The following is a 144179-nucleotide window of genomic DNA, read 5'->3' on the forward strand; positions in this document are numbered from 1 at the left end:
CTCAGTAGGTTGAGCATCCGACTCTTGATTTCAGCTCGTGTTGCGATTCCAGGGTTATGGCATTGAGCCCCATATTGGGCTCTGTGCTGAGCATGGAGCCTGGTTAAGATTCTCTCTCTTTCTCTCCTTGTGCCCCACACCCCAACTCATGTTTTTTCTCTCTCTCCAAAAACATTTATAATAATTTAAGATGGATCATAGAACTAGATGTGAATGTTAAATAATAAAACTTCTAGACTAAATAATAAGAAAGTATCTTCATATTCTTGGAGTAAGCAATTATCCTTAAAATCAATCATAATAACCATAATAGAGAACAAAATTGGACTTCACTAAAACTAAAAATTTATGTCCATCGAAAGACATCATTAAGAGGCGAAAAGGGAAGCCAAAGGTCAGAATATATTCATAAGACTTCTGTATACTCAAAGCCCGATATCCACCAGAAAGGCTAAGAATAAAAAGATGAACTATACCAAGGGGTTAGTGAGGATGTGAAGAAATGAACTCTCATAGTGTTAACTGTTGATAGGAAGGATGATTGGTATAGCTACTTTGGAAATTTGTTTGGCAGTTATCTGTTAAACAGTCTACAATTTCATTCCTAGTACAGTGAATACTGTGTTTACCAAATACATGTACAAGAATGGTTGTAGCAGCTTTATTCATAATCTCAATCATCTGGAAGCAACTCAAATCTACATCAATATAATAATGGATAAATCAACTATGGTATAGTCATGCAATGGAATATTATTCATAAAACTGCCACATGCAATCAAATAGATAAATTTCATGAACACAATTTTGTGCAAAAGAAACCAGGCCCAAAGCAGCACATATTGTGTAAGTCCAGTTATATGAAGTTCAAGAGCAGGCAAACTAATTTATAGTTGTAAAGGTCAGGATAGTATTACCTTTGGGGAAATATTGATTAGGAGAGGCATAATGGAACCTCCTAGACTGGTGGAAATGCTTCTAGAATGCTTGATCTAGGTTGTGGTGACATAAATGTACATATATATAATAATTCATTTACCTGAAATGAAAGACATTTTCAGAAAAACAAAAATTGAAAGAATTAATCAATAGTAGGTGTGCGTTAAAAGAAACAAAAAAGGGAGTGCATCAGCCAGAAAGAAATGATTCCAAATGGAAGCATGGAAATGCAGGAAGCAGCAAATAGTAACAGAAAGTGTCAAATGTGGGTTAGCATTAACTGTATAAAACAATAATAGTAATGGCAAATGACATTTATAATATCTTGAGTTAAAATACTTGACAGCAATAACACAAAAGGAGAGAAGGAGTAATTAATAGTGTGAAAGTGTTCTAAAGTCACAGGATGGCAGAATAAGAAGATCCTAAACTCATCTTATCCCCTAGATCTTATACAACTGGATAACACTCATATCAGTGAAATAACCCAGAAAATGGCCCAAAGATGGGCAGAACAAACTCCACAACTAAAGATAGAGAAGAGGGTAGGAAGGTTGGAGATATGGTGGGGAGGAAAACCATGGCCATCTATGGAGGGGTGGTTAGGAAGCCATGGGCATGAAGAGCAAGAAATAGACTGTCACACCAGGGAGTCTGCATGGGGAAGACAAATCCTCATAACATTTGGTTTTGTACACTAGAGGGGCCGAATTCTTACAACCAAGTCTTAAAAGACTTAAAGGCTGGAATTTTAAAAATCTGAGGGCTTGGCTCTGGGAAAACCTAGAGCAGATAGGAAGCCGAGTCCCTGCCCTTAAAGAGACAGTACAACAAACAGCCCAAGGAGTTACAACATAGAATCTGCCGTGTGTAAAATGCCTGGGGCAAAAGGGAGGGAGAGTTACCTAGCATTTCAGAGTATATCCCAGAAGGGGCAGGGTTCCCAGAGGGACTTCTCCAGGAACAAAGAAGCTGGCAGGCATCTTCTACCTCCCTTGCTACCCAGCTAAAACAGATGGCAACCAGTGGGAACCAGCACACATTCACTACCAAACTTGCTTACACCAAGCCCTGTCCCCCTGTGCTTTAGGGAATCCACCCTTCCTAGTCACATTTGCCTCAATCTGGGCACTGTGGATCCCTACCCCCAGAAGGCTGGCACAAACCTTCCTAACACTGTGTCTCCCATTTCCTGACCAGCATGCTTTGTGGGGCCTTGGTCCCAGTGGGTGGCAGCAGGTCTCATTTTGCAAGTAGATGGGGCACACGTTGTTACAACTGTGTGCCCCACCATGGCTGGGGAGCAAACATTGCCCACAATGAGCAAAGAAAGCCTCTGCAGATAATGGAACTGAAGGAAAAGGTAGCCAACAGGAAAAGGGCACAACAGCTGGGCACACAGAACACACATAGCGGACATCCTTGAAGTACCAGATACTGGTGAACCAGGGAAACTTCACTGCAGGGTACTATAGGAACTTTTCTTCATGACGCCATTTCTTTTAAGCGCAGGAGATGTAGCTCACCTCCTTGACACACAGAAATAGACAGAGAGGCAGATAAATTGAGGAGAGAGAGGAATATGTTCTAAATGAAAGAAATGGACAAAATCACAGCAAGATACCAAAGTGAAACATATATAAGTAATATGTCTGATAGAGAATTTAAAGTAATGATAATAAAGGCACTCGCTGGATTTGAGAAAACAGTGGAGGACATCAGTGAGACCCTTACTAAAGAGACAGAAGCCATAGAAAAGAGCCAATCAGAGATGAAGAACACAATAGATGAAATTAAAAATAACTAATGAAATAAACAGCAGGCTATAGAAAGAGAAGAATGAAATAGAAACTCAGAGGACACAGTATTGGAAAGTAATCAAGCTGAGCAGGTGAGAAAAAAAAATGTGCAAAATGATAATGGACTGAGGGAACTCAGTGACTCTATCAAGTGCAATAACATTTCTTATTGTCGGAATCCCAGAAAAAGAGAGATAAAAGGGGGCAGAGATGTATTTGAAGAAATAATAGCTGAAAATTTCCTGAATCTGAGGAAGGAAACAAATATCCAGATAAAGAAGGCACAGAGATTCCCCAACAAAATCAACCAAGGAGGTCCACACCAAGTCACGTAGTAATTAAAATGGCAAAAAGTTTGATAAAGAGAGAATTTTATAAGCATCACAAGAAAAGAAGACAATTGCATATGAAGGAAACCCCCATTAGGCTATCACAAGTTTTTCAGCAGAATCATTGCAGGCCAGAAGGGAGTGGCATGATACGTTCAAAGTGCTTAAAGAAAAAAAGAAATCTGGGGGCGCCTGGGTGGCGCAGTCGGTTGAGCGTCCGACTTCAGCCAGGTCACGATCTCGCGGTCCGTGAGTTTGAGCCCCGCGTCAGGCTCTGGGCTGATGGCTCAGAGCCTGGAGCCTGTTTCCGATTCTGTGTCTCCCTCTCTCTCTGCCCCTCCCCCGTTCATGCTCTGTCTCTCTCTGTCCCAAAAATAAATAAACGTTGAAAAAAAAAAATTAAAAAAAAAAGAAAAAAAAATCTGTAGCCAACAATACTCCATCGAGCAAAACTATCACTCAGAACAGAAGGAGAGATAGAATTTCCCAGACCAACAAAAGCTAAAGTAGTTCAAGATTGTGAGACCAGCCCTACAAGAAATGTTAAAGGGCACTCTGAGTGGAAAGGAAAAATTAGAAGAGTAAGAAAAATACAAAGCACAAAGGCAGTAAAATAAGTATATCTGTAAAAATCAGTGCGAGGACTCACAAAATAAAAGGGTGTAAAGTATGACAGCACACCTAAAATGTGGAGACAGAGGAGTACAGAACAGACTCAAACTTAAGTGACCATCAACTCAATATAGATTGCTATACACAGAAGATGTCAAATACGAACCTAATAGTAACCACAAATCAAAAACTAGTAATAGATATGCAAAAAATAAAGAAAAAGGAATCAAAGTATATCATTAAAGTAAGCCAGCAAACCATGAGAGAAGAGAGCAAGAGAAGAAACAATCATGGAAGAATTACAAAAACAACCACAAAACAAGTAACAAAATGACAATAAATACATACTTATCAATGATTACTTTAAATGTAAATGGAATAAGGGCTCCAATCAAAAGACATAGGGAGACAGAATGGATTAAAAAACAAACAAACAAAAAAAAGACTCATCTATATGCTGCCTATAAGAGACTCACTGCAGACCTAAAGACACCTGCAGATTGAAAGTGAGGGGATGGAAAAACATTGTCATGCAAATGGATGTCAAAAGAAGGCCAGAGTAACAAACTTACATAGGACAAAATAGACTAACACAAAGACTGTAAAAAAGAGATGAAAAAGGACACTATATAACAATAAAGGGGACAATCCAACAAGAAAGTATAACACTTGTAGATATTTATGCACCCAACATGAAACACCCAAATACATAAAACAGTTAATAATAAAGAAATTAATCAATAGTAATACAGTAACAGTAGGGGCTATAACACCCCACTTACATCATTGGACAGATCATCCAAATAGAAAATCAACAAGGAAACAGTGACTTTCAATGACACACTAGACCAGATAGATCTAACACATAAATTCAGAGCATTCCATCCTAAAAGAAGAGAATATACATTTTTTTTCCCCAAGCACACAGGGAACACTTTCCAGAATAGATCACATATTAGGCCACAAATTCAAAAAGAGTGAAGTCAAACCATGAATCTTTTCTGACCACAACGTTATGAAACTAGAAATAAATCACAAGAAAAAAATCTGGAAAGACCACAAATACATGGAGGTTAAATAACATGCTACTAAACAATGAATGGGTCAACCAAGAAATCAAAGAAGAAATCAAAAATTATGTGGAGAAAAATGAAAATGAAAATGAAAATGAAAACACAACAGTGCAGAATCTTTGGGATTCAGCAAAAGCTGTTTTAAGAGGAAATTATAGCAATAGAGGCCTACATCAATGAGTAGGAAAAAATCTCAAATAAACAACCTAACCTTACGCATAAAGGAGACACAAAAAAAAAAAATGAAAAAGAAAAAAGAAAAGAAAAAGAATATTTGGGTTCTTTCTCTCTTTCTCTTTTTTTTAAATGAGTCTGGCTAGAGGTTCATCAATTTTGTTGATCATTTCACATGCTCACATGTGGCCACTAGCTAACATATTGGACAGTCTGGGTCTAGAGCAGTGGTTCTCGTGAGGAGAGATTTTGCCCCACAGGAGATATTTGACAATGTCTGAAAACAACATTTGGTTGTCTTGTTTGTAAGAGGGTCATTGGTATTCTTGGTATGTAGTGGGTAGAAGTTATGTATGCTGCTAAACATCCTATAATATACACAGAACAGCACCTCACCTTCCCCATAAAGAATTATTCAATGCAAATGTTAGTCATAACATGGTTGAGAAACCTTGCTCTAGAGCAACTCCTAAAATAAAAGTTAAAATGTTTGTACTAATAAGCTAATGGTGGAGAGAAGGAGAATGAACGGTAAAAATTATTTGACTAATTCAAAAGAGTGAAAAAAAAAGGAATATAAAACAGATGGGACAATTAGAAAGCAAATAGTTTTATTCGTAAAATTGTATTAAATATAAATGGGTTAATATTCTAAATAGTCTCAATAAAGACTATTGTCAAAGGGGGAGAAGTTCTTTCCTATATGTTCAAAGGAAACATTTTAAATAAAAGGATGCAGAAAATTTAAAGAATTAAAAATTCCAGACCATTCAAACTCTAACGAAAGTAAAACTGGTATAGATATACTAATATCAAAACAGTTTTATTTTAAGTTTATTTATTTTGAGAGAGAGCGAGAGAGAAAGGAGTGGGAGGGGCAGAGAGAAAGGGAGAGAGAATCTCAAGCAAGCCCCACACTGTCAGCACGGAGCCTGATGCAGGGCTCAAACCCACGAATCATGAGATCATGACCTGAGCTGAAACCAAGAGTCAGATGCTCAACTGACTGAGCCACTCAGGCTCCCTTCAATACAGTTTTTAATGCAAGATATGGTTTTAGAAGCAAAGAGAGATGTTTCATGATACAAGAGTCTTCATGCAAGTGATGAAAGTGATTGATTTAAAACTCCAGATAACCATATTACCTCACTGATATAAATCTTTCAATGTCTCCCCAGTGACCTTGGATAAAGCTCAAACTACAATTAGGGCAGATAAGATCCTCCATTAATCACCTACTTTATCATTAAATCTCATATTACTTTCCTAAAACTTCATGTTCAGGAGCATTGAAAAGCATGCAATTACTCAAACTACCCTACTGTTTTATACACTCTGCTTTTGCTCATATTAGTCCTTCTGCCTGGAATGCTTTTCTTCATTGAAATCATCCAAAGAAGTTTCCTATTTATCTTTTAAAGATACATTCTGTTATATTCTATCTGAAGCTTTTCTGACTGAGCTCCACGTAAAATCCTTTCCTCTTCTGTGAACTTCTGTGCTTCATAAGCACTTTAAAAAATCATTTCTTAGACTCTTCTGCCTTTTCTGGTAATCAGCAAGAAGATATTAGGCACTCATTAACTTTTTTTTTTTTTTTTTTTTTTTTAAATTTTTTTTTTTCAACGTTTATTTATTTTTGGGACAGAGAGAGACAGAGCATGAACGGGGGAGGGGCAGAGAGAGAGAGGGAGACACAGAATCGGAAACAGGCTCCAGGCTCTGAGCCATCAGCCCAGAGCCCGACGTGGGGCTCGAACTCACGGACCGCGAGATCGTGACCTGGCTGAAGTCGGACGCTTAACCGACTGCGCCACCCAGGCGTCCCGGCACTCATTAACTTTTACTGAACTTAATTTATTTGTGTTGGTAAATGCAGTTAGCCTTGTAGTGATAATACTAAAAAATTGTCTAAATTTTTTTACCAATGTATTTTGCTAATTAATATAGTCCTTTTAGATTCAGCTAAGATAATTTGTAAATTGTTTGTATAGTGATTTCACTTAGTATTTTTAAATATAATAATCCATTATTCTCTTCTCATTTTATTAATTTCATACTTATGAGTGGACCCTTTTTGGCAGTTAATACAATCAGTTATGTAAGTAAAATATCTGAGAAAGAATATCTATATTTATTACTCTTTGTTACAGATTGCTGATTCTTTTTCACAATGTTGTTAGTCTTCCAGATTGATGTAGCCAAACTGTAAACCAGTACATGAATTATCTTGAAAATTTTACATTGATATATTTAGCTGAGAATTTATAGTAGAATTTTCAGAAATTATTCAATACAGCACTTTCAACCAGGGTGATATCATCAGGAAAAATTGCAATGACAAGTTTTAAATTTTTGAATATTATTCAAGATGTATTCAGCTGATTCTACAGTTCTTTTTGCTAGATTCAGAAATTAAAATAATGAGTAATATCTCAGAAGAATTGATTTATAACCAGGCTAATGATGTTTTTATAATTTTTAAATTGAGGCATTTTAGATTTGTGTTTTGGTAGACTATTTAAGGATGAACACTTTGGGTCATACCTCCTGGATCAAAATGTTAGTTTTGCCATATCCTAGCTATATAACCCTGGACAATTTCCTTAACTTCTCTAAGCTGCAGGGTTTTTCTTTTTGTCTGTAAAATAAATAATAATCCTACCTACTTCATGAGTCATTTTGAGGTTTAAATGATTTAATATAGGCAAGACACTTAGCATGGTTCCTGTTACCTAGTAAATGCCCGGTAGAAATGAGCCAATGTAAAAGATATAGCTAAGTAAAATACATAAATTATATAGTTAATTAAAAGGGTTATTTTATATTATCTACCATTTATGCAAGCACTAATAAATAAAAGCTGTCATTTGGTGACAACTATGCTATATATTTTGTATACATTAATTATTTTATTAAAATTTTTTATTACATTTTATTTATTTTTGATAGACATAGAGAGACAGAGCACAAGTCGAGGAGGGGCAGGGAGAGAGAAGGAGACACAGAATCTGAAGCAGGCTCCAGGCTCCAAGCTGTCAGCCCAGAGCCCCACGAGGGGCTCAAACTCACAAACTGCGAGATCATGACCTGAGCCAAAGTTGGACGCTCAACCGACTGAGCCACCCAGGTGCCCCTATTTTGTATACATTATTTAATTTAAAATTTACAATAACTTTGAGAGTTGACTGTAGTGTCTTTATTTTTTGGATAAGTTAACTAAGATTCAAAGAGTATAACCAAAGTTGTACATTCAGCAAAAGTATTTTGTTTTTAAATTAGTTTAATATTTCATTTTATTTTATTTATCATGTAAAGTAAACTTTATTTGCAGCAAATAATGGAGGTCATGAGGAATAACTTCCAAAGCCATGACTCTCCATGAGAGGGGCAAGTAAGACTATTCTGACATGATTATTTGAAACAGACATTTTAATGTCAGGGATATTTTGGTACAGCCTGTAAAAAAAAAATCTTCAAACTTTCTGTTTTCTCCTTCAGAATGAATATAGCTTTGTTGTGTTTTCTTTTCCAGTTAAAAGAAAACAACACCATGTTGAAAACAATTCAGGCAATACAAAAGGTATAGGACTCATCTATAATTTCACCACTCAAAGGTAGCCACTGTTAAAATATTTTGTGACCAAAATAGGAGACACGAGTAGTTGCCTGCAAAATATTCATTCTCCCCCTTATTTGTTAATAACAGATCCAAATTTTTGTTTGAATCAACTGCAAATACTTATCTCTCCAGACAATGGTGGACCTGTGAACCAGTTCTAGCCAAGAAGATAGAAGCAAAAATCACTTAGTAGACACTGTTTGAAAGGTGGCCAACTTGCCTGGCAATCATCTTCTGCATTTTTCCCTTTTTCTCCCTCTTTTTCCTGCATAGAGTACAAACATGCTAGGAGAACAACAAACATTTTATGGTCCAAAGAAAGAAAGTTGCATGAGGTCTGGCAGAATAAAGCTTGAGTTTCTGGTGACATCATGAAACCATTTTATCAGTTTTTGAGACTGCCTATTTTGAGAATTCTTGTTACTAAAACAACAACAACAAAAAAAAAATGCAGCAAAAAACAATAATAAAAAACCCTTTTTGGTAATCCATTTTAGTCTTGTTTCTGTTTCATTCAGCTAAAAGCAACATTAAGGGATACACCATCATTCTGGAATTTTTTTTTTCCTATTCAGTTGCATTAAAATTTAAAAGGTAACCTTATTAATTCGCAGATGACATGATACTGTATATAAAAAACCCTAATGACTCCACCAAAAGCTACTAGAACTGATAAATGAGTTCAATAAAGATATAGAATACAAAATCAATATACAGAAAGTCATAGGATTTCTGTACACTAATAATGAGGCAGCAGAAAGAGAAATGGTGAAAACAATTCCATTTACAACTACACCAAAAATAATAAAATACTTAGGAATAAACTTAACAAAAATTAACAAACTATACTCTGAAAACTGTAAAATTGATGAAAGAAACTGAAGACGACACAAACAAATGGAAAGACATTCCATGCTCATGAATTGGAAGAACTAATATTGTTAAAATGTCTATACTACCCAAAGCAACCTGCATATTTAATGCAATCACTATCAAAATACCAACAGTATTTTTCACAGAACTAGAACAAACAACCCTAATATTTGTATGAAACCACAAAAAACCCTGAATAGTCAAAGCAATCTTGAAAAAGAAAAGCAGAACTGGAGGTATCAAAATCCCAGACTTTCAAGTTATATTACAAAACTGTAGTAATCAAAATAGTATGGTACAGGCAAAACAAAACAAAACAAAACAAAAAAAAAAAAAAAACAAAAAAGAAAAGAAAGAAAGAAGGAAGGAAACATATAGATCAATGGAACATAATAAATAGCCCAGGAGTAAACCCATTAATATGGTCAATTAAACTTTGACAATGAGGCAAGAATATCCAATGGGAAAGATAGTCTCTTCAACATGTGGTGTTGGGAAAACTGGACAGCTACATGCAAAAGAATGAAACTGGACCACTTTCTTTTACCATACGCAAAAGTAAACTCAAACTTGAATAAAGATCTAAATGTGAGATCTGAAACCATAAAAATCCTAGAAGAGAGCATAGGTAGTAATTTCTTTGATATCAGCCATAGAACATTTTTTTTTTAGATATGTCTCTTGAGGCATGGGAAACAAAAACAAAAACAATCTATTGGGACTACATCAAAATAGAAACTTCTACACAGCAAAGGGAACCACCAACAAAACTAAAAGACATTCTACTGAATGGGAGATATGCAAAGGGCATATCTGATTAAGGGTTAGTATCCAAAATATATTAAGAACTTATACAACTCAATACCAAAAAAACCCCAAATAATCCAATTTAAAAATGGGCAGAAGACATGAACAGACATTTCTCCAAAGAAGACATACAGATGTCCAACAGACACATGAAAAGCTGCTCAACATCGTTCATCATCCGGGAAATGCAAATCAAAACCACAATGAGATATCATCTCACACCTGTCAGAATGGCTAAAATCTAATACTCAAGTAACAAGTGTTACTAAGGATGTGGAGAAAAAGAAACCTCATTTATTGTTGGTAGGAATGCAAACTGGCATAGCCACTGTGGAAGACAGTATGGAAGTTTCTCAGAAAATTAAAATAGAAAACTACCACATGATCCAGTAATCGCACTATGGGGTATTTACTCAAAGAGTATGAAAACAATAATTTGAAGGGATATATGCACCCCTATGTTTATTGCAGCATTATTTACAATAGTCAATATATGAAAGCAGCCCAGGTTTCCACTGATATATAAATGGATTAAGAAGAAGTGGTATACATATATAATGGAATATTACTCAGCCACAAAAAAGAATGAAAATTTGAAATTTTGCCATTTGCAACAACATGGATGTCAGTGAATTATGCAAGTCAGGAAAAGACAAATACCATATGATTTCACTTGTATGTGAAATTTAAGAAACAAAACAAATGAATAAAGAAAAAAAGAGAAACAAAAAAACGAAGTCTTAAAATATAGAGAACAAACAGGTAGTTACCAAAGGGGAGATGGGTGGGGGAATGGGTATAATAAGTAAAGGGGATTAAGAGTACACTTATCGGGGCGCCTGGGTGGCGCAGTCGGTTAAGCGTCCGACTTCAGCCAGGTCACGATCTCGCGGTCCGTGAGTTCGAGCCCCACGTCGGGCTCTGGGCTGATGGCTCAGAGCCTGGAGCCTGCTTCCCGTTCTGTGTCTCCCTCTCTCTCTGCCCCTGCCCCGTTCATGCTCTGTCTCTCTCTGTCCCAAAAATAAATAAACGTTGGAAAAAAAAAATTTATAAAAAAGAGTACACTTATCATGATGAGCACTGAATAATGTATAGAATTGTTGAATCACTGTATTGTACATTTGAAATTAATACAACAGTGTAGGCTAATTATACTAGAATTAAAATTTTTAAAAAGGTAACCTCATTATAATGCTTACTATAGAAAGGTAAATTTACTATAATTATGAAAGGTAACCTTATTATTTATCATAAATTTACAATTAAGAATATTTATTTAACTATCAGGTTGGAAGACATCATGTCTCCTAATTCTTTGTTAAAAAAAAATCCAATTTTGTTTAGATGGCATTGTGTCCAATCCCTGGCATAAACCTTGATTGGTATATATGCTTATTATGTTATTCATTCCCTTTTGCCAGTAATTTATGTAGAAATGACAGTGTGAAGCCATTCTGGCCAATGAGACCTCAGAAGAAGTCCACTGTAGACATTTGGGAAACAGTTAGCATCCTGAAAAAAAAAAAAACAAGTAAGAACATATTCTTCTTCTGTTATAATTTCTTCTGCTTTCTACTGTATAGAGACATAATGTTTGCAGCTACAGCAACCAACTTGCTAAAATAGGGGAAGATATCATTGGCACCTTGATAATGACAATGCAGAGAATCTGTGGCATGAACCAGGTTTTCCTATAATATAAACAATAAATGTATTTAGGCTTTAATCTACTGTTAATTGTTTTATTTGTAAACAAAAGCATTCCTAAATGTCACATTTATTCAACATTTATTGTGACATATTCTATATGTCCGGCACCACTTTATGCACGTGAGAATATATCAGTGAACAGAGTAGATTCTTTTGCCTTCATAGAGCTGACTTTCAAAGGGAGAGCCATATTAAGTAAATAAAGTTGTGCTCATACATTTATAACAATATATGTGTAATTTTATTTTAAATGAAATTCATTTTATTTCTCTTCTGTATTATAGATAGGGCTTATATAGCCCCTTTTTTGGCCAAAATTATTTGTTTGTTGGTTATGTCACCAAATAATTACATTTTGGATGGTAAAGTGGTCATTTCAAAGTATTTGCTCTAAAGAGAAAGTGTTGTATCTGATAGCCATAAAACCTACTGGTTTGAAGGAATGTTTTTCTTGTCTCCATCAAGAGTTCTCAATAGTCATAGTGTCAATTTTCAACCTATGATTACCTTATCACAGATGTAAGACATCTTAAGAAATTTCCAAGGTAAAACAAATACATGGAACATTAGAGAATAGTCAGATACTCATGATGAGATACTGACCAATGCTTTCTTTGGTTTTGTTTTAAATACATGGGCAGATAACCCTGCAATCTGAACAACAAATGCCTACAACCAAGATTTCAGTACTGAGCATCATAAGCACATAAAATTTGCAAAAGGGTCCAGTCCAAGGTGGTGACACCTCATTTCACAGACATACTGAATCTATAGCTCCACACAAAGCAATTCCTTCCAGTAAAATCCAGAAAGTGTTTGAGTGACTCCTACACATTGGGTGAAGAAGAAAATACCCATGTGGAAATGGGTTGGAAGGGCTGTTAACCTCACCCCTGGCATAGCAACATGCAATCCAGAGGGAACTTACAACTGCCAGCTTCTTCCTGTGGAGTGAAGGGTTTGGACCCAACATTTAGTGCCCCAAATTTTAAAACTTCCATCTGGGTGACAGTCCCCCAGAACACCTTGCTCTGAAAGCCAGTGGAGCTCGCATCCATGTGACCCATAGGGCTATAGCCAACAAAGAGATAGTTCTTGGCCTCCTCACAAAGACTCACAGTGGCTATCTGCCTAGAGTTCATTGCAGAAGAAACAAACAGAAATCCCTTTCTCCCAGTCTTTCCCTGTTCCTGAAAGAGGCCTTTTTGTATACTTTAAAAGCTGTTGTCTAAAGGTCAGCATTCTAAGTTAGCACACATCTGGGGTGACTATGATTCTTCCCAGGCCAGGAGGCCTGAAGGTGCTATCACTACATCCCTCTTGCTTGTTCCATGGGACCGTTGTCCACCTAGAAGAAGCTTATGCACACATCTGTCACCCTGGCTTTTGTGGATGCCACCTAGGGGACACATCCCTTGATCACCTGGCTCTGGTGGCCAGTGGGACTTATATTAGTGGGTACCTACAGGATTGTAGCAATCAAAGAAAAAGTTCGTAACTGGCTCTCCTCCCAGGGCCCAGCACAGAGAGCAAACAAAAATACCCATCTCCCAGGTTTTCCAAGAAAGAGGCCTATTTGGATACTTTAAAAAATCACAGATGTAAGATATCTTAAGAAATTTCCAAGGTAATACAAATACATGGAACATTAGAGAACAGTTAGGCATTCATGATGAGATACTGATCAATGCTTTCTTTGTTTTTGTTTTTTTTTTTTATACATGGGCAGATGACCATGCAATATTAACAACAAATGCTGACAACCAAGATTTCAAAACTAAGCATCAGAAACACATAGAATTTGCAAAAGGGTCCAGTCCAAGATGGTGACACCTCATCTTGGGTTTGGCATCCAAACAGCCAGCGTCTAGGTGCTGACTGAGATCCTCCCCTTTGGGACACCAACAGATCTTGGTACATCTTCAGCTACTAGGAGCCTTTAAAAAAAAAAAAGAAGGTGGATTGTGCAATCATAGCAGTTTGAGAGACAACCAAGAGCTCAGAGTGAGCTGAACGAATATGTTCATCATTTACATAAGAGTATTCCATGAAGACTGGGAGAGGTGGCTGTTTTATGTAATCCACAGATGTCAACACAGAGTCAATGAAGAAAAAGAGGAATGTGTTGCAAACAAAAGAACAAGATAAAACTCCAGAAATAGTTCTTAATGAAATGGACATGAGAATACTATGAACAATGGTATACCAACAAGTTGGATAGCATGGAAGAAATGGATAAATTCCTAGGAACATGGAACCTGCTAGAACTGAACCATGAAGAAATAGAAAATCTGAATGGGCCAATTACTAGTAGGAAGACTGAATCAGTAATCAAACACCTTCCAAAAAAGACCAGATGGCTTCACTGATGAGTTCTACCAAACACTGAAAGAAGAATTAATATCAGTCCTTATCAAACTCTTTCAAAAAACAGAGGAAGAGGAAACACTTCTGAGCTCATTTTATGAGGCTAGCATTATGGATAGCAGAAAAGGACAAGGACAAAATTACCAGACAAAGACACCACAAGAAAGGAAAATTACAGGCCAATACCTCCTTGAGGGGTGGGAAAAGTAGATGAAGGTGATCAAAAGGTATAAGCTTCCAGTTATAAGATGAGTAAATCTTGGGGAAGTAATGTACAGCATGGTGATTATAGTTAACAATATTGTGTTGTATATTTGAAAGTTGAAAGTTGCTATGAGAGTAGTAGATCTTAAAAGTTCTCATCACAAGAAAAAAGACTAGTAACTGTGTAAGGTGATGGATGTTAACTAAACTATTGTTGTGATCATTTTGCAATACTGTTGAGCCTTGAACAATGTGGTGCCCCAACCCTTGCATAGTTGAAAATCTGCATATAACTTTTTACTCTCCCAAGCTTAGCTACACATAGCCTATTGTTGATTGGAAGCCTTACTGATAGCATAAACAGTTGATTAACACATATTTTGTATAAGTATTATATACTGTATTCTTGTAATAAAGAAAGCTAGAAAAAAAGAAAATTTCATTAAGAAAATCCTAAGAAAGAGAAAATACATTTACAGTACTGTACTGTCATTTGTCGAAAAAAATCTGTCCTATAGTTCAAATTCGTGTTGTTCAAGTGTCAACTGTATATACATATAGCAAATCATTATATTGTACACCTTTAATACAATAGTATATGTCAATTACATCTCAATAAAACTGGAAAAATTTGCAAAGTAAATTTGATACATAATTTTTAAAGTTTATTTATTTATTTATTGAGAGAGAGAGAGAGAGAGAGTAGGTAAGGGGCAGAGAGAGAGGGAGACAATCCCAAGCAGGCTCCACGCTGTCAGCACAGAGCCTGATGTGAGGCTCAAACTCACAAACTGTGAGTTCATGACCTGAGTTGAAACCAAGAGGCAGATGTTTAACCCACTGAGCCACCCAGGCACTCCAGTAAATTTGATACATAATTAATGATAATGCATAATTGTTATTGTCCTGAATGATAATTAGGAATCTGCTGTAAATAATTCTTTAATGAGTACAGTTATATTACTGTTAGGGTGTCAAACTGTTTCCCCTCTTTTTAAAAATTAATTTCCTTGATTTTTCTAAATAAAATTATGAGAAAAATTTTTTCTCAATAAATATAATAATGATAAATATTAATATCTATTCTGATCCTATAGCAGTTTAAATTTATCACACTCATGCTGACTGATTTACATGTTTAAAGATCCAAAATCTTGGATATTCCTACTTCACAGACTTATGGGGATTAAATGGTTCAAGTTTATGTTGTTGAAGACAGATTGTATCCCTCAAACCCCTTCCCCTAATATCCAGTTAAGAGTCAGGGCAGATAAGACCACTCTTCTTACCTATATTCCGTGACCTGATTACATGAAGGAAAGAAGTAAGGTGAACAAAGTGGGTAGTAGGAAAGGTCTAAGAAATAATGCATTTAGAATTTTCGTTCATTTTTTCATTCACAAATATTTGGGTCCCATTCTTCGGGCTAGTGTTCCAGCATTTGGACAACATGTCTGTTCTCTCTTTCTTTAAGGGCTTGCCTGAGAGTACAAGGCAGTACAGATGGGGCTCTGAAACAGTGGATATATGCCCAGAGTTGGGAAATAAATCTTACTCAACTTTTCACAAAATGCAAGAGGTAGCTACTGTTTATAGCTGCCAAGTACACCAGTCAGATCACTGACTTCTTCTAGTGATAAAGCTTCTATCTCTAGGTGTGTGGTTAAAACCAGGTCAATCTGAATACTTCTCACTCTGTGAGGTAAGTCATATGATCCGAGTCACATTATCATGATCAGGATTGTTCTAGATAGAGATAGCAAGGAAGGAAGAAGACCTTGCTTTTAAACAAGAGTTTGAAGTTAGAAGTCTTTGAAAGTCTGTGAAAGTCTGTGAAAACAGATGCCATTGTCCTATTTCTTGTCTTATGGAGAATGGCTGTTTGCCGTAAGAGATAATGAAACCACTGGAGGGATAGCAGAGTTAGAGATGCAGAAAGAGAGGGGAGAGAGAGAGAGAGACAGAGAAGGAGACAGAGAGAGAGACAGAGAGAGAGACAAAGAGAGACCAGGAAACATTGAATGCTGTTTCCAGGTCTGAGATTCTAAAAGCTGACATTCCTCGGGGTGTTAGTTGATGAAAGATTCTGGGCAGAGGAGGCTGCCTCCTCAACTCTGTATCACATTTCACCATCTGGAGCTGAAAACTGCTGTTCCTGCCCAGGGCTCACAATGTGTCTTATATAAAGAGTTCCTTCAACCTCTGGCCCCCAGGTCCTTATCTTCTACCAATAATGTCCTCAACTCACATCTCCCAAGAAAAAGCAACCCTTTTCAGGTATAAAGGAGTCTTAATCTCAGGGGAGACATTCACTCAAGGGAATCAAATCTGGAAATTCAACTCTTCTCTACCAAGTGAACAATCTTTTGCATAATTAAACAAAACCCTTCTTTTCTTTTTTTTTTTTTAAACTGTAGTCTTTGCTCTGTATTTACATAACAAAAAAAATTCAATAGGTCTAACCAGGACAAAGGGATTGTTTCTCCCAAATATGTCATCATGTTTTTCTGAAACAAAAAACTATTGGCAGCTTTGAAATGGCGATTTTCTTCAGCTCCTACTCATCTAAACCAAGGTGTCAAGATTCTGTGGAGCTTAGTTGCCCTACACCTTTCTTCCTCCTGGTAATCCATCCAAGAAGCTTTTCACAGCTTATATCCTACAAATTGGAATTTAACCCACTGGGATGGATAGTAGTGCAGGTGACTTTATTTTCCATTTTGCTTCAGATATCACTATAATGTTCTTGTGCACATTGTACACAACTGAGTAGGGTTATTCTGTGAGTAGTTAGAAATGTAGGACTGAAATAAAGTGAAATGCCAAGGAAAGCAATAGAAATTTAGGAGAAACTATAGCGAAGGTATTTAGCTGAATTAATCTGCCCTATGGTGAGTTCAGAGTGATGTGGCATATTCTTGGGGGCAGGGCCAGAAGCCTTCAAAAGAGACCAGGTTAGAGTATAATGCAGTCCTCATAGCTTTATTTGGGTGTAGTGCAAGCCCTCCTGACTTCTTGCCCTGCCTCTTTACCTTGTTGCCAAATAACAGCTACAATCTTGATCACTTCCTTTCAGCTTAAATTTTCACACTAGCCCTCTCTTCAGTCTCGATGTTTTTGTCACTTGGCTGGGTTCCTGACCTGGCCCCACTCCTCTTTCTGCTTTTGCTATTCATATTAATAGCATCAAAGGAATTTTGACCTATATATGACATGAGATATGACACAAGACAGATTTGGTATTATTTTCAATCTCATGAAGAAAACGGATGGCCATTTTAAAAGAAAGCCCACAATAACCACAACTAGGATTGTGTTTGAAAATTGGAGCTACAATAAGGGTCAGATTTCAACTGGAGAGTGAGAATAATTGTATTAGCCTCATTCTTCCTTCAGCATCATTCTGATGTTCAATAAGAGGCTAGAAGTAGACACTGGGGAAGATTCAGGTTTGGGTGAGATACCATACGTCTAGAGTATTAAACTTCCGCTAGAGATGGTTATATTATTGTCATCTTAGAAACTTGCTGTGTCAGTATGGAGGTTTCTCAAAAAATTAAAAATAGAATTACCCTAGAAACTTGGTGTGTCAGATATTATAGATTGATGGGCTCACATAACACCCATTCCACCAACCTCCCCCCCTTTTTCTTATTTGACTCTATTACAGCAGCTGTAAAACCTAAAAATTCCATTCCTCAGACTCTATTGACACTAAAGTGTCCATGTGACTTGGTTCTGGCCAATGAGGTATAAGATGTGATCTGGTGTCACTACCCACCCCCCTTGTCTTTTCTTCTTCTTCTTCTTCTTCTTCTTCTTCTTCTTCTTCTTTTTTTTTTTTTTATTTGTCCTGGTTTGTGGTTTTGAGGCCTGGAGGAACTGATGCCATGTGGTACTGTGAGGCAACAATTAAGAAGACAAATGATAGTATGATAAGGATGGTAGACCAAGAAAGTAGAAAGAGCCTGGGTGTCCAATGGCATTGTGGAACCATGGCACCACTCTGGAACTGCCTCTCCCAACATTCATGTCAGGTGAGACAGTAAACCTCTATTCCTTTAAGCCAGTCCTTCCCATCCATTTCCATGTCTTGGCACACAAAGAAATGAACATATTCATATGCTGCTACATGAAGGTAGATGGGCAAAGCTGCTTAGGAGATAATCTTTCACATCTTTGCCCACTCCAAAGATTAAATGACCACACTCAGCTTACTTTTAAACATTTGCAACTCTGAAAGAATTCTGATTCCAGCCACTTTTAGTTGTACTTTCTCTTCCCTAAAGCCGAACATATCCCTGAACACATTGAGTTTGAAGAGAGTCTTGGGAAGCAAGCAGGTCCTTTTTAACTTGAGAAAGACAGAATGGCTAGGTAACTGAAAGTCATAATGAAGGTACAAAGTAAGTTAGCCTCTATAACATGCAAATGTAAATGTGACATTCAAAAAAGAAATTCTGTTACAAGAGAGGGATTTCTAATTTAAAGAATCTGAGGGTTCTCAGATTCTCAGATTTCTTGTGATGAGAAGATCAAAGTAAAGTTTCTGTAAATGCCTGGCTGATAGAATGGAGATGAGAGGTCTATAGAGTCAAGGAAAAAAAGAAATATGAACTAAAGGAACTGGAGCTGTTAAATTACCTTAGAATGTCAAGGATATTGGTGTAGAGGAAGGATGGACGGTTCTAGGCTGGAGGCACTGATGAAGGAAGAGGTCTCTGCTAGATGAGAGCTGTGATGCTATGAAGTAGGGGTAGGGGATTTGGTCTGAGGATACACATTTCAAATGATGAGATTGGAAGGAAATTGCTCACTCTGTTGTCTAGAAGTAGGATTGGGAATCTAGGAGAATACCACTTCTTTTCTCAGTTTTGATATTTCCCCTGTACCTCCCCTCTTGACATTTTCCTGCTCTTCTTCTGGGAACTTTAGGTCAGATTGCAGCACAGCAATACAATATATAGATGAGATTTTTCCCAGACCCCTTTCCTGATGCCAAAGATTTTTTTCCTTGATCAAACTCTACTTGAGTTCACTTGAACTCTTTTTCAACTAGGCTTGACTTTTGGACTTCAGTGACCCTCTCAGCATTGTTCACTTTTATTAAGAGTCTTGATAAGTTGGTGTAACTAAAATCTCCCATCTTCCATATCTGATCACCCTCAATATCTAATTGGGCTCCTCATCTGCCACCATTCCCCCAGGTGATGTCTGAACATCGTGGCCTGCCTTCAGCGAGAACCCTATTGGGTCGGTTTAGCCAGAATCCCATCCCACCCCCTCTGACCCCTAATGTTTCCTCTTAGTAATGACCCCCATCCCAGTTGCCCATGCTATATTGGGAGTTGAGTCCAATCTCTCTCCCCTACTGTGAGACCCACTGCATTATCCCTATAACACTGCAATGGTCCACTTGGAATTAGGTCTGCCTTACTATCTTAAACAAGTATCATGAATAATTTTTCTTTAACAATCTGAAAAATAGTTTTTTGCTAACATTGATTAGAAATTAACATCAATTAAATAATGATGATAGTAATAGATAATACAGGTATTACAGATAATACATTGTTGAACACATACTAGATTTCTGACATCATTTAAAATGTTACACAAATACTAAATCATTTAATTCTCATAAAAACCCAGTGAAGTTTGTGTTAAGGTAGCACTGAGCATTATGATTTGGTGTGTAAAAGACAAATTTTACTGGACAGTTCAAGAGACGATTGCATATGAATGATTGCATTAGAGAGAAAATTTTTTAATGACAAATATCTCAAAGAAAAAGGGGGAGTCTGGGGCTTTATAATGGTAGGTAAACAAATTAGTCATCTGCAATATGGGAGTTATGAGGAAGGATGAAGTCATCTTGGAATATGTGAGGCCAAGTTTGTGCTTTGAGGACAGTCATTTCCTGGAACACAAAAGGGTACAAGGATTTCTTAACCACCACTGCTCAAAACACAGGGCTCAGGTGAAAGTTCAACACTGTCAGGTGAGGGAAGAATGAGAGAAGTATGTGAATGTAGCAAATAATTTAATGACAACTTTCAAATTCTATGCCCCTAATTCAAACTCTTTAACATGAATTAACGGCAATGCTTATTCTACACGTTATCTAAAGTTATCTACTGTTAAATTTAAGAGGAATAGAAAAGTTAGGATCATCCTCACTGCTATATTTTAAGAAAAGCCAATATATGATAGATAATTGGGAAGTTATTATTTGTTATATAAAATGATTATTTAAAGTTTTAATAAACTTCCCAATAATCTATTTTTGGGAATAGTGACAACAGTGAGAGGCTACCCAAGAACTTAACAATAAGAAAAAGTAAGATTGCTCCCCGGGAAAACTACTTTTATAGCATTTTTCAAAAAACAGAAATAGTGTCTGTCTAGGTCATAGGTCATTTCCAGAACATCAAAAAGTGCTTGGCATAGAATAGGTACTCAAACATTTGCTTAAATTAGTGACTTCGTAGTAAAAAACCTGGGGACTGTATAGAACTCTAGGACTAAAGGGTTTGGGAATACCTCCAACCCTTATCAAAATAATCTTGAGGAGCAAGTCTGGGAAGTGATTAAACTTTAATAAATAAAACCCTAAGCAGTGGTATTATACCTTTTTTAGAGAGATAATGTAAATGAAGGTTTTCAGAACATGCCATCCCAACATATGCTGACTTGGTATATTGACTATTTTGAGCTAAAGTTACTTGAAAAACAAGAGGTGCAAGAAAGGCGCTATGACCTTTCCTTCTCTCCCTGAAAACAAGAGAGAAAACTCCCATGCAAAAGAAGCCCTTTCCTGCACCTGGAGGGAAAGAAAATTCTCATCTCCAGAGAGGGAGCTCAAGGCTGAGAAGAATCTGTACAAACAAATCTTGTTGAAATAACCCTCATCTTCCTTTAGTTTCCCCATATATTTTAGATAGTTTTCCATAATTACTATACAATAAAACCTTGGATTACAAGTAACTTGTTCTGTGAGTGTTCCATAAGACAAGCAAACATTTCTAATAAATTTTAACTTGAAAATAAACAATGTCTTATAATACAAGTAGTATGTGATGCTGAGCATCACATGACCACAGCTGAGCCAATGGCTCTTGACATTGGCTTTGATCTATACGTGCTTTGGATTACAATCATGCTTCTGGAATGAATTATGCTCACAAACCAAGGTTTTACTGTACTTTGTTCAATCAACCTGGTATGTAAGCACCCAGGCTTAACAGCTTTTTCTGTTTTAATTTTCCAATGAAGACTAAGTACCATGTACATATGAAAATATGCATGAAATTTTGTATGCTTTTCTCTGTTAATCTGTCTTCTGTCAGTTTATGTCAGGCCCAGTTGGAGACCCTAAGAGGGTAGAGAAAAAGTTTTTCCTCCCCTACAAAAATAGAAAGGTAAGTTCTTTTTGGAGTACAAGATATGGAACCCCAAAATGAAAAGTTGCACATATCCCTATGAAGCACTGTCCAGGCAGAGAATCTCCTACTGATGAAAATGGCTAGGGAGGTGAAAGCTCCAAGCTTTTTAAACTTGTTTCCTTTAACCATTTGAATTGTACAACTCAGGTCCCTATTCTAATTCCAGGCTTACTATGCAAACATTATAATTCTAATTTGGCTTCCTGTGGGTATCAGAGGAACAAATCTTAGATTTAGTGAGTTTTTTATTGTCTGTACTAACCATGGCAAAATTGAACTGCAACCACACATTTAGCAATTTCTCTACAGATGCTGTACGTCATTAACTATTCCACCCTGGAAACTGAGAGGCTGAGAAACACATGCAATGATATGGTTAGAATTATATTTTAAATAGATTTATCAAGCTGCAGTGTGGAGCCTGGACTTAAGAAATCCAAGACTGGGATCAGGCAGACAATTTAGAAGGGAATTACTGAGATTGTTCCAGCAGGAGATAATGAGGACCTGAATTAGGAGGCCGTAGAGATGTGGAGCCAAAATAGGAAACATTTCTCTGTACTGTTACTGGTACTGAGCATTATTTTCTAAATCTGCTTACTTGATAGGTGAGCAAAAATCATTTCATTGTTAATTGGATTTCAATGTCTTTCATTACTAATGAAGATGAAAATTTATCACTGGATTAATTCTTGTGTTTCACTCCTGTTTAATTTTTAAAATGTAATTTTTCTTTCATAAAATGTTTTATACATAAAATGTACAAGAGATTCAAGCTACCTAGAATTAAACAGTGGTAGTAGGGACATTTAAACACACAAAACCAAATAGCGTCAATTGAAATGCAAAGCAATCCTATTTTACTTTAATGTAATGCATTAATTTTGGTCTGACCTTCAGCTTTGATTTACACAAAGTTGCCTGGGAAACAGAATTTACTGATTCAGCATAGACCAAAAGATGTGCATTGTAAAAAGAGTCCAAAAAATTAATTCTAAGTAATGGAGTAAGTTTATTCAGAATTCAATTAGTTCCGAGGCTTAGGAAAATAATTTTTTTAATGAGGCTAGAAGAGCAATTCACAAGCAAATTCCATAGAAGTATTTTTCTCCCTGATGTTTATTTATTAAAAATAACCATGATAATAGCAACAAATTACTTTTATTTATTTACTTATTTATTTTTACACAGTGCTTGGGTTTTATTTGATATCATGTCTGTGACCCAGGACCAGCTTGGAATCCACAGTGGGGACAGAGTCACATGGCCCCCTGCTTACCAGGACTCCTCTTCCAGTCCACCCTGTGCTGACATAAGCCAAGGGGCCCCCATAAAAAAGGTGTAGGACTCAGTTCCCTAACAGGTTTTTAGAGCCCTTGTAAATGAACTCCCAAAATAGCTGCTTCTCCTGGAAACTTGGACACCGGTGGGTGGTTCAGGGTAGGCTTCTAAGTGCTGGTTTTCTTTTGTTTGGTGTAAGCTTGTTCCAAACCCTCTCCAGGGCCACTTTTCCCATGAAGAAGGTGATAGCAAAATTATACTTCTACCAGTCTCTTTTTCCTGTGAACTGGTATTGAGTTTGGAGGTCTCACTAGATTTCACTCCATTTTTTGGTAAGAATACCTCACAGGTGCTGTACAACTCAGCACCTCCTCCTGCATCTGGCAGAGGCACACAGTGACGGCTGCTCCACTGTTATAATACATGTGCTTCTGAAAATTTTTACTTAAAAGTTCCTTGTAAAAGTCAGCCATTTTTTTCTGGTCAAATGTTGCATTTTGACCTGATCTGGCTCTCAGTTCCAGGCCTTTAACTTTCAGTCTTGAGCAAATAAATTCTTCTGTTTCCTTACGAAATGTCAAATTCTGGTTTTCCCAGAACTCTTGGTTCCATTCTTGTGTTTCTTGTCTTAATTCTCTTAGCTTTTGTTCCAACGGTGATTCATTTTTGAAGACGTAATAGTGAACAAGTTGAAGGTTTGCAATGTTTACCCCAGGGATCCTGTCCAATCATGGAAGGATTTTCTTGAAGGTCAGAATCCTGAGACCCAGCTTGGTGCTCCATCCCTGCACTCCACCTTGGGCTCGGGGGCGGGGGGGGGGGGTGGTGGTGGTGGGAGGGGTGGGGAGCTGACAGCTGGGGCCAGGGAAGGCTCCCAGAGCTGAGGGAGAAGGGCCCTCCTTCCAGGGCCACAAGGCCACCCTGACTTACCTGATCGGCTGACTGTGGCCCATGGCAGTGATTTTTATTTGTTAAAAGAAAGTGAAATCATACACAATCCCATTACTGTAGCACGTCTTATTTTAATTTTTGCATTCTTTAGTTTTTATATCTGTGTAGTTACTCTGAGTTTGATGAATTCCATCCCTGTTAAATGCCTTTACTGTAGAGAAGCTACTGGGTGTTCTACAGCAATAATAACTAGACATAACTATTAGTATTTAATAGCTATTAGTACTATTGCAGTGGTGTATGGAACAATTTCTTTTCATGAACTGAAAGTTCTTACAACCAAAACTCAAATTTAAAAGTTGTACAAAAAGCATTTTAAATTCACTTTATAAATTATTTTGACCTCAGTCATTTCCTTTTCTTGGTTGTTCTCAAACAAATACCTGCTAGTATAAGAGTAATACATAAGCACTGTAGCACTGTGAAAAGGATTCTAGATTCAGAACTGGGCTTTTATCTTAGCCCTGTAACTTATAAGTCACTCAATATTTTTGAACTTTAGTTTTCTCTTTTGTAAATAAAACCATACATGATTCTTCTAAAGATTATATAGTGCTAACTCATAGATTATGCACTCTATGATTGTTAATTCTCATTCTACAAATTGTTTTTAAATATAATACTCCTTTATACTGGATTATGAGTTGACTTTATGGGTTTAGTCAAAAAGATCAATGCAGAAAACTCTTGCTTATTTGAGCTCTCCCGAGCACATGTGAGGGTGTCCTTTGATTGATGGCTCTGAACGATATCTGAAATACTTTACTGTTTTTAACTCCCTAGCACTGCCTCCAACTCTTAAGAGTGCTTGACTAATGACAAGATCTGAAAAACCAAACCAAAACAAAACAACCTAAGCCTTTTAATAAGCAATGAAGAATTTATGAAGTTATGAAACTTCTTTAAAACTTTGAGTTAATTGCATCAAAAGTTTTAACCAGAGAAATTAGGCAAGAAAAAGTAATACAAGGCACCCAAATTGAAAAGGAAGAAGTAAAATTATCTCTGTTTGCAGATGATATGATCATATATGTGGAAAACTCTAAAGATTCTACAAAAAAACCCGTTAGAACTAATAAATTCTACAAAGTAGCAGGACACAATGTCAACACATAAAAATAAGATGCATTTCTATACATTAACAATGAACAATCTGAAAAGGAAATTATGCAAGCAATTTCATTTATAATAACACCAAAAAGAATAAAACACTTAGGAATCAACCAAGAACATGAAAGATTTGTACAATGACAACTATAAAACATTGCCGAAAGAAATTAAGGAGACAGAAATAAATGGAAACACATCCCATGTTCATGGATTGGAGGACTTATTTTGTTAAGATGTAAATACCACCCAAAGAAATCTACAGATTCAATGCAATCCCTATCAATATCCTAGCAATGTTTTTTGCAGAAATAGAAAAACCCATCCTAAAATTCATATCAAATCTCAAGGGATCCCAAGTAGCCAAAACAATCTTGAAAAAGGAGAACAAAGCTAGAGGACTCACATTTCTTGACTTCAACACTTATTATAAAGCAACAGTAATCCAAGCAGCATGGTACTGGCATAAAGACAGACATAATTATCAATGAAATAGAATTGATAGCCCCGAAATAAACCTTCTTATATATGGTTCACTGATTCTTGACAAGGGTACCAAGATCATTCAACGGAAGGACAATCTTTCCAACAAATGGGTGTTGGTAAAACTGGATATCCGTATGCAAAAGAATGAAGTTGGACCCTTACCCATACCATATACAAAATGTAATTGAAAATGGATCAAAGATCTAAATGTAAAACTGAAAACTAAAAAACTTTCAGAAGAAAACAGGGCAAAAGCTTCGCAGTATTAGATTTGGTAGTGATTTCTTGGATATGACACCAAGATCACAAAACATAAAAAAAAAGACAAATTGAACTTTGTAAAATTTAAAAAAATAATGCATCAAAAGACAATATTAACAGAGTAAAAAGGCAACACACAGAATGGGAGAAAATATTTAGCAATCGTATCTGATAAAGGATTAATATCCAGACGACATTGAGAATTCCTGAAACTCAGTAAATAGCAAACCAAACAATGCAATGCAAAAATGAGTGAAGAATTTGAATAGACATCTCTCCAAGAAAGATTACAAATGGACAATAAGCATATGAAAAGATGCTCAACATAATCAATCATTAGGTAAATGCAAATCAAAACTATAATGAAATCCTATCTCATATCCATTATGATGGCTGTTAAGATTTGAAGAAATTAGAACCCTGGTACATTATTGGTAGAAGTCTAAAATGGGACAACCTCTGTGGAAACAGTATGATGGTTTCTCAAAAAGTTAAAAATAGAATTACTATATGATCTAGCAATTCTACTTCTATGTATATATCCAAAAGAATTGGAAGCAGAATCTCAGAGATATTTGTATACCCATGTATGATGCAGCATTATTCACAATAGCTAAAACGTGGAAGCAACCCATGTGCCCATCAACTGATGAATGGATAAGCAAAACGTTGTACACATATACAATGAAATATTATTCAGCCTTAAAAAGTAAGGAGATTTTGACACATGCTACAACATGGATTAACCTTGAGTACATTATGCTAAATAAAATAGGCCAGTCACAAAAAGAGTACTATATGATTTCACTTACATAAAATACTTAGAGTAGTCAAAGCCATTGTACAGAAAGTAGAATGGTGATTTCCAGAAGCTAGGGGAAGGGGCGAATGCAGAGTTTTGTTTTTGTTTGTTTGTTTGTTTTTGTTTGTTTGTTTTTGTTTTTAATGAGTATAGAGTTTCAGGTTTACAAAATAAAAAGAGTTATAGAGATAGATAGTGGTGATGGCTGCACAACAAACATTTTGAATGTATCTAATACCATTGAACTGTACATTTAATAATTATCAAGATGGTAAATTTTACATCATATGTATTTTACAATAAAAACAAATTGAAAAAAATTGAATAATATTTATCCCTAAAATTTCTCAAGGTCATCTCATCTGTGTCAATCCTTTATAGTTTTCCAGCATCATTCTTTGCCTGAAATACTGGGTATGACCTGAAGAAGCCTTGTAGGCATGTTCTTTGCTACCCATCTCATGGAGGGAAAGAGTAAAGAACATCGAACTCTATTTGCAAAACTAGGTTCTGGCAGCTTGTGATGGATTCTCTTCCCACTACTGCAGGAACCAGTAGAATTCCTAGTCCCTTATAAATATTGAGGAGTATCCAAATATGCCACCACAAAACACACCTCTTTGGCATATGGATTATTTTGAAGTAAAGGCCATTGAAAACTAGCAGATGCAGGAAAAGCCCTAAAAACAGGACACAAGTTTTATTATTGTAAAGGAAATTACATTTATAAAGGAAATTCTTTTTTTTTTAAGTTTTTATTTTAATTTTTTTTTCAACGTTTATTTATTTTTGGGACAGAGAGAGACAGAGCATGAACGGGGGAGGGGCAGAGAGAGAGGGAGACACAGAATCGGAAACAGGCTCCAGGCTCTGAGCCATCAGCCCAGAGCCCGACGCGGGGCTCGAACTCACGGACCGCGAGATCGTGACCTGGGTGAAGTCGGACGCTCAACCGACTGCGCCACCCAGGCGCCCCTTAAGTTTTTATTTTAATTCCAGTTGGTTAACATACCATGCTATATAAAGGAAATGTTTATTTCTAGAGATGTCCTCAATCTCTCCTACCAGTAAGAGGAGGACCTTTAACAACTGGCCATTCGAGAAGGCACCAATTTTAATCTGCATAACAAATCTCATCCAACAATCCCTGTGTACCATACTTTTCTTAGTCACTTTCACATAACTGGCATCCCCTTCTCAAATGCCCCAAACTCCTTTTTATTGGGTGGTATTTAAACTCAAGTTCCAACCAATCATTTGGGGTTTACCCATCACTGAGTACTCCCCTGTGTATATGCACAATGCACATGTTAATAACCTTGTTTTTCTCTTATTAATCTGTTTTTGATCAGTCTAATTTGTAGGACCATAGCTAGAAAAACTAAGATGGGTAGAAGAAAAAATTTTCCCTCACCTACAACATCCTCCTTTTCTTTCTGAGCACAAACCATGGATAAGCCCCTTCTCAATCTGAGTTAAATTCATGCTGATCCTATAACTGTGTCACTTTGTTTTTGATAAAGTTTAAGACAAAAAGCATCTTAAGTTAAATGTTTGGTCCTAATATTTCTTTCTGTTTTCTTTGATTTGCCTGAGAAATCTACAAGTCAGGGATATATACGTAAGTTTTCCTTTCAGGTAGAGCTTAACTATTTAATGAATCATTCTAAACTAGTATGCGGGCCTCTTCTCATTAATGGCTGTGATAGCTATAATAGCAGCAGGTTCTAATACATTTGACATATCTGCTTCCTTTTAAGTCTCCAACTTAATTCTCATTTTTGGTCTAAAAGGTACCTGAAGTTTTTAGTTCAACTTTAGTCTGTCAGGGGCAGATGATACTATGAGTTTAAGGAGTCTGCCCATTGCCTTTTTGACTATTCCTCTCCAATGGGTAGTAAAAAATCTATTATTAGGTGACAACTGATTCAGGTATGAATCAACAATGGGTACTGAAACTATCCCATTGATAAAGAATAGGATATCTACATGGTCTCAAAGTTTCTAATCACAAATTACTAATTACAGAAAGAAAACTAATATGTTTATAATGAAGAAACTTGGCAAACATCACCTTAACTGAGCAATCAAAGTTAACATTACCAGGGTGTCTGGGTGGCTCAGTCAGTTAAGTGTATGACCTTGGCTCAGTCATGATCTCACAGCTTTTGGGTTCGAGCCCTGCATTGGGATCTGTGTTGACAGCTCAGAGCCCAGAGCCTGCTTCAGATTCTGTGTCTCCCTCTGTCTCTCTCTTCTCCTCTCTAGTTTGTGCTCTATCTCTCAAAAATAAATAAACAAACATTTAAAAAGTTAACGTCATAAATAGTGGGAAAAGTCAACATCATGTGCCTTGTGATGTGAAATACTGGTAAGAACACAGGATCACATTCATAGTATTCCTGCCAAAAATGCATACCCTGAATCTAATCATTAGATGAACTGAAAGTGAGGATGTATAACTGGCCTATATACTCTTAAAAAAATATCAATATCATGAAAAACTAATGACTTATTTAAAAAACTTTAATATTTATTTACTTTTGAGAGAGAGAGAGAGAGAGAGAGAGAGAGAGTAGGAGAGGGGCAGAGAGAGATGGAGACATAGAATCTGTAGCCGGCTCCAGGCTCTGAGCTGTCAGCACAAAGCCTGATGCAGGGCTCAGACCCACAACCTGTGAGATCATGACCTGAGCTGAAGTTGGACACTTAACTGACTGAGCCACCCAGGCTCCCTGACTAATGAATTATTTTAGGGTAAAGAAGAGACAAAAGAGACATAAACACTAAACGTAAAGTGTAATCCAGACTGGATTCTGCACCAGATTTTTTTTTTTATGTATAAATGAAATAAGAACATAAGAACAACTGGTAAAATTTCAATTTAAATAATATTGTTCAAGGTTAAATGTCCTGATTTTGATCATTTTATTATGGTTATGTGAGTGAATTCCCTTGTTAGAAAATATATACTGAAGCATTTAGGGGTTAAGGGGAATGATGTCTGCAACTTATTTCAAATAGTTTAGAAAAATTGTAATATATATATATATATATATATATATATATATATATATATAGTTTTGAAGGCTACATGGCTTGTTTTTGCAACTATCTAGCTCTGTTGTAGCTGGAAAGCATTCATCAATAATATGAAGATGAATGTGTGACTGTTACAATAAAACTTTATTGTAAAAACAGGCAGTGAACGGAGTATGGAATATGGGCTGTAGTTCACTTATCTCTGCATTAGACTGTCATGTCCTTGACACTAAGGATAATGTGTTCTTATGTCTCTGTTTCTGTAGTGCCTAGATCAAGACCTAGCATTCAGCAGATCTGCAACAAATATTTGGTACATGAAGATTGTTCTGTCCTATCTTTGTGGTGGGTCTTTGATCTCACAGGTTGCATAACTTTGGCTTAATTACTTGCCACTTCTTTTCATGGCCTCAAGATATCAACTGTAAGTAGCTCTGTGTAATTTGTAAACCTGCTCTGGAAATCAGAAGTAAGCTGCTGCTGCCTCTGCTCCTTCTCCTTCTCTCCTCCTCCTCCTCCTCCTCCTCCCCCTCCCCTCCCCCTCCTCCTCCTCCTCCCCCTTCTTCTTCTTCTTCTTCTTCTTCTTCTTCTCCTTCTTCTTCTTCTTCTTCTTCTTCTTCTTCTTCTTCTTCTTCTTCTTCTTCTTCTTCTACTTTTTTTCCCAGTAAACTTTACATCCAATGTGGGGCTTGAACTCATAAACCTGAGATAAGAGTTACATACTCTACCCACTGAGCCAGCCAGCACCCCAGAAGTAAGAGCTTTGATACTATTCCATATGAGGTGCCAAGTTGACAGAAATTCCCATGAGGTCATTGGAAAGAGTATATTCTACATATTTGCTGGCAAACCTGTAGGAGTTTAGTTGTAATCCTACTCTAGAGCAAGTGGTGTTGAGATTTTGTTTTGTTTTGTTTTTTGTTTTGTGATCTATGAGTCCCTGACCAGAACAAACTTGGTAACTTGGCTGAGAAAATAAAACACAGAAATGAAAAAATTATAGAACAATAGCAAATTCTTCCATATTCCTGACATTTCATTCTTCCCTGCTTATCCTATATCACTGATCCTATATCACTGATCAATTAGAAGTCATCTCCTTTCCTCTTAATTACCATGGTCCTCTATCTATAGGTTGAATTATAATAATTTTTGTGCATATATTTTCTCTATTGGTCTTCCCACCAGGAATAGCCTGGCCAGCAAGACAAAAATATTCATCTCTGTATTGGGGTGGCTTTGCCTGAGTGATTTGCTTTTTATTTCCTTCCATAGCCAATCAATACTTCCTTCCCTTTTTTATGGATACATTCTTTCATTAGCTATGTTAATATATTCAATAAGTTACCTCAAATATTACAGGCTTGACTTGGCAAGAATTCTGTCTTTCAGGTGACTTTGCCCATAAATGAATTATATGTAAGTACATAGTTTTATTCTTTGAAGACAATCTTATTTAACTCATATCCAAATTCTTTAGAGAACACCCCCAGTAGCATTCTGTACTGACAATTGCAGAAAGTAAATTAATGTTTTACTTACAGCTACACTGAGGTTGGTATCATATTCTGGACATCGATAACTATTCTGATTGTGTAAGATGGTGTTTTAGGAAATCTTTTGAGCATTGTTCTCCTTGTAATTACTTCACTTGAGCTTAGGTACCCTGCTGTTGTATTATTTCCATGTGCCTTCATTTGCATATTTCCATTGTGATAAACATCTGCATTGATCCTTATTTCCTTCCCTCCAGTCTCAGGAGATGAAGTGTCCCTCCCACTGCTCAACTCACAGCAATCTGGCTTCTGCTTATCCCCCACCTTCTTCACCCCATGACTGAGATTATCTGTACTGAAATAAATAATGCATTAAAAATGCCAAATTCAGACAATCCACTTCAATCTTTATCTTACTAAATCTCTCTTCTACTTCTGATTGTTGGACAAACAGTTCTCAAAGCTCCATCCTCTATGCTTTTAGCTTTCCTGACATTATTTATTCTGATTCTAATCACATATGCCTAACCAATTTTATTATTTTCATTCACAGGATCCTCCTCTTTTGCCTACAGGTCTTTAATCTTAGTTGTGTCTGAGGGTTCTTCCTATCTTCAGGCACTGTTTGTCTCTTTTTGTCTTATGTTGGGTGACCATTAATCTCTCTTCCCTTTTTTTTTAAAGTTTATTTTGAGGGAGAAAAAGCATGAGGGGGAAGGGGCAGAGAGAGAGGTGAGAGAGATAATCTCAAGCAGGCTCTGTGCTACCAGTGCAGAGGCCAACGTGTGGCTTGAACTCATAAACTGTGAGAACATGACCTGAGCCAAAGTCAGCCACTCAACTGACTGAGCCACCCAGGCACCTCTCATATGCTGACTTCCAAATCTCTATCCCAATCTCGATACCTCCTTTCATACTTAGATAACTAACTAGTTACAAATTTCTATGTATTGACAATGTTTTGGTATTTCACAACATGGAAATAAAGCATCACTTTTGTTGGCCAAACTTGAAATTTCTTAACAAGCTGTATTGATATTAGGCATAAATTTTTCATGTCATCACAGAAATCTCTTCCATATAATCTTTTCAATGTTTTCTATTTCATTAGATATATAAATTAAAAAGGGGAGAAAATTAAATACTTTCATAAATGTATGAGAAATTAAATAAATACATAACTACAGCTGGATATATGTTATCTCAAGTCTCTCATTTCAGTGTTCTTTTACTTAACACTGGGTCTCCAGATGTAACTACACTAGTTTTATATCAATGTCTTATCAGTTAAAATATTTTGTCCCTAACAGAAATCTTCCCTCCAACTGGCTTAAACAACAAAAAGATTATCTCACATATCTGTTATTCCTGAAGTAGGGTCAGCTCCAAGGTTAGTCTCTTCAGTAGCATGAAGACATAGATTTACTCTATTTTCTAATATGCTTATGTCCTGTACGTTATTATCAAGTACATTTTTTCTGTGATTTTAAGGGTGATTTAGTTTTAGGAATTTCAACAACATAATTCTATATATCCACAAGTTAGTTCTGTCCATTAGGTCTGGACATAGTAACATTCAGAAAAAGAAGAGACACCATTTTGTCCTGTGGCTCTCTTGTAGAAATACAATTTCCTCAGAATCACTAGTAGACTATATTTTACAATTCTTTGGCCACTGGATTAATTTGTTATTGCTGTCATAACAAATGGCCACAAACTTAGTAGCTTATAGCAACATTCATTTGTCATCTCGTAGTTCTATAGGATAGAAATCTGGGTGGGCTCTACTGAGTTCTGTGTTTAGAAACTCACAAGGCTAATGTGCAGTTTGTAGAGGATGCTGGGCTTCTTTCTGGAAGAGTTGAGGAAAAACTCACTTCCAAGCTCATTCAGATTGTTCACAAAATCTAGTTCCCTGTGGTAATAAGACCAACATCCTCATTTCCTTGCTGGCTATTAGCTAAGGGGTGGATCTGAGTAATTTGGGGCTGTCTGCATTCCTCGTCAAGTGGTTCTCTTCTATCCTATTGTTTTGAATCTCTGACTTCCTTTTTAAAAATTTTTTAAATGTTTATTTATTTTTGAGAGAGAGAGAGCAAGCAGGGAAGGGGCAGAGAGAGAGGGAGACACAGAATCTAAAAGCAGGCTCCAGGCTCTGAGCTGTCAGCACAGAGCCCGATGTGGGGCTTGAACTTGAGATCATGACCTGAACCAAAGTCGGACGCTCAACCAACTGAGCCACCCAGGTGCCCCATCTCTGACATTTTTTGCTATCATCTGAAGAAACCCCTCTGCTTTTTAGAGCTGGTGTGATTAGATTTTAAGCTTGCCCAGATAATTTCTCTTTCTTAAGACTGTGCCAAAGAAGAGAACACAAGCATGAAAGTGACATCTCACCATGTTCATAGGCTTCAGGGATTAGGGTGAGAAATCTTTAAGGACTCATTTTAGAATTACGCCTACAATAGCCATAGTTGGGTCACAAACCCTTTCTGAATTAATCATTGTCAAAGGGAATGAATTACCATAGTTTACTCAGATAGTTTTCTGCAGTGGAATTGACATGTTGGGGAATAAACAATAATGTCCACTATGTACTCACATTATAATGCTTCTCTTGAGAAGTGCTAAATGGGCTCATATATTCTCTCTAGTCTCCCTCTCTCTCTCTCCCTCTCTCTCTCTCTATATATATATATATACATACATACATACATACATACATACATACACACATTTCTTACGAAGAACAGTATATCCTGTTATTACTCTATTTTCCTCATTTATCACAGTGGGTAGTACACATTGGTTACAATATCAGTTAAACATTATTTTAAGGGAAGACAAAAAAGACTTTTTGAAGTGAAGCCTAGCATTTAAGAACAAAAAGAACAGAATCTGTCTTTCCTATCTTATCATGGTAACCGATCTTAAAAAAAGACAGCTGATTAACTTGTTGGGCTGATGGTTGGCAACAGTGTTATGGTTTCGAATTTGGAATTTCTTTCATGTCTTTATGTAAAACATGTAGTAGAATTTGGCAGATACTGCTGATATTTGTTCAGCGGTTATAGGGTAAGTCATCTTTGATGTCTGGGAGCAACTTTCTGTAAGAAATCATTGTCCACTTAGCATTACCATTGATGAGCTATTCATGGAATCATTAACTTTCAAGGATCTCCAGTATTGCTTCAAGAGGTCCTCTCTAGTAATTATCCAACTTCTTGTTCTCTTACTCCCTCAGGCCATTCACCACACTGCTTTGCCTGGTTTGTTGAAATGTAAGGGCAATTTGGCTATATTTACTCTGTTAATATTTAGAGTAGCCCAGTGTAGCTAACAATGTAGATGTCATTTTCCCTACTCCTCTTTTCATATGTGATCCTCTAGAAGCTGTTTCTTTTGTCCATGATGATGACTTTCCTCTAAACAGGAGAACTTTTTCATTAGGCAAAAGTAGAGACATTTCCCTATTAGTCTCCTAAATAAGGATTTACCACAGTTGATTGTACCATCTGGTAGAAGTATACACTAGGTAATTAGGCAAGACTCCTCCAAGAACCTGAGCCAGGGTTGGGAGATTGTCCAGGTGAGGTGTACATTCTGTTTATTTGGCTGATGTGCTGTTCTGTATGTCAAGATACAGTTCAAGAACTGATACACTTTGTGAAATATAAATAATTCCAGAAAATGAAGTGATAGTGAAAACATTAGATAGATCTGGGACTTTTGTTCTAAATATGGTACTTTTAGAAAATAAAAGGTCAACTGGCTACTAAATTGAATAGACCTTAGTCATTTTCTATTGTTACTGGATGAATTTATTCATTTTTAACCATGAGGAGACAAGGTTCCTAACCGGATATAATGAGCTTAAGGCAAGCAGTGAAGTAAGAAACATTCATTAGCATCTGATTTTAAGCATTCAAAGTCAGTGGAATCATCAGTCCACTTTACTATATTATAGTGTTTTATTATATATTAGTAATACTATAAAAATGTACATTTGATAGACATGAATGTTAAACATCCATAGGTTTTTGGTGTATTTCACTATAGAGATGGCTGTTCTCTCTGGGTTACTTAAATTATTCATCCAATGCTAGAATTCTGCTTGCTATGTTCATAAATAAGGCCATAAAACATGGTATATTGGAAATATTATATTGTCAAGAACTTTTCTCTTTATTGTTAGACAGGTTTCCTATTAAATTATTTACATGTAACTATTTATAAAATGAAATTATTTTATTTGTGAATTAATACGAGGATGAATGACTTTATTAGCATAAATTGGTAAAATTGTGCCATCTAGTGCCCTTTTTGAAAAAACTTGTTTTTTAAAAAAATTTCAGTTTCCAGAATCTTAAATATTACAGATTAAAAAATGAGTCTAGAAATCATTTTCCAACCCCTACATATTACAGATAAAAATGAGTGCAAAAATGAAAATAAAGTTAGGACACATGTTACTGGAAGAGTGTACTCCGGGCACAGGAAAGAATTCTAGCAAATACCTAGGAATTGGTGTGGTCATTCCAAGGATTTCCTAAGATATGTTTACCACACCTATTATAACATTCTCTGTGAAGTGTGTGTATTAGTGGAGAGGAGGAATAAGAAGACTGACTAAAAGACCACTAGATAATGAGATTCTTGGTAGTTGGTGGCGAATGGGATGACCTTCAAGAATGGGGCCTGAAGATTCTTCTCTCCTTTACTTTTCCTATCTGATTATGTTGCCACCTCAGGCTCTATCCCAAGAACTGGGGTAAGCAGAGTTGTGTGTGGGTTTGTGTGCTTGTGTTTTGATAAGAGGGGAAAAGAGGTGCCTGAGGTATATTAGAATAAACAGGGGGAAATGTGAGGGAGAAGGCAGAAAAATGAAAGATTATATTTTAATGTCCTAGTAGCTGAAATTAATTTGACAGAAAGTTTTGGAGTCACATTTATCCAGGTTTGGGTTTGTGTGAGTTTGGAATTACTGGATTACTTTTGGAGACTTAATTTTCATATGCTAAAAAAAAAAAGTAGAGGAGGAAGCAAAGAAAGATAAATTCAGATACCTTATCAAATAGTTGTATAAAATGTGACATAATGAATATCAGTTCCTTTTAACCACAAATATGTTAGGAAAAATGTCTTCAACTATCTACTGTATATGTGGGACATATGCATATCACTTGTGTTAGTTATTCAGCCAGTTCAATTAGGCTAAAGATTTCTTTTATCTAGTAACCTTCCCTTAACTACTGACCATGCACCATCTTGTGACTTCTATTATTTTCTTGACATTTTTGTATCTTGAATTGCCACTTATTAACGTTTTTAGGATTTGCACCAACTACTGTACCTATATCTATACCCATATCTATATCATCTATCTATGTATCTACAAAAATGTGTTGTATACCTCTCAATATCTTGTTTATAACAAGGAATTAATAAATACTTGTTACCTTATTTACTGGGCTTTAGTAGAATTTTCCTTCACCCAGGTAAAGACATGTTACCAACAAATCTTTTATATTACAACCATGAGAAGAAAGTATATTTCATCAAACACATCTGAAATTTCATAAACACTTGTGTATTTTAAGATCATAACCTTATTTTTTATTTTTAATCATGGTAAAAAAACACATAAAAGTTACCATCTTAACTATTTTTTAGTGTTAAGTAGTTTAAGTAATGAACTATTGTTCAGTATTAAGTGTATTCATGTTGTTGTGCAAGGTATCTCCAGAGCTTTTTCATCTTTCCAAATGGATCTCTGTATCCATTAAACAACTCCCCATTTCCTCCTTTACCAGCTCCTGGCAGCCACCATTCTTCTTTCTGTTTCTATGAATTTGACTACTTAAATACCTCATATAAGTGGTATCATATAGTATTTGTCTTTTTGTGACTGTCTTATTTCACTTAGCATAACATCCTCAAGTTTCATCCATGTCATAAGCGTGTGACAGGGTTTCCATCCTTTTTAAGGCTGATAATATTTAAGGTAATTATTTTTAGAGTATGAGATTTTAGTCAGAAGACTTAATGAATGAGAACTGCAAATCAATTTAATATGGTCTACATAACAGAAGAATATAGATACATATATTTAGTAAAACACTGTACAATGCTGAAACAGAATTCTAATAATGGAGAATCTTCTAAAACTATAATAAGCTCCTTTGGGACTATTATGCAAGACAGTAGGCTTTTTAAAATGCCATGTAAATATATTCTTAAATTTTTTATCAACAATTTATAAGTTGAGCCAGATGAGATTTGTACCTCACTACCATGTAGTTTCCATTTTTAATGTACTGAATTTAAATGATGACAAGTGTCAAATTTACTGATTTGTAATCTTTAAAAAGCACACATCACAGTTTAAAAGACTTTTCATTTTGTCTTCATTTTACTTTCTTGAAGAAAAAGTTAAATACCTTGCCATGTTACTCACACTTTTTTAAACAAAAGTATTGCATTTGTTATTTGTGTGCCTTATTTTCTCACCATTAAAAGCATATGATCAGTAAACTGTTAACTGGAACTATCCATTATAGGAGGACCCAACCCAGAGTAACCCATGATAAGGACAGGGAAAGCAATCTAAGGATCAGGTTGCAGCATCTGTCTGGATCTCAAACCCAATTTCCAGAGTTAACAACAGAAGAATGAGCAAGCAGTTGCCACTGCTTTTCAGGCAGGTGATTTATTATGCAGACTGATTTTGGACAAAGTTGGTAATAGAAACATGTTATCTGTCCCTTCCTGAGAAACTCCTCAGTATGCAAACTTACTTAACCCATTTTTACATAACTTAATTTCCTTCATGACCCAACATTTTTGTGGTAAAACCTCTCCAACTGCCTCTCCACATCTTTCCCCATGATGGACCTCACAAGACCGCATATGGCTCTGCCTCCGATTACTCTTTACCTCATTTGGCATTGGATTTTTCTCATCAAGGTATCATTTGAATCAAGTGGGAAGATACATATTTCCCAAATGAGCCCAAATGGTATATGCATGTGTGTTACAACCTTTACTGGAAATATGACCTGATTTACCTTTCACCATGTTCTTGCTTTACCTCATTCATGGCATTAAAACAATATAAACATTTCACAGTTCTGCCTGTTCCCCCCCCCCCCCATTTTGTCTCTTTCAACCAAAGTTTCACATATTAAATTTTATTAAATAATCCTGAAGCATTTCTCTTATTTTATAAACAATGAATAAATGTGATATTTATTCCTTCCTTATTCTTCCCCTCCTTGGCCCACATTTTCTCCCCAACTTAGGTAATCTATTCATGTCCAAATATGCATCCTTTCATATTTACTCCATGCTTAATCATATACATAAATATACAAGCACATATACGTTTAACATGTACAGTGGTTTTGGGGGGTGGGGTAATTCTTGGTTTTAGAAAAATGATGTCTCACATTTGTCTGAATCTTGTTCTTCTTAACAATACCTGATGGAAATCATGCCAACTAACTGCAATGACTTTAATTCAATGTTTAAAATGTCTGCATAGTATTTTATGGTGACATGATTCAGTCATTCCCTTCATTAATAGGTATTTCATTTTTTATTGTTGTTTACTTTTTACACAGTACAAAGTTTGTTTAAATATATGGATAAATGTATGTATGTATATCATTTTATGATATAGTATTTAAGTTTTATGGGATATCTATGGCATATTCACAGATAGCTTTACAAAAAAGCAATAGTTCACATTTATCCATTATGAAATTATATTTTCTTGCATCTTCCCAGAAAATATTTCATTGGTCTTTTAAATCTTTGTCATTATGATGACTAAAAAAAGTAGTATTTCACTTCATTCTGATATGCATTTCCTTTTAAATTTTGATATTGTCATATAAGGACTATCTTTTCTCTAAGTTTTTGTCTCTAGGGGTTAAGCTCTCCCTTGCCCATACATATAATTTTCTAGATTTTTACACATGAATTTTAATGTTCCATGTTTTACATTTACATCTTAAAAAATCTGGAAATTATTATTATTTTTTTCTTCTAAGATTGTATTTAAATTCAAGTTAGTTAACATATAGCGTGTAGTGTAGTATTGGTTTCAGCAGTAGTATTTACTGATTCGTCACTTATGTATAACACCCAGTGCTCATCACAATTAGTGCCCTCCTTAATGGCCCCAAATACGGAATGCTTCATGGATTTTTATGCCATCCTAGCACAGGGGCCATTCAAATCTTCTCTATATTGTTCCAACTGGAAACTATTTTTTAAATGTGAAATATAGGGGTGAATTCTACTGTCGTTTAAATTGGGTAGTCATTTGTGTCAGCAGAATTTATTAAGGAGTTCATTTGTTTCTCACTTAAAATACATTTGTCTTATATTAAATGGCTACATAAATTGGAAAACATTTCTGGAATTTTTCTTTAGTTCTTTTGATCTATTTGTCTATTTTTAGGCCAATAGCCTAATTGATATTTTTATGATATTGTCTTCCCATTTAACTTTGGTATCTTTCCATTGTTTACATCTTCTGTATTTAGGTTCTATGAGTTTCCTATTGCATAATTCTATGTATATAATTTTTTCATTATTGCAAATGATTTTTTTTATAATTTCCTTTTTAGTTACTTATTAGTATAGATTAAAAAATTACTGGTTTTTATATATTTTACTTGAACCCGGTCACTTTACTTATTTCTCTTATTAATTCTAGGGTAATTTTAATACATTTTCCTGTGTCATTTTGTTATCTGATCACAACAAAGGCAAAAATATATTTTCCAATTTAATACATTATTTACTTTGTTTTATTGTATTCATTATTAATGATTTTGATAGAAACATCTGTTTTTTAATTTCAATTGGAATAGTTCTAGTGTTTTGCTATTTAATATTTTCTGTTTCTAATTTTTAAGTATTCTTTATTATATTAAAATAATATCCTTCAATTTCCAATACATGAAGAATTTTTATTAGAAATTGTCCTTTGATTTTGTCAAACGCCTTTTTTGCATCTCTTGATATGAGCATATATTAATTTCGCTGATAATTTTGCACTGTAAGTGCAGAGCCCGACTTGGGCTCAAATTTATGAACTGTGAGATCATGATGTGAGCTGATATCAAGAGTCAGACGCTTAACCAACTGATCCACCCAGGTGCCCCATTTGCTATTATTTCACTAAAATTTTTACATATATATTATAGAGATTACCTATATTATTCTTTTTTTGGTAGAATCTTGATCACCTTTTGATATTAAAGTTATACTGGTTTCATGAAGTAAAATGAGAAGCTCTATCTTTATCTATAATATGGAATATTTTAAGTAATATTGGAATTATCATTTTTTTTTTTTTTTTTTTTAAATTTTTTTTTTTTTTTCAACGTTTATTTATTTTTGGGACAGAGAGAGACAGAGCATGAACCGGGGAGGGGCAGAGAGAGAGGGAGACACAGAATCAGAAACAGGCTCCAGGCTCTGAGCCATCAGCCCAGAGCCTGACGCGGGGCTCGAACTCACGGACCGCGAGATCGTGACCTGGCTGAAGTCGGACGCTTAACCGACTGCGCCACCCAGGCGCCCCGGAATTATCATTTTTTTAGGTTACATGAGACTTAGCTATCATTTTCATCTGGTATTTATGCCTGCTTTAAAAAAATAGGGGCGCCTGGGTGGCGCAGTCGGTTGAGCTTCCGACTTCAGCCAGGTCACGATCTCGCGGTCCGTGAGTTCGAGCCCCGCATCGGGCTCTGGGCTGATGGCTCAGAGCCTGGAGCCTGTTTCCGATTCTGTGTCTCCCTCTCTCTCTGCCCCTCCCCCGTTCATGCTCTGTCTCTCTCTGTCCCAAAAATAAATAAAACGTTGAAAAAAAAATTAAAAAAATATATTTGTTTGTTTATTTATTTATTTATTTATTTATTTTTGAGAGAGAGAGAGAGAGAGAGAGAGAGAGAGAGAGAGAGAACAGGGGAGAGCAGAGAGAGAGGGAGAGAAATAATCCCAAGCAGACTCTGCACTGTCTGCAGAGTCTGACGTGGGACTTGATCTCATGAACCATGATCGTGACCTGGCTGAAATCAAGAGTCTGATATTTAACCTACTGAGCCACTCAGGTCTCCCAAATAATACTTTTTAAAAAGCAACAGAAACTATCAGCAAATGTGGTTGTCTGTTAAAACTTTTAGGAGATGAATACTTATGATAAACATGGTCCATTCTTTTTCTCAAGGAGTAGCCATTAATCCTTTGTTGTTTTATAACATTTAAAAATTTTGGTTCTCATTAAATTTAAAATACTAAGCTAGTATCAAAGCAATATTTCTTTGCTGGTGTTTCATTTTATATTTTACTATCCTTTTTAAAAAGTTCAACAAATATTAAAAATGTACTCTTTAAAATGTGTTATGTAGCCATGGAGGATAGGGAGTTGTTTTTGCGGAAAGAGGACAGAGAAAGGGAAAGGGTGTTGAAGAAGGGTACAGATCATCTAAGCAGAAAATCAACAAGGATATAATAATTGTAAATATTTATGCCCCCAACGTGGAAATGCCCAAATATATGTCAATTAATCACAAGAAAACCAGCCCTCAATAGGTACAAAAAGATCCAGATCATACTGTGTATATTTTCAGACAACAATGCTGTGAAACTCAAAATAAGCACAAGAAAACATTTAGAGAGACCATGAATACGTGGAGACTAAAGAACATCCTATTAAAGAATGAATGAGTTAGCCAAAATGTTAAAGGGGAAATTAAAAAGTACATGGCAGCCAATGAAAATGATAACACCATAGCCCCAAACCTCTGGGATGCAGCAAACGTGGTCATAAGAGGGAAGTATATAGCAATCCAGGCCTTCCTAAAGAAGGAGGAAAGGTCTCAGATACACAACTTAACCTTACACCTTAAAAAGGTGGAAAAAGAACAGCAAATAAAATCCCAAACCAGCAGAAATCAAAGCTATTGAAATTAAAAAAACAAAAAACAAAAAACAACCCCCCCCCCAAAACAAACAAACAGTAGAACAGATCAATGAAACCAAGAGCTGGCCCTTTGAAAGAATTAACAAAATTTGATCTACCCAGCCAGTATGATCAAAAAGAAAAAGGAAAGGACCCAAATAAATAAAATCACTAATGAAAGAGGAGATATCACAACCAACACTGCAGAAAAACAAACAATAATAAGAGAATGTTATGAGCAATTATATGCCAACAAATTGGGCAATCTGGAAGAAATGGACAAATTCCTAGAAATATATAGACTACCAAAACTGAAACAGGAAGAAGTAGAAAATTTGAACACACCCATAACCAGTACAGAAACAGAATTAGTAATCAAAAATCTTGACAAACAAGAGGCCAGGGCCGATGGCTTTCCAGGGAGAATTCTACCAAATATTTAAAGAAGAGTTGAGACCTATTTTTTGGAAGCTGTTCCAAAAGATAGAAATGGAAGTAAAACTTCCAAACCCATTCTATATGAGGCCAGCATTTACCTTAATTACAAAACCAGACAAAGACCGCAATAAAAATTAAGAGAACAATAGACCAATTTCCCTGATAGAGATGGATGCAAATTCTCGACAAGATACTAGCAAACTGGATCTAACAATACATTAAAAGAATTATTCACCATGATCAAGTGGGATTTATTCCTGGGATGCAGGGCTGGTCCAATATCTGCATATCAATCAATGGGATACATCACAATAAGTATTTGACAAAATACAACATCCTTTCTGGATAAAAACCCTCAAGAGTGTAGGGATAGAAGGATCATACCTCAAGATCATAAAGATCATATATGAAAGACCAACTGCTAATATCATCCTCAATGGGGAAAACCTGAGAGCTTTCCCCCTAAGGTCAGGAACACAATAGGAATGTCCATTCTCACCATTGCTATTCAACATAGTGTTGGAAGTCCTAGCCTCAGCATTCAGACAACACAGAGAAATAAAAGGCATCCAAATCAGCAAGGAGGAAGTCAAACTTTCACTCTTCGCAGATGACATGATATTCCATATGGAAAACCCCAAAGACTCCACCAAAAAACTTTTAGAACTGAGACATGAATTCAGCAAAGTCGCAGGATATAAAATCAATGTACAGAAAGTGGTTGCATTTCTATATACCAATAATGAAGCATGAGAAAAAAATTCAGATTTCAATTCCATTTACAATTGCACCAATAACCACAGAATAACTAGGAATAAAACTAAACAAAGAGGTGAAATATCTATATACTGAAAACTATAGAAAGCTTATGAAAGAAATTGAAGAAGCCACAAAGAAACGGAAAAACATTCCATACTCATTGATTGGAAGAACAAATACTTTTAAAATGTCAATACTACCCAAAGCAATCTACATATTCACTGCAATCCCTATCAAAATAACACAAGCATTCTTCACAGAGCTAGAACAAACAATCCTAAAATTGGTATGGAACCAGAAATGACCCCGAATAGCCAAAGCAATCTTGAGAAAGAAAACCAAAGCTGGAAGCGTCACAATTCCGTACTTCAAGGTGTATTACAAAGCTGTAATCATCAAGACATTAAGGTACTGGCACAAAAGAGACACATAGATCAGTGGAACAGAACAGAGAACCCAGAAATGGACCTACAAACATATGGCCAACTAATCTTTGACAAAGCAGGAAAGAATATCCAATGGAATAAAGACAGTCTCTTCAGCAAATGGTGTTGGGAAAACTGAACAGCAACATGCAGAAGAATGAACCTGGACCACTTTCTTATACCATATACAAAAATAAACCCAAAATGGATGAAAGGCCTAAACGTAAGACAGGAAGCCGTCAAAATCCTAGAGGAGAAAACAGGTAACGACCTCTTTGACCTGGGCCACAGCAACTTCTTACTTGACATGTCTCCAGAGGGAAGGGAAACAAAAGCAAAAATGAACTATTGGGACCTCATTAAGATAAAAAGCTTCTGCACAGTGAAGGAAACTATCAGCAAAACTAAAAGACAACTGATGGAATGGGAGAAGATATTTGCAAATGACATATCTGATAAAGGGTTAGTATCTAGAATCTATAAAGAACTTATCAAACTCAACACCCAAAAAGCAAATAATCCAGTGAAGAAATGGGCAAAAGACATGAATAGACACTTTTCCAAAGAAGACATCCAGATGGCTAACAGACACATGAAAAACTGCTCAACATCACTCATCATCAGGGAAATACAAATCAAACCCACAATGAGATACCACCTCACACCTGTCAGAATGGTTAACATTAACAACTCAGGCAACAACAGATGTTGGCAAGGATGAGGAGAAAGAGGATCTCTTTTGCACTGCTTGTGGGAATGCAAACTGGTGCAGCCACTCTAGAAAACAGTATGGAGGGTCTTCAAAAAATTAAAAATATGGGAATTCAAGCTGGTCCAGCCACTCTGGAAAACAGTGTGGAGGTTCCTCAAAAAAATAAAAATAGAACTACCCTACAACCCAGCAATTGCATTACTAGGTATTTATCCAAGGGATACAGGTGTGCTGTTTCGAAGGGACACATGCACCACAATGTTTATAGCGGTGCTATAGACAATAGCCAAAGTATGGAAAGAGCCCAAATTTCCATCGATGGATTAATGGATAAAGAAGATGTGGTATATACAGACAATGGAGTATTACTCTGCAATCAAAAAGAATGAAATCTTGCCATTTGCAACTACGTGGATGGAACTGGAGGGTATTATGCTAAGTGAACTTAGAGAAAGACAAATATCATATGACTTCACTCATATGAGGACTTTAAGACACAGAACATATGAACATAAGGGAAAGGAAGCAAAAATAATATAAAAACAGGGAGGGGACAAAAACATAAGAGACTCATAGATATGGAGAACAAACTGAGGGTTACTGGAGGGGTTATGGGAAGGGGGTGGGCTAAATGGGTAAGGGGCACTAAGGAATCTGCTCCTGAAATCACTTTGTACTATATGCTAATTTGGATATAAATTAAAAAAAAATTAAAAATAGAATTACCCTATGAACCAGCAATTACACTACTAGGTATTTATCTAAAGGATACAGGAGTGCTGATTCGAAGGAGCACATGCACCCCAATGTTTATAGCAGCACTATTGACAAAAGCCAAAGTATGGAAAGAGCCCAAATGTCCATCAACTGATGAATGGATAAAGAAGACGTGGTATATATATATATATATATATATATACATATACATATGTATATGTATATGTATATGTATATGTATACACACATACAATGAAATATTACTCGGCAATCAAAAAGAATAAAATATTGCCATTTGCAACAATGTGGATGGAACTACAGTGTATTATGCTAAACAAAGTAAGTCAGAGAAAGACAAATCATATTATTTCACTCATATGTGGAATTTAAGATACAAAACAGATGAACATAAGGCAAGGGAAAAATCATATAAAAACAGAGAGGGAGACAAACCATAAGAGACCCTTAAATACAGAGAACAAACTGAGGGTTGCTGGGTAAGTGGAAGGGCTAAAGGGTGAGGGGCATTAAGGAGGACAGAAGTTGGGATGAGCACTGGGTGTTATATGTAAGTGATGAATCACTAAATTCTATTCCTGAAATTATTATTATAGTATATGTTAACTAACTTGGGTATAAATTTAAAAAAAAAGAAAAAATGTGCTATCTAAATGTTGTAATTAAAAAGTGATGTTCTCTAGAGTTTACCATTCATAGTAAGAAATGAAGGAAGGGCATTTCCAGGCAGGGATAAAGTCCTGAATAGAAGCACAGAGATGAAAAGGGCAAGGTTTGTTGAATATGTAACTTGTATGAATGGGGGATACTGGAAGATAGAGAAATTGAAAGTAGACTGGCTTGTCTGAAACACCCAATGCCAAGCTTACATCATAGCAATAGGAGAGTTTTGAGCATGAGAGCGACATTCTCAAAATTGTACTTAGGAAGATTAATCTAACTATATGTGTGGGATCAATTGCAACAGAGAAATTAGAAAAGGATTCCAGTTGAAATGTTAGAATACAACAAATAAGTAAGAAAGCCTATCAACAAAATAACAGTGAGAATTCAGTGAGGGGTGGATTTCAGAAAGATCACAGAGATGAAAACAATACAACTGGCACTTGTTTGGATGTGGAAGCACAAAGAGAAGTAGTCTAAGAAGTAGTTTAAGACTTACATATGGGAAGATACTGCTCTTCTGAACAGAAAAGAGATTAGGAGGATGATCTGGCATTCCAGAGAAAAAAATGAGTTAAGATTTGAGAATATTTGAAGTGATGGTGGATCACTTATATTTAAATGTTGAGCAGGCACCTGAAACGCATGAATCTCAAAGAGGATACATGGTTTGAGAATGGAGCATTACCAAGGTAAAAAGAAAAGGATGGGAGAGAAAGAAAGATGAGAGAAAAACAAAAATTAGAGGAGACAGTAGGTGCTCTTACAATAAAGTATAATGAGAACCTGGAAGGTAGGGTACCATGGACATCAAAGGAGAGGAAAGTTCCCCAAGAGGGTGATTGTGGAAAAAACTGAGGCGTTTCTTTTTACATTGACTCCTTTCTCCTGAGAAATACAACCTGGAACCCAGAAATAGGCTACATTTCCCTGTCTCTTTTATATCTACATGTGCCTGTTGACATAGTTTGGGCCAGTGAAATGTAAGCACATATTTTCTGCATTTCTTCTAGGAGGCCTCCTTGAAAGGGAGGGATGTACACTTTTATTTTTTCTTCCTGCTGCTTATAATGGTTGGAACTCCAGCAAATAACTTTTAGACCATGAGCTCATGTCAGACTGGGAGGCACACATCAAGATATGGAACAGCATAATAGAGCATCCTGGTTCCCTGCCATGAAGAAGCCACTATATCACTCCTGAAAAACTACCTCTGGACTTTCCTTTTTCATATTAATAAATAAACATACAGCCAATCTCAAATAAGAATTGAGAAAAAAATTATTGCGTGTGATAGTAGAGCACAGTTGGGGACATTTCCCTCATAATGGCTATGAAAACAGGTCTAGAGTCAAACTGGCTTTAAATCTAGCTCTGTTATCCATTAACTATGTGATATTGGGTGAAAAATGTAATGGTTGTCACCATATTAACAGATATTAATAGAACCTACCTCAGGAGTTATATGAGAAATTATTTAGATTGTTTATATAAGGTTCTTCACACAGTGCAAACACATAGTAGGTGCTCAATAAATGTAAGTGAAAAAATCAGGTGATCACTGATAACGTGCTGTAATTTTTAAAACATATTTCATGAAATGTTGTAATTTCAGAATCATATTAAGTCTGCGGTTTAGGGGCACCTGGGTGGCTCAGCTGGTTGAGTGGCTGACTTTGGCTCAGGTCATGATCTCCATGTTCATGAATTCAGCCCTACATTGGACTCACTGCTGTCAGCCTGTCAAGGCAGAGCCCACTTCTGGATCCTCTGTCCCCCCCCTTTCTCTGCCCCTCCCCTGCTTGTGCTCTCTCCCCCCGTGCCTCCCCCCAAAGTCTGTAGTTTAGAGTAACACATTTATATTAAACAAAATACTGAACATAAAATATACTTTGTAAGCTTCAGCTTATTATATAAATAAAAATTTTTACCATTTTAACCTGAATGCATACCATTTTACAGTGTGACCTCTCATTAACACTGACAAATACATTCAGTTGTATAATACATGCTAAGTGATTTATTATCATCATTTGATTTTTATTTTTACAAAAAGCAAAACAATGAAAAACTAAGTCATAATGGGTTTAAGAAATCAGTTTCAACTCAGCTTGATAATATTTATAAGGTATTTAAGACTATTTAAGGCAGAATTCCCATACCTCATGCAATACTCCAGATGTCACCTGTTATCTACTTAATCCTCAAAATGTTATAAGGAAAAATTGGTGACTATGAAGTTCTTCATTGCAGTTAACATATTTGATAAAGAATCAACTTTATTTAATAAAGCTTCATTTTAAAGTTTATTCTAGTGGTAGCCAATGTGGAGGAATGGAAAGTCTCCAGATTTTGTAGTCAAGTAAATCTTAGTTCAATTATAGGTTCCATTTCTCATGAACACCATAGAAATAGTTGTATAGGGTAGTAAATTAGCATTAAAAGTATTTTTTGCAGGAATTGAGAAATGCGGAGCCAAATTCTTTATTTTGAATTTATATGCATTCTGCGTTAGTATATTTCTTTTTTTCTGTAGCATATTCATTCTAAACTATTCAGGAAATATTTACCACAATGAGAGATAATGAAAAATATTTACTGTTCTCATTTAAAGATGATTTTCCTTTTTTTTTTTAAAGTTTAAAAAAATATTTACTTATTCTTGAGAGAGAGAGAGAGAGAGAGAGAGCGCTCATGAGCAGGGGATGGATGGGCAGAGACAGAGGGAGAGAATCCCAAGGAGGCTCTGCCTGTCAGCACAGAATCTGATGCGGTGTTTGAACTCACAAACTGTGAGATCTTGTCCTGAGCCAAAATCAAGAGTTGGACGTTTAACCTACTTAGCCACCCAGGCTCTAAAAAGATCTTCCAGATCTCAAATAAGGTGTATCATTTTTGTTATTGAACCATAAGAGGGAAATAATGGCTGGGAAAGGTTGAGAGAACAGCCACAGTGATCAAGGAAATACAGGAAGGATTTTCACACTAAAAAGTTTTTAAAGAAAGACTATGTTAAGAATGTAGATTCTGACAGACTCCAAGTATTACAAAATTATAAAGAGTGTAGAGGTTGTACCTGCATTTAGATACAGAGGTGTGTTATTTTATAGGATCTGGCCACAAGACCCAGTAACATTAGAGTCGTGCCATTGATCAGCTATCCTTCTATGAGGTCCTTGAGGAACTAACGTATAGTGAGGAGGCAGGAAAGATAGAAAAACACTGTATTCTTAGCTGGTACAAAGGCCTTAAGGTCACAAACTCTCCTTTAGAGATCTGTGAATGAGCTAGGATAGATTCTATGAAGAACTCCTTTTGTCTAAATTAGGTTAGACTCAACTGGCCAAAAATCAAATTAGACAGAAAGCAGATAAACCCTGCTTTATCACTTCCATTCCCAATCTCAAACCCAAATCAGTCCAAGGAAAGAGTAATCTAGGTGCTGGTAGACGTGAACAGCCAGAAAGAGGTTGCCAGTCTGCACCATGTGTATGCAAAGACGGCCTAAAACTGAATTTGCTTTCTGGGTTTATACTCTTGTTTGGGTCAAGGGAAAATGATGTCCTTAAGGAATGTCCACCAATAGAAGGCTAATGTAAAAGCACTACTAGATTATCCTCCAAAGCATATAGGTTTTTCTCTTTTTACCTCTGTGACTTTTTTCTTCATACTGTATCATAAAATCTAATAGTAAGTGTATTCTAGATCTCAGTGGGTATCTGGGGAACCTTGGGAAAATAAGGTTTAAATAACTTTTAAAAAACTATGAGGGGGTCTGTAAGCATGCAAGGAGAAAAATGAAGTCAGTGAGAAAGGATCACTGATCAGTATCTAGCTTCTTAGTAGAGAGAGGTGGTTTCCAAAGACCTGCAATATTTTCTTTTTCTGATTTTATACATCTCACCACCTCATATTATGGCTAATACACATCCCTACTCCATTCCATACAGAATCCCAGAGGCTGAACTTTACTGTATCTTTGTATCCCCAGAGTCCAGCAGAGTACTGAACCTATAGTACATGCCAGTATGTGTTTTTTTTAAGTAAATAAATAATTATTCATCTAGTTGAGTAGAAAAAAAAAAGAGGTATACATCCTTGGGAAGCATCTATCCTTTTATGGAGAGCATCCTGATCTTTCTGGAACAACTGTCATACTAAATGACCCACTGAATTGAACATCAGATCGTGCTCTACAGAATCTAAAAACTGTACAAATTTGTAGTAGGTACAAATTAAAGTTCTGTGACTCATTTGGGGGCAAGGCGTAGTCAAGGCAGGACTTATTTCAGCCTTTAAGGGTGATTAGAATCTGGAAAGGATTCTTGCTGGGAAAAACAAAAAGCAAAAAACAAACCAAAAAACCCCCAAACCCAGCCTGAGACACCTTATAAGGTGGTTTCTGACATAGATTTCTTAAGACATCTGCAGAAGCCAGGTTCTTTCTGCCTAAGCTTAAGCGACTCATTGGTTCAGAGAGGATGGACTGTTTTCTCAAGCCTTTGCTTTACAAATAAGAGTAAGGAGTCAATGTTGCCCTTGACTGGCAGGTGACAACAAAAGCAGCTTTCAGTTACCTGAACTTTGCATTGCTTCAGTTGGTGAGCTTTTCGTTTCCTCCCTGGGTTCCAACCGTTTCTTTTCACCACCACTTCCTGAGTATCTCTTCATTGTTTGGATTATCTGTGTAGTAAAGTCAGAGGTGTTTTCCCTCTGCGGGTGCGAATGTATTTGGAATGGGAGTGGGGGCTGAGCGTGCAGAACCCAGGCTCTGCTTCGAGAGAATGGTTTTTTCCTTCATTTGTTTTTGGTAGTCTTTTCCCAGACGCCCCAACTGGTTTATAGCGGAAAGGGATCATGGTCAAGTGAGCTCTAACCTAGTCTAACGTGTTTTCCAGAGTTTTCCCGACAAGCCCAGGACCTGAAACACTTGGCGCCTCAAAAGGAGATCCAAGGTTCGCCCAGCCCTCCGACTGAGTAGGCGGTGAGCTCCGACGTGAAGGATTGTGGGAGGAGGGGCTCGCGTCTCAGTACGCATGCTTGGAGAGTTCGGCCGCGGAGTTGGAGGAGCGCTTCAACCTCTCTCTCCCAAAGACTTCCGGGGCGGAGAGAAGGCCGGAAGCACACCGAGTGGCGCGTACTTAATCTCCTTTCTTGGCGGAGCGCTTCGCCTCTCGCCTGGTGAACTGATAGATGTTTGTGTAGGATAGCTTATTTCTGGTCGCACTCCACGGGGCTAGAATTTGGCCTAGGGGAAATCTGACCCCAATGAGCAGGTGGGAGATAGCTCCCTATGGCAGCTCGTCCATTTACTCAAGCTCTGCTGTTCCCTCTACAGACTGTCGTAACCTTCCTTTTACTGCACACCTTCTCTAGTCGCCTTGTTTTTATCCCTTTTCAGAGGCAGTTCCTCCCGCCCCGCCCCTCCCTCCTGCAATTATGTATGATCGGGCTCCCCGCTTGCTCAGATTGTCTGAAGGTGGCAGCACTGAGGAGCATGTGGGTCCTGGGTCCTACCAGATACCTTTCCTGAGGCGGCAGGCAACAGGTAAGAGGAGGGAAAGGCAAGCATTCTGTGACAGGCACCTCACTTTCGGCCTGCCCTGCTTCTGTGTGCCTTTTAAACATAATGGTATCACTTCATAAGTATAACAAAACATGAACTAGGCAGAGAAAATACTCTCCTTATTTTATAGGCGGTAACTGCTAACATCATTTGTCTTATTTCACAAAGTCAGTAATCGTATGGCTAGGACAAATGATGGTACAATGGTTGTCTCCATCAGACTTTAAATTGTACACGTTAGATCTGGGATTTTGATTTCCTGACTCTTGATGACTATGTGAGTCTCTAAATTCTGTGTTTCTTACTGCCTACTGTTTCTTTTCCTTGTAGTCCTGTCTGCCTGACACACATTTGCTACCATTAACAAGAGATACTTTATTTAGTAAGATTTAACTTTTATATTTCTATTTAGCAATATGATTTAAAGTCACCTTTACACCTATGGTGGGGCTGGAACTCAGGACCCTGAGATCAAGAGTTGCATGCTCTTCCAACTGAGCCAGCCAGGAGCCCCCATAACAAATATTTCTAATTTGCTTTCTGCTTTTTTCTAATCTGATGATTTTGCGGAGTTTACTACCATTCAAGCTGTAGTTTTTCCCTTGTTAATCTGCATTTTCTCTGTTGTTGCACTATACATTTTTAAACGAATCCATTACTCTATATGACCGATCAGATTGGGATATTAGGTTGATTTAGGTTTCTTTGGGTGGAGTGCAGGTTTCTCATTTGTCCTTGTTTTAATTTTGAATTTTACTACTTTTCAGCATCTGATATTGTATCAGTCTTCTTGGAGCCTATGTCTGTATTTAATACAGTGGAGTTGTTCTAAGCATTAACTCCCTAGCAATATATTAGCTACCAACCACCACCCAAAACACTTATACCTGTGATGCTTTTCAATCCTTATTTTGACACTGTCTTTAAACAGTGCCGGATTCATGGTTAGGACCTAATAAACATTTGTTACACACTGAATCAGGGAATCATTCCCCCCCCCCCGCTTGGCAACCAATCCTCCATTGCCCTCTTTAAAGGTTTTTATTTTTCTCAATGTTTTTAAATGTTTATATGGTGTATTTTCCATCCTTTGCTGGTTGCTTTTCTCATGTATACTTTCTCATTCAGATCCATAGCTTGAACTGTCCATATTCTGATTCTGAAGACTTCCAGAAGAAAGTCTTTATAGATATAGGTGATTTATATCTCTAAGATGAACGTTTTTCTGATCTTAGGGCCTTCTTACTACTATTAATTTTTTGGACATCTTCATCTGGGTGGTCTGTGACATCTGAAGCTCCACATATTCATCATTTTCTCCGTCGTTTCTAGCGTCTTTGAAAAATTACCTGTCGGGGCGCCTGGGTGGCACAGTCGGTTAAGCGTCCGACTTCAGCCAGGTCACGATCTCGCGGTCCGTGAGTTCGAGCCCCGCGTCAGGCTCTGGGCTGATGGCTCAGAGCCTGGAGCCTGTTTCCGATTCTGTGTCTTCCTCTCTCTCTGCCCCTCCCCCGTTCATGCTCTGTCTCTCTCTGTCTCAAAAATAAATAAACGTTAAAAAAAAAAAAATTACCTGTCAATCAGTCATAAACCTTAAACTTTGAAATTATTCTAGACTTCTTCTCTGACTGATCATACCCATTGCTCATTAAGGTCTATTGATTCTATCTTCTTATTGTCTCTCAAGTTAGTCTCCTTTCTTCATTTGACTACCCTTGACTTTGTTCAGGCCTCATTATTTCTATTTTGAATTAAACCAATAAAATATTGCTGTTTTTTGCTTTATTTCAATCTCCAACTTTTCTCTTATGGCTAAAGTGATCTTTCTAAGATATAATTATGTTAGTTGATAAAAAAAAAAAAAAAAGGTCTTTTAACACTAAGGTTAAAATCTGATGTACTTAACATAGTGCATAAGATTCTTCATGGTCTCATCCCTGACCTGGCCTCTCACATTATCTCTCCAGGCACCCACACCCAACACTTGACCTGTATACATATCAGCAATTCCAACTTTGCATTTTCTATAAATTCATGCTTACTCACCTGCGTGTTTTTGCAGCTGCTGATACCTTTGCCCACTATGCTGTTTCTTCCTTTTTCATTTGACTGAGTCCTACTTTTTCTTTCAGACTCAGGTGAAATGAAATTGTTCTCTGATTACGATTTCTCAGGTCATTCTTTGACTCCTTAATGTCTCCTTCATAGCACTTTGATACTGTATCTTAATTATCTGTTAATTTATGTGGCTGCCACACTAAAATGTGAGCTTCTTGGGGGGCAATAACCATGATCTTTACTGGTACCTCTCAGTTTTTAGCTCAATAGCATAACACATAAAGGCTTAATTAAAAAAAAAACAATAATTCTTGGAATAAAGTTAGAAAAAAGGTCTAATGAACTACACATAGGAGAGTTAAAAACTCATTACATGACTTGTGTGAACTCTGCTTAGCAGTAAGTGCGGTGTTGCAACAAGGGTCTTCCTTTACTGTTTTGTAGAATTGTGCCTTTCTGACTTGTAAAATAAACTAAGAAATTCTATGCTTGGCAACTCCAAGCAGCTGCATCCTATTGAGCCCTGTTTTAGCAATACTTAGTGACCACATACTGATAATCAGTAGAAGGTACAGGTACCATTTCTGTACTGAATAATTTCAAAGTAGCTATTATAGGGGCATCTGGGTGGCTCAGTTGGTTAAGCATCTGACTCTTGATTTTGGCTCAGGTCATGATCTCACAGATGGGATTGAGCCCTGGGTTGGGCTCTGCACTGACAGTGTGGAACCTGTTTGGGATTCTCTCTCTCTCTCTCTCTCTCTTTCTCTCTCTCTCTCTCTCTCTCCCCCCCCTCCCGTCTCCCTCCCCGTTTAAAATAAATAAATTAATGTAAAAAAAAAAAGGAGCTATTATCCCTTTCCAAGGTTTATTCTGCCTTACCCCTCTGGGGTAATGCACTGGACTATGCAGAAATATACACAGTTATTTCAATTAAGGGTCATGTAGATTTTATAGAATATTATGTAGGAATATTAGATGTTGGGACTTTATTTAACTTGTTACCTTGAATCATAGGAGAGCAGAGGATCTTAGAGTCTTAGATCTTCAAAAGAAAGACGCAAATGCTCTTTATTCCTAAACTTTCTTTCTTCTCTTTAACCCTTCCTCTTACCATAGCCTGCTTGGTCAATGCTCTTGTGTATTATTTTCACGTTTTCCTCAGGAAATTCTTTTCACCCCAATCTGCAAACTTCATTGCCCCAGCTTTTGGCCATTGAATCAGAAAGACTCTTTCAACCCAGGCTTTACAGCCTAACAGGGATAGGACTGAGCTGCTCTGATTTCATGAATATGAGAGATAATGGATATTCCAATTCCAGATTAGAGCTATTCCTAATTTTCTCTCATTTCTCTAAGTGGGAAGCATATTTTGTCTCATCAAAGCAAATTTTCCTCAGAGACAACCACCCTAGTAAAATATGATAAAAACATAGTTCTTTTAGTAATGTGACTGCTCCTGGCATTATTGTGTTAAGGAGGATTTAACTGCTTTTTGAACCTGATTTATATAATAAGGACACCATACGTTAGCTGTGTATTAATTATCTATATTGGTTCTATATCAGTTATCTAAGCTGGGTAACACTGGCTCCCAGATTTCTTCTTTGATGGAGGAGTGGTTAGCTTTACCTGCCACAGAAGCATGAGCTGTTTATGGTTTTGTACTTATAACTATGTGCTTATGCCACCAATAATGAGTTATTAGCCAATCAGAATTTAGGGAGACAACCTCAGGAAATGCGATCTGTATTTAAGTTTAAATAAACAATAGGTATACGTTTACTGGATATGTTGATGTTCCTGAAGATGAGTATGTTTCAAAGATCTAGTTATTGCTTGCTTGCTTATTTATTTATTCATTTATTTATTATTTTAGAGAGAGAGAGAGCATAAGGAGAGGGATAGAGGGATGGATGGAGGGAGGGAGGGGGAGAGAGAGAGAGAGAGAGAGAGAGAGAGAGAGAGAGAGAGAAACAGAATTTTAAGCAGGCTGCATGCTCAGCATGGAGCCCAAAGCTGGGCTTGATCCCACGGCCCTGGGATTATGACCTGAGCTGAAATCGAGTCAGGAGTTACTGCTTTTGTGTGAAGAATGACCTTTTGGTTTTGTGGCTGTAGCTGTGGCTATAGAATTTGTCCTTTAATCACATGCTGCCCACCTTATTTCTCAGAACGTACTGACTTTTATTGCTTCATGCCAGTTTGATTTATATTCTGCTGTTGGTGCCTCAAACTCCGTATTTCCCAAACTGAACTTATTTCTTTCTTCTCAAATCTTTCCTTCTTCTATATTCCTAATTTCTTCTTTGTACCTGACAGTTTGATTTATTATTCATAATTGGCACTTCATATGCCAATGTATCCATGTCACAAATCAAACCTGTTACCTCACACTCCATCAGCCCTAATTCCCCAGAATCTTCTCCTATATTTTTATATCTTAATTATTGGCAACACTCTTTGTAGTGTAATTATTTATTTGTCTGGCTTTCCTACTTCTTGAGGCCAGGGATTTAATTTATTTGTTATTGTACCCTCACTGCCTCTCCCTGCACACAATAAAGTGTTCACTGTTCAATGAATGAGTAATGGTGTAGTTTAGAATATCACCTATTGAATTCTATATTTATTTATTAATATGCAGGGTGCTATGATAGGGAGACCAACCATCCTGATTTATATGGGAATGTTCTGGTTTTAGCACTAAAAGTCCTATGTCTTGTAAACATTAAACATTAGGTATATGTAAACATTAGGTATATAGTTATGAATAAAACAGGAAAGTCCTTTCTTTCATGGAGCTAATTAATATAAACATTTTAATTTTCTTGTGGTTTTACTTGAGCTCAATATTTCATACAAACTTTTAGCCTACTGATTAAAGATTCTATATAATTAATTTTGGAAAACTTCCATGAAGATTTTATGAGTACTGGCTTTCTTCAATATGTGGGGCTATTGTGTGTTTTTTCCCATTTTTATATGAATTTCAATATTTTGCAATTAATTTCACACTTGTTTAGGTAGACTCAGTTAGAATCTCTGCCATGGTGTTAGGACAGCTGCCTCAGAACTAGTCTGAACTTAGCTTTTGTTTTCATACCTATCTTACATTACCTCATGTTTGCATGGAGCTAAATAAAAAAAAAAAAACTTGTGAGATTAAATACTTATGCTGAAAATTGCATAAAAAGTATGGCACAAAAAGTGAATACTCAAGAGATATAACATTGCCAAATTTCCCTTTCAATTATATCTCTTTTCCTATTCCCTACAGGTAAGCACTATTCTGATTTTTATGGCAATCACTTCCTTGCGTTTCTTACAGATTATTAAATCCTGTTGATGAAATGACCCCTTTGTCAGAAAGCAGCGTCTCTCTGTAGTTTTCCTTGTTCTAAAATCTGCTCTGATGTTAATATAGTCCCTCCAGCTTCCTTTGATTCATGGATGCATGGTATATATTTTCCATTTTATTTTTAACTTCTTTATGTTTTTATGTTTTATGTTTTATGACTTCTTTATGTCTTTATGTTTTTTTTTTTTTTTCAACGTTTATTTATTTTTGAGACAGAGAGAGACAGAGCATGAACGGGGGAGGGGCAGAGAGAGAGGGAGACACAGAATCGGAAACAGGCTCCAGGCTCTGAGCCATCAGCCCAGAGCCTGACGCGGGGCTCGAACTCAGGGACTGCGAGATCGTGACCTGGCTGAAGTCGGACGCCCAACCGACTGCGCCACCCAGTCGCCCCATGTCTTTATGTTTTATGAGGGTTTTCTGTAGACAGCATGGAGTTAGGTCTTGCTTTTTTTTTTTTTTTAATTTTTTTTTTTTTCAACGTTTATTTATTTTTGGAACAGAGAGAGACAGAGCATGAACGGGGGAGGGGCAGAGAGAGAGGGAGACACAGAATCGGAAACAGGCTCCAGGCTCTGAGCCATCAGCCCAGAGCCCGACACGGGGCTCGAACTCACGGACGGCGAGATCGTGACCTGGCTGAAGTCGGACGCTTAACCGACTGCGCCACCCAGGCGCCCCAGGTCTTGCTTTTTTATCCAGCTGGCAATCTCTGCCTTTTAAATTGGGGTGTTTACAACTTTTCTATTTAATTGTCAACATTGTTGTGTTTATATTTATTCTCTTGGTATTTGTTTTCTATTTATCTCATCTGCTCTTTGTTTCTCTTTTTTCCCTACCTTCGTTGAATGAGTTTATTTTTTTAAAAATAATTTGTTTTTATCTCCACTATTGCTTTACTAGCTGCACTTCTTCTTCTTCTTCTTTTTAATCATTTATTTTTGAGAGAGAGAGAGAGAGAGAGAGAGAGAGAGAGCACAAGCAGAGGAGGGGCAGAAAGAGAGGGAGACACAGAATCCAAAGCAGGCTCCAGGCATTGAGGTGTCAGCACAGAGCCTCACACGGGGCTCGAACCCATGAAACTGAGATTATGACCTAAGCCAAAGTCGGATACTTAACCGACTGAGTCACCCAGGTGCCCCTACTAGCTACACTTTTTTATTTTGTGGCGGTTGCTCCGAGGTTTAAATATATATGTCTAACCTATCACAGTCTACCTTCAAATAATAATGTACCACTTCACATATAGTATATGAGTCTTACAACAGTGTGCTTCCATTTCTCCCATCTCCTCTTTTGTGCCATTGTGGTCATATATTTTACTTCTATATATATGCTATGTCACAGTAACTTAAATTATTTTTGCTTTATTTATTTATTTATTTATTTTTTAATTTTTTTCAGAGCTTTTATATTTTTTATTCTGCATTTAACGTTTAAAACACTACTATAGTTGAATATTAAAACAAAAACGATAGCAAGTAGTGAGCTATGATTATAGTCCTTCACTCGTTCACTACTGCATATAAAATGCCAGCAGTGTTATTCACTGGCCCCATTAAGAGGTCTGACACTGAACAGCTCCCCTAGGGTGATGTTCATCATCCTCATATGTTTCTCCATTGTAATGGCACCATCTTTCCTGGTTTGGATCAAAGTCCACCAGTTCTACCCGGTCCATTTCATCAGTCTCTTCTACTTCCTTCTTCTCAGGTAGGAGTTTTTCCATCAAAGAGAGTTTATCAGGAGAGAGAAAGCCATTCTCAGGAAAGTTTACCTTAAATTTGATGATTAAGCAACGCTTTTCATATGGTCTATGATAAATTGGCATGCCTTCATTCAGCACACACTTGATATCTCCATGCTTGACAATCTGACCTGGATGAGAGGTAATGACAATGGTTCTGTTGTCAAGTGTAGATATTGGCTTTTGAAAGCTGCACAGTACTTCAACCAGCTGTATGTGCATACACATGAAAAGATCCTCTCCTCGCCTAGTAAAAGCAGCATGGTCCTTCTGATCTAAAACAATGATAATATCTCCTGGTTCCAGTCCAGGTTCTTGGTCTCCTTCATCATGGAATGTTATCTTCTGGCCATCTTTCATGCCTTTGTCAATATGAACTTCTAGAATCTTCTTTTGCCAAACTATCTTCCTTCCATTGCAGCTTTTACATCTGTCTTTAGGACTGATCCGTTCCCCATGGCCCTGGCACTCCATGCACACAGACTGAATTTGTTGAACCATTCCAGGTCCTATCTGATGAATTCTTATTTGCATTCCAGTACCCGGGCAATTGGGACAACATTCTACCGCTCCTTTCTTACCACCTTGGCTTTCACATTTGTTGCAAATCACATTCTTTTGCAGAGCTAGTTTTCTTGTTGCACCATTATATAAATCTTCTAAGGTTACATAAGAGAGCTGATGCACAACATTTTTACCTCTCCTTTCTCTCTGCATCCTTCCTCCTCCTCCAAAAAACATATTAAAGATGTCCGTGGGGGAGCCAAAACCACCACCTGCTCCACCTTCTTTAGTTGCCTCTTCTCCTCCTTTGTCATATAATTCCCTTCTCTTCGCATCAGAGCGCACTTCATAAGCTTGAGAAATCTGTTTAAACGTCTCTCTTTCATTTGGCTTCTTGTCAGGGTTGTACTTCAAAGCCAATTTCCTGTAAGCCTTTTTTGATTCTTCCTGGGTGGCATTGAGTTTGACCCCCAAAACATCATAGTAAGTAGTTTCTTTTACCTTTTTCTACATCCGGTGAGGGGGCCGAGGCTGGTGTGGGGAGCGGGAAGGAACGTGTTGCTGGGCGCAGCTGGGCAGCCGCCGCTTCTCCGCTTTTCAGTGAGCGTTCTGGAAAGTTCCAAATTATTTTTGCTTTAAATGGTTATTTTTAGGGGCACCTTGGTGGCTCGATGGGTTGAGTATCTGACTTTGGCTTAGGTCATGATCTCACATTCTTGGGTTTGAGCCCCCTCATCGGGGTCTGTGCTGACAGCTGGTATTCTGTGTCTCCCTTTCTCTCTGCCCCTCCTCTGCTCACGTTCTCTCTCCAAAAATAAAATAAAACATTAATTTTTTTATTTTTATTATTTATTTATTTATTTATTTATTTTTTTTTTTTCAACGTTTATTTTTTTTGGGACAGAGAGAGACAGAGCATGAACGGGGGAGGGGCAGAGAGAGAGGGAGACACAGAATCGGAAACAGGCTCCAGGCTCTGAGCCATCAGCCCAGAGCCTGACGCGTGGCTCGAACTCCCGGACCGAGAGATCGTGACCTGGCTGAAGTCGGACGCTTAACCGACTGCACCACCCAGGCGCCCCAAATTTTTTATTTTTAAAGAGATTAAGAATTGAGAAGAAATGTTGAGAAGAAAATTTGTTGTTAATCCTATGAATGTACTTTTCATTTCAGAAGTTTGATTTGGGTCTTGTTGTAAATTCTCTCTTCATCATGTTCATCTTTCTTCTACCTTGTTGAACATATGAAGAATAATTATAATAGATACTTTAATGTTCTTGTGTGTTAATTCCATCTTCTCACGGATAGATCTGTTTCTTTTCAGTGATTTTCCTCCTGTTTATGGGACTTGTTTTTCTGCCTTTTGGAAGAAATTTTCTGGTGTGTGCACTGTTCATGTTTTTATAATCTGTGGCTTGGTTTGTGTGTGCTTATGTGTGTGTTTTGAAGGAAATTTGTATCATGTTCTCTTTCATGGTTTGCTGCTTTTCTTTAGTGATATAACAAATAATTCTTGATTTCAGTTGTGTTTTAATAAATGTGGGCTTTAAAATAAACACATTATTTCTTGTTTTAAAAATATTTTTCTTTAATCAAGATTAACAAGATTTTAAATTTTTTTTTTTCAACGTTTTATTTATTTTTGGGACAGAGAGAGACAGAGCATGAACGGGGGAGGGGCAGAGAGAGAGGGAGACACAGAATCGGAAACAGGCTCCAGGCTCTGAGCCATCAGCCCAGAGCCCGACGCGGGGCTCGAACTCACGGACCGCGAGATCGTGACCTGGCTGAAGTCGGACGCTTAACCGACTGCGCCACCCAGGCGCCCCAAGATTAACAAGATTTTAAACTACACTAATTAATACCATGTATTCTCACAGTATTGTACATCTTCCTTTAGTGTTTAAGATTCACACAAATATGAGGCCTCACTTTCTCTCTTTTATTACCTGTTGAAGATAGTTGCTCTGTTCTCTTCCATCACTTCTTTAATGTGTGTTGCTTACACTATACTCATTTTCCATTTCTTAAAATTTTTTTATAAATCTTTCAGCAGACTACGTGTGTCTACTAAATTTATTAAGTTTGTCTAATTTTATGATTATTTGTTCCAATGAAATTTGTATCTTAGATTTGTAAATCTTTATTTGGGGTCAGGTAATCAAGAAATATTTACCAAGTACCAACTATGTACCAAAGTAAAGAGACATTATTAATTACTTGCTGTAAACTCACTTTAAATTATTTCGATCTAAGCTGTCTCTGCAACTTTATATATGCTATTTTCTACAAATAGTAGGTGCTATTCCAGAATATGAAACACTGGTCTTCTGTGGATAAAAACATTTTATTAGCCAAGCATAACTGACATTTTCATCTCAACCAGATGTACCTAAAAGAAAAAGGACTTTTGTTTTTTATTTATTTTTTTCTGTTGTTTAGGAATTCCAGTTCTGTAGGTTCTTTTATTTAATATATATTAATAAACATTCTGCTGTTACACCAGATTTTTTAAAAAATGCAACAACTTCTGAGGGTACCCATTGGTTCTGAAAATGTAGTCTCAACAACTGAAGTTACTAAATGATTTTATATATTTTGGATGCTTTTTCTGTTAAGTCACTGGGACCCTATCTTATCTGCCAGTGATATGATTTTACTTTTATAGGTGGCTATGCACCATTCCTTTCTTTGGCTGCCAGAGACAGTACTTTTACTGTTGTTTCTAACACTGAGAAAGCTGTTCCAGGTCCAGGACACTATAATGTTTCAGAAGCACAGGTAAATTTGTAATAGTTATAATTGTCCGAGTTAATAAGAATCATGCTTTCTTCCTCTAATAGACTAATATGTCATTTATCATATTTTATTTTTCCTTCATATCATCTTCTTTCTCCTTTTATCTATATTTTGTTATTAGAATAAGAGAAAATAAATGTGTTTAATATTGATTGCCTGGTTGGGTGTTCTCCATTATTCTATATATTCTATAAGACATAAAACATTGTTACATGCTTCATGGTTCTTGAGACTCTTCAATGGGAGAATAAGACTATTGAATGAATTATGGTATGTGAAAGTTGTGTAAATGATCAAGATCTGTAGAAGGAGGGTGGCAGTAGAGTGAAAGAATTGGTTTTTGTGTCATACTCTTAAGCTATAGCTATTGCCATTGTCTCATCTTGCACCTATGCAGTCTCAAGAGTCTATGACCAGAATATTTTTGATGACCTCTTCATGTTCAGAAGCCATGGATGTAACTCCAATATCTTCATAATCATGAATATCATCTTTTACCCTTTTCACATACATTTTGCATTCATATATAATGACTCCTAGTTGAGCCCAGCAGATCTTTATCTCCTCTGTTGGAGGCCCAGGTGCAGTCATTGATGCCTTAATTGTTGAATTAGACTTCCTAAATTAATAATAGCAACTATTCTATCAGGATTTTTTTTGTTGGAAGCAATAAAATAGATTTTTAAGACAGATACTGGATTTACAATAATATTTATAGGAAGAGTATTTGGGTGGCTTATGGACCTGAAGGATGAATTGAACAGTGAGGTCTGAAGGAGGGACAGGACTAAGACGATTCCGGGCATGTCAGAAGTAAGAACTGCAATAGGGAACTGCCATTAGATAACTTAATTCTAGAACTCTGTCTGTTTTTTATGTGTGACTCCACTCAGTGTTAAAATTCCGAGTAGGGAGAACCTGATTGGTCCAATGGTTCCTGGGATAGAGGATCCTGTGTTTGGAACCTCCTTTAAAACCACAAAGTATAGGGAAGATTTCTATCTGCTGGACAGATAGAAAACAATAGATTTACATTACATTTTACCCCTTGACTGTCCAGTTCTCTTCGTTCTGATGTGCACTACACATACACACAATTCTTTCCATATATATGATTTTAAAAATGAAATTATTTTATGTATAATTTTCAAGTATAACTTCTCTGAAGGAGCCAAACTAGTGTCTAGCTATTGCATTCAGAGATGGTATTACAGTGTGACTACTGAATGGATCTCTGTATTAAGGCCATTTTTACTCTTGTTTTTTCATATTCCTATTCCATTATTCTGCAATTTATAGATTAAATGGTAAGTAAATATAACATGAGATACTATAAAGAAGTGGTTAGTAGTGTGGCCTCTGGAATTAGACTGCCTACATTTGTTTTTCATTTTGTTTTTTAAAAAAATTTTTAATGTTTATTCATTTTAGAGAGAAAGAAACAGAGAGACAGAGCACGATAGGGGGAAGGGCAGATAGAGAGGGAGACACAGAATCTGAAGCAGGCTCCAGGCTCTCAGCTGTCAGCACAGAGCTGCCGCAGGGCTCGAACTGACAAACCACGAGATCATGACCTGAGCTGATGTCAGACACTTAACCAATAAGCCGCCCAGGTGCCCCTAGACTACCTACGTTTGAAATCTGTCTCTGCCACTTACTAACTGTAAGACTTAATCTTCACTACTTAATTTCTGGGCTTTAGTGTCCTCATCTGTTTAATAGGGATACTAAATTTGTAGGATTTTTCTAAGAATTAAATGTTAGTAAGCATTTAAAAATAGTGCTTGATTATAGGTAGCATTCAATAAATTTTATCCATTATTAGTGCTGCCATTTTACAACAGAAGAGGGAAAGAGAGAGGGGGAAAATGAAAACAAAGTGATGTGGGAAGCAAGGAAATGCAGATGGGATCTGTTAGTTTCTGTAACTGATCATGAAGCTGTAGGTGGCTTAAGATTTTTCCATTACTCGTTCTGTGTTCCCTGTCTCTTTAACAGGGACTTTATCTGGTGGAGTTTTTAGCTTGATGTGGTGACTACAGTCTTTAGTTCTAAGAAGTCTGTACTCTGTTCACAGGCATCCTTCTCAAATCTTTAAATAAACTTGCTCTTAGCATTTTCACTGGGCATTATAGTCCGAGGAAGCTCTGCAAAGTGTGTCTCTGTCTTCTTCCCACCACAGTGCTGTGGCCCTCATTAGTCCTGTTTTTCAGTGCTGGCCAGTGTTAATCACCTCAGCCAATACACTGACTTCCTTATTTTGTTTTCTGCTTTCTAGCATAAGGAAGCTGGAATGGCCAGGCATGGTCTCAACTTCCAATTCAGTGGGACATTTATGGCTCTTTCCTGGTTTCTTAAAACTTCTAGGATACTAATGCCTAGAGGACAAAAAGCAAAAATATAGTAGTGGGTCATTACAGTTAATTGGAAATGTCACTCCTATTTCCACTCCATGGCCTATGGCCAGCGTATTATGGGTCTATGGGTTTGCTAGTTCTACCAGTAGTACTTTATAAAGACCGTAACTCCACTCTTCGAAGAGGGGAATGGAATAAAATATACAATAGATAAATTTCAAACTTGTTAAATATGACAAATATGAGGGTGTTGGGATATTTTATTAATACTGATTTTAGTGAATTCCACATGTAAAATAATGCAAAATGCAATTTAGATCAGACTTTATTTTATTCCAATTTATTTTTTGGATTTCAAGAATGAGGAATTAGAAAATGTAATTTTTTTAATGTAATAGTTGACCTAAAAAAAAAATTCTAGTATTCTCCATTTTTGTTCTTAAAACTATAAACAAATGCCAAGAGAAGATTGATTTCCTTCATTTAAAAGATGACTATGACTTATTTACTCAATTGTTGTTCAATTTTTTTTTTTTTGGTAGTTTTAGGCTAAATTCCTACAGAACTTTTAGAACTTCAAGAAATGTGAATTTATCACACTGTTTAAAACATAAAGTTCATTATTTTAAATGACTGAATTAGGAAATACGTTTGTGATGTGGCATAGTTAGCATACTAATTCTGTAAATAATTAATGTACTGAATAATAATTAAAGGGATAATCTTATTAGAGATTAATGCAAGTGATTAATAATTTATTTTAATACTTTTATTTTGGAAGCATAGGTTGAAATGTTGCTTTCTATTAGCAATTACTTAGTAAATATTATTTGGAGACTTCAAATGAAATTTAATTTAATTTATTTTATTTTATTAGCCTATTAAGTCATATACCTTATTCTGTACAGATCCTGTTTCCTAGAATGAAAACCACTCCAAAGGGTCACTTCAGATTTCACTTATGTTTTCCTGGTTCTAATTCTGTTCTAGTTTGTGACCTGTCTCTGCATGGCAGATATCATCTTGTTTCTTGCTACGTAAGATTGGTTCTAGATGTGGAGATCTCTTCTGTGGATGTAGATAAATAGTTATATTTCATATTTCTCGCTACCTAGGCCTAGTAATAGATGTCCAAATTGTTTTACTTAAAAAAAATTTTTTTTAAATGTGTATTCATTTTTGAGAGACAGAGAGAGACAGAGTGTGAGGGGGGAGGGGCAAAGAGAGAGAGACACACGCAGAATCCGAAGCAGGCTGCAGGTTCTGAGCTGTCAGCACAGAGCCCGATGCGGGGCTTGAACCCACGGATTGTGAGACCATGACCTGAGGCGAAGTCAGATGCTTAACCGACTGAGTCTCCCAGGCCCCCCTGTTTTACTTTTGATCTGGGAAATACATCTCACTAGAGCTGAATGATAGGATATTGTATGTGATACAGTGCATGGCCTCACCCTTCAGATGAGACTCTGCCTCCTTTATTGTTGGGAGGTTGGTGGCAATATAGTAATTCATCAAGTAACCATAGCATGTAGACAAAAGCACAGTACCCAAGAAGTAGTAAGGCTATTTTTCTCACAGATTTTCATATAAAATATATAGTTACCTCATAATATAATTTTTGGGTTATTTATCTGACATGTAGTTCCTTTTATAAACTCTTGTAAAATCAGTAGAATTGGTAATTATGAAATATGAATAATTGGAAAAAAATTCTTGGTTAATTTCTACCAGTTAAAAAATCAGATTAATTTTACTGTCTTCTGTTGAAGTTCAATATAAATTCAAACTGCAGTGTGAAATGTAAGATCATAGAGACTATAGTAATGGCTTTCAAATAATCAAGTTTTGAGGAGATGTTCTCCTTTCACGTGATTTTACTTTTTATCTAACTTGTAATGTTAATGTTTTTGCAAAATCATTAAATTTTATTATAGGTCCAAGCTCTTTTCATCATAGGGATTATGATCTCATTAAAACAGTTATTAAGTAGTGAATTGGTGACCTAAAAATATAATTTTGATTCATTTTTTTTAACATAAGATGTCTTTTGTGTATTTCTTTTTTTTTTTTATTTTTTAAGTGTTTATTTTTGAGAGAGACAGACACACAGACACACACACACACACACACACACACACACACACAGGGTGAGCAAGGGAGGTGTAGAAGAGAGGGAGACACAGAATCTGAAGCAGGCTCCAGGCTCTGAGCTGTCAGCACAGAGCCCGACACGGGGGTGGGACTCACAAACTGGGAGCTCATGATCTGAGCCGAAGTTGGAGGCTTAACTGACTGAGCCACCCAGGTGCCCCTCTTTTGTGTATTTCTTAAAAGCTCAGGGGCGTTTGGGTACCTCAGTTGGTTAAGCGTCTGACTTCAGCTCAAGTCATGATCTAGGGGTAGGTGAGTTTGAGCCCCGCATGGGGCTCTGTGCTGACAGCTCAGAACCTGGAGCCTGCTTCTGACTCTATGTCTCCCACTCTATCTGCCTCTCCCCCACTCATCCCCTCTCTCATTCTTAAAAATGAAAAAATGTTAAAAAAAAAAAGCTGAAAGCAGCTGAATAAGATGCAAACTAGAGATAGACTCAATTAATAGTGATTATGAACAACTGACATTTATATACCATGAGTATGTATTGGCAAGTGAATAACTTAAAAAAATCTGATTAATCAAATGCCACTATTACTATGAACCATTTTTAAATGATACACTATGACTGTTAATTGAAACTAATATGATGGAATTTTATCTGAATTCACTATTACCGAGTTGATAATTTTCTGATTCCAGAGAATCCAGACATGTGGCATGGAGAGCTGTGGGAGATTCCTCCCTGTACCTATTCTGCAAAAAACAATGTGTAAAACTAATTTGAGATAAAACCAAGCTGTTAAAAAACACAAAAAAACAATCAATCAAACAAAAACCCATGCTGTTGCCAGTAAGCCTACATAAACGTCCCTAGATGTAGCCAAAAAATAATTCATGAAAATAATTAATCCTAAACAAGCTTGGAAGGTTTGATTTTTCCCTGCAGTGTGAATGCCAGTTAAAAAAAATTTTTTTTAATGTTTGTTTATTTTTGAGACAATGCAAGAGACAGAGTGCAAGCAGCAGAGGGGCAGACAGAGGTAGACACAGAATCTGAAGCGGGCTCCAGGCTCTGAGCTATCAGCCCAGAGCCCAACACGGGGCTCGAACTCATGAACCATGAGATCATGACCTGAGCCGAAATCTGACGCTTAACCGACTGAGCCACTCAGGTGCCCCTGAATACCAGTTTTTTTAAGCTCATTTCAGAGGTGCATATTCTCCAGAGGCCTGTTAGTACATACTCTTTATTCCTGCTGTACAACTTTGAAGATTCCTTTGTCTTGATTCCTGTTATAAAACTGAGTTTTGTATTCTCTTAGAGTGTCCTAAGTACAGTAAATTTTAGTTTGAGGTCAGAATTAAAACTATAATTGTCATCCTCTCTTGTTATCCCCCTTTACTAGAACTATGTCTTTAGTTAAGAGGCTTAACTTTCTCAGGTTGGGTTTTAAAACTGTTTGTTCATATTAATATGTAAAATTTACAAAATAGGTATTAATTATAAAATGTTTTTTAAAATTATTTCATATTTTTCTCTCTAATTTAGTATAATATAAAAGGAGGCCATAGTCTACAAAACCGGGAGGAGCGTTTTAAGAAGTTTGTTTCAGATAGTCCAGGACCAGCAAGCTATGATCAGTTTTATCATGGAGCATCAGATATCATGAATAGAAAAGCACTACAGGTTAAAGAGCATCTTCAATCAGTATGTTCTATTTTAAATTATGCTTCTGGTATTTCTTTTAGTTAAAATAGAAAAGGTTTAATGTTTTATATAGTAAGTGGAGTAAAAAATTTGTGTAGGAGACTAGCGGGTGATATGTTTGAAAAGGTACATTGGTGTTCTGTAATAATTTTTACACCAAAGTCCTACCCCTTTAAAATAAATAATCTAGAAGATTTTGGTCATGGTTTATTTAGAGTGGTTGTCTTTCCTCTTTCTCTAACTCCTTCACATAGCTCATATTAATTAAATTTTAATCAGCTTTGTTTAGGGGAACATATTTTAGGGCTACTATTCAGTTGAATAATGTCAGTGCAATGACAATGATGTTAAGGTTTATATTTATTTATTTATTAAAAATTTTTAACATTTACTTATTTTTGAGAGACAGAGAGAGACAGAGCATGAGCAGAGGAGGGGCAGAGAGAGAGGGAGACACAGAATCCAAAGCAGGCTCCAGGTTCTGAGCTGCCAGCACAGCGCCTAACACGGGGCTCGAACTTACCAACTATGAGATCATGACCTGAGCAGAAGTCGGACGCTTAACTGACTGAGCCACCCAGGCGCCCCTTTAGGTATATTTAAATATCAGCTATTTTGTGTGTGGGGACAAAGTAAATGTTCATTTACTTATGTAAGGATTTATCTTACATTTTTCTTTTTTTTTTTTGTCTTTTTAAGAAGGAAGTACTTGTCTTATTAGACATTAATCTTTTGCATTTTCTTTGTGACGCTGTGTGATATTTTCTTTTGAAAAGTAGTAAGTCGTTGGGGCGCCTGGGTGGCGCAGTCGGTTAAGCGTCCGACTTCAGCCAGGTCACGATCTCGCGGTCCCTGAGTTCGAGCCCCGCGTCAGGCTCTGGGCTGATGGCTCAGAGCCTGGAGCCTGTTTCCGATTCTGTGTCTCCCTCTCTCTCTGCCCCTCCCCCATTCATGCTCTGTCTCTCTCTGTCCCAAAAATAAATAAACATTGAAAAAAAAAATTAAAAAAAAAAGTAGTAAGTCGTTTTTTTCAGACTTATGAATGCTTTTTAACTGACACATTAGGAATTTCTTTCTCTTCTTTTTTGAATCCTTCCAGTTATGAAATAAATAAATCATGGAGATGAAAAGTACAGCATAGGGAATATAGTCAATAACATTGTATAACTTTGTATGGGGACATTTGGTAACTGTACTTATTGTGGTGAGCATTGTGTAATGTATAGAATTGTCAATCAGTGTATTGTGCATTTGAAACTAATATCAGACATTTTTTCAGTGACTATGAATACTAGATACAATGCTAGGCACTGATAATACATAGAAGACAAATCACTGCTCTCTGGGATCTATATTTTAATAGGGAAATAATGAATGTAATTCAGTACAAAACAGTTGATGCATTGCTATTTTAATAAACATGTAATAAAATGTCTACTAGTAGCCCAACGTAGAGAGTTTTTGGAGGGAGTAGTCATAGCACAATCGAACTGGATCTTGAAGAATGATTCACTAAATAGGTAAGAAGAATGGGAAAAAACACTCCAGGTAGAGAAAACCACCTGAATAAAGACATTGAGGTATTTAATGGCAAGGTATGTTTGGAAAAGAACAAAGTTCTTTGGAATATTTGTAGTACAGGATATAAGGGAAAATAGTAGGAATAGAGGATGGAGAAGGAGGTAGGGGATACATTTTGGAAAGTCTTGACGTTATGCAAATAATTTTTGAAAGTAGCAGAAGCCATTCGATACCTCCTGTTTTAATTTGATAATCAGTCTCATGAGTGTCACTGGAACTACTTAATAGTTGTCTCTAGCAATAAAAAAAAAAGTAAAATTCTGCCAGTGATAGTATGTTTATAGCATAATTGTCTGTTGGGCATGCATGTACTCAATATAGCATTTATTTATTCAGAAACAACAAAGGATCAATATATTCTTTAAAAAGTTTTTTTATTATGTTTATTTAGTTTTAAGAGAGAGAGGCAGCAGGGGAGGGGCAGAGAGAGAGAGAGGGAGATAGAGAATCCTAAGCAGGGTCGTCACTGTCAGTACAGAGCCCAATGTGGTGCTCAAATCCTCGAACCACGAGATCATGCATGACCTGAGCCAAAATCAAGAGTTGGGCACTTAACTGACTGAGCCTCCCAGGTGCCCTATCAATATATTCTTAGTAAGTAATTTTTCAGATAACTAAATCATTTAAATGCCAGTATTTTGTTTGCTATATTTTATACTAGTATTTCTACTATATGTTACTTCTTTTTGTTTTTATTTAAATTATAAATACACATTACAGGAATTATATATTTACATTAAGGGAAATTTTGAAAAAAGGATAATCACCGTAAAACTTCTGGCTCTAACTTTGAGAATTCTGTTAATTTTTGCATAGCTCCTTTTAGTTTATCATTAAATGACTTATATATATTACTATATATACTTATGTATAATTCATATATCATATGTACCTATAGTCATCAAGTCTACTTTCTATTTCCATTTAGTATTATGTCATAGACATTTTCCTTGCTATCTAGTCAGCATAATTAGGATGTTTATACAAGGCATAGGTAATATGGAGATAATTCTGGAACTGGTAAGGAATGAAGCCAGGAAATGTTACAGAAAACTATGAAGTTCATTTTTGCCTGGCAGCTGTTATGATAGCATGGCATAAGTAACCTCTTGGAACTGGTGATTGGGAATGTGACTGTAGGAGTGAATGCCTATTCTAAGCATCAGAAATACTTGTTTACTAAGCAAGATAAATAACTGAGCCGAGTTAGAGGGACTCCTTACCTCTTAACGTGGCTTTAATAGTAATATTATATATTATCTTAATTTATATGATTAGGTGAAACTTGAATTTACTCCTTTAAATTACTTCCATGGAACAAACCTTTTTGGTTTATATTATGAAACGTATTAAGTCAATATTTAATAATTGCATTTTAGTAATTTTAATATTTGGTTCTTCATTCTTTCTCTTGCTTCCAAGCAAATAATAGAAAATGTTTTTTCTTACAGAAGTTTTCAAGGTCACCTACAGTTTCCAGAAGTGTTGATGTTCCTTCGATTCCTTCTTGTGGACGATCATATGGATATGATATTAATGAGGATGGCAGTATTATAAAACATTTTCCACCTGCTAGTGACAGCACACTAGGTCCAGCATACTATAGACCTCAATTTGTAAGTATAATGCATTTCCTAATAAAAATTGGAAGATTGTTTATAATTATGCATCTGTTAGTTAATGTAACACTAACTGCAGTAATAAATAGACCCTCAAACGTCAATGGCTTAACTTAACAGAAATTCTTTTTTTCCTCACTCACATGAGTGTTCCTTGTGGACAGGAGACTTTCCTCTGTGTAAAGATTCAGGGATGCATGCTTATTCCATTTGTTACTTTCATCATCAAAGGGCTTCGGTTCATCTGTATCCAGCTGGCAGAAGGGGAAAATCCCACTGCTAGTGGGAGGATTTTGTGGCCAAATCTGGGTATTAAAGTTCAGTTACATGGCCATACTTAACTTCCAAGGAGGCTGGGATATATAGTCTAACTATATCTAGGAAGAAGAGGAAACAGGTTTCACTTACTAGAAGTCTCTGCTACAATGTATAATCATATGCGATACATAGATATTCTTTTCCTGAATTTGAAAGGGAAATGAGAATTTTTATACTAAAGGAATTTGAATCTGATAGTGTAATAATTATTTATTCCACAAATGGTTGTTAAAAAAGATAAGGAACTTTTCTTTAATTACAAGACTGAAGTACATAGTGCTTTGGACCTGCTGTATTTTTATACTTTTATGAAATCTGGAAGAATAATCCTTATGAGGAAAATGACCAAAATTAAGCATAGACTTGAGGAGAGGCTGAAGAGAGAGACACCTTGGGTGAAGAACGGGTATTCTCAGATTTGGCTTGACTCTTACTCTCAATACTCCATAGTTTTTTGTTTGTATATGTCTCCATCTTTGGGCTTAGGGCCAAATACCGTTAGAAACCATTTGGTTTGTGGCTATACTGGGGCATTTTGGGTCTTAGATACTTTGAATTGTGAAAAGTTTTTTTTAAAATATATTAATTATAATTTATATAATTACACACAGAATAGTACAAACATAATAACAGATACCCATGAATGCAAACTGGTGCAGCCACTGTGGAAAACAGTATAGAGGTTCCTCAAAAAGTTAAAAGTAGAATCACCCTATGATCCAGTAATTGCGTTAGTAGGTATTTACCCCCAAAATACAAAAACACTAATTCAAAGGGATACATGCACCTCATGTTTATAGCAGCATTACTTACAATAGCCAAATTATGTAAGCAGCCCAAGTATCCATTGATAGATGAATAGATAAAGAAGATATATATATATATATATATATATATATATATATATATATGCAATAGAATAGTATTCAGCTATAAAAAAGAATGTAATCTTGTCATTTGCTGTAACATGGATGGAACTAGAGAGTATAATGCTACATTAAGTAAGCCAGAGAAAGGCAAATACCATATGATTTCACTTGTGGAATTTAAGAAACAAAAAATGAGTGAAGGGGAAAAAAAGAGAGTGATAAACTAAGAAACTGACTCTGCACTTGATCTTAGCCCAAAGACTGAGAAGCAGTGAGAAACAGACTCTGAACTGTAGAGAACAAACTGGTGGTTACCAGAGGGGAGGAGGTCAGTGGGATGATGGGTGAAATTGACAATGGGGATTAAGGAGTGTGCTTGTCACCCTCCTGGGTTGTTTAGTCAGTTAAGCAGCTGACTTCAGTTCAGGTCATGATCTCATGGTTCGTGGGCTCGAGCCCTGCATCAGGCTCTGTGCTGACAGCTCAGAGACTGGAGCCTGCTTCGGATTCTGTGTCTCCCTCTCTCTCTGTCCCTCCCCTTCTCGTGTTCTGTCTCTCTCTGTGTCTCAAAAATAAATAAATGTTAAAAAAAATTAAAAAAAAAAAAGGAGTGCACTTGCCATGATGAACAGTGGGTGATGTATGGAATTGTGGAATCACTGTACACCTGAAACTAATATAACACTGTATGTTAATTTTACTGAAACTAAAATGAAGTAAATAAAAATAACAGATACTCATGGACCCACCATCACATATAACATAGTAACATTAAACATAATTACCCAGTGGGGCGCCTGGGTGGCACAGTCGGTTAAGCGTCCGACTTCAGCCAGGTCATGATCTCGCTGTCTGTGAGTTCGAGCCCCGCGTCAGGCTCTGGGCTGATGGCTCAGAGCCTGGAGCCTGTTCCGATTCTGTGTCTCCCTCTCTCTCTGCCCCTCCCCCGTTCATGCTCTGTCTCTCTCTGTCCCAAAAATAAATAAAAAAACGTTGAAAAAAAAATATAAAAAAAAAAAAAACATAATTACCCAGTTTCCCTCCTTCCATTCTTTTTCCTTTGCCAAAGTAAACACTGAATCTATATTACATACATGAATAACAATATATATTGTGTGATTTAAAAATTTTAAGTAAATGGTATCACCTGGTATGTAGGCTGCTTGTTTTTTGACTTAATGTTATTAACCATGGGGATCTAATTCATTTATTGTTCTCAGTTAGTACTTTTTAAAATTTTTTATTTGGGGGTGGGTAGAGAAGGGCGGAGGGAGAGAGAGAGAGAATGTTAAGCAGTTCCCATGCTCAGTGTGGAGCCTGACATGGGGCTCAATCCCACGACTGTGGGATCATGACTGACCCCAAATCAAGTGTTGAATGCTCAATCAACTGAGCCACCCAGGTGCCCCATTACTTTTCTTTAAAAAAAAAAAATTAAATTTTGAAATATTTTTAGACTGATAGAAAAGTTACAAGAATAATCCAGAGAATTACCATATAACTTGCTCAGATTCTGCAGTTAACATTTTATCATATTTGCTTTATCAGTTTTTCTTCCTATATATTTATATTATTATTTTTATCAAAGAATTGGAGGGCACATTTAAGACATGATGTCCCTTTACTCTTAAATACTTCAATGTATATTTCCTAAGAAGAAGACATTCTCTTTTATAACCACAATGTAATTATCAAAAGGAGGAAGTTTTCATTCACACAATACTAATATCTGATCTACAGATTTAAAATAAATGCTAATGATCTCAATGATATCTTTTTTTTTTTTTAAATAATTTTATTCTGGAGTCAAATCTGGTATTACACATTGCAATTAGTTGTCGTGTCTCTTCAGATTCCTTTAATTTAGCACAGTTCTTTAGTCTTTCTTTGTCAGTTGTAACCTTGAGTTGTTGTAGAGTACAGCCTAGTTATTTTGTAGAATATTTCTTAATTTGGGATTTGTGCATATTCACATGATTAGAGTAAGTTTATATTTTGGCAGGAGTACTACAAAAGTGATGTTTCCTTCTCAGGCACAGGATGTCTGCTTATCCCAAGATTGGGGATGTTAACTTGAGGTGATGTCTTTCAGTTTTATCTACTGTAAAGTTACCATTTTTTTTTAATTATAGATGTTTTGTGGGAGTTACTTTAAGGATAGATATTATATTCTTCATCACACTCACTAGTTTAATATCCTTTGATGGTGCCTAAATTAATTTTACTGTGTTTATCAAATGGTGTTTTTTTGTCTTTTTGTTTTTTGTTTTTTTTTTTTTAGTGTTTATTTATTTTTGAGAGAGATGAGAGACAGAGTGTGAGTGGGGGAGGGACAAAGAGAGAGGGAGACACAGAATCTGAAGCAGGCTCCAGGCTCTGAGCTGTCAGCACACAGCTCCATGGGGGGGCTGGAACTCACAAACTGGGAGATCATGACCTGAGCTGAATTTGGATGCTTAACTGACTGAGCCACCCAGGCGCTCCTCAAATGGTGGTTTTATAACTCCATCTTTCCTTTAACATTTATTTGTTGGCACTTTATTATGAAGAAGAGCTTTATCTTTCCCATTTATATTGGTATAGATTAATGAATTCCTGTTTTACTCAAAGAGTTACAATTTATTACTGTCATTATTTATTTTGAGGTTTAAATTACCTCAGATTTGATCCTTAGGAGTCCTTTTAAGCTATTCCTAGTGTCTTTTTGACATGTCCTTATCATTCTTTTAGCATTTCTTTACCTTCTGGCACAATAAGATGTTTCAGGTACACTTATTTTTTTTCCCTGCCTCCGCTTTGGAATCAGACATTTCTTTAAGGAACCCTCCTACTTCCATTTAGTAGAGAATGGTATTTCAAAACAAGATCAGTATACTATGTACATGCATTGCTAATGAGGTGTCACTGCTCCAGGCCATCAGTTGATGAGTTAGAGATTCATACTTACTTTTTATTGATCTTTATATTAAAAACTTTGAGTTTATGCTGATACCTGATTTTGATAACTATGTTGTGGTTATAAAAGAGAATGTCTTGTTCTTAGGAAATTCCAGTCTAGTACCACAGATTTGTTCTAGGCTTTCCTTTTCCATATTTGAGAAACTTATCATTCCATTATTCTCAATATATTTATTTGCTTAATCCTGTAAAACACTCAAAGCAATTTCATAGTTAACCCATCACTGCAAAAACAGAGTTGACAAAGTACAAAGCTCATACCTGTAGGTGACCTTGAGGCTCTATACAGGCAGGAAATGAAGACTAAGGCAGACTTGTAAACTGTCTACTTGAACATTGAAGGTGTGCCCCAACACATGCAAAGAGTACCTCTGCAGAGGTTGGAGACTTATTGGTTCAAGGCATTTAAAGAAATGCCTTGTCCAACCTTGGTCCAACCATTACTTGACCACTCAGCTAACCAGGCTGGGACTTCAGTAGATACATTATGACAAAGAATACAGAATCTGTAGATAGTCTAGGAAAATCACTAGCCAAACAACAACAAACCTTTAGGTGGCAGGGAGAGATTCTGATTTTCAGTGTTGCAATATTTTATTATCTAAAACATGCAATTTTCAACAAAAAATTCTGAGAGATACAAAGAACAAAAAAATATGGCCCATATGTAGGAAAAGAAGCAACGGATAGAAACTGTTCTTGAGGAAGCCAGTATGTTGGACTTATTAGACGAAGTTGTTAAATCAGCTATTTTAAATATATCCAAAGAAGTAAAGGAAAGTATGTCTAAAGAACTAAGAACTAAAGGAAAATATAAGAACAGTGTTTCACCAAGTAGAATATATCAATAAAAAGTTAGAAATTATAGAAATAAATCAAATAGAAATTCTAGAATTGAAAAAGACAGTTATGAAAATGAATATTTGCTAGAGGGATTCAGTAATGGATTTGAACTGACAGAAGAAGGAATTAGCAAACCTGAGGACAAATCAATTGATACTGTGCAGTCTGACAAAAGAGAAAAGAATGAAGAAAGATTAACATAGTCTTAGAGACTTTGGAACACCATCAAGCATAGCAACATATGCCTAATGGAAGTCTCAGGATGAAAGAAGAAAAAGGAGTGGAGAGAATATTTGAAGAAGTAATGACTAAAAACACCCCAAATTCGATGAAAAATATTTATCTACACATACAAGAAGCTCAATGAATTCCAAACAGGATAAATGTAAAGAGATATATTACAGTCAAACTGTTGAAAGCCAAAGACAAAGAGAAATAGTCAAAGGAACAAGAGAAGGGACAAGGAATTCCCCAATAAAATTAACAACTGACTTACTAGAAACTATGGAGGCCAGAAGGCAATGGGATGATAGCCTTAAAGTGCTGAAAAAAAAAATCAAGAATTCTATTCTTTGAAACTGAAGGTGAAATTAGGACATTCCCAGACCAACAGGAACTGATAGAATTTCTCTCTGCTATTTCTCCTAAAGAAAATACTAGAGGCAGTCCTTCAGGCTGAAATGAAAGGTTATTAGAGAGTAATTTAAGTCCACACAAAGAAATAACAATGATAATGGTAAATGCATAAGCCAGCATTATTTAATTTTTAGCTTGTGACTCCTCTGATTCCTACTGATTATGGAACATAGTAAAAATGATAACATTTTATATTCAAATATAGATGTTTTAAGACCTCATGGATGGCTTCATGCTTTGGAATGAGGTTACCTCTGGAAATATGGAGAATAAGGACATTGTGAGTTAAAGATGTGTCTCTTATTCTCACCTTGAGATTTCCCATTTATTTCTGACTATGGGTCTTTTGTCCCATGAGTATTTTGCTCTCTCAATGCCATACCTGGTTTTTTAGGCCTTCACTATCCCATCATCCTGTTAATAATGTCAAAATAGTCTTCATCAACAGAGAGTACCAGTATCCTAGATATTTGAGGAAGATGCTTAGAAGAACAATGGAGATAACTTTTGTAAAAATTGCTGTGAAATTAATGGAAGTCTGTGGTTTAATAGCAGTATATGCTGTCCAAGGTAAAAAGTTATGAGAGGTAGTGTAATGGAGTATACTGCCTGGGTTTGTTTCTTCACCTTACCACTTAAGAGTTATTTGTTCTTGGCCAGGTTACTTAAACTTTTTTTCACAATAATGATAGATCCTTGGCCTTAGCTTAAACAGTTCTCTGATTTCTGTTTACATCTTAAAATGGTTATTCTTTTTTAAAAATTATACAATATATATGTGTACACTATATATATAGTATGTATATATGTATGATATGTATATATATGGTATGTATACATATATGGTATATAGATATATATGGTATGTATATATATACATACACACACACACACACACACACACACACACACACACACACACTATTTCTTTGTTTTGGAATAATATATCATCTATTCGAAGACCAAAATCATGTCTCCAAGCTTACCTAGATGTACAAAACCTTTTCCACATATGACTAAACATTACTTTTACATGTAAAATTTATTTCTTATTTTTCCTTCAGAAAAAAAAAAAAAACAACATGTTCCTATAGACTAGTATGAAATTGATACTGTAGTAATGTTCATTTAGGTCTTACCCGATTTCTGTTAATTCTATACATCTCCTTAGCTACTTTTTGAGATAATATAATATATGGACTCAGTTTCTAGATGTATTAGTAGAAAATTAAGAAAATAATCCAACAGATGTGTAATTATTGTGATTCTTCCCTGATGTGGTGAATAACATCTGCTGAAGATATTTTACATAGCATTTAAATAGAGAAGAAACTCTGAAATTAAGAGTTGTATAAGATTCTAGCCAACAAATGATACATTTTAGCTGCATATATAATCAGTAAAGAAAAATTCTATGTATAAATTGTGTAATATTTGAATTATAAAATTTAGGTTCTCTCTCTGTGTCTCTCTCTAACATTTGAATTATAAAATATAGGTTCTCTATTTCTCTCTCCCTTTTTAAGAAAAGTCCAGGTAACCATTAGAAGTCTACTTTCCAGAAGTGGATTTCACAAGCTTGAAATTTCAAACGTTTGTGGTTGGAATTATGGCATTGACATTTGCTAATGATAACATGCTGGGAATACCTATGTGCTGCCATGCTGGAGAGCAGTCCATTAGTGTTTGAATTGATGCACTTTGGGACTTTTAATTCTTCACAAATCCTATTTCCATACTTAATTATGGAAAAGATGTGGTGGAAAAGTTGCATAGCCCCTTCTTCATACATTTTATTGTCAATGGGAGTGGCAGTTAGTAATTCTTCTTCAAGTTATATTACAACATTCACTTAAAATAATGCAGCTCCATGCTGAGTTTGCTTCAATTAAGTCATATTTTATTTGCTAATGATTTTCCAAGTTGACAATGACCTTGAAATTGGTATTGTCAACACTTCTTGACATAAAGAGAGTATGATTTAGAGTTAAGAGTGCATCAATTTATTTTCATTTTCTGTGTTGCATTTTTAAGAGGCTTTTAAATTAAATTTCATATTGAACATTTACCTGAGTAACCTCCACAGTCAGAGGTTAGTGAATTAAGTAGTTGTCAATTCACATGGTTTAGGTGAAATGAATGTTAGTATATATACAGGAAAAGGATTTTGCTAATGTGTTGAATGGTGAATATGCACATGTGTGCATAATCTTCCCTTCTACTGGACAAAATCAGAACAGTGGAAATTAACCTGAAGAAAGCTTCTTAGACATAATTCTGCTCAAGGTCTTGAAGTGCCATGTTAAAAGAATTAATATAAAACTCTAACATGTATTTTTTAGGCTTTAAAAATGTGATGTAAGATGATTTATCAAAATGCTGTCTTACAATATTGATATTTAAAAAATCTATAGGCTTGGGCGCCTGGGTGGCTCAGTCGGTTAAGCATCCGACTTCGGCTCAGGTCATAATCTCGCGGTCCGTGAGTTTGAGCCCCGCGTTGGGCTCTGTGCTGACAGCTCGGAGCCTGGAACCTGCTTTGATTCTGTGTCTCCCTCTCTCTCTTTCTGCCCCTCCCCTGCTCATACTCTGTCTCTCTCTGTCTCTCAAAAATGAATAAAAAAAATCTATAGGCTATAGTAAATAAAAATGGATATGCTTCTGCCTGAAATATGTAAAATATCTAACATACCTAAAATGGCTATATTATATTAGGACAGAGTTCTACATGTGTGTGCTTCACTTCTTATTATGCCAAAAATCTGCACCATTATGAAATTTGACTTAATTTCTAAGTAGAAATAAAGTACAGAACAAATGGAGAAATTACGCTCTTTCTGTCTGCAAAACCGTATATGTACTTTGAAATTTATGGCTATATTAGGTAATTGCATGTGAAAGATGGTCTAGAACACGTACTTTAGCAAAAGAAAGTGTTGTGTGGCTTGCCATTCTTCCTTTTCCTGAAGCTCTGTAGGGTGCAGCAGTCTTTGGAGTTGTCACTGGCCTGAAGGAACAGGCTGCTTTTCAGCTCCTCTAGGGGATGCCGCAGTTTCTTCCAGCATTCCTCTACTACCATCTGTGGCTCTGCTGGACGTGTTAGTCTGTGCCGTTTTTCTATGCTGTTCTGCTAGGTATTATAGCATTTGTGTCTGCAGCCAGATCCAAAGCCTTTGCATGGTCTGACTGCCTTATTCCCTTTTGTGTTACACCCAGGAGTGCCAAATCAGTGTATACTCTATGTGTTACAGAGATTGGTGGGATAGCTCTTCCCATTTTTATTCATATCTCTATTCCTTCTAGTACTGACAAAGATCTGGGCTTGAGAATTATGGATCGGCTAGAAAGCGTACTTATGACTGTAATAATAGTAATAATATCATCTTACTTTGATTTAGTGCTTTATAGTGTTATAGCTTCATAGCGTGTTAAAGCTGAACATCCATAGTGAAGATGGGAAATCTTTGGATGGTCTGACTGCCTTATTCCCTTTTGTGTTATACTCAGGAGTGCCAAAGCAATATATACTTTATGTATGTATGTATGTATGTACTCTGTATGTATACTCTCTTCTATTTGTGTTGTAATTCATTAGAAGGGATCTATGCATTAATAATCTAAGTGCATTGAGATCAGAATATTTCTTGTGGAAATAAGGATTAATCCTTTTTTATTTATACAACCAGTTTTTCCAGACTTCATTGGATTGTGAATACTAAAGAGAGTCACAGTTTTGCTAATAGCTCAAATATAAGTTAAGTATGTTGTCTCCTCCTAATGATGGTAGAGGTCCTCTAGCCTTCTGCAAACTTCTCCTTCCCCGGTGTTTCTGGGAGTCCTCAGGAGGCTGTCTGGACCATGCTCCCTGACAAGTCTATTTCCACGGAGATGGCTGCTGTTCCACCAGGCTCTTCAGTCTCTTGCCAGATGGTGCTCTCTGCTGGGCGTTTCTACCATTGTACTTGATCACAGCTGAAGTGCGTGATGAGCTGGGGTGAGGTTGGGGGGATAATGTTCTTCTGTCTTTGTGTTATACTGTTAGAGGGGTCTAAAAGTATCGCTCAGTTTTACCAGTGTTTAATGAAAGAGGTCTTTTAGATTTTTATCGTAGCCTCTTTGTACCCCACAGGACACTTGCATAAATCCAGTGGGGACTGTTAGGTGGTGAATTCAGTCAACAGAAAATATTCAGTATTTAGCATTGCTACTCTTTTGACAGTACGAATTTCTTACTGGGTGAGAGTCATTATGATTAGTTACTTCCTCTAGGATTTGTTTTCACATTTGCCTTCTGGTTGGTTTGCCCATTCAGTTCACCAGACATTTCAAGACATGTCTGAATCCTACTTAGAAATAATTATTAACTCTGTTCCTTTACCCTTGGCTCCAACATCCTCTACTACCCCCAAGCAAGGAACAGACAAGGGAAATCAAGCAAGGGAAACCTGTAGAGAAACTGTAGTTCAATTTCTCTTTGTGATTGCATCTATAAAAAGAATCAGCAAAGGTTCCATTTCACTTTATAGAAACATCAAAATTCTGTCAGAGATTGTCTTGGCCCCTATTTTTTAATTCTTGAAGATCTGGTGGGTGTGGAAGGGACAGTTTAGTTTTATTGTGTTGTATTATACAACATGTGAGGGTTAGTGATTAATGGTAAGTCCTAGGGAGTAAAAGGCATTTTGACATAGTAGGGAATTTTGGTGCTGTACCAGGTTCTTTTTGGATTTTGTTGTGGTGTCCTGAAGCTTTCTGGAGTGGTGCCTCTGTAAATAGAAAGTGTGTCCTCCTTGGAGGCAATGGCTGTGCTTCCAATTTATTTCCAACCATGTATGCCAAGAATAGAGTGGGTGTTAACATTGTCTTTCATCACTTCACGTAATGGCCCTGGCACAAATCTCAAAGGGTGCAAGGAATTTTGAGAATTGCTCCCACCACCCGAGTCCATCCTTATCTCTAGTTTCTGTCTCTTTGGGATCATCAAAAGCCTCAGAGGAGGTTCTTTTCATATACAATAAGTTCCTTTTCTAGTTATGGTCTCTGCTGTGCTATATTTCCCAGAAATTCATTGAAGTTTTGGCATGTGAATAACACTTTCTCTTAGTTTCTAGCATTGATAATTTGGGTCTGTTTTATACACTCCTTTTGAAGTTTTAGTAGGAGTTGGGCAGATGTGGGGTTTGATTCACCATTTTGAACTGGAATTACACTTTCCATCACTAATAGTGCTATTTATTTCATTAATGATTATTTATGATAATTGACAGAGGTTGGTCTCACTATTCTAGAAGAGTAATAGTCACGTAGAAGGGGTGACACTGTTTTATGCAGTTAACCTACAAGTTTATTATGGGGATTTGATTTTTTTATGTGTATATAAGTTAGAGTATTTATCCAAGCTTATTTTAAAGCTATGTTTTTAAAAATATGAATTAAAAAGTAGAGTTTACCTTTTACCATTGGTTAAAAAATGATTTAAAAAATTCTTAAGTGATTGCTCAATTTAGAATATATTAGGTCAACAAAAAAGAATTTCTGTAAGAGAGATTACTGTTCTTATGTTATATTTTATTATTTTATTAATTTCTAATGAAAGCAGGTCCTTTAACTTCTCTGAAGTGAACTTTTCAGGGTCATGCTTAATTTTGACATTTATTAGGGCACCTGGTAGCTCACTCGGTTAAGCGTCCGACTTCGGCTCAGGTCATGATCTCCCATTCTTGAGTTCAAGCCCTCTGTAGGGCTCTGTGCTGACAGCTCAGAGCCTGGAGCCTGCTTCAGATTCTGTGTCTCCCTCTCTCTGACCCTCCCCCACTATGCTCTGTCTCTCTCTGTGTCTCAAAAATAAATAAAAACATTTAAAAAATAAAAAAAAATAGAAGTGGCTGTTCATCAGCTTGATTTTAAAAAATTGACATTACAGGGGATGCAAAGGAAACATGATGGTTGATTTCTCATATCACAAATAATTTCTGTAGTGTTAAAGAACTGATTTGGACCTCAAGCATTGAGAAAATGAACCAGGGGTAGTGTTTAATTTGTTTGTCATGTATTTGTTACTTTTTGAAAAGTTTACATTAATAGATTATAGTTTTAAATACTAGGTAATTAGAAGTTCTCTAATATCTATGATATTTGAATTTGAATTTACTTTCTTGAAATTAATTTCTATTTAATTAAGATCGTTTTTAACAGAATTTCTATTCCCTAAATCATACAGTTCTGCCCCATCCTCACTTTGTTAAACAATGAGAAGCTCATCTTTATTGCCCTTAAGGTTTTAGATTGCTTCGTGCACTGCCAAGACAAAGCCGTTCATATTGATTGAGGATATACTAAAGCTAGACATACTTTTCCCCTAGAATCTTGGCTGAGTCAGGAGTGGGATGGGGCACAGCGGCAATAATTTAGGTTGAAGGAGACTTTATCATTTGTTAGTGGAACCCCCTTGACTAAGGCTGTCCTTGTTTTAGATTTAGACCCAAATAAAATGAAACATTGTTTCACGACTCTTTTAAACTATGTCTCATGTTCACCTTTTTAATTTTTTTTTTAAGGATTTTTCCAATGCAACTTTGAAATATAAGGGGATACATTTTGGCAACTCTTTGGGAAGACTCCAGTTTCCTATGAAGTCAGGGCCTGGTCCTGGGCAGTATGATATAGTCCAGTAAGTAAAAGAAATATGCTTTTAATGTAGTTCTTGACTGGAAAGTATTCTAATAATTTAGGACAGGCTGTTATGAAAGGACAAATCAGTATGAAAAACTCCAAGAAGTATTATATTTTGGAATAGACTATATGAAAACTATTGCTTTTTTTGCGAGCCAGATCCTGTGTTACCTGCTTTACATGTATTACCTCATTTAATCATTGCAAGTCTCTGTGTAGTCACTGTTATACATATTTATCACTGAAAAATGCAAGGGTCAAAAAATAATTAACATTTAAGATCATGAGGCTGTTAAGTGACAGAGCTAGACTTTAACTGAGGTCTGTTTGTAATTGTACAGCCCATGTGTCTGAGTACTAAAATATGCACAGAAGATCAGAGAAAATATAAAAGAAGATGACTCAGTATTTATCTTGTCCCTGGCTCTGGTGTCCATTCTTCTGACTAAATGATAGATTTATAAACCATTCTCATTGGAGGTGGGGGGTGGCAGGGTCAGAGCCATAGCATCAGATTGAAAGTTATATTTATGAAGTTTAAGAAATGCATTTTTGGACAAATAACTCTTTCTATCTTTATTCTCTCCTCCTACAGTAAGGCCTTAGACATGTGTACATGGAAGGGAAAATTGAGAAACAATACTATGTTGTTCTCAGAACCTGTCACCTGCTTTCATCGTTAAAAATTTTAAACAGGATCCAGCTTATCTGCCTGATTCTTTCTCTAATAGAATGAGTTTTCTTCTAAGAAGTCCCACAGTGATTACCTATCTAATTAGTTTCCTGAACAGATTTAGACTCATCTATATGCCAGTGGTGGATGTAGCTTAGGCTCTCTTGCTTGGACTCCCTTGCTAACGTTCATTCATTGAACAAACATTGTTTGAATTCTTGCTATGTGCTAGTACTAAACATAGTAACTGAGAATTAAAAGAATAAAACATGGTTCTTGTTTTGGGGAATTTATACCTGTTCTCTTTTCTTTTTCATTTTTTTCACTCTCCTAATATAGGAGGTACATCTTGTACTTTTATTCTTTTAGTAGTTACATGAGAACTTTAATATGTACATTAGCTTAATGGGGTCTAAACTTAATATCTTTGTCATTCTTCCAAACAAAACAAAGTCTGTGAAATGGTTTTACTAACTCTGCTCATCCCCTTGACATATGCTTTTGTTATTCAGTATCCTAATCTTGTCTTTTTTCTTCCATTTTGGCTGATTTGCTTATCTGTCTGTTTAATCTGTCTGTCTGCCTGCTTGCCTTGCCTACCTTCTCATCAGTTTTATTGAGGTTTAATTAACATGAAGCAAAATTAACTTTTCAAAGGTATGTATTCTCTGATGATTGCTTTCTTTCCATTTCACTACACTTCTGACTAAATACTTCAGGCATAACCAGGACTCCGTCTAACCGTGTTGCTCTGATTTTGCTTGGTAGTTTTTCCTAAGTTTCTTTTGTTTCTTGAATTATCGCCCACTCCCATTCTAATTACTGGCTTTGTAATGTTACTTTCTCTTTGAGCTTTTTTTATTTCCTGCATTTCTTCTTCCATTTGCATTTTTCACTTTTGCTTGTAGGAATGTACTCATATAGATTGCATTCCAGACTGCTTCAGTTATGTTACCATTTCCATAATTTGTCTGCTCTTTGGTGTTGCTGCCTTCACTGTACCTTTTAGTTGGAATTGTCTTGGTTCCTTCTGGTAACTGACATTTCTACCCTTTTTTAACTTTTTTTTTTTTTTTTTTTTTTTTTACTTTTTTGCTTTATTGATCAAGTGAGAATTGTTCTAGGAGATCTGATATAGTATAAAAGTGGAGATACTTGGTCATTGAATTGTAAATGGAAGACAAACTCCTAGGTCTCTTTTTGGGAAAGACACCAACCTAAATGATATGTGATCTTCCTGATCTCCCAAATATAAATTTGATTATCCATACAACTATTTGAGGTTTTGAAAACAAGTTAATTTGTTGAATTTCATGTGAAAAGAATCAACAAAGTGAGCATTTACCAGTGAACTGAGATGTTAAATGTATATTTAAATCATAGCAATGTCAGAGAAAATAATTGCAATTATGTGACTTAAACATTTGTTTTTATGTTTCTCTATTAATCTGTTTTTGAAAATGCTTATGTTCAGTATAGTTCATTAGAAATGTTTAATATGAGGTTTTTTGGATGTTCTGTTTAAGAAATGGGGAAAACAGTATAGTCAGTATAGCCTATTAAATAATGATTCTTGTAATAATAATAGCTAATGGCTACTGTGTACTTATGGGCCATGTATGGCATTAAACACTTCACCTATATTATCCACTTTAATCATTACAATCTTGAGAATTGGTTGTTACTATTTCCAATTAGGTGAAGAATCTACTTTGAAGATTAGAGAAGTAAGATGATTTGTGTAAGGTCACATAGCTAATAGATAACAATGCTAGGATACACATCAGGATGTCTGATTCTGAAGCTTGTGGGCTCCTAATCACTGTTTACTTAGTTTCTTATTCTTTCTTGAGGTTGTGGTTTCAGAGAAAAATCTTCAGAGAAAAATAAAGCTTTCTCTTTTGTTTTCAAAGGTCTTTATGCCTTTTTTTTTGGTGTGTGTGCTATAAATAGCATAGAACTTTACCCTCTCATTTTAGTTGAGATATCAGGGGATTTGAAATTTGAAAGATGTTTTCTGTTAAATAGAATTCACAGGAAAAAATTTTGGTAACTTTTTATTTAAGCTCTGGATAAAAATGAGCAGACAAACCCTAAACCAAACAAACCTCTGGACATAAATCCCACATCCTATTTTTTTATTTGGAGTAATTATTAGTATAGGTTTATTATAATGCTCTGAATTGGAAAATGCAGAACTAACCAACATAACCAGATTATCTTTTTTTTTTCTTTTCTTTTCTTTTCTTTTCTTTTCTTTTTTTTTTTTGAGAGAGAGAGAGAGAATGAGCAGGGGAGGGCTAGAGAAAAAAGAGAGAGAATCTCTCCAGGGCTCCATCTCACAACCCTGAGATCATGACCTGAGCTGAAATCAGGAGTCGGACACCTAACTGACTGAGCCACCCAGGCACCCCAATACCCAGATAATCTTATTGCTGCATATGATTTTTAAAAAATTGTTTTTAATGTTTATTTATTTTTGAGAGAGAGAGAGAGAGAGAGAGAGAGGCGTGAATGGGAGACGGGCAGAGAGAGAGAGGGAGGAGACAAAGAATCCAAAGTAGGCTCCAGGCTCTGAGCTGTCAGCACAGAGCCTGACTCAGGGCTTGAACTCACGAACCATGAGATCATGACCTGAGCCAAAGTCAGTCGCTTAACTGACTGAGCCACCCAGGCTCCCCCTACGTTTTTTAAAAATGTTTATTTTATTTTTTGAGAGAGAGTGAGAGAGAAAGGGGGAGGGACACAGAGAGAGAGGGACAGGCGGTCTGAAGCGGGTTCTGTGCTGGCAGCAGAGAGCCTGATGCAGGACTTGAACTCATGAACTGCAAAGTCATAATCTGAGTTGAAATTGGGCGCTTAACTGACTGAGCCACCCAGGCTCCTCATTATTGCATACATTTTAAGCAGGAAACATTAGTGTAAAAGTATTCTCTTTGCTTAAGTAAATAATTATGTATTTGAAATTGAGAGTTCCTCAATTTCTTTCTGACTTTTCTAAAGGAAAAAGACACCTCATTATGAAAATATTAATATCAAGAAAGATCAACAGCAAAATCATTGCTCATATCTCCCACGATTTTATGAAGTAGTAATACAGCAGGAGGAAAAAAAGGTAAGTTGAAATGTAGCTAGTTCATCTACTTTCTATGTTTTAACATCATTGACTCTGATAATTACAAGGTTAGAGTAGTCTTTGGATTTATCATGCCTGGTAGTTAGTTGTTATTCAGTGAATATTGCTGAAGGAACTATACTTAAAATCTCCAAGTGATTACCATCTCTGCTTGATCACCTCTTGTGATAAAGAACTCACTAGCCCTAAGGTTTATTGTTTCACTAGTGGACAACTCTGTTTCTTACAATTTCCTTCTTAAACTGACCTAAACTTGCCTGCTTTCTGCCTACTTTTTCTCCCTCTTCCTATGCTTTCTTTTTAGTCTTTTTCTAGTAAGGATAAAAGTTCTAACTACTTTTGACTATTCTTATTATTTAACTTCATGATAGTTTATTTTCCTTTGAAGTTGTCTAGGGATCTTCTTAAAGTAGTTTGTAAGTCTCCTCTCTGTCTGTCTCTCTTTTTAATCTGATACTAGAACTAAGCATAATATTCTTGGTATGGTCTGATTTGTACATGGGATTTTCATCCTCCTTCTGGATAGTATATATTTATTAATATAAAACCCAAAATTCCATTAAATTTTTTTTGTAGCTATGCTTCAGTTTACTTATTTAGAAATTGTAGGCAAATAAAGGCCTGGAACTTTTTTTTTCCTCTTCAGTATATTTTTTATATTTAAACATAAAAACTTGAATGATGGACTATTACATAGACATAAAAAAGGATGAGATCTTGCTATTTGCAGCAACCTGGTTGGACGTAGAGAATATTCTACTAAGTTAAATAAATCAGACTGAGAAAGAGAAATATTGTGTGATTTCACTCATGTGAAATTTAAAAGAACAGAACAAGTGGATAGACAAATAAGCAGAAAGCAGAATCAGACCTATAAATGTGTAGAACAAACTGATGGTTGCCAGAGGAAAGGAGTGGAGGGGGTTGACAGGGAGTGGGAGATACGGGTTTATAGTTATGGAATGAAGAAGTCATGAGAATAAAGGAGACAGAAAGGGAGTATAGTTAGTGATATTGTAATAGTGTTATATGGTGACACATGGTAGCTACACTTGTAGCAAGCATAGCATAATGTATCAAGCAATTGAATCACTACGGTGTACATGTGAAACTAATGTAACATTATGTATTAACTATACTCAAGTAAAAAATTAAAAAAAAAAACTTTGAAGAGTATAGAATAAAAATTTTTAAATGAACCCATTTAGAGTAAGGGTAAATAAATGATTCACAGCTGAAAAATCAATAGCTATTTCAATAAGAATTTTCTCTGCATTTGATTTCCTTAGTCTTCCCCTGAATATCAATCAGCAATGAAAAGTATTGTTTCTAGAAATGAAAAGACACGATAATAGAATAATATAATTGTTTTTATAGGATTACAATTATAAGTCTCAAACAGGATAAAAAGTGCATAATTTGGAATCATGAGAGATAATGGTCTGTAGTTTTCTATATTTGTAAATTTTTTTCTGGTTTTGGTATTAGGGTTATGGTGGTTTCATAGAATGAGAGGAAGTATTCCCTCTGCTTCTATCCTCTGAAAGAGTTTGTAGAGAATTGATCTAAGTTGTTCCTTTAATGTTTGGTAAAATTCACCAGTGAATCCATCTGGGCTTGGTGCTTTCTTTTTTTAGGAAGGTTATTAATTATGGATTCAATTTTTAAAATAGATATACGCCTATTCAGATCATCTATTTTTTCTTGTGTGAGTTTGAAAGCTTGAGTCTTTTCAAGGAATTGGTCCATTTTATCAGGCTTATCAAATGTATGAGCATAGAGTTCATAATGTTACTTTATTCTTTTAATGTTTGTGAGATCTGTAGTGATGTTCTTTCCGTCATTTCTGATATCAGTAATTTGTGCCCTCTCTCTTTTTTTCTTAGTTTGTCTGGCTAGAGACTTATAGATTTGATTGATATTTTTAAAGACCAACTTTTGTTTTCATTATTTTTCATTTATTTTTAATATTATTGATTTCTGCTCTAATTCTACTTATTTCTTTCCTTTTACCTACTTTCATTTTAATTTGTTTTTTTAAGTTTTCCTAAGATGGGAACTTAGATTTCCATATATGCTTCATTGCTATTAATGATGTCAATTATATCTAGTTTATTGATATTGATGATATTATTGATTGCAACTATGTCCTTATTGATTTTATGCCTGCCTGAGAAAGGGGTGTGGAAGTCTTGAACTGTGATATTTCTATTTGCAGATCTATTGGTTTTTGCCCTAAATCATTTAGTTTGCTGCATTGTTGTTAGACACATACACGTTAAAAATTGTCTTCTTGGAGAAGTGGCCTCTTCATAATTATGTAATGATCTTCTTTAGCCCTGATAACCTTCCTTGCTTTGAAATCTGTACTGTCTGAAATTACACCTAGTCATGCTTTCCTTTGATTAGTGTTAGCATGGTGTGTTTTTCTCCATTTGCTTTTAATTTATAGATATAGATATATAATATCTGTCTTTTAATTGGTAAATTGAGACCATTGACATTCAAGGATCTTTGATATAGTTGGATTAATATCTACCACATTTGTTACTGTTTTCTAGTTGATGCCCTTGTTTTTTGCTCCTATTTTTCTCATTCATTCTTTTTCTGCCTTTTGTGGTTCTCATCTCTTCTTGCCTTCTGTTTTCTTTATTCATTAGAGCCCTTAGCCTAGTAATCCTACTTGTTTTAAGTTTCACATCTGATGATGGTATTCTTCCTGCCATGTCTGGCTCTGATGCTTGCCCTGTTTCTTCTAATTTTTTCTTATATTTGTTGTAGTTTATTCTTAATAACTAGATGTCTTAGTCTGTTTGGGTTGCTATAATAGAATATCACAGATGGGGTAGCTTGTAAATAAAAGAAATTTATTCCTTATAGCTCTGGGAGTCTGGGAAGTCCCAAGATGAAGGTGGCAACAGATTCAGTTCTGGTGAGAGCTCACTTATGGTTCATAGGTCATCTTTTTGCTGTGTCTTTACATGGTGGAAGGGGCAAGGGAGCTATCTTGGGTGACTTTGCTGTTGTTGTTGTTGTTCAAATAAGGACACTAATCTCATTTATCAGAGCTCTGTGCTTATGAGTTAATCACTTCCCAAAGGTGCCACCTCCAAATAACATCACATAGGGGATTAGGTTTAACATGAATTTTGGGGGGATACAAAAATTCTATCTGTATAACTTGACATGATGTATTAGGCAAAGAAACTAAATATGACTTTAGTATGTAAATAGTATTTAGTATTTAGTATTGTAAATTGTAAATTTAGTACTGTAAATATGACTTTAGTAATGTGGTGGTAAGGTATGGGGGAGGGGAAGAGTTTTTAGTTCTGTGATTAGCTCTTAGTATTATAGTGAGCCCATGCCTCTGCACTGGACTGAATTTCACAAGTCTTTCTCAGTTTTTCCCCCTCTTAGATGGGTTAGAATGGCTAGTGTGGGTTGGAGTTAGGTATTTCCTTTATCTTGTGTGGAAGGCTAGAGGTGACTGGAGTTGTGCATTTCCATTCTGTAGGTCAATTATGTGCTGATAATGTGCCAGCAAGTTGGGCTCTGGTTAGTTTGATTTTCCAGAGAGCTTATCTTGTTAAGAAAAACAATGTTCTGGTATATTTCAAAATGCTGCTTTTCCCTCTTCCCCTGCCAGATGCACAAAGGGGTTTTTCTCCAGTATTTACTGTGAGAACCTAGTTGAGCTCCTGGGAGTAAACCAGATTGTGGGCTCCTCCCCTATGACTTGGCCCATGGTGTTTTTACCTCTCAGATTTGGGTTCACTGGGCCTCCAGCAATTCTTCAATTACAGTTTAGGTATTCCTATACAGAGCGAATCTCTGCTCTGGTAAGCTGTGACTCCCTGTATTTGCTTGTCTGTCTCTCCGATCTTGTGGGCAGTGGTTTGCCCTGTGTTTTTTGCTCTTTCATGGATCTAAGAAGAATTTGAGTTTACATTCTGTTCAGGTTTCTACTTGTTGTTAGGGAGGAATGATGATATCCAAGTTCTTATGTGCAGAAATGGAAACTGGAATACAAGAAATTAGTTTTTTTTTTTTTTTAAACCAGAACATTTATTGTATGATTAATCACTGAAATCCTTAAGATGAACTGGATGGTGCAACAGTTGCCTTTTTGGGTTTAGGTGTTGTTTCTTCATGAAATCCATGCCTTGATCTGTGGTATACAATTTTTAGAGGCCTCATTAGATCAGTCCCAGTGGTATTTCACCTTTTAGCCTTGGCACTCCAGTTATTCTCTCTTCTGCTTGGCAGGATAGCTACATTTGCCATAGGTCAACTTCTGAAGATGCGGTAGGGCTGAGAGCCATAGTAGTGACATAATGTGTGGTTCTTATTATGATACTTTCCAAATGATGATGTCCCTTTTGTCATCTTGTTTTTGTGGTTGAGACCAAAGAGAGGAAATGAGTCTTTTAAACATAAAATATTTTCTGGAAGTCACATCAAGAAGATGGTGAACTAGGCTCATTCCGCTCCCCTCCGCCCCCCAAAAGAAACAAACTATAAACAACTACATACTGATGAAAATAGCTATGGGAGAGCTTAGAGTGAAATGAAGAAGCTACATAAACCCTTAGGAGCTCAAACTCAGGATGGCCACATAGAAAAGTATAAGAGGCATTTTATCTGCTTCACACCATCCTTCAGTCCATCATAGTTTGATGCCAAGAAGGATCTCAGTAGTGTAACTTGCTACCATGTGTGAAGACAGCAGGAGGACCCTTGCAGCCCTTGTTGCCACTATGGATATCTGAAACTTTTGCTACTGAGGATCCCTGCAGTCTTCACTGATGCTTAACCCAGCAGATGGAGCTGTCTGGAGTCCATCCCATTGTGCCTCCATTGGAGAAGGAGACACCAGGGCTAGAGCTGCCATTCATGTCTCATAACCATGTACAAACCCAAGACCCTGATTGGACCCAGCTCTAGGAGGATCCCTTTGGCCATGACTTCCTCCTGTGGGGAAAAGGAGAACAGGGGAATTGCAGCGGCTTTTGACACTGACGACCCAGTAGCCTTCGATGCTGCCACAGAACCCTGTGGTTTTTGACCATGTTGACCTCAGGTGTCCTAGCTTCATAGAGTGTATACTGCTGCACCCTCCCTGAAGTCAAAATCTCCTTGGTGGTTCCCCTTTCCTTTGGAGTTAGAGCCATTGTGCCCTACTCAGCTGGTGGCCTGACAATAACCATAGGTCTTTTCCCACTGAAGATAGTCCATAAAATCTAGAAGAGGTGACTGCTCCCTCAAATGTGCAGACATCAATGCAAGGCTATAAGAAACACATAAAAAAAATCAAGGAAACAGGGCACCACTAAAAGAACACTGTAATTATAGTAACTGGCTCCGAAGAAAGGGAGATCTGTCAATAAATTCAAAATTATTGTTTTAAGAAAGCTCATTTAGCTACAGGAGAACAAAGACAACTCAGTGAAATCAAGATAATAATTGAAGAAAATATGAAGTTTAACAGAGAAAGAAATCACAAAAGATAACCAGACAAATTCTGGAGCTAAAGAATACAGTGAATAAAATGAAAAAATGCAATAAAGAGCTTCAACAATAGACTCAATCATGCGAAGAGAGAATCTGTCAACTCAAAGAAAGTTCATTTGAAATTATCCAGTCAAAGGAAAGAAAAAGTAAAAGAATAAAAAAGAGTGAGGAAATCTTACAGGCTTTATAGGACATCATGTGAGAATCAATATATGCACTTTGGGAATCTCAGTAGGAGAAGAGAGAAAAAGGGGCAGAAAGAAATAATGGCTGAAAACTTCCCAAATCTTTGGAAGGACATGGTCATTAGTATTCATGCAGCTCAAAAGTCTTGAAATAGGATCAACCCAAAGGAGATTACACTGAGACACATTATACTTAAATTATGAAAAGTCAACAGCAAAGACGGAATTTTTAATGCAGTAAGAGAAAACTGATTCATCACATATTAGACTCCTCTCCCCCAAACTGTTCCCTAAGAATATAAGTTTATTTTTCAGTAGAAACCTTGAGGCCAATTGAGAGTGAGAGGGTATATTCAAAGTGCTAAGGGAAAAAAACACAGCCAAATAAGAATACTATACCCAGAAACATTCCTTAAAAATAGGGAGATAATGTATTTCCCAGACAAACAATAACTAAGAGAATTTGTCACCCTTAGACCTACTTCATAAGATATGCTTAAGGGATTTCTTAAAACTGAAAACATGCTAAACAGCAGCATGAAAATATAGGACAGCATAAATTCCATAGATAAAGGTACATACATAAACACATACAGATTACTATAGTAGTAAAGATAGTATGTAAATTTCTTGAACTCTAAAAATATATATATTTTTAGCTAAAAATATATATTAAAAAAAATTTTTTTTTGAGAGAGACACAGAGACAAAGTTTGAGCCAGGGAGGGGCAGAGAGACAGAATCCGAAGTAGGTTCTAGGTTCTGAGTTATCAGCACTGAACCTGACATGGGGCTCGAATCCACAAACTGCAAGATCATGATCTGAGCTGAAGTTGGGCACCCAACCGACTGAGCCAGCCAAGCGTCCTGATAAATATATTTTTTAATGGCACACAATTTAAAAAGAAGCAAAATGTCTATAAGAGCACAAACTATATATGCATGTGGAGGTAATAAAGGGTTAGTACTTTTTTTTTTTTTTCAACGTTTATTTATTTTTGGGACAGAGAGAGACAGAGCATGAATGGGGGAGGGGCAGAGAGAGAGGGAGACACAGAATCGGAAACAGGCTCCAGGCTCTGAGCCATCAGCCCAGAGCCCGACGCGGGGCTCGAACTCACGGACCGCGAGATCGTGACCTGGCTGAAGTCGGACGCTTAACCGACTGCGCCACCCAGGCGCCCCAAAGGTTAGTATTTTTGTATGTGATTAAAGTTAAATTAAAATGGAAGGTCATAATTATAAGATATTTTGTATAACTCTTGAGCTAACCATGAAAAAAAACCTATAACAGGTACACAAAATATGAGAAAACAAACAAACAAATCACTACAAATAATTATCCAGTAAGAAAGGAGCACAAGAAGAGAAAGATAAAACCATTATAAGGCACAAATAAAATAATTTTTTAAAATGGCAATAATAAATTTCTCACTTATCAATAATTACCTTAAATGTAAATACATCAAATTCACCAATTAAAAGGCCTGTAGTGCCTGAATATATTTAAAAAAAAAAACAAGCAAGATCCAGTGATATGCTGTCTATGAGACACACTTTAGAATTAAAGATACACGTAGGCCAAAAGTAAAGGGATGATAAAAGATGTTTCATGCAAATAATGATCAAAAGAAAGTGGGGTTCGTTATATGTATGTCAGAAAAAAATAGAATTCAAGTTTAAAACTATCTCTACTGACAAAGAAGGTCGGTATATAATGATCAAAAGGTCATCTCAACAGGAAGGTATAACGATTATATATGTACTCAATATAGTGTACCTAAACATATAAAACAAATATTGACATATCTTAAGACAAAAATTGACAGCTATACAAAATAGTAGGAATGAATACAGAAATATTTGACTTGAACAACATTATAGACCAAATAGATTCAACTGACCTATGTAGAAATTTCTACCCAAGAACAGAATATACATTCTACTTAAAGGCACACTGAACATTCTCCAGGATACATATCTTGAAAGGTCACAAAACAAGTCTTAACAAGTTTAAGAATATGAAAATAATTCCAACTATCTTTTCTGACCACAATGGAATAAAAATAGAAATCAACAATAGCAAGAAAATGGGAAAATGTATAAATACATTGAAACTAAACAACATTCTCTTAAAAATCATTGGGTCAAACAAGTGTCTGTTGATAGATGAATGGCTAAAAGACAATGTGTTGTGTATATACAATGGAATATTACTCACCCATAAAAAAGAATGAAATCTTGCCATTTGCAAGAGCATAGGTGGAGGTAGAAGGTATATTGCAAGTGAAATTAAGTCAGAGAAAGATAAATACCATATGATTTCAGTTATATGTGGAATTTAAGAAACAAAACAAAAAGACAAACAAAAACACATACTCACACTCATATACAGAGAACAAACTGGTGGTTGCCAGAGAGGAGGTGAGTGGGGGAATGGGTGACATGGATAAAGGTGATTAGTAGTACACTTATCTTTAAAATTTTTTAAATGTTTATTTATATTAGACAGAGAGAGAGAGAGAGAAAGAGAGAGAACAAGTGGAGAAGGGCAGAGAAAGAGACAGAGACAGTATCTGAAGCAGACTCCAGTCTCTGAGCCTTCAGCACAGAGCCTGATGTGGGGCTTGAACCCACGAGCTGTGAGATCATGACCTGAGCTGAAGTTGGATGCTTAACTGACCGAGCCACCTAGGCACCCCAGGAGTACACTTATCTTGATGAATGCTGAAAAATGTATAGAATTGTTGGATTACATTGTATACCTTAAGGTAACTATAACATTGTATGTTAATTATACTTGAATAAAAAAATAGTCTTTTAAAAAAATGAGAAGGAAAAATAATAAAAGAAAAAATCATTGGGTCAAAGATGAAATCAAAAGGAAAATTTAAAAGGTATTTTGAAACAAATGAAAACCAAACATACCAAAACTATGGGCTGCAGCAAAAGCAGTTCTCAAAGGGATGTTTTAGTGAATAATACTTATTTGAGAACAGAAGAAAAATCTCAACCTAACTTTACACCACAGGGAACTAAAAAAATAAGAACAAACTAAGCCAAATTAGCTGAAGGGAGGAAATGATAAAGGTTAGAGCAGAAATGGGTCAAATGGAGAACAACAAACAACAAAAAAGAAAAAAACTAAGAGTTGGTGTTTTAAAAGATAAAATTGATGAACAGTTAGAGTAAGAAAAAGACAGAAAAGACTCAAATAAAATCAGTTGAAAGAGTAGATATTACAATGGATGCCTGAGAAATAAAGTGAATTGTAAGGGACTGTTATGAACAACTGTATACCAACAAACTGTACAGCCTAAAAGAAATGAATAAATTCCTAGAAACATACAACCTAGCAAAACTGAATCAGGAGAAAGTAGAAAGTCTGAACAGACCAATAACAAGGAGACTTACTTGGTAATAACAAAATTTCCCAACAAAGAAAAGCCCAGGACCCATTATCTTGGGTAAATTCTACCACACATTCAAAGAAGAATTAATACCAATCCTTAAAATTTTCCAGAAAATAGAAGTGGGAACATTTCCAAACTCATTTTATGAGGTTATCATCACCCTGATACCCTAACCAGGCAGACACTCCCAAGAAAAGAAAACTACAAGCCAGTATTCCTGATGAACATTGTTGTAAAAATCCTTAATAAAATATCAGCAGTTAAATAAAAAAATTGACAGCACATTTAAAGGATCATATACCATGGCTGAATGTGATTTATCCCAGGGATGCAAAGATGGTTCAACATACACAACATGATAGAACAACTTAAGAAAATGGAAGGAAAAAAAACCCATGTGATCATTTCAATAGATATAGAAAAAGCATTTGATAAAGTTCAACACTCATTCATGGTTGAAACTGAACAAAAGCAGTATGGAAGGATCTAACATCAATAGAAAAAATGAAAATGGTAACTATCTTAGATGATGGATATATATTAATTAGCTTGAATATGGTGATTATTTCACTATATTTATATATCAAATGATCAAATGGTACACCTTAAATATATACCACTATCATTTTTGCTCTTATCTTGTATTTTTCATTTACATGTATTGTAAATTAAATGCCAAAATATTATGCCAGTATTATCCTGTGATACATCACTGTTATTTGCTATACATGGAAAAACCGTAAAAGATAAGGAATGGTTATAGCACAAGTCTTGGTGAGTTGGGGGAGTGGATGGTAGAAGATGTGAACACTATAAAGAGCTGAAGATTTGATTGCTGCTTAGTGTGTCCTTTTCTAGTGAAATCTAATGTATAGTTTAATTTGACCATATTTAAGGGGAAGCTAATTCTAATTATATATACTTGTAAGTACAAATTTTAAACAAAATATTGTGTTTACCTAGGGGCTTATCTGTTCTAACTATATGCAGTTAGCTTCTTTTTCCTTTAAAAGTAAACTCTGAAAACAATTTTGATAAAGTAAGAATATTGAGGTATCAAGGGGTATTTATAATGAAAGCAGTTAATATGAATGCATTGATATATTCTACATATGTAATATAAAACTAATAAATGTTTTGTTCAAAATGAAGATTTTTTTCCTCACAACTTTTTCCATGATAGTATATTGACCTAGATAATAATAATAAAATAATATAATCTTAAGAATAGCTTTTAATTTATTTGTCCTATAATGGTAAAAAGAATAAGGAATTAAGTTGAAGTAGTTGAAAATAGGATCATAATTGTACTTGACATTTCTCAATGCTTTTTTTTTGTCATAGCAAGTATTTGTTTATGAGATTTGAAAAATATTGTTTCTAAAAAATTTTTAATTTAAGTTTTGAGGTAACAAGAGAAGATGGAGTCTTTTCCACTTTTTGAAGTCCAATTTTTTTGGCTTACGTAATGCTAAATGGTAATTTTTCAATGATTATTAGGCTGGATTGGCCTCATAGACCATAGTTTGCTGACTCCTGAAAGAAAGATATTGAGGTGCATAGCATATAGACTTACAATTTTATTTAGATGGCTTATATCATTTTGGTGACATATGTAAAACACTCTTTAAAAGTGAGGGAGGTGGGTCTTCAGCACTTGAGAAGAATGAATGCACACTATGGGGGATGTGATAAGGAGTTAAACTGAGGTAAATAAAATAGTTCCAGGTCAACAGAAAAAGATCCCATTTGATACTGGTCAACAAAAGCTTGTTTCTATGGAGGCAAGGGTGGGGATTTGTATTATATGGCTATATGTTGTTGGAGACTATAAATATGGTGACATGGGGAGAATTAGAGAGAATAAGGATTTTCTTTTTTTTTTTTTTATTTTTAAAAAAAAATTTTTTTTTTTTCAACGTTTATTTATTTTGGGACAGAGAGAGACAGAGCATGAACGGGAGAGGGGCAGAGAGAGAGGGAGACACAGAATCAGAAACAGGCTCCAGGCTCTGAGCCATCAGCCCAGAGCCTGACGCGGGGCTCGAACCCACGGACCGCGAGATCGTGACCTGGCTGAAGTCGGACGCTTAACCGACTGCGCCACCCAGGCGCCCCAGAGAATAAGGATTTTCAAGGCCAGAATGGTTAACCATGGAATGAAGCCTATGTGGAGGGAATAAAAGAAATCAGAAGGGGCTTGATGGACTGTAATAATAAGGCAAAGTTGAGAATTTGGAGATAAAAATGAGGGTAAACAGGAAGTAGGTAGGATAGAGGGAATAGAAGTGAAATGATAGTTGCCACTGAGGATACAAGAATTCAGTTTTATGGGGAAGAAAACTGACAAAACCTTGAGTGTGTTGTGCTTTTGTGATCTTGTTAAATTACCATTTGTTAAGTAGAGACTGGGGGTGTTGGATGGTGAGCCTGGTTCAACAGAAGACCACAAGGGAACTAAAATCTAACTCTATTACTCACAGGTGGTGGAGGAGTTACAGGGCATGATCTTGTGGGGAGGTCAAGGCAGGGTGCAGGCAGAGAGTGCGGTAGAACTTCTGGGGCATATACCCTTATTAGGGTCCATGTGTGGAGTGCCTTGGGGTTCCTGGGCTACATATGGATTGGTCAATTCAAACCTAAAAAAGTGGAGTTTTAGTAAGCTTCAAGGGAATCTCATCTAAGGGGTAGGCAAGGGGAAGGTGTGAGTGAGTGAGTGCTTTTCACAAAGGCTGTTGGGGGAATCATGCCTGGAATTTACATTTACTTGTGACTCTACAGTCTTTTATCTAGGGCAAGCCCTCAAGGGAGGGGCTGGTGTCAGTTCAAAGCCTCTGCAGACTGGCCACAAACAAATGGATGCTGAATTAGCCATATGGAGTAGTTTAGCTAAACTGTCAATATGTGGATGAAAGTTGGATGAACCCTATGGTTTACCACTTTTTCTAGCTGCCCTCTAGGAAATGATGCATAGGTTTTCTTTGAGTCACAAATCCACCTGGGATTGCTGAGACCTTCCTGCCTTTCAGTTTAGCACTTAGGATGGGGAAGTATAGGGCTTAGGGCCCATTCTCAAGCACATGTATTCATGGTCTTTTGCTTTTCTTTTTATTCCCTTACTCATGAGATCTTTCTTTTAGGCAAGGAGAGAAAAAGCATGGAAAAACAGCCTCTCTGGTAGTATTTTCTTTTTTTGTCTTAATGCTTGATCTCTAACATTAGTTAATTACAGGAAAATGAGTTTTATTCTGTATATCCTTTATAGTCTCAGCTGCTCAAATGCAGATGAATAGAAATGAGAATATGGAGAAGGATTTCAGTAGTGGAGTGCTGCAGGATTTCCAATAGACTGGAGAAATATCTTCATTTTGGGGGCGCAGGGATGGGAAAAAGAACAAGGAGGAGTGATCAGCTTTAAAGATGCTAGGAAATAACAGTTTGGAATACTTCTCCCACATAATAAGAGCAGTTGCAGCAAGTGTAGTATGACTTGGGAAAGTTGGTAAATTTGGTGTGGAATAGGCCGACTAGCTTCATTCCATTTTTTCCTTCTTTAAATTCAGCTGATGCACTGACTCCTACAATAGATGGTACCTACAAATTAATTGTAGGTAGTGATTCCTCAAAACTCTCTCAGAATGCTCTTTACTTACATGGAGCCAATTGATCCTTCTCTTGTTCCCCTGGATCTCACTCAGATTTCAGGCTTGTATTTACACATTCATACTCTTCTTTTTGCTTATTAGACTTTGACTTCCCTCTAAGGTTTTTATGTTTTCACATCTTTACAAACTACTTCCTCTGAACTCTCTGGGTCTGGCTAATCCAGGGCCTTCCCTTCCCTTTACTTCCATGTAATGGGAAGTTAACACACATTCTAGAAGAGGGGTGTAGTCTTATTAGATTTGTTTCTCAACGTGTTCATCTTTCTTCTCCCATGCTATGTAAAGTTCATTTCAAAATGCATTTCTTTTTAAATTTAGAAGTTTGCTTTGTTTTGTAGAGACCACTCTTTTGGGACATAATTCATATATCACAATTCATCCATTTAAAGTACATAGTTGAATGGTTTAGTGTATTCACAGAGTTGTGCAACCATCATCACAATCAATTTTAGAGTATTTAACTCATCCCGATTAGCAGTCATTACCATTTTGCCCCCGTCCTCCCAGTTGTGGGCAATGTATTTCTGTCTCTGTAGATTTGCCTATCTGGACATTTAATGTAAATAGAATCATACATTATTTGTCCTTTTGTGACTGGTTTCTTGGCATAGTATTTTCCATGTCATAGCATGTATCAATATTTCATTTTTTATTATTTTTTTATTTTTTGTTTATTTTTTGTTTTTTTTGTTTTTTTTTTTCAACGTTTATTTATTTTTGGGACAGAGAGAGACAGAGCATGAACGGGGGAGGGGCAGAGAGAGAGGGAGACACAGAATCGGAAACAGGCTCCAGGCTCTGAGCCATCAGCCCAGAGCCCGACGCGGGGCTCGAACTCATGGACCGCGAGATCGTGACCTGGCTGAAGTCGGACGCTTAACCGACTGCGCCACCCAGGCGCCCCAATATTTCATTTTTTATAGCTGATTAATATCCCATTACATGGATATTGATGTATTTATCAGTTAATAGACATTTCGGTTGTTTATACTTTTTGGTTAAGAATGGAAATAATAAGTATAATACTATGCTAAATAAAATCATAAGAATGAGCGTAAGAAGGATTCTGCTATGAACATTTGTATATAAGTCTTTATGTGGGCATATGTTTTCATTTCTCTGGGATATACACCTGGAAGTGGAATTGTTGGATAATATCATAAGTCTTATGTTTTAGCTTTTTGTGGAACTGTTTTACAAGCAGCAGTACTATTTTACATTAGGGTAAAACTGAAGGTTCAATTTCAACATGTCTTTGCAACACTTGCTTTTGTTTGTCTTTCTGATTGTAGCCATCCTTGTTGGTGTGAAGTGATACATCATTGTGGTTTTGGTTTGCATTTCCCTAAAGACTATTGATGTTGAGTATCTTTTCAGGTACTTGTTGGCTATTTATATATCTTCTTCAGAGAAATGTCTCATTAGAGTCTGTGCCCATTTTAAAATGGATTGTATGTTTTTATTACTGACTTGTAAGAGTTCTGTAAATTTGATTTGCTTTTTTCTGGATTTATGATTAATTTCTTTTTTTCTTTTTTTTTTTTTATTTTTTTTATTTTTTTTTTTAAATTTTTTTTTTTTCAACGTTTATTTATTTTTGGGACAGAGAGAGACAGAGCATGAACGGGGGAGGGGCAGAGAGAGAGGGAGACACAGAATCGGAAACAGGCTCCAGGCTCTGAGCCATCAGCCCAGAGCCCTACGCGGGGCTCGAACTCACGGACCGCGAGATCGTGACCTGGCTGAAGTCGGACGCCCAACCGACTGCGCCACCCAGGCGCCCCTAATTTCTTTTTTTCTAATTAAAAAAAAATTTTTTTAACATTTATTTATTTTTGAGACAGAGAGAGACAGAGCATGAATGGGGGAGGGTCAGAGAGAGAGGGAGACACGGAATCTGAAACAGGCTCCAGGCTCTGAGCAGTCAGCACAGAGCCTGACGTGGGGCTCAAACTCACGGACCCTGAGATCGTGACCTGAGCCGGTCGGACGCTTAACCGACTGAGCCACCCAGGCGCCCCATGATTAATTTCAATAACATTATTTCTTATATGTGAAATTGTTAAAAAATGTTTATCTTATGTCCACAATTAAACCATTATTTCTGGAAGATGATAATCTTTCATTCTGCTTATTTTTTGATATAACTATAGTTAGTGGAGTGAGGTTAATGTTTATTAACACATTTTGAATAAATTGATAATAGATTTGAAAAATGAACAGTTTTATTTAGTTTTAAAAATGTTTGTTTCGGGGCGCCTGGGTAGCTCAGTTGGTTGAGCGTTCAACTTCGGCTCAGGTCATGGTCTCACAGTTTGTGAGTTCGAGCCCCACATCAGGCTCTGTGCTGACCGCTTGCTCAGAGCCTGGAACCTGCTTCAGATTCTGTGTCTCCTTCTCTCTCTGCACCCCCCCCCCCCCCGCCCCAGTTCAGGCTTTGTCTCACTCTGTTTCTCAAAAAAAGTAAATCAATGTAAAAAAATTAAAAAAAAATGTTTGTTTCTTTATTTTGAGAGAGTGAGCATGTGCACGTGCATGAGTGGGGAGGGGGGACATAGAGAGAGGGAGAGAGAGAGTCCCAAGCAGGCTTTGCACTGTCAGTGTGGGACTTGGTCCCACTAACCGGGAGATCATGACCTGAGCTAAAATCAAGAGTCAGACTCTCAACCGACTGAGCTACCTAGATGCCCCAAGCAGTTTTATTTAAAATTTGAATTTAGGGAAAGAATTCTTAGGTTTTATCTTTCCTTCCATTTATCCTAATGTCCTGGAAGAATAAATTTAAAGCAATAAAATAATTAAATACTCTAGTGTCTTTGGATTTAAGCATTTTCTTATGGTGCCACAAAATATAATATGAATATAATATTTTAATGAATGATTGTGAGTTTTTAAAAATTTATCATATCCCTGAGATGTGTTTAATTCTGCTATGTATACAGTGTTGTTTCAGTACATCTTTTGAATATATTATGGTGTCCTACTCTACTGAGAACTTCTGTTAAAAAACACAATATTACCTTTTATTCAACCTGAACATTTTCCACAAGAATCTTTCTTGCTTTTGGCCATGCATCTTCATTAACTTCCTTAATGAAGTCCTTAATATAGAAAGACATTAAATAATAGTTTCTATTGACATTCTTTGATTTGGTAATGCAAAATTTATGAGGTTGCTATAATAACTTCTTATCTGTTAAAAAACTGAGCAAAATTTCACTAGGTGGCGCCAATATTTTGGATTTTATGGACATAAAACTACTTATTCATTTCCCATATTCATTAAAACAAATGTTTAAACAGTATGTGGCAAGATATGAAAATATGCTTTGTAGTTCTCCTGAGCAAACCTAAATTGGAAATTTTAGTTTTTTGTCTGTTCTGCCAAATGGAAATAACTTAGCAGTATGTATTTAAAAATGTTATTTAAATTCTGGTTGCAAAATAAGTTATAGAGCTATCATTCCATTTATCTATATAAAGTTATGAAAACAGAATTTTATTTTTTAGAAATTTTTTTTAATGTTTATTTATTTTTAAGACAGGGAGACAGAGCACGAGTGGGGGAGGGGCAGAGAGAGAGGGAGACACAGAATCTGAAACAGGCTCCGATGAGGGGCTCGAACCCACGAACTGTGAGATCATGACCTGAGCCGAAGTCAGATGCTTAACCGAGTGAGCCACCCAGGTGCCCCAAAACTGTTAGAATTTTAAAAGTTACATTTAAAAGGTATAATTTATAAACTAGGTTTTCCTCTGAATTAATAGATTATTTAAGATAATTTATTAATTTTAAGTAAGATCTTAAGTAGATTTCAAGTAGAAAGGTGTAGTTTCAAGTAAGTAAAAATATGCTTATAAACATTAATGATGATGATTATTATTTTAAAAAAAATTTTTTTTAACGTTTATTTACTTTTGAGACAGAGAGAGACAGATCATGAACAGGGGAGGGTCAGAGAGAGAGAGGGAGACACAGAATCTGAAACAGGCTCCAGGCTCTGATCTGTCAGCACAGAGCCTGATGCGGGGCTCGAACTCACCAGCCGTGAGGTCATGACCCGAGCTGAAGTCGGATGCTTAACCGACTGAGCCACCCAGGCGCCCCAATGATAATTATTTTTTGAAGCCTGTCATTATTACTAATGGCTCTCTCTTATGGATGGATTGTTCCATTATTTATGATGGAAAGGTTTTACCTTTTCACTTATCATTGCTAGTCTTTAATATTTATTAAATTACCTGATTACTTAGCATTATTAACAGGTATTTGGGATTTTATTGCAGTTAGTAATATGTAGTGGTGGCCTTGAAATAACTTAAATTTGAGGATAAACAAAGATTTAGGAGGACTTGCACACAATTAAATGTGTTTTTCTTTCCTAAACACAAATTAGTGGTTTGTGTAATGGCTACTGTGTCTAAAAGTTGGAGTGCAAACTTTTTTTATTTTCTGAGTTTTCCAATTTTTAAATCAGGGTTTCAAAGAGGAAAGGAAAGGTGTCAAGATGGGAGAAAAAATTATATGTGAGAAATGGAGTGAGGAAGAAGTTTGGAAACATTTATTGGTCAGACAGTGGTTATTTATCCTTTGGAAGAGCATCTGATATTTTCAAGCCTAATCATAAAATGATTGGTATTGTTACTCATGACTTTTATATACTGAAGTCATACTCATTCATGGTAAAATTTTAAGAACTATATAAAATAAATAAAACATTATTGATTTAGTGGTGAAGAGTTCAGGCTTTAGACTCACACTCCAAATTTTTACTCTAGCATATACTAGTTGTATGATCTTGGGCAAGTTATTTTGCCATTTTAAGTCTAAACAGTTTTCCATCTAAATTTCTAAAGTATAAATAATAGTATCTGCAAAAAGGTTGTGAGAATCCAATGAGATGTAATTATATATACACACACATGAATTGCTTAACACAGTGTCTGACATTTGTTAACATGATAAGTGATACATATTACTATTACTCATTTAATGAATATTTTTTGAATACCTACTCCATGTTGTGAATAGAAAGATGATGAATAATACAGAGGCTCTTATCAAGGAGTTCACACTTTGATAGAAGCTACAAATATGTACAAGAGTTTTCAATAATATTCAAATCAGTTACAATGGGACTTCAGAAGAGAAACTCATTGGTTCTTCTTGGAGAATGGCAGAAGTCAGGAAAGGATTTCAAAATATGTTTGGGTTGTGTTTTGAAGGATGGGTAGTTATTTGGATGAAATATAACATTGCAGGCAAAGAGAATGTGCAAAGCCATGAACATTTGAGAAAAGCAATCTTTTTTTTATCTAGAGGTGATGATGAACCAGTAAATATTTTAGAGCAGGAAATTCACAACAGCTTTGTGATTTTAGAAAAGTAGGACAGTTAACTGTGAGTCAAATGTATGGGGTGTACATAGTGATTCACATAGTGAATTCCTTTATTAAGATGGTGAAATGAGGAGCACCTTGTGGCTCAGTCAGTTGAGCATCTGACTCTTGATTTTGACTCAGGTTGTAATCCAGGGTCTTGGGATCAAGCCCCATGTTGGGCTCTGTGCTAAGCATGGAACCTGCTTAAGATTTCTCTCTCTCTCTTTCTCTTTCTCTCTCTCCCTGTCTCCCTCTGCCTCTCTCCCTGATTGCTGTCTCTAAAAAGAAAAAAAAAATAAAGATAGTGAGGTAACCCTAGAAATGATGGGAAAGTGACATATATTTGTATGCTAATATTGGTTTTTATCTAGTGATTAATTTGATGTAGGAGGATGAGTGGGATGTATTGAGGATGACTGCTAGATTTCTCACTTAGAGTACTATATGGATACTAGAGAGAGTTGGAGAGAGAGCATACAGAAAGCATGTCATTGTGTGTGTGTGTGTGTGTGTGTGTGTGTGTGTGTGTGTGTGATGTGTAGTTCTGGGAAATGAGATTATTTTAAGCATCTGTTTGTTACATAGGTAGAAATGTCTTGAAGGTTGTCAGAAAATTGAGAAAAATCTGGATTGGAGATTTAGGAATTAGTCTTCAGGCTAAGTTATATAGTCCATAAGGAATGAGGATTGAACCTGGAGGTTGACAACCTTTAATGAGGATCAGGGGAATCTAAGAAAGAAGCAAAGAAGGAGGATTAAAAATGGTATGAGTAGAATGAGGAAGAAATGATCTCATAGGAGCCAGAGGAGGATTGCGTATCAAGAAAGTGGTTGCCATCTGTGTTACATACTTTGGATAGATTAATAAACATAACCCAAGTGGTGCCTGGGTGGCTCAGTTGGTTAAGCATCCAACTCTTGATTTCGGCTCAGGTCACGATCTCACAGTTTGTGAGTTCGAGCCCTGCATTGGGCTCTGTGCTGGCAGTATGAAGCCTGCTTGGGATTCTCTCTCTCCCTCTCTCTCTGCTCCTCCCCTGTTTGCTCTCCTGCTCTCTCTCAAAATAAGTAAATAAAATAATAAAAAAAAACCCCAAAACATCGTTTAAAAAAATAAAGATAACTGAAAAGAATCCATTGAATGTTGCAGAATTTTAAAATCAATGGTAATTTTAGCAAAACACTCTGATGGACCAGGTTGCAGGCAGCAGATGACAATGGACTTAAGAATGGATAGACTTGGATTGTGATGCTTCCCACTTTGGTCTTCTTCAATACTACTTTGGCTATTCGGGGTCTTTTGTGGTTCCATACAAATTTTAGCATTGCTTGTTCTAGCTTTGAGAAGAATGCTGGTACAATTTTGATTGGGATTGCATTGAATGTGTAGATTGCTTTGGGTAGTATTGACATTTTAACAATATTTATTCTTCCAATCCATGAGCATGCAATGTTTTTCCATTTCTTTGTATCTTCTACAATTTCCTTCATAAGCTTTCTGTAGTTTTAAGCATACATATCTTTTACATCTTTGGTTAGGTTTATTCCTAGGTATTTTATGCTTCTTGGTGCAGTTGTGAATGGGATCAGTTTCTTTATTTGTCTTTCTGTGGCTTCATTATTAGTGTATAAGAATGCAACTGATTTCTGTACATTAATTTTATATCCTGTGACTTTGCTGAATTCATGTATCAGTTCTAGCAGACTTTTGGTGGAGTCTATCGGGTTGTCCATGTATAATATCATGTCATCTGCAAAAAGTGAGAGCTTGACTTCATCTTTGCCAATTTTGATGCTTTTGATTTCCTTTTGTTGTCTGATTGCTGATGCTAGCACTTCCAACACTATGTTAAACAACAGTGGTGAGAGTGGATGTCCCTGTCCTGTTCCTGATCTCAGGGGGAAAGCTCTGTTTTTCCCCATTGAGAATGATATTAGCTGTGGGCTTTTCATAAATGGCTTTTATGATGTTTAAGTATGTTCCTTCTATCCCATCTTTCTCAAGGGTTTTTATTAAGAAAGGATGCTGAATTTTGTCAAATGCTTTTTCTACAATGATTGACATGATCATATGGTTCTTATCTTTTATTTATTTAAAAAAAAATTTTTTTTTCAACGTTTATTTATTTTTGGGACAGAGAGAGACAGAACATGAACGGGGGAGGGTCAGAGAGAGAGGGAGACACAGAATCGGAAACAGGCTCCAGGCTCTGAGCCATCAGCCCAGAGCCTGACGTGGGGCTCGAACTCACGGACCACGAGATCATGACCTGGCTGAAGTCGGACGCTTAACCGACTGCGCCACCAAGGCGCCCCATTATCTTTTCTTTTATTAACGTGGTGTATCACATTGATCCCAGACTTTAGCCTCTACTACAAAACTGTAATCATCAAGACAGCATGGTATTGGCACAAAAACAGACACACAGACCAATGGAATAGAATAGAGACTCCAGAATTGGACCCAAAAATGTATGGCCAACTAATCTTTGACAAAGCAGGAAAGAATATCCAATGGAAAAAAGACAGTCTCTTTAACAAATGGCTGGGAGAACTGGACAGAAACATGCAGGAGAATGAAACTAGACCACTTTCTTACACCATTCACAAAAATAAACTCAAAATGGATAAAGGACCTGAATGTGAGATAGGAAACCATCAAAACCCTAGAGGAGAAAGCAGGAAAAAAACCTCTCTGACCTCAGCCACAGCAATTTCTTACTTGACACATCTCCAAAGGCAAAGGAATTAAAAGCAAAAATGAACTATTAGGACCTCATGAGGATAAAAAGCTTCTGCACAGCAAAGGAAACAATCAACAAAACTAAAAGGCAATAGACGGAATTGAAAGAGATAATTGCAAATGACATATTGGACAAAAGGCTAGTATCCAAAATCTATGAAGAACTCGCCAAACTCCACACCTGAAAAACAAATGATCCAGTGAAGAAATGGGCAGAAAACATGAATAGACACTTCTCTAAGGAAGACATCCGGATGGCCAACAGGCACATGAAAAGATGCTCAACGTCGCTCCTCATCAGGGAAATACAATCAAAACCACACTGAGATATCACTTCATGCCAGTCAGAGTGGCTAAAATGAACAAATCAGGAGACTATAGATGCTGGCGAGGATGTGAGAAACGGGAACCCTCTTGCACTGTTGGTGGGAATGCAAACTGGTGCAGCCACTCTGGAAAACAGTGTGGAGGTTCCTCAGAAAATTAAAAATAGACCTACCCTATGACCCAGCAATAGCACTGCTAGGAATTTACCCAAGGGATACAGGAGTACTGATGCATAGGGGCACTTGTACCCCAATGTTTATAGCAGCATTTTCAACAATAGCCAAAATATGGAAAGAGCCTAAATGTCCATCAACTGATGAATGGATAAAGAAACTGTGGTTTATATATACAATGGAATACTACTTGGCAATGAGAAAGAATGAAATATGGCCTTTTGTAGCAACATGGATGGAACTGGAGAGTGTTATGCTAAGTGAAATAAGCCATACAGAGAAAGGCAGATACCATATGGTTTCACTCTTATGTGGATCCTGAGAATCTTAACAGAAGACCATGGGGGATGGGAAGGGAAAAGAAAAAAACGTTAGAGAGGGAGGAAGCCAAAGCATAAGAGACTTAAAAACTGAGAACAAACTGAGGGTTGATGGGGGGTGGGAGGGAGGGGAAAGTGGGTGATGGGCATTGAGGAGGGCACCTGTTGGGATGAGCACTGGGTGTTGTATGGAAACCAATTTGACAATAAATTTCATATTAAAAAAATAAAGCATTAAAAAAAAGAACGGATAGACTTCAGAAAATCTTGTGATTATAGATTGCTTACTCTTTCAGGGAGTTTGCCTAGCATGGAAGGCCGAGAGATAAGCTCTTATTGAATAGCTAGAGTTTTTTTTTTTTTTTTTTCCTTTTCTAGAGGAGAGACTTTATAGTTCTTGACACTATAAATGTCTGCATGTGTTATTTACCTTTTGCTAATTTAGGATTATTGCCAAAATAAAAGCTAGGTTAATGATTTTAAATAACCTGATAATTAAGTTATTAATATTTCAATTCAAAAAGCTTTTTTTTTAAAATTTTTTTTTCCAACGTTTATTTATTTTTGGGACAGAGAGAGACAGAGCATGAACAGGGGAGGGGCAGAGAGAGAGGGAGACACAGAATCGGAAACAGGCTCCAGGCTCTGAGCCATCAGCCCAGAGCCTGACGCGGGGCTCGAACTCACGGACCGCGAGATCGTGACCTGGCTGAAGTCAGACGCTTAACCGACTGCGCCACCCAGGCGCCCCTCAAAAAGCTTTTATTGAAGTGAGTAATGTTTGGTTAGCATTACACTAGTTGCCATAGGACTTCAGATATTAAAAAAAAAAAAACTTATTTTCCTTCTAACTGGAGACACAGATCACATATATGAAACAGAAAATACACGGTGTTTCCCCTGACATTTACTGAATGAATGAATGAATGAATGAATGAATGAATGAATGAATGAACAAATGAATGACATAGATCTATGAGGGTTAAAAATAGAGTATATGTGAAATATAGGGATATGCTGAATGAAATGGGCTTTAGTAGTTCTTATGACGTACAAAGCTGTTATAACCTGACCTTTACTCCAAATGCACATTTCACATTTTTTCTCTATGTATCCTATATTTTAGTCATAGTGAACTCCTTTCAGTTTCTTGAGCTTACCATTCTTGTGCCTCATTCCACACCTCTCTCCCTCTGCATAAGCTAGTCTTTCCCCTGGAAAGACTTTTTCTTCTTTTTCTTCATGTGGCTGACTTGCACTCATTCTTTGAGATTTAACACCTGATAGTCTACACATACCTCAATCATGGCATTTATCATGCTTTATAATAACATTGTGTATTTCTGCCACCAGTCCATGCCATTCTTGAGGTCAGAGATTATGTCTTATTGATTTTAAATCTTTTAAATCCCTAACACATGGTAGATGAAAGGAATTATTGAGTGAAGGAATAAAATCACATTGAGTTTGGCTCTTACAGGAAATGTTGGGCAGAAGATTGGTGGGCAATAGCAAATGAGGACATTTTGGGTAGAAGTAGAAAACATGGCCTGTGTGTAGCTGGCAGAGTAATCTAGCTGGCCAATGAGATTATTTTAGTACTGAGAGAACCCTAAAGATCGAAATAATGAAGGGCTTTTAATGCAAGCTGGAAATGTTCAGATTCCAATGTAAATTGGAATAGTCATTTTTAAGCAGGAGGACGTGGAAACATTTTTCAGGTTGTTTATTTTGATAGTTGTTTATTTTACAGAACTCCCTTGTTTAAATCTCATTCATTCCTGAAAGCATATTGGATAACAAATTTTTGGGTAGCAGGAACCTGTATTCTGTTATTTTAAGGACAAAAAAATAATACACCTGTTCTGTGTTTCCCTCTCTCTCTCCCCCTCCCCTGCTCATGTTCTGTCTTCTCTGTCTCTCTCAAAAATAAACATAAAAAAAAAAAAACTAAAAAAAATAATACATCTGGTTCATGCAAAATGCTACATCGGTTTCCCAAATAAAACACACTTAAACACTTATATAACAATCACACAAGGATTTCTTTTTTTTTTTTTTTTCACACAGGATTTCTATAAGGCATTTAAAACACCAGTTACTTAATTAAAAAAATATATGTATTGAACTCATTAGTAAGGTTTTATGTAGTCAATAATGATACTGCTGTATATCACATAACTGTTTATTTTGCAAAAAACATGTTCTGTAATGTCAATAAACAGTGAAATAGTATGTTATAGATACTAAAAGTATATAAATTTTCTGAGTTGATTATGTCCTCAGCCAAGTGACAGAAGCAAAATCTGAGATCAGTGAAGTACTAAGCCTGGACAGCAAGGAAGGCATGGGAGGAAGTGGGAAGATAAGATCATTGCAGTAACGCACTGCACTTTAAACAAAATCAGGAGTGGTCTCATGAGGACAACAGCTGAGATAAAACTGTGGCCCACCCTAAATTCTCTGAACAGATTTGTGCAGGTCACATGTTTTGCTTCTATGCACCTGCAGATTCATTATTGTAAGTTTCTATTTAAGTATTGAATTTTGGGTAAGATGTTTGGCAGGTCATTACTTAAATATTTGGATTCAAGTAATGAGAGCTTGGACAGTGATGCAGATCCATATTTAATTATGTTCTTTTAAAAATGATTGAAATATATTACTTTTATGTGGACTTACAGGTTTTTTGATTTGTTAAATGTGTATATATATATACACACATATATATATGTGTATACACACACACACACACACACACATATATATGAGTTCTTCCTTGATATTGTGTATTTTTAAAACATGCTTTTTCTGCCCTTTTTTTGGTTCAAAGGAACAAGCACTGAAAAACAATAGCATGGACTTTATGGAAGTCAGACGTGATTTGAGTTCTTCTCCAGTGTTTGCTAGTTGTAGACTGTTGAACAAATTGTTTGTTTCAAGGCTTTTCTTTAAAATTAAGAGTATCTCAGGGCACCTGGGTAGCTTAGGCGGTTAAGTGTCTGACTTCAGCTCAGGTCATGATGTCATGATTTGTTGGTTTGAGCCCTACTTCGGGCCCTGTGTTGACAACTGAGTCTGGAGCCTACTTTGGATTCTGTGTCTCCCTCTCTGCTTCTCCCCCACTCGTGCTCTGTCTCTGTCTCTCTCTCTCAAAAATAAACATTAAAAAAATACAATGAAGAGTATCTCATGGTTTGTTGTGAGAATTAATTTCAACAGTGCAGGAGATGTGTTTACTGTAGTGTTTATTATAGTGATAAATACATGACACTCAATAATTTATTATTTTCTATGATACTAAAAATATAACAAGTTTAAAGTCACAGTATGTGTAGAATTTTTGTTTTGTTATAGCCTATGAATATACATTCATTTATCTCAAAGTGATATACTTCTGTTCCAACAGTTTTTAAGTTTATTTGTGTTACTTTAAGACATTGCTTACCCTTGCCCCCAAATTATTTTGTCTTTATTTTTTCAAATAATTTTGTCTTTATGCTAAAACAATATATATATAAGAGGAACATGAGAACTGTGGTAACCATTGATAATGATTGGTCCATTTGTGTTGATTTGATAATTTTAATACCTTTATTGAACCCAGGTACAGAATCCTCTTGTTTTCCCCTTTCTTTAATGAAATAAAACATTATGAGTGTCTACAACAAAGCTACTAGAACTAGTGAATGTGCAAGATCATATGATAGAGTCAATATACAAAAATAAATTACATTTCAAATACTAACACATAAAAATTAAAAATTTAGCAGCTCCGCATCTAGATATTTACATAATACAAATGAACATATATGTTCAAACACACATATTTTCATAGCAGATTTATTCATTATTATGAATATTCCCCAAAGCGGAAACAACTCAAGTGTTCATCAATAGGTGAATGGAAAATAGGTGGATATTCATGCAATGTAATGCCATTTAGCAATAGAGAGAACAACCTGTAGAATGACTCATTCACAAAACCTCATGGCAAATCTCAGAAACATTCTTCTGAGTGAAAGAAACCCACTATTAATAAAATATTACTGTATGCTTCCATTTATATAAAACTCTAGAAAAGACAAATCCAGTCTGTAATAACTGGAAATAAACTAGCTGTTGCCTGTGGCTTGGGATAGAAAGATTGTTTGGAAAGTAGTGCAAGGAAATTTTGGGGAAACATTCTACATCTTGATTATGGCTTTATGGTTTAATTGTTATAGAATTTTTGGATCTGTCAAAACTCATTAGAATGTATATTTAAAGTGGGTATATTATATTGCTTGTAAATTACTTTATCGTATATGTAAATTGTATGATATATAGTTTACTGGAAGGTAAGCTGTGAGAGGGCAAGGATTTTTGTTTTTATTGTTCATTGTCTTTTTTTTCAAATTATTTTGTCTATACTGAAACAATGTATATAAGGAACATGAGAACTGTGATAACCAGTGATTATGATTGGAACATTTGTGTTGATTTGATTATTTTAATATCTCCACTTCTTGGAACTGTATATGTGATGAATGATTGAAAAATCTGATAGATATTTGAATTAAGCATACTACAAGACATTTGCTTTTCAGTATTATTTTTCCACAATCTTTTTCTACTTGTCAACGTTGTATTTTTTTTATATTGTTATTTCATATTTTCTAAGAATTTATATGAATAAAAAGATTAAACTCCACTAAAGATCATCTTGGCCTGTTTATAGTAAAATGAAAGTTTTATCAGTGTAATATTTACATCAGTGATTTGGAAAAGAATGATTGTGATAATCTTAAATATTCTGAAATAGTTAATTCTAAAGTATCCTTATACCAGGATTTAAATTCACAGTTTTACTATTTTCCAGTTTTCAGTGTTTAATAATCATTATTGCATGTGTGAGTTTTCTGAGATGGGAATGAGAGGAACTTGAGGAAGGCCAGTGGAGTTGGGGTTCAGTGAGAAAGGAGAATGGATGGTACAAGATGATATTTGGGAGACCCAGAGAGGCCAGATTAGGCAAGTCTTTATAGGCCTTGGTAGGAAGTTTAGATTTTGTTCTTAGGGCAATAATGTGTTTCATATAGGGGACTAACATGGTATTTCTTCTGGAAGGACCCTAGAATGGAGAGGGCAACAGTAGAAGATTATGGTAATAGTGGCTATAGAGATAGAATATATTTATTCAGGGTACAGTTTAGACTGAGATAGGAGAAGGGCTTTGTAATGCCAATCTGTGAACTCTGCACTTTTCTATATAGCCAAAGGAAGTCAATGAAGAGCTTATCAGGGAGTTACCTGATTAGATTTGTTATTTAGGAAATGTTTGGCAGTGTTAAGGATGGACTTGAATAGGGGACAGATGGGCAGAAGGGAAACCAAGTATATGTTTCTTTAATATACCAGATCGGAAATGCTGGAGTTCTGGGTCTGTGGTAGCAGTTTTCTGATCTTTCCTCTAGGATAAATCATATCTGGAGGCAATCCATCTGTGCCGGAGTTACAAGATGCGGTAGGACTAAATTGAGACTAAATTTGACTTGAGTGCTTATGTTGGGGAGGTTGTTCCTTAACATAAAAAGTGGGTTCAAATTGGAGGGTAGGAAGTAGAAACTGGAGAAATTTCTGGAGGCACTAGAGTACAATGTAGTTACAGGGATTTAACATTAGGCTCCGGTGGCCTCCTTGGTGGGTGGGAAGTATACTGTTAAGGATAGCATAGTTGTCCCTATAATTTTCTCACAGTCTTGTCTCCTCCTATTTGACAGTTCCTTTTAGTTCTTAATGCTTGACTATCTCCCTAGGTAATGGCTTTTTGTACTTACTCTACCAAACTCTTACCATGGCCTCTACTGAACTAAGCTATTTGCTGTGACCCTGCTTGTCAAATCTTGAACTGAATTAATAACTTCTTTTTACTTCCTACCCTAACCCAATAAAACCCAAGGTATATGCATATTATTAAATATGAGTAGAGTTGACACACAGTGTTACATTAGTTTCAGGTGTGCAACATAGTGATGTCACAAGTTTATACACTGTGCTGTGCTCACTACAAGTGCATCTACCATCTGTCTCCATACAATCCTAATAGAATATCATTGACTATATTCTCTGTGCTGTGCCTCTCCCTGCTCACCCTGTAACTTATTTATTCCACAGCTGGAAGCCTATATTTGCCTCTCCCATTCACCCATTTTACCCATCACCCCGGACCTTTTTCTTTTCTGGCAACCATCAGTTTGTTCTCTGTATGTATAGTTCTGATTCTGTATAAAGCCCAAGTTTTGATCCCTACTCAGCCTCCCTTATTTTAATAAATGCTTGTAGCATTTTAGCCATCCTCAAGATTGAAATGTTTTCAAGAACTGAAAACACCGACTTCCAGATGGAGAATCTGGTTCTGTTGGAAACGGAAACACAAGACATGCCCCATGAACACAAGTCATACCCCTAAACAGAATTAAGTGTTTAGGCACACCTTTAGCTTTAGCTTTTAATAAAATGTGATGCCTTGTCAGAGTAATAGACTCCATGAAACTAAGTCAAGACTATCCAGAAATTCTCATGGTTATTTCCAGTGCTTTGTTCTGAATTTTCATAAATGATGGCCTTCCTTCAGATTTTTGTTTTTGAAGAAAGATTGACCAAGTTTTCACAAGAGAACCCTATTACCTTATTGCTCTTATTTTCCCTTGCCTCATGCATATAGTTCTCAAGGAAAGGAAACTAAGTGGATGATAACTGTCTCATACTATGAAAAAAGGCTATATCTTCTGGCTTTGAAGAAGTTGTAGTCCTGAGATCACTATCAGAGAAAGGTTCAGCGTATACTGATACTCGAAACTGATCCCACAAATAAAAGTATAACTAAGAGACTTATAATTTGATCAATATGGTAGTTCCTCCATTTGTTTTTAATTTAGTGCCTTTAGTTTTAAATTTGGAAACCCTAATTCCATGTCAACATTTTATCTCAGCAGCCAGAATACCTGAGCATCATTACAGGACACCATCGCTTCCATGCATTCTCTGCTTTGAGGACTTTTTAACCACTTAGAACCGAGCTAGAGGGAGCATCTGAAATATAGATAAGGGGGACAGGGAAGGTTCAAAGCTAGCTGATTATCAGGTCTGAAGAGTGGGGTTAGATTTTAAGTAGAAGAGAGAGGAAAGAGTCCAGAATCTAGGAAGATCAATATTAGATTAGTAAACATAATAAGAGGCAGCTGACGCAGGGTCAGAACAGAAATCGTGAATAGTGTGAACACATTGAGGCCCATTTTTATGCACTGCTGGCTGCATTTTTAAAAAGTTTATTATTTATTTTAAAAAAGTTTATTTTTGAGAGAGAGAGAGAGAGAGAGAGAGAGAGAGAGAGAGCACAAGTGGGGAGGGGCAGAGAGAGAGAGAGAGAGGGAAACAGGATCCGAAGTAGATTCCATGCTGACAGCAGAGAGCCCCAAGCAGGGCTCGAACTGCTGAACTGCAAGATCATGACCTGAACTGAAGTTGGATGCTTACCAGACTGAGCCACCCAGGCACCCCAGTTTATTTATGTATTGAAGTATATATATAGAGAGAGCGAGAGCAAGCAAGCTTGGGCAGGGGAGGGGCAGAGAGAGGGAGAGAGAGAATCCCAAACAGGTTCTACACTGTCAGCACAGAGCCCGATGTAGGACTCAATCTCATGAATCATGAGATCATGACCTGAGCCAAAATCAAGAGTCAGATACTTAACCAACTGAGTCACCCAGGCCCCCCTGGCTTCATGTTTTAAAGATGTGCTGGACTATGTATAGTCTTTCAAGTTAGACTATATATCATTCCGCTGAACTTGTACTTCACCTCCTTTTTTGACAAGTGCGAACACACTAATGTACTTTATAATGTTTTTAACTCCTGTTTATAATTTGGAATGGGCCTTCTTTGTTGATAGCCTGGTATACATGCATGCATTAGTATTTGTGTACACCTCTGTGCATAAAATCTCTAGGCCGTGATACATCCCTCCTCTTCAGTGAGTAATTGGAAGGTATTTAAGATCTCCTGGGTCCTTTGGGGTTGAAGACAGTCCTAAACTTAGATCCACTGACTTGTCTAGAAATAATGTAGCTTATAATGACTTGGGCTTTCTATGGATCATTCTAAGGTTATCCTAGGAAAACAAAAGGTTTCAATTTTGTTCTGACATTATAGAAGCAAAATGAAAATATCTGCAACTCTTCTGTGTCATTAATGGCTTTGTATTGGCAGTTCCAAGAGAGTATACTTTCCTGGTCTGCAAATCCATCAAATACTCTATTACCCTAAGTCAATTATAGCAGGAATAAATCAGAATATCTGATTGTTATTAAACGAATCCCACATTATCAGGATGGACCTTCATTCCTGGTGCACTCTTGATGTTGTATGCACATTCTATCACTAAACCTCATGGAGCTCATGCCCTAGGTAGAGAACAGGGCAGAGGTTGGTGGTGGCAGAGGGCTGTGGTGTCTAGAGTTAGGAGGCACCTTGCAGTTATTGTAGAGCAAGAGCCAAGACAAGTGTAAGCAGTTTTAAATCCCACCAACTGTGCATGAGTGTTCCTTTTTCTCCATATCCTCACCAACACCTGTTGCTTCTTGTGTTGTTGATTTTAGCCATTCTGGCAGCTGTCAGGTGATAATCTCATTGTAGGTTTGATTTGCATTTCCCTGCTGATGAGTGATGTTGAGCATCTTTTCATGTGTCTGTTGGCCATCTGTTTATGTTCTTTGGAGAAATGTCTGTTCATGTCTTCTGCTCAATTTTAAATTGGGTTATTTGTTTTTTGGGTGTTGAGTGTCAGTTCCTTATATATTTTGTAAATGTCTTCTCCCATTCTATAGGTTGCTTTTGAGTTTTGTTGATTATTTCCTGTGCTGTGCAGAAGCTTTTTATTTTGATGAAGTCCCAGTAGTTTTTTTTTTTTTTTTTTTTTTGCTTTTGTTTCCCTTGCCTCAAGAGACATATCTAGAAAAATGTTGCTACAACTGATGTCAGAGAAATCACTGCCTATGTACTTGTCTAGGATTTTTATGGTTTAGGTCTCACATTTATGTCTTTAATCCATTTTAAGTTTATTTTTGTGTGTGGTGTAAGACAGTGGTCCAGTTTCTTTTCTTTCTTTTTTTCTTCTTCCTTTCTTCTTTCCCTCCTTCCTTTCTTCCTTTTATCTTTGACCCTGGATTTGTCTTTATTTTTTTTTCTGTTTTGATTTCAAGCATTTAAGTTCTAGTTAGTTAAAATATATGGTAAAATTGGTTTCAGATATAGAATTTATTGGTTCATCGCTTACATATAACAACCAGTGCTCATCACCACAAGTGCCCTCCTTAATACCCATCTCCTATTTAGTCTATCCCCCGCCCACCTCCTTCCATCAACCCTCAGGTTGTTCTCTATAGTTAAGTGTCTTTTACGGTTTACTTCCTTCTCTGTCTTTTTTTTTACCCTTTCCTTATGTTTATCTGTTTTGTTTCTTAAATTCCACTTATGAGCAAAATCATATGATATTTGTCTTTGACTTATTTCACTCAGCTTAATACACTCTAGCTCCTTTTTCATTCTTTTTTTTTGTGGCTGAATAATATTCCATGCATATATATATATATATATCACATCTTCTTTATCCATTTATCAGTCGATGGACTTTTGGGCTCTTTCCATAATTTGGCTATCGTAGACAATGCTGCTATAAACATCAGGGTGCATGTATCCCTTCAAATTAGTATTTTTGTATTCTTTGGGTAAATACCTAGTAGTGCAATTGCTGGATCGTAGGGTAGTTCTATTTTTAACTTTTTGAGGAAGCTCCATACTGTTTTCCAGAGTGGCTGCACCAGTTTGCATTCCCACCAACAGTGTAAGTGGGTTCCCAAAAGAGGTCCAGTTTCGTTTTTTATATATAGCTGTTCAGTTTTTCCAACACTATTTGTTGAAGAGACTTTTTACCATTGTATATTCTATTCTGCTTTGTCAAAGATTAATTGACTGTATAATTTATGGTTTATTTCTGGGCTTTCTGTTCCATTGATGTGTGTGTGTGTGTGCGTGCGTGTGTGTGTGTTTGCCAGTACTGTACTGTTTTGATTACTACAGCTTTGTAATACATCTTAAAGTCTGGGATTGTGATACCTCCAGTTTTCTTTTTTTTTCCCCAAGATTACTTTTGCTATTTGGGTCTTTTGTAGTCTTTTCCATACAATATTTAGGGTTGTTTGTTTTAGTTCTGTGAAAAATGCTGTTTGTATTTTGGTTGGGATTACATTAAATCTGTAGGTTGCTTTAGGTAGTATAGACATTTTAAAAATATTTGTTCTTCTAACCCATGAGCATGGAATGTCTTTCCATTTCTTTGTGTCATCTTCAGTTTCTTTCACCAGTGTTTTGTAGTTTTCAGATTATAGGTCTTTACTTCTTTGGTTAAGGTTATTCTTAGGTATCTTATTATTTTGGGTGCTATTGTAAATGGGATTGTTTATTAATTTCTCTGTTTGCTGCTTCTTTATTAGTATATAGAACTGTAACAAATTTCTGTACATTGATTTTATAGTCGGTAACCTTTCTGAATTCATTTATCAGTTCTAATAGTTTTTTGCTATGGAATCTTTAGAATTTTCTTTTTTTTTTTTTTTAATTTTTTTTTTTCAACGTTTATTTATTTTTTGGGACAGAGAGAGACAGAGCATGAACGGGGGAGGGGCAGAGAGAGAGGGAGACACAGAATCGGAAACAGGCTCCAGGCTCCGAGCCATCAGCCCAGAGCCTGACGCGGGGCTCGAACTCACGGACCGCGAGATCGTGACCTGGCTGAAGTCGGACGCCCAACCGACTGCGCCACCCAGGCGCCCCCAGAATCTTTAGAATTTTCTATATAGAGTATCATGTCATCTGCAAATAGTGAAAGTTTTACTTTTTTACTTATTTGGATGCATTTTATTTCATTTTGTTTTCTGATTGCTGTGGCTAGGACTTCCACTACTATGTTGGATAAAAATTCTGAGAGTGGATATCCTTGTCTTGTTCTTGACCATAGAGGAAAAGCTCTCAATTTTTCCCCATTGAGTATGATGTTAGTTGTGGGTTGTTGATATAAGGCCTTTATTATAGATCTGTTTCTTCTAGCCCTACTTTGTTGAAGGTTTTTATAATGAATGGATGTTGTACTTTGTCAAATGGTTTTTATGGATCTATTGAATTGATCATTTGGTTTTTATTTTTCTCTTAATGATAGGTGTCACGTTGACTGACACCTAAATACTGAACCACAATTGCATCCTGGGGATAAATCCTACTTGATCGTGGTGAATGATTTTTGTAATGTATTCTTGGATTCAGTGTGCTTGTATTTTTTGAGGAATTTTCCATCTATGTTCATTGGAGTTATTAGCCTGTAGTTCTCTTTTTGTGATGTCCTTATCTGGTCTTGGAATCAGGGTAATACTGGCCTTATAGAATGGCTGTATTGAATTTTATTTAAGAGTTTAGGTATAATGTAATTCAAATTTTCTTATGAAAAACAATTCCATAAATTATGATTTTTAAATTTCATCCACAGCGTCTTTCAGAAAGTGAAATGCCATGTCTACACATTTTTAATGGGTATATAAATCAGGAATTTGTCTCTATAAGTGAACATTCTTCTTGGGATCAGGAATGAAATAATAATTTTATTTCCAAACATATAATGACAGCAGTATTTCTTAAAGTAACATTTTAGAGAAATTGACATTGATGATAAAGTTATATGTAAATTTACCTAAACAGTTTTATGACATAGGAAAATAGTAACTTTTTTGTTTCATATTTTTAGGGTTGTTGTATCACAATATGGAATTAATATTTTGTGAGTTTGTCAGTAGAGAAATTGAGGAGGAATTAACTTTTTAAAAGTGCTAGCAAGGTTATTTTAAAATGTGGGGCCTAATAAATAATAGTAATATTTTGTATGAATTGATAAAAGAAAATTAGTGAAGAGTGAGTATGTAAGAGAAAGTGAAGGCAGTGTCCTGATCAGACTAATGAGTATGTGAAATATTCCTCTTTGCTTTTCAAACTAAACCTTCTGGGTCATCAATCAGTGAAGAGTGGCAGGTAGTGACCATTAGGTGGATTCATTAACACCCTGCAGCCTGCTTGTACAGGGTGACCCACATCTGTCTTCATTAGAAGTTTTCTAGTTGCCAGTAGTGAACAGATGGGTCATTATTGCCAACATTGCCCTCTGGGCCTACCTGGAGGACATGCAAAGTCATCCTGTACAGGATACATATCCACGTTTACGTAATAGGGTGTGAGCAAAATATTTTGAATAATGGTGATGTAGTAAGATATTTTTAACCAAAAAGCTGCCTGTATTGATTCATATCTGTAAACAGTTTATGCAAAAATGTTATTTTGGAGGAGAGAGAAATTATTTAAATGTGTAATTAAAATATAACTATTGTGAACATCTGTAAAAGCTAGGATACAATTGAATTGTAAATTAAGCATAAATTGATAAATTTTCATTCCTATTGTTTGAATCTAATAGTATATTGAAAGACATTAAGAGAAACATAATACATAATAGATACAGTTATTATTGATTGATGCTTTTATATCATGAAGATTTCCTTCCATTTATCTAATAGAATTCAAATAAGATTATACTTGATTACATATGATACTAAATTCCAAATTTAAGATATTAAAATCTTAGAGATCTATATGTTTATCTACTGGTTTAAATAACAGGGAAATAATGTTCATAGCCTTAAAATATGAAGTTTTAGCATTTAACATGTCTTTAAAGAGACGGTTTCCTTCAGTGGCTGCAACACTTTTGTAATGGCAGATTAATTACATTCATCGTAACGTCCTGCGTGTAAATGATGGGAAGATATTGACTGTGCACATTTGTCTTTGCACTCTTGCTTCTCTTTTTTATCTACTGAGATGCCTTTGTTCATTAACATTCAGGGTCACTGCAAATGCAGGCAATCTGTATATACTTAGAACAGTGAATTAGGAAAACTATTTTGTGAAGTGGTTACTCTTCATATAATACTGTGAAGTGGTATTTTAAATCTGGTAGTATTTTTTTAGAAATCTGGAAGCTAGGGATTTGGAATACTTACCTATTCTAGGAATTAACTTTTTCCCTAAATCTGAATGGCTAGCTCATGATGACCTGGGTTTCTTTTATGTAAATCTCTAAGAGAAATATATTATGAGGGCTTCTAAGTAATAGTAGCAGTAGTAATAAATTCTGGGCTAGCTTTCCCTTTAGAAGGAAATTCTTAGAAGATATTCTCTGTCTAGGGAGTCAAATGAGGATATACTTAGAAACACAGTGCCCCGCTTTTTGTTAAAAATTAGGCTTTCTTCATGAGTTTTTTTTTCCTTCACAGTAATTAACTTGCTTTACAATTGGAGAGAGAAACAAAGATTTTTAAGGGTCATATTTGAGATGACCTTTAAGCTCTGCATACGAGATAAAATTTATTTTAGGAAAACTGTCATATTAAGTTTTAAATTTTGAAGGGATCAGACAATAAAAGAATTAGGAACACATTGTGGGGTACTTGGACACTGTCTTTCTTCTGCCCTTGTGATTCTCACTGAAATAGCTAAAAGTTACAGAAGGTCACTAGATAATATGAAAAGTTTTAGTCCTGTGTGTTAGTTTGCTAGAGCTGCCATGACAAAATAGTAGAGTGGTTGGCTTAAACAACAGAAATTTATTTCCTCACAGTTTTGGAGACTAGAAGTTGAAAATCAAGGTTTGCTGTCTTCCGAGAGCTCTATCCTTAGCTTATGGATGTTCACGTTCTTGCTGTTGTCCTCACAGAATCTTTTCTTTGTGCATGTTCATCCCTGGTATCTCTTCTTCTTCTTCTAAGGACACCAGTCCTATTGGATCAGGGCCCCACTCTTATGACCTTAATTACCTCTTTAAAGTCCCTGTCTCCAAAATACAGTCACACTGAGTGTTAGGGTTTCAACAAATGAAATTTGGGGAGGGATATAGTTCATTCTATAACATCCTGTGAGAGTAGGAATATTTAGTTTTGGTGAATTTTGGTGTTTGACTTAAGTTTTATTGTATTTCATTAGTACTCTTCAATGTTGAGGATTTATCAGTACAGCATATAAAATTATTTTTGTACTATTTTTATCTTGTGTGATATTTAAAAAAAGATTCTATAGATATAGCAACACTTTTTTTTCTGATTATTTTCTCTCTTAATTTATCATTTAGGTTGTGGGGCACTGGTTCTCAAACTTTTTCACCTTAGGATCTCTTTATACTCTTAAAATGGTTGAGAACTCCGAAGAACTTTATATGAATACATACAATATTATATTAGTTTCAGGTATACAACATAGTAGTTTGACAATAATATACATTATGCAGTGCTCACCATAGTAAGTGTTGTTACCATACAAAGTTACGACAAAATTGTTGACTATATTCCTTATGCTGTACTTTTCATTCTCATGACTTACTCATTTTAAAATTGGAAGTTTGTACCTTTTAATCCCCTTTACCTATTTCATCCAGCCCTCTACCTTCCTCCCTCTGGCAGCCACCAGTTTGTTCTCTGTATTTATGTGATTGTGTGTGTGTGTGTGTGTGTGTGTGTGTGTGTATGCGTGTTTGCTTGTTTGTTTTGGTTTTTAGATTCCACATATAAGTGAAATCATACAGTGTTTGTCTTTCTCTGTATGACTTATTTCCCTTAGCATAATACCCTCTACATCTATCCATGTTGTTGCAAATGGCAAAATTTCATTCTTTTTTATGGTTGAGTAATATGCCATTGTGTGTGTGTTATTTATATATACATGCAAATACACTACATCTTCTTTATCCATTCATCTATTGATGAATACTTAGGTTGCTTCCATGTCTTGGCTATTGTAAATAATGATGCAATAAGCATAGAGGTACATATTATCTTTTGAGTTTTTTTTTATTTTCTTTTTGGTAAATACCCAGCAGTGGAATTACTAGATTGTATGATATTTCTGTTTTTAATTTTTCAAGGAACCTGTATATACTGTTTTCCACAGTGGTTGCACCAATTTATATGCTTATCAACAGTTGTTGTTTCTTGTGTTTTTGATACTAGCCATTATGACTGGTGTGAGGTGTTATCTCATTGTGGTTTTGATTTGCTTTTCCCTGATGATTAGTGTTGAGCATCTTTTCATGTGTCTGTTGGCCATCTGTATGTCTTCTTTGGAGAAATATCTGTTCATGTCCTTGGTCCATTTTTTAATTAGGTTATTTGGGGGTGTTTTTGGTGTTCAGTTGTATGAGTTATTTATATATTTTGGATATTATCCTTATTGGATATATCATTTTCAAATATTTTCTTTCATTCACTAGGTTGCCTTTTTGTTTTGTTCATGGTCTCCTTCACTGTGCAAAAGTACTCCCAATACTTTATTTTTGCTTACGTTTCCCTTGCCTGCAGAGATACATTCAGAAAAAGTTGCTAAGGCTGATGTCCAAGAAATTACTGCCTATCTTTTCTTTTGCAGGCCTTCTGGCTTCAGGTCTTACATATAAGTCTTTAATCTATTTTGAGTTTGTTTTTGTGTATGGTACAGAAAATGGTCCAATTTCATTTTGCATGTAGGTGTCCAGTTTTCCCAGCACCATTTGTTGAAGAGACTGTATTTTCTCTGTTGATATTTTTGCCTTTTTTTTTTGCAGTAGATTAATTGACTCTCTAAGTGTGGTTTTATTACTGGGCTCTCTATGCCATTCATCTACATGTCTATTTTTGTGTTAGTACCATATTGTTTTCATTACTATAGCTTTGTAGTATATCTTGAAATCAGGAATTGTGATACTTCCAGCTTTTTTCTTTCTGAAGATTGCTTTGGCTATTCAGGGTCTTTTATGGTTCCATACAAATTTTAGGATTATTTGCTAAAGAACTTTTATTTAGGTGGGTTATATTTTTGATACTCATTGTATTTGAAGTTGAACCTGAGAATTATTTAAAACACATATACAAGTGTTCATGAGAGAACAAGAGTCAAATAGGCAAATATAATTTTAATATTTCTAGTATGAATGTGTCCCCCCAATATTCATGTTGATACCTAATACCCAACATGAAGGTATTTGGAAGTAGGTCCTGTGGAAGGTGATGAGGATATGAGGGTAGAGTCCTCATGAATGGGATTTGTGACCTTATAAAAGAGACCATGGATAGCTCCTTTATCCCTTTCACTAAGTGTAGACACAGGGATAAGATGGTTGTCTATGAACCAGGAAGTCGGCCTTTGCCATACACCAGATCTTGGACTTTTCAGTCTGCAGAACTGTGAGAAATACATTTCTGTTGTTTAAGCTTTCTCCAGTTTATGGTAATTTGTTGCAGTAGCCCAAACAGACTAAGACAGAATTACTATGAAAACATTTTTGATCTTGAGGATTCCCTGAAAAGATGTGGACTCTCAGGGGTCACAGGAACAAACGAGAACCATATGCTTATGAGAACCATAACTGTAGGGTCTTTGCTGTTATTAATAGCATTATTTTGTTAGTTGATTAACAGCCTAGATCAGAGACTCTTTAACATGTTAGGAAATGGTTAGTAGCAAAAATTCTATGACTATGTATATTACAAAGTTGTATATTTTAATGTATATGCAGATTTTAGTATAAATATTTCTAGCTAATAAAGTACAGTTGTATTCTTTCTTTAAACACATAGTGATGTTGTAATTGGGGATGAGAATAGATTTTCTAACTATACCTGTTAAAATTATAGTGACCTTTTGAGATAATACTGGCATTTGCAACTCTTGAATCAAATGTCTTTCAACATTATACTGCCTATCAGTGAGCATGAGGATTGACTAGTTTGAAATGGCAGGCTTGGGCAAAGACATAAACTTTAAAATACCCATAACTCCTTTTAATGTCAAAAATCACACATAGTCAATCTCAACATTTGTTACAGTGGATCTGAAATCTCTACAAATTTTTAAAATTACATTTAAGATTCATCTTCTTACTTGAATTTGCGTCAAATATTCATATGGAAACAAACCCCCCCCCCAACATTTTCAATTGTGATTAAAGGTATGAACTAGAAAACAGTAGCTATTTATGAGATTAAGGTTACATAATTTTAATAAAAATTTTAAAGACCTCTATTTAAAATTTTTTTTTTCAACGTTTATTTATTTTTGGGACAGAGAAAGACAGAGCATGAATGGGGGAGGGGCAGAGAGAGAGGGAGACACAGAATCGGAAACAGGCTCCAGGTTCTGAGCCATCAGCCCAGAGCCTGACGCGGGGCTCGAACTCCCGGACCGCGAGATCGTGACCTGGCTGAAGTCGGACGCTTAACCGACTGCGCCACCCAGGCGCCCCAAAGACCTCTATTTTAGAGATTAAATTCTCTTTTGAGTTTTTCATTCTTACTTTCAATTTTTCATGTTGGATTCTTTGGATGCTTTACTATTCATTTGTTTCTTTAATACCTTTTAAAATTGTGTGGTTTTTCTTGTTTGAAGATTTTACAGGTGCCCTCAAGGGTTCCAAACTTTAAACTCTCAAGAAAAATATAAAACTTTATGTGATGTTCTGAAGGAATGAGGGACTTCTTTTCATAATCTACAGAATACATTCCTATTATTGAGGTTGGGTTTTATTATTACATGACTCATTTTTTCCTTCTCATTTGATTTTATTCAATCACATACTTCAGTATCTTAAAAAGCATAGTTAAAACTTCTGTTTCTGGCTATACTGCAGTATCTTGTTATCAGACCGAATATCCTGCTGAGAACAATTACAAACTAGATAAGTTATATGATTGCCAAATAGCTGAAGGCAGCAGAAAACAACCAAAGGAGGTGGAACTTAAAGGATAAAGATTTCAGAGAGAAAGAGAAATGCATTGAGGTTAACCTGACATTTTCTGGAACTTTTTCCATCAAGGCATCTTTTGATTTGTAAGTGGCATAGGAAGAAAGCCTGAGACATTAAGCAGAAATGGCTGATAAAAATCTTTTATCAGTCTCAAAGGTTGGGGGAATGAAAAATTGAAATTTAGGAATAGTAAGGTAGTCAAGACTTGAGAAGCCCAGAATATTGAGCAAAGGGAACTGCAGATAAGCAGTCCTGGCATTCTGTGCTGCTTTTCTCTCTGAGGCATTTGTTGATTTCTAACATGTGCAGGCAGGAAACCAAGAATCCATGTAGGAAGTGGCACCTAAAAGGGTAGCCTAAATTTGACATTCTCATGTGCTAGGGAGACAGAAAATAGCAATAAGGCATGTATACTCAGAAGGATTAGTAAGAGGGCTCTGGTAAACACTACAGATTTTCAGGAATAGGGCAAATAGGAGGAAATAGATCAGCTTCCACAAAGATTTAAACACAGCATCAAAATCTCTCAGTCCCTGATTGGCCAAGATGATCTGCCTATTTAACAGCAAGACCCAAGAATAGTAAATCCTCTCTAGCAGAAGATAACATCGTTCAGTTTATACATTTTCCCATAAATAATGACTAGCATTCAATTACAGTCCAACAGGATGTTAGATCCTTTGGTTAATCAAGATATTTGAGTTTTCAGCCTTTGAAATAATTGTGATTAATATGATCATGAATAAGGAATGAGGTGGAGAATTTAACAGAGAACCAGGTTTGTTAAAAAAAATGGTGATTTTTGTGCTAAATGTACAATACATGAAATTAAGAACTCAACTGATAGGTTTAACAGAAGATTAGAACTGATACCTGTCATTTTATTAATTCTAGAGCAGAAGAGAGGATTAGGAAACTTGGGGGCTAGTTCAGTAGAAAATATTAAGACTGAAATCAGAATAAAAGGATAGAAGGTACAGAAAAGAGTACAAGAGAAATATGAAACATATGTGTACTTGGAGTTCCAGCAGAGAAAAAGAGAATGGGCAGACCCATTATGTAAAGAGGTATTGCATGAGAATTTTCCAAAAGTGACAACAGACACTGACCTACAGATTAAAGAATCTCTTCAAACTACAGGGAGGATAAACACAAAGTAAATCACATCAAGGCCAAGTATGTTAAAATTGCTGAAAACTAAATACAAAAGAGGAATTCTTCAAAGTGGTCAGAGAAAAAGACACAGTGCTTTCAAAGGAGCAAAAATAATCTGCAGATGATTATTACAGAAATGATGGCAAGTTAGAAGAAAATGGAATGGTATATTTAAAGTTTGAAAGAAAATAGCTGCCAAGTTAGCAGTTTATACCCACAGAAAATATCCTTCAAAGAAGGTGAAATAAAGATATTTTCATCATCAATTGCATTTTATTTTATTTACTTTTAAAAATCGATTACATTTTAATAAAATCTAAAAAGTTATAACAGGCAAAGGTACATCTATGAGTAGGTTACCTTTTGAATCAGTGATGTTTAGTGGGAGGTGGGAGAAATGAACATTCAGAATACACATACACAGAGTCCTCGCACCTGGAAAATAAAAATAAAAATTGTGTAGGTGAGCATATATCTGAGGAGAGGGGATTTACATGGTTTGAAGGAGCTTTGCCATTGATTCTCATATTCCTCTCCTTTGCTTCTACTCTAGGAGTTGATATTCTCTTTTTAGGAAGTGATTTATGTGGTCTCCCTTCAAATTTTATTTGAAATATATTTGCAATGTGCCTATAACAAAGTAACAATGCTTTAGGCTATGCATCTTTGAGTTTTTGTTTTCTATTTTATTCTTAATTTCATTGTTGTTTTTATATCATCCAAATTATTGAATTATCAGTGTTAGAAATGTTGCTAGGGTATTTTCAATGAGTACTAAGTATACATTGATACTGTAAAATAAAATTCTGGTATAGTGGCTGTCGTGTATGCATGCTCAATATATATGAGTTGAATTAGAATTTGGTATTATATTTTTAATGTATAAGAAAAGACAAATAGAAAAAATTCTACTGCTCCTTGTATCCAATTGTATTAACTGTGGAACATAAAAAGAAATCTGGAAATAAGTATAAAAAGTTTTTTACACAGTACAAATAAGTGAATGAATGAATGAGTAAGTAATGTATATAAAAGTATCAATAGTAACCATCTTTTTTATTTTTTCATTTTTTCTGGCATGGTGACTACCTTCTTTTCATACAGCATTCACTTCACAACAGTCTTTTGAGGTAATTATTATATACACTTTACAAATGAGATCACTTGAGATAGAGAGACATGAAGTAGCTTGTCACCATCGTGATACTAACAGGGGAACTACTGTCAAGTGATCAAGCAGTTTCTAGGCAGTAGTGTGGTGGCAGCTGCTAGGTTGACTTGCTACTCTTCCATAGATTAGGCTTCCACAGCGATGAGTAAATGGGTTTACTTTTAATACTTATAGCAATGGTGACATTCTGACTCTGATCTGGCCCTGATCTCCTATCCACACAGAGTAAAGCTAATATGGCCAAGTGCTGCCTGCACACACAGTGGGGGTGCATTACCCTCTAAAAGTCAGGAGAGAAACCCTGACACTGGTAGGCTCTGATCTTATATGAGAGGTGCTCGCAAACCTGCCCCATCCTTACTTCCAGAGGAGACATTGTAGCAGTTCTACTGCAGAAAGGGGAGGTAGGCATTTTGTCTTTATTACCTTGACTATCTCTAGTCAAGTCGGGGCGGCGGGGGGGGGGGGGGGGGGGGGAAGGGATGTCTCTATATTTAGTATCTGGAAATGTAAATAAGTTTTCTCCAGAAATTACAAATTACTGTCTTCATCTTTCCAGGGCTATCTGTGTATGGACGTATGAGAGTATCATGGAGATTCTACCAACAGCTAGAACTCAAACTCTGCTAAACACCAAAATTTTCAGCCACTAAATTCATTGTTGTTGTTTTGGCAAAGAGAGACCCTTAGAACTTACTGCTCTTGCTTTAGGCATCTGCCCACAAACCTTCTGTTACTTTATCCCAGCCCATAGCAAATTGAAAGAACTGATTAGAGGCAAACTGACTAAAGCAAGTCATGATGACAGATAAGAAGGCAAAACTTAATAAATAACATATGCAAGAATTATAATAGTTTCGTAGAGCTGTTTATTGTGGCAGGAGCACTGACCTATCAGTTGTTTCTGAATTACTATTCAATAGTTAAAATACTTAAATTTAAAAAGTTTACTTATTTAAAGAATAATTTTGAATTTTCTGGAAAATTTATATATGTAGGACACTAAATTCTCCTATTATATATTACAATTATTTCAAAAAATGGTGATTGATATACTTACATAAATGACCAGTTACAGTAGAAAGAGCAAATGTTCATATCTTTATACATGTGTTCTTTAAAAGTTTAAAAATTTAAAAACTTAAATTAAAAAAAATTACAAGTTTAAATATGTTTGCTGCCTGCTCATATTCTGAAATGTAGTAGCACACTGAGGTTGTTACTATGCTTAAACACTCTCACACATAATGTTTGGAACTTCTTGTTTGAGTCTGGATCCACAAAACACATACATATTTTAAAGGGAAAAAATGGGTACTTTTCCTTTCTTGACTTTGGCTGGCTTTCATATTACCATGAAACTTAGGAGCCTTTCAGATTAATGGCCATTTCTACATACTTGTGATTCATTTAATGATTTATTCAACATATATTGATTAAGCTTCTACCATATGCTATGTACTTTGCTAACCTCTGAAGATAACAGTCATAAACAAAAGTATGTGTAGTCTGTCTCCTCAAGGATTTTATAGTCAGTCTAGCAAAAAAAGCATCACAGAAACAATGTTAGGGAGGAGCAGTACTCAGGATTTTCAGCGTTTAAATGAAGAAATTTGACCTAGTCATTGAAGAAATCAGGAAAGAAGAGCTTTCCTTTAGACACAAGGTTTGAGGTGAGATCTGAAGGAAAACATAAATTAGAGGAGGACGTAAGGGAAGTACATTCTTGCAAAAGGAACATCAAAGGCTCTGTGGTGGTTATGGGCAGAAGTTAGTCAAAGGAGCCCAGCCTAGGTATTTCTTGACATACATACATGCAAGGAAATGTACAAAAGATTATGAATTACTTTGTAAATTCAGCACATTATTGTGGAATTAAGATTAAATTTAGACAACCCAGGTCTTTTAGAGCATACCATCAGGAAAATTTTATCAGAGAAGTGAAAATTTTAAAAACACCTTTTGTTTTCTTCTAACTTCAATAATAAATGGCAGATGGGATTTTGGATGTTGATATAAATATAACAAATCCCATCTGCCATTTATTATTGAAGTATTGAAGTATTTATTTCTTAGTATGTATACATACATACGTACATACATACATACATACATACATGCATGCATACATAATGGGGTTAGGAACAGAAGAATTCTTTTCTGTAATACCCAAAAAAGCATTATTAGCAAGGCTTCAATCTGGAAAACTAAATTGAAAGGTACAGGTTTATCAAGAAACCACTTTTGTTTCAGTGCTCACTGTTGAAAACCTTTCAAAAATGAATTAGCCTTATCTCTCATTTCTTATAGCTTTATGCCTAAATAATGTAGTACAAATAATACATTATCTGGATATGAGTGCTTTCAATATATAAAATAAGTTGTTGAATGCATTTGTTTTATATATAAATAATGCCTCCTTTCTTGCTCCCAAATCTTCATGAAGCAGCTGAATCTTTTCAGTATTACTTAGTGAAAGACAATTTAAGACATTAACTTACTGGGGTGCCCAGGTGCCTCAGTTGGTTAAGCTCCTGACTTCGGCTCAGGTCACTATCTCACGGTTCTTGGGTTGAGCTCTGAGTCGGGCTCTGTGCTGACAGCTCAGAGCCTGGAGCCTGCTTCACTTCTGTGTCTCCCTGTCTCTCTGTCCCTCCCCTGCTCACGCTCTGTCTCTCTCTCTCTTTTCTCTCTCTCAAAAATAAATAAACATTAAAAAAAAAAGACATTAACCTCCATTAATAACCAAAGTATAGGCTCTCTGGTTTTAAATGTGTGATAATAAACAACACTATTCAAAGTTTAATAGCTAAATTATTGTGTTTAATCCAATTATTCATTGGATTAAAAATTTCTTTAAAATTGAATATTATAGGAGCTATACCAATAATTCTGCTAAGCTTATTTCAGGTCAAAGCAATTTCTTTAGTGTTTTCATTGTGGAATTCAGGCTTTATGACACATTTGTCTGAGATAGAGTTCCAGATTGCCTTCTGAAAAAACAAAACAAAACAAAACAAAAAACCTAACCCCTCCCTATATGATAATCAAACAAATAATTTTAATGTATTTTATGGGGATTTTTATATGAGGAGAATGTTTGACTCCATGAAATAGACTGATTGTTTAGATTCCTAAAATGGAAAGAGGTGAAAAGGAAGCATTTCCTCAATGTGTTGCCATAATTGATGAGGCCATGTTTGAAACTTGAGCCTTCTGACATCCATAAATACTAAATGGTAAAAAAAAAGAATGTAATTTCTTCATGTTTCTGAATATATATTATACATTTAATAAAAAGAACCATAACTGATATTGGTTGTCAGAAATAATAAACTTCTGAATAAATAAAGCAGTCACTTGTACAGTTAAAGGTAGAGAGAATGAGTTAGGCAATTTGAGTACATGTTATTCACTTAATAGTGAAGGTGATTTATGGATATTACCTCTTCCTGACTCATGAATGGTAACATTAATAGTTGGTTTAGTAGAAAGGGGATATATCTGCTGCCATTTTTGTTGTATTCTATCAGTGTTCCTACAGATTAAGATATATTTTCGTATTAGATATGGATAAAGGAATGTGACATAGCTCTTTTTCAAACAGGGTAAATATTCAAGTGTGGCTTTCTCTTTAAATTTTGACAAATAACTTCTGTATTAAGACATACTATGTATCCATACTCAATTTGCCTTTTGTGAGAGTCAGGTTGGATTACATTTCCCACCAAATTGTGTAAAATTGTTAGCCACTAAAGTCATTTAAATATTTACATAGGTGATGTTTGATTGTATTATAAATAATATATTTTTGATACACAAAACAAACTTTCCTCAGTTTTGATAAATGCATTCAAATCCTCAGACAAATGCATTCAAATGCATATTGTTTTACTTCTAAGTAGTTCAAGGCTCTGAGGCATCAAATTTTTAAATTATGTTTTAGTTATAGCATAATCCAGTACAAACATTAAATAAAATGGAAGATATATCCATTTCTCTTTATTCACAAAACATACTATAGTGCAGTACTTTTCTAAACTGCAGATAAATATCCAGATTAAAACATGGTTACATGTATTTGTAAATTCACTCATACTGATAATGTTGTAGCCATAAAAAATATACAACTTAAACATATTATCTTGCAGTATAAGTCAATGTCATAACTAATAGTGGTCTTTTTAGTGCATCTGTATTTAAACTCTATTGCCTCATTTTGATTCAGTAGCAGAAATAGCCTAGATAATGGGGGGGACAGTTGTTTAGGTAAAGTAGCTCAGTGTTGTCAAAATGAAAGATTGATGATGAGTGAGTCTCTTTCTTGTCTATATTGTTAAATGGAATTATTCAAATATATATTTGTTTACTTTGCATAGTCCTTATACATATATGTTTTTATTTTTTTATGTAATTTAATTTTTTTTTAATTTTATTTATTTGTTTTAGAGGGAGAGAGAGTGCAAGCAGGGGAGAGGGGCAGAGGGAGAGAGAGAGAGAGAGAGAATCTTAAGCAGCCTCCATGCTCAGCATGAAACTCATGTGGAGCTCATGTGGAGCTCAATCCCACTCCTGGAATCATGACCTTAGCTGAAATCAAGAGTCCGATGTTCAAGTGACTGAGCCTCCCAGGCACCCCAGGTATATACTTTCCCTGAGGTGTATCAGGTGTCAATGAACTGAGCTCAGTCTGTATTAATTTAAATATAAATGGAATTTCTTGGTACATTTTGGAGTAGGTGTGTACTGTTTTAGGCTCCAGTGATGTCACCAGCACCTGGTTTCTCTGTTTTACTTCTGGGAGCCTCTTCTGTACTTGTTTTGTTCACAGATAAGATTTTTACTAATAGTGGAAAGATGGCTGTTGCACTAAATAGCCTCACAGTCTCTTGTTCAAGTATAGTGAGAAAAGAGTATCTGTGCTCTTGGATAATTCAAACAAAAGTCCATTTTGAATAATGTACTGGTTTGTGATGTTTATTTATCATTTATTAAATTTATATATATATTTACGATCAGTTTCTGGGCTATTTATTTTTTAAAGTTTATTTTGAGAGAGAGACAGAGGGAGTGTGCAAATGTGCATGTGCAAGGAGCGGGGAGGGTTAGAGAGAGAGAGAGAAAGAATCCCAAGCAGGCTCCATGCTGTCAGCAAGGAGCCTGATACAGGACTGGAACTCCCCAACCATGAGATCATGGCCTGAGCCAAAACCAAGAGCTGGAATCTTAACTGACTAAGCCACCCAGGTGCCCCAAGTTTCTGGGCTATTTAGATTGTTCATACAGCTAATATAGGGCAGGGATATTGTGGAATAAATATTTTTTCTATTATTATTAGAAATTCTAACTCTGAGAAGAATGTTATTTCAGAGATTGAATGTGATAGCTCTTTTGTAATGTCATTAGAGAATCTTTTATAAACACATGTAGTACTGATGTTTATAAGATTTGTATCTTCTTGGTTTAAATAAAACAGCTTCTTTTTTGTTTTTTGTTTTTTTAAGAACTGACTATAACTAGTATAGACAAAAGATTTTATTAAAATAGTTATTCAGTAACTGGACTCCTTACAAAACTTTTTTTCCCTTAGTTATAAGAGATTTTTATTTATTTATTTTTATTTTTATTAAAAAAATTTTTTAACGTTTATTGCTTTTTGAGAGATAGAAAGAGACAAAGCTTGAGTGGGGAGGGGAAGAGAGTGAGGGAGACACAGAATCTGAAGCAGGCTCCAGGCTCTGAGCCACCAGCACAGAGCTCGACACCTGGCTCGAACCCACCAGCCATGAGATCATGACCTGAGCTGAAGTCAGATGCTTAACCGACAGCCACTCAGGCACCCCTATTTATGTATTTATTTTTTAAAGTTTTATTTACTTATTTTTTTGAGAGAGAGGGAGAGAGAGAGCACGCGAGTGGCGAAGGGGCAGAAAGGGAGAGAGAGAGAGAGAGAGAGAGAAGAGAGAGAGAGAGAGAGAGAGAGAATTACAAGCAAGCTCTGCACTCAGTGTGGAGCCCAAAGTGGGGCTCCAACCCACAAACGGAACTGTGCAATCATGACCTGAGCTGATATCAAGAGTTGGATGCAACATCCAACTGAGCCATCCAGGCACCCTAGTTCTAATTTTAGTATATGTGCTGCCGAAGCGAGCACTCAGGCACCCTAGTTCTTAAAGGTTTTTAAATAATTCTGTTAGCTTTTACACACACACACACACACACACACACACACACACACACACAATCTTGTCATCAGAATGGTAATTTGGCTTCCACCTTTCTCATCCTTATTTTTGGCTTGCTAGTTTGCTGCTTTGGACAGAAATTATAAGGCAATATTAAATGATACGGATGGTATGTGGTATCCTATTCTGTTTTTAATGGTAATGCCTTTAGTTTTTTCCTTTTGCATGGCATTGGCTTCTAGTTTAAAATGAATACTCTTTACCCTTTAAAAAATATCTTTTATTCTTGGTTTTGTAATATTTTTCCATCTGGAAAGTGTGTTTAGTGCTGTTTTTGTGATCTAATGAGGTCATCGTGTGGTGAATCTCACTAAATCTACTGACTTGATAGATCTTTTGAGATATTTTCTTATATTAAACCACTCTTCAGTTTTGAGTAGACGATCCTTAATATAGAGTTGAATCAATTTTGCAAGTATTCAGCTATCCCACAGAACATCTCCCTGGTTAATGTTTCCCCAGTAGAGACTGTCCCTTGTTTATGTATATAGTAATGCCATAGGACACACACCCTTTAAACCCAATACAAAATTTTTAACAAAAGGATGTTCAGGAAAAGTCTCTGGGGACATTTTAAACACAATTTTGAAAGAACATAAAATCCATCTGTAGATGTTTTGTAAAGTGCACTGAGTTATCAGTGAAGGCATAATTCATCTCCAATGTTGCTGGGTTAAGAGAGGCATCATTGTATTTATTCACATGTGTAAAGCAACATTTTGTTAATAGCTAGGTGGATTTTTTGATTATTAGGAAGTTTTATTTTAATATTTTACATCTTAAACATTGTTACATATATAAATATTTTATAGGGTTTAGTTACTACATAAAACATTGTTAGAGATTTTAGGTTGATGTATAATGCATTGTAATTATTATTTTAGCACAGAAAATTTTATTTTTAAGAAGAAATGATGTTATGCAGTTGATGACTGTGTTTTATCAGGTTTTATTTGGGTTTATTTGGTGAGGTCAGTTGTGATAACAAATATGTCAGATTGTGATATTAGAATTATTTCTCTCATAAAATAAATTACATGATTTAATCTTGACATTTTAAAGATCTTGGTAGCAGAATTTTCTAGTCTGGATCATTTTTGAATTAGTAATTAGCTTTTATAATTAAACTTTTATAATTTTTTAAATTAGATTTTTCTACTTAATTTTCAATCATTCGGCTTCAGTCTTTACTATGGTTAGTAGTTCCTACATGCAGATAGGATTTGAAACTCCTGCGGGTACTAAAGGAGGGAGCACCCAGCCTTTCTTATCAGTTTGCCAGATGTGGGCAGAAGGGAAGAGGGCGGGGTGAGGTTTTCAAAGCTATCAGCAGTCAAATATCAGACTCTATTTCAGTCGATGTCACAAGAAAGGGTATAATATTAAGTGATCAAATATTAGTTTGTGAAACTTTTACAGTTGAGGAGTGAAGCAGGTGATTTTGGATGGTGTCCTTACAGAAGAAGCCAAAGTCATCTTCTGGCTCTTTATGATATTGCGTCTGATTTGGAACATAGCTGGAACAAGATTTGATAGCAACTACATTTCTACATGCTGGGTTGATTATGATTCTTTTTTCCAGGCAGGATGATTCTAAATGTAGGGAATTTAATTTTTATAATTTTTGTGCGGAATGAAAAATTTCAGCCTACCATTGGACTCTTCAGCCACATTCAAAGTGAGAAAAAGGACATTTTTTGCTATGGTACAGACTTGAATTGAGTATAGATGGGAAATGGATAACAGAATCCATTTATTCTGTTATGTAAATACATTTATATAGTTTAAACCCTCCTATGAAAGGCAACAACTTTGGATTATAATAAAAAACAAAATTTTATTTATAAGGGACACACATACACAAAAATATATGAATGACTAAAAGTGAAAGGACGGAGAAGGATATTTCAGACAAATGGAAGTAGAAAATGTGACTTACCAAATTCATTTTGTACAAAGTAAAATTCAAGACAAAACATTCAGTGTGGTTATTGAAGCAGATACTTTTCTCTCTGTGGCTGAATCAACAGTAGGGAGTGACAATTGTTATAGTGATTTGAGATTGTATTTGCAGGAAAAGATAGAACTACCTCTCTATGAATGCCAGGAATTTTTTTTTTTCCATACTGATATCTCCTTTTGGTGTTTGGCTTATAATCAGTTAACTTGGTGGAAAGTTTAAAGGATTTACTTAGGTATATTCTATATGTGAAGAGAAAGAATTTCTTCAGGCAAATATATACATTTGTTATTTTTAATTCTATTCATAATTGCTTTCAGGTTTAAAAAATTTGGAGTCATTTCTCTGATTATCCAATTTTAAGTGTGAAATGGCATCTTTTTATTCTATCCATGAATGAAGAAAATTTAATAACAGTTTTATTAATGTATAAAATATAATGTATGGAATATATGTCAAATGGCAATTTCTGGCATCTATATTTGACAGGGCCTTTAAAACATCTTTACCTGAGGGACCTTTACATCTCAGGATATACCATTCTCTATCCCTGTAATGAACCCTTTTTGATATTTGTTTCTCAATGCACAGGGAAAGAGATGTGTAAATGAGCAGGAGAGATGAGGTGGAGTATTTCTCTAGGTTCCTTAAAAAGTAGCACATACTCGGTAGGATTGTTACCTACATTGGCTTATGATTTTTTTGCAAGGGAGGTATAATATTGAAGTCATCCTTTTATTTCTTTCAGGTTTGTTCTGTCTGTGCCTGCAGCATGTGGAAAATCCTTATAGATTCTGATTATATATTTTCTCTGAATCCCTACTTTTTTTTTATTTTTTATTTTTTATTTTTTTTATTTTTTTATTTTTTTTTTTAAATTTTTTTTTCAACGTTTTTATTTTTTTTTGGGACAGAGAGAGACAGAGCATGAACGGGGGAGGGGCAGAGAGAGAGGGAGACACAGAATCGGAAACAGGCTCCAGGCTCTGAGCCATCAGGCCAGAGCTCGACGCGGGGCTCGAACCCACGGACCGCGAGATCGTGACCTGGCTGAAGTTGGACGCTTAACCGACTGCGCCACCCAGGCGCCCCTCCCTACTTTTTTTTTAAAGATTTTATTTAAATTCCAATTACTTAACATACAATGTAATGCTAGTTTCAGATGCACAATTTAGTGATTCAGTACTTACATATAACATCCAGTACTCATCACAACTCCACTCCTTAATCTCCATCACCTATTTAACCCATCCCCGCCCCCCCTCATAACCATCAGTTTGTTCTCTATAGTTAAGAGTCTGTTTCTTGGTTTGTCTCTCTCTCTTTTTCCCCCTATGATCTTTTGTTTTATATCCTAAATTCCACATATGAGTGAAATCTTATGGTTTTTGTCTTTCTCTGACTGACTTATTTTGCTTAGCATAATCTCTAGCTCCATCCACATCATTGAAATGGCAAGGTTTCATTCTTTTGAAGGTGTGTGTGTGTGTGTGTGTGTGTGTGTGTGTGTGTGTATGAAGGTGTGTGTGTATGTGTGTGTGTGTGTGTGTGTGTGTACATACACACACAACTTTATTCATCAGTTGATGGACATTTGACTGTTTCCATAAATTGAGTATGGTAGGTAATGCTGCTATAAACATCAGAGTGCAGGTATCCCTTTAAATTAGTATTTTTGTATTCTTTGGGTAAATACCTAGTAGTTCAATTGCTGGATCATAGGGTAGTTCTATTTTTAACTTTCTGAGGAAACTCCATACTGTTTTCCAGAGTGGCTGCTTCAGTCTGCATTCCTGCCAACAGTGTAAGAGGGTTCCCCTTACCCCACATCCTTGCCAACACCTGTTGTTTCTTGTGTTGTTAAGTGTAGCCATTCGGACAGGTGTGAGGTGATAATCTCATTGTAGTTTTGATTTATAGTCCCTGATGATGAGTGATGTTGAGCATTTTGTCATGTGTCTGTTAGCTATCTGTATGTCTTCTTTGGAGAAATGTCTGTTCATGTCTACTGCCCATTTTTAATTGGGTTATTTGTTTTTTGGGTGCTGAATTTTAGAAATTCTTTGTATATTTTGGATGCTAACTCTTTATCAGATATATCATTTGCAAATATCTTCTCCCATTCTATAGGTTGCCTTTAATTTTGTTGATTGTATCCTTTGCTGTGCAGAAACTTTTTATTTATTTATTTATTTATTTATTTATTTATTTATTTATTTATTTAACTTTTAAAATTTATTTTTACTTTTATGTCCCTTGCCTCAGGAGACGTGTCTAATAAGAAGTTGCTATGATGATGTCAAAGAGGTTACTGCCTGTGTTCTCTAGGATTTTAATAGTTTCCTGTCTCACATGAATCCTACTTCTTGATGATGATTTGTTTCCCCCCTTTTTTTTTGGTTTTAATTTGCTTTAGGAAGTATATTATTGTGATGTTATTGGTAACTTTGTTAGGACTAGTAGACAGAGGTAACTTTTTACCCTATGAAGTCTCTGTTTAAATTATCAAAATTAAATGGTTGTGGATACTATTATAATGACTTAATCAGGTTTTAATGGAAGCAGCAAGGTCGTACCTTAATTCTGGTTACTCAAGATGTGAAAAAAGACCCTCTCACCTCTACCCATTAGTTTTATTTCATTCATTCAAAAGAGAAACAGATATATTTAACCTTTCTTTTTATTAGGGAAGAATTTTTCATAGAAGATTTGTGAATGATAATTTTCCTGTATATAAAATTTTCACATGAACTGTTCCCCACTAAATGGAACATTCCATATAAGATTTAGGCTATTTGTTGTAAAAGTATTGCTTGAAATATGGAGGCAACTCTGAAGAATATACCTTGGCAAAATTGTGATAGAAAGTAAACCTGTATTATATAAAATGGTTTGGTTTTTCCATCATTTGAAGATTGTATACATTTCAGTCATTCACATCTGGTGGGTCAAGGATTTTTATCATATGTCCTCCCAAGCCATTTCCGTTTGGGATTTCTTCTTTATGGAGAATTTTGTGGTCCCACAGTGTACCATATTTCTTTAGCAAGCAAAGGGGTGAAGGTAAGAGACTGGTAGTGGTGGCATATACTGTTTAACATAGCTATTTATCCTTAGTGAGAGAAATCAGACCCAGTGTCTATTCACCTATACCTTGGCACTGCCATAGTAGATCATTTGATCTCTTTGAAATACTTACTGTGATAAGCTGAGGCATTTGGTAACTCTGTACCCATGCCACATCTTTAAATATACAGAAATATATGGGATATGTTAGCAATAAAGCAGACATAGAATTTATAACATCAGAATTTTCTTGGGTTTCTTTTCCATCAGAGTTGTGATTTTAATCTTGTTCTCTAGTATATGACCTAATAAAGATTATTTATTTACTTCTCTATCTCATCCAGCTCTAGTTTTAGCCATTACTGCCCTGTTATTCTTTTTCATAGCCTCTCCAAACATATATCGGATCAAAGGCCTTATGTTGTATCCTAGTTTTGGAGCATTCTCTTTTAGATTCTTCTGATAGAAATCTGTTGTTTGTATACCTCTTGAAGATTGATGGCCCATTAGAGTGGTATCTTGGGCTTTGATTCAACTGCCTTGGTTCAGCTAAACATTTGGACTCCTAAAATTGTCATAGACCATATTTGGAACAGTCTTTTTTGGGTGACATAGGATAGGAACCACAGTTTCCACACCAAAAGTATCAGGAATTCTTCTACAGGAGTCATTTTAGTAGTTACACAGAATTATAGCTCACGTGCAAGATTTGATACATGTCAAGAGAGTGTGATATTTTCCTAGGATTAAAAGTCTCATGCCCCATGGCATCCAATATCTCTGGTAACTACTTCATAGGACATAGCTTCCAGGATCCTTCCAGGGACATGCCAGCTACAAATGATAAACAACCAAAGGTATGGTGTCCCATCATGTATTTATAGGTCTCCAGGTACAGTTATATCTTACCAATCAGGAAACTACAACCAAACCAAAGTTTGGTTAACTTTGTTGTCCTTTGGTTAACAACATTCATGTAGAAAAAAGACAATCAGCATGTTTTGTGAACACCAGTATTTGCATTATTCAATGAGTGGGGCATTGATGTTTGCTTTCTAGTTGATTGGAATAGAATTTTGGCCAATTAGTTTTATATGGCCCACCATATCTTTTAATGCTGTAAGTCACAGGTAAATTTACAACAGAAAAACATGACAGTGTTTAGTAAACCAAGAAGTATAGTGATTTTTTAAGTATCCTTTTAATCAAATATGTTTCTTTCATTTTTGGTGGTATATTTAAAAAAATACCACCGGTAAATCTGGAGATCTACACAGTCTGAAATCATAATCAAGATTTTACTTTATTCCCTGGGCATGGGCTTTTAAAATGCTCAGTTATCATATAAGGGAGTTTATTTTTATTGGTACTTATAACAAGGCAGCAGGAAATGTTGGTCAAGTATTGCCACCTTTTGATCCTGCCTGGTTTTGCTGGCTAACACATACACAGATATTTCTTGAGTGTGACACTCCTTCATCAGAGTGGTCACAAAAATGGGTTCATTAGGCTTGTGTGCCCACCTTAGCTCCCTAGCCAGGCATCAGAGTTTAATTTGGTCAGTAGGCATCATTACTTCATGCCCACCTGTGACTGGGTTTCTGAGTAGTCTGGGAGTGAGCAGTTTTTCCTCTTAGCACAAACCTGAATTTACTCTGACCTGTATTCATTCCCACAAGCACAGAAAATCTTCTATTATGTTTCTTAGAACTTTGCTATGAGTAAGGGTAAATAAGATCCCCTATCCAGGCATCAGTATCTCATTAGCATCTCCCTCCTCCTCCTCCTCCTTCTCCTCCTTCTCCTCTTTCTTCTTCTTTCTCCTTTTTCCTTGTTTCTCCTTCTTCTTCCTTCTTCCTTCTTTCTTCCTTCTTTCTTCTTTTTTTTTTTAAAGATCTCTTCTACCTTCCAATCCTGTTCCTCTCATAGTACCTTGGACACTGGGTCAAAGTTCAGAAAAGTCTAGCCCATACTGTCATGCTTTAAATCAGTCTACTTAGACCTAATTATGTCAAGCCATCATTGGTGAACTGAGAAAGATATGAAGTAGCTCAAGCCTTATGTTAGGTATTGTTGTTAAGATGTTAGAATAAAAATCATTTAAATGTGTTATAGAAATGTTATTCTGAAAATTCTTGGCCATGCCAGTCCATCATTGTCAAGTTAACTAAAAGTGTGCTCCTCAAATCCCAATTTGATTTATGTAAAAATGCAAACATCTTGAAGTTTTACTTTCTGGTAAATACTTGTAATAATATATAATAAAACAAGCAGGTCATTTTACAAAAATCAGTCTATTTGGAAGAATATAGGACAGAAACCTTAGCTTAGCAGTAGGGCAGCACCAAACATTTGCCTTCTGAGGGAGTTGTGGCAGTCTCCTAACAGTGTAGCTCAGGTGCAGGAGAAGACGCATATAGGGTAGGTGGAGGATACTTCCTGGTTTAAAAGCCTCATGTCGCATTGGAGCTAGTATCTCTTGTAACAACTTCATAGCCATGGCTTCCAGAGTCTTCCTGAGAAATACGAAGTTACAGTAGTCATTTAGGGAAGCTCAAAGCAATGGCATGCCCATTAGGTATTTATAGTTCTCTCATTCCAAATACAATGTACCATAAAGTGTAATGTGGCCTACAACAAAGTTGAACTACCCTTACCATGTTACCAGAGCAGTAGAGCCTGGCTTCTGCCATATTTGTACGCACCAACAACTCTGTGGTATAGTTCACTTATTCTTACATCCCAGAACCTGTTACACTACCAGTCATAAAGTAAGTACTTTTTTGGGGGGGGGTTATTAAATAGACTTAAAATAAATTTTGCTTATTTAAAACAATTTTTTATTGAAGTATAGTTGACATAAAATATTAATTAGTCTCAGGTGCACCACATAGTAATTCAACATTTATATACATTACAAAATGATCACCATGATAAGTCCAGTTACCTCCCGTCACCATTAAAATCATTATAATATTATTGGCTTTATTTCCTGTGTTGTAGTTTACATCCTTGTGACTTTAAATTTAAAGAGGATATCCTGGCTCATTCTGAATGACTGTAATGATTGTGCAATACATCACCATTTATTTCTGCTCCTTTATCTATTCATACCCACTCTTCCCTTTCTGTGCTCAGCTTGCTTAGTTTGTGCCTTTCCTCTATACCTCTTTCTTAGAAAAGATCTCATTTGGTTTCCTGGCTTTGGATACCATTTATGTGCTGATTACTTGCAAATTTCTATGTCAGGTCTCTCACCCATACTGGAGATGTTTTTATTTAACTGCATATTCAACATCTCTACTTGAATAGTTGATAGGCATCTCAAATCACCCATGTGCAAAACAAGACTTTTGATTTCCTCCA

At 36.0% G+C, this 144179-nt stretch overlaps 1 protein-coding gene, 1 long non-coding RNA gene, 1 other non-coding gene and 1 pseudogene across 3 annotated transcripts; all 4 read right to left on the reverse strand.

Moving 5' to 3' along the window:
* Positions 1–20255: 20255 nt before the first annotated feature.
* Positions 20256–51079, reverse strand: LOC123595081. Its single transcript, XR_006711029.1, has 3 exons — positions 50968–51079; positions 50668–50773; positions 20256–20429 (listed from the first exon to the last, which is right to left on the reverse strand). It is a non-coding gene; the product is annotated as an uncharacterized LOC123595081 (long non-coding RNA).
* On the reverse strand, positions 39566–39670 carry LOC123596581. The gene has a single exon (XR_006711753.1). It is a non-coding gene; the product is annotated as a U6 spliceosomal RNA (small nuclear RNA).
* A 7399-nt stretch (positions 51080–58478) lies between the features above and the next one.
* LOC123596424 (dnaJ homolog subfamily A member 1-like) lies at positions 58479–62716 on the reverse strand. The gene is made up of 2 exons (XM_045474935.1): positions 62540–62716; positions 58479–59833 (listed from the first exon to the last, which is right to left on the reverse strand). The coding sequence occupies exons 1-2, from the start codon at positions 62714–62716 to the stop codon at positions 58634–58636; spliced, it is 1377 nt and encodes a 458-aa protein (XP_045330891.1). The 3' UTR covers positions 58479–58633.
* Positions 62717–91636: 28920 nt separating this feature from the next.
* LOC123595091 lies at positions 91637–91978 on the reverse strand (annotated as a pseudogene).
* Between the last annotated feature and the right edge of the window lie 52201 nt (positions 91979–144179).

This window comes from Leopardus geoffroyi, chromosome B1 (assembly GCF_018350155.1).
Source record: "Leopardus geoffroyi isolate Oge1 chromosome B1, O.geoffroyi_Oge1_pat1.0, whole genome shotgun sequence".
NCBI classification, from domain to species: Eukaryota; Metazoa; Chordata; class Mammalia; order Carnivora; family Felidae; genus Leopardus; species Leopardus geoffroyi.

Coding starts and splice junctions, on each gene's coding strand:
- LOC123596424 (XM_045474935.1), bottom strand. CDS start 62,716: ATGACTGCACCTGGGCCTCCAACAGAGGAGATAAAGATCTGCTGGGCT. Junction 59,834..62,539: donor AGGTCATCAAAAATATTCTG/GTCATAGACTCT, acceptor CACCGGATGTAG/AAAAAGGTAAAAGAAACTAC.